This window comes from Sceloporus occidentalis, unplaced genomic scaffold (genome assembly GCF_023333645.1).
Source record: "Sceloporus occidentalis isolate IW3139 unplaced genomic scaffold, rSceOcc1.0.p SCAF_69, whole genome shotgun sequence".
NCBI lineage: Eukaryota > Metazoa > Chordata > Lepidosauria > Squamata > Phrynosomatidae > Sceloporus > Sceloporus occidentalis.
Window position 1 is genome coordinate 859,238 of NW_028317049.1, and position 144,179 is coordinate 1,003,416.

Below are 144,179 nucleotides of genomic sequence, written 5' to 3' on the forward strand. Positions count from 1 at the left end.
TACCAGAAGCATGGAGGCTGTCCTCTTGTGACTTCAATCTGATGCTGCTTATCTGAAGGATGGAGGCTTTCCTCTTGTGACTTCAATCTGATGCTTCTTACCTGAAGGATGCAGACGGTCCTCTTGTGACTTCAATCTGATGCTCTTTACCTGAAGGATGCAGACTTTCTTCTTGTGACTTCAATCTGATGCTCCGTACCTGAAGGATGGAGGCTGTCCTCTTGTGAGTTCAATCTGATGCTCCTTAACTGAAGGATGGAGGCTGGCCTCTTGTGACTTCAATCTGATGCTCCTTACCTGAAGGATGGAGGCTGTCCTCTACTGACTTCACTCTGATGCTTTTTACCTGAAGAATGCAGACTGTCTTCTTGTGACTTCAGTCTGATGCTCCGTAGCTGAAGGATGGAGGCTGTCCTCTTGTGAGTTCAATCTGATGCTCCTTACCTGAAGGATGAAGGCTGTCCTAATGTGACTTAAATCTGAAGCTCGTTACCTGAAGGATCCAGACTGTCCTATTGTGACTTCAATCTGATCCTCCTTCCCTGAAGGATCGAACCTTTCCTCTTGTGACTTCAATCTGATGCTCCTTACCTGAAGGATGAAGGCTGTCCTTTTGTGACTTCAATCTGATGCTTCTTACCTGAAGGATGGAGGCTGGTCTATTGTGTCTTCAATCTGATCCTCCTTACCTGAAGGATGGAGGCTTTCCTCTTGTGACTTCAATCTGATGCTCCTTACCTGAAGGATGGAGGCTGTCCTCTACTGACTTCACTTCTGATGCTTTTTACCTGAAGGATGCAGACTGTCTTCTTGTGACTTCAGTCTGATGCTCCGTAGCTGCAGGATGCAGACGGTCCTCTTGTGAGTTCAATCTGATGCTCCTTACCTGAAGGATGGAGGCTTGCCTCTTGTGACATCAATCTGATGCTCCGTACCTGAAGGATGGAGGCTGTCCTCTTGTGAGTTCAATGTGATGCTCCTTACCAGAAGCATGGAGGCTGTCCTCTTCTGACTTCACTCTGATGCTCTTTACCTGAAGGATGGAGGCTGTCCTCCTGTTAGTTCAATCTGATGCTCCTTACGTGAAGGATGGAGGCTGTCCATTTGTGACTTCAATCTGATCCTCCTTCCCTGAAGGATCGAGGCTTTCCACTTGTGACTTCAATCTGATACTACTTACCTGAAGTATGCAGACTGTCCTATAGTGACTTCAATCTGATGCTCCTTACCTGAAGGATGGAGGCTGTCCTATTGTGACTTCAATCTGATGCTCCTTACCTGAAGGATGGAGGCTGTCCTCTTGTGACTTCAATCTGATGCTCCTTACCTGAAGGATTCAGACTGTCTTCTTGTGACTTCAATCTGATGCTCCGTACCTGAAAGATGGAGGCTGTCCTCTTGTGAGTTCAATCTGATGCTCCTTACCAGAAGAATGGAGGCTGTCCTCTTGTGACTTTACTCTGATGCGCTTTTCCTGAAGGATGGAGGCTGTCCTCCTCTGACTTCAATCTGATCATTATTACCTGAAGGATACAAACTGTCCTCTTGTGACTTCAATCTGATGCTCCTTACCTGAAGGATGGAGGCTGTCCTCTTGTGGGTTCAATCTGATGCTCCTTACCTGAAGGATGGAGGTTTGCCTCTTGTGACATCAATCTGATGCTCCGTACCTGAAGGATGGAGGCTGTCCTCTTGTGAGTTCAATCTGATGCTCCTTACCAGAAGCATGGAGGCTGTCCTCTTGTGACTTCAATCTGATGCTGCTTATCTGAAGGATGGAGGCTTTCCTCTTGTGACTTCAATCTGATGCTTCTTACCTGAAGGATGCAGACGGTCCTCTTGTGACTTCAATCTGATGCTCTTTACCTGAAGGATGCAGACTTTCTTCTTGTGACTTCAATCTGATGCTCCGTACCTGAAGGATGGAGGCTGTCCTCTTGTGAGTTCAATCTGATGCTCCTTAAATGAAGGATGGAGGCTGGCCTCTTGTGACTTCAATCTGATGCTCCTTACCTGAAGGATGGAGGTTGTCCTCTACTGACTTCACTCTGATGCTTTTTACCTGAAGAATGCAGACTGTCTTCTTGTGACTTCAGTCTGATGCTCCGTAGCTGAAGGATGGAGGCTGTCCTCTTGTGAGTTCAATCTGATGCTCCTTACGTGAAGGATGGAGGCTGTCCATTTGTGACTTCAATCTGATCCTCCTTCCCTGAAGGATCGAGGCTTTCCTCTTGTGACTTCAATCTGATACTACTTACCTGAAGTATGCAGACTGTCCTATAGTGACTTCAATCTGATGCTCCTTACCTGAAGGATGGAGGCTGTCCTATTGTGACTTCAATCTGATGCTCCTTACCTGAAGGATGGAGGCTGTCCTCTTGTGACTTCAATCTGATGCTCCTTACCTGAAGGATTCAGACTGTCTTCTTGTGACTTCAATCTGATGCTCCGTACCTGAAAGATGGAGGCTGTCCTCTTGTGAGTTCAATCTGATGCTCCTTACCAGAAGAATGGAGGCTGTCCTCTTGTGACTTTACTCTGATGCGCTTTTCCTGAAGGATGGAGGCTGTCCTCCTCTGACTTCAATCTGATCATTATTACCTGAAGGATACAGACTGTCCTCTTGTGACTTCAATCTGATGCTCCTTACCTGAAGGATGGAGGCTGTCCTCTTGTGGGTTCAATCTGATGCTCCTTACCTGAAGGATGGAGGTTTGCCTCTTGTGACATCAATCTGATGCTCCGTACCTGAAGGATGGAGGCTGTCCTCTTATGAGTTCAATCTGATGCTCCTTACCAGAAGCATGGAGGCTGTCCTCTTGTGACTTCAATCTGATGCTGCTTATCTGAAGGATGGAGGCTTTCCTCTTGTGACTTCAATCTGATGCTTCTTACCTGAAGGATGCAGACGGTCCTCTTGTGACTTCAATCTGATGCTCTTTACCTGAAGGATGCAGACTTTCTTCTTGTGACTTCAATCTGATGCTCCGTACCTGAAGGATGGAGGCTGTCCTCTTGTGAGTTCAATCTGATGCTCCTTAAATGAAGGATGGAGGCTGGCCTCTTGTGACTTCAATCTGATGCTCCTTACCTGAAGGATGGAGGTTGTCCTCTACTGACTTCACTCTGATGCTTTTTACCTGAAGAATGCAGACTGTCTTCTTGTGACTTCAGTCTGATGCTCCGTAGCTGAAGGATGGAGGCTGTCCTCTTGTGAGTTCAATCTGATGCTCCTTACCTGAAGGATGAAGGCTGTCCTAATGTGACTTAAATCTGAAGCTCGTTACCTGAAGGATGCAGACTGTCCTATTGTGACTTCAATCTGATCCTCCTTCCCTGAAGGATCGAACCTTTCCTCTTGTGACTTCAATCTGATGCTCCTTACCTGAAGGATGAAGGCTGTCCTTTTGTGACTTCAATCTGATGCTTCTTACCTGAAGGATGGAGGCTGGTCTATTGTGTCTTCAATCTGATCCTCCTTACCTGAAGGATGGAGGCTTTCCTCTTGTGACTTCAATCTGATGCTCCTTACCTGAAGGATGGAGGCTGTCCTCTACTGACTTCACTTCTGATGCTTTTTACCTGAAGGATGCAGACTGTCTTCTTGTGACTTCAGTCTGATGCTCCGTAGCTGCAGGATGCAGACGGTCCTCTTGTGAGTTCAATCTGATGCTCCTTACCTGAAGGATGGAGGCTTGCCTCTTGTGACATCAATCTGATGCTCCGTACCTGAAGGATGGAGGCTGTCCTCTTGTGAGTTCAATGTGATGCTCCTTACCAGAAGCATGGAGGCTGTCCTCTTCTGACTTCACTCTGATGCTCTTTACCTGAAGGATGGAGGCTGTCCTCCTGTTAGTTCAATCTGATGCTCCTTACGTGAAGGATGGAGGCTGTCCATTTGTGACTTCAATCTGATCCTCCTTCCCTGAAGGATCGAGGCTTTCCTCTTGTGACTTCAATCTGATACTACTTACCTGAAGTATGCAGACTGTCCTATAGTGACTTCAATCTGATGCTCCTTACCTGAAGGATGGAGGCTGTCCTATTGTGACTTCAATCTGATGCTCCTTACCTGAAGGATGGAGGCTGTCCTCTTGTGACTTCAATCTGATGCTCCTTACCTGAAGGATTCAGACTGTCTTCTTGTGACTTCAATCTGATGCTCCGTACCTGAAAGATGGAGGCTGTCCTCTTGTGAGTTCAATCTGATGCTCCTTACCAGAAGAATGGAGGCTGTCCTCTTGTGACTTTACTCTGATGCGCTTTTCCTGAAGGATGGAGGCTGTCCTCCTCTGACTTCAATCTGATCATTATTACCTGAAGGATACAGACTGTCCTCTTGTGACTTCAATCTGATGCTCCTTACCTGAAGGATGGAGGCTGTCCTCTTGTGGGTTCAATCTGATGCTCCTTACCTGAAGGATGGAGGTTTGCCTCTTGTGACATCAATCTGATGCTCCGTACCTGAAGGATGGAGGCTGTCCTCTTGTGAGTTCAATCTGATGCTCCTTACCAGAAGCATGGAGGCTGTCCTCTTGTGACTTCAATCTGATGCTGCTTATCTGAAGGATGGAGGCTTTCCTCTTGTGACTTCAATCTGATGCTTCTTACCTGAAGGATGCAGACGGTCCTCTTGTGACTTCAATCTGATGCTCTTTACCTGAAGGATGCAGACTTTCTTCTTGTGACTTCAATCTGATGCTCCGTACCTGAAAGATGGAGGCTGTCCTCTTGTGAGTTCAATCTGATGCTCCTTACCAGAAGAATGGAGGCTGTCCTCTTGTGACTTCAATCTGATGCTTCTTACCTGAAGGATGCAGACGGTCCTCTTGTGACTTCAATCTGATGCTGCTTATCTGAAGGATGGAGGCTGTCCTATTGTGACTTCAATCTGATGCTCCTTACCTGAAGGATGGAGGCTGTCCTCTTGTGACTTCAATCTGATGCTCCTTACCTGAAGGATTCAGACTGTCTTCTTGTGACTTCAATCTGATGCTCCGTACCTGAAAGATGGAGGCTGTCCTCTTGTGAGTTCAATCTGATGCTCCTTACCAGAAGAATGGAGGCTGTCCTCTTGTGACTTTACTCTGATGCGCTTTTCCTGAAGGATGGAGGCTGTCCTCCTCTGACTTCAATCTGATCATTATTACCTGAAGGATACAGACTGTCCTCTTGTGACTTCAATCTGATGCTCCTTACCTGAAGGATGGAGGCTGTCCTCTTGTGGGTTCAATCTGATGCTCCTTACCTGAAGGATGGAGGTTTGCCTCTTGTGACATCAATCTGATGCTCCGTACCTGAAGGATGGAGGCTGTCCTCTTGTGAGTTCAATCTGATGCTCCTTACCAGAAGCATGGAGGCTGTCCTCTTGTGACTTCAATCTGATGCTGCTTATCTGAAGGATGGAGGCTTTCCTCTTGTGACTTCAATCTGATGCTTCTTACCTGAAGGATGCAGACGGTCCTCTTGTGACTTCAATCTGATGCTCTTTACCTGAAGGATGCAGACTTTCTTCTTGTGACTTCAATCTGATGCTCCGTACCTGAAGGATGGAGGCTGTCCTCTTGTGAGTTCAATCTGATGCTCCTTAAATGAAGGATGGAGGCTGGCCTCTTGTGACTTCAATCTGATGCTCCTTACCTGAAGGATGGAGGTTGTCCTCTACTGACTTCACTCTGATGCTTTTTACCTGAAGAATGCAGACTGTCTTCTTGTGACTTCAGTCTGATGCTCCGTAGCTGAAGGATGGAGGCTGTCCTCTTGTGAGTTCAATCTGATGCTCCTTACCTGAAGGATGAAGGCTGTCCTAATGTGACTTAAATCTGAAGCTCGTTACCTGAAGGATGCAGACTGTCCTATTGTGACTTCAATCTGATCCTCCTTCCCTGAAGGATCGAACCTTTCCTCTTGTGACTTCAATCTGATGCTCCTTACCTGAAGGATGAAGGCTGTCCTTTTGTGACTTCAATCTGATGCTTCTTACCTGAAGGATGGAGGCTGGTCTATTGTGTCTTCAATCTGATCCTCCTTACCTGAAGGATGGAGGCTTTCCTCTTGTGACTTCAATCTGATGCTCCTTACCTGAAGGATGGAGGCTGTCCTCTACTGACTTCACTTCTGATGCTTTTTACCTGAAGGATGCAGACTGTCTTCTTGTGACTTCAGTCTGATGCTCCGTAGCTGCAGGATGCAGACGGTCCTCTTGTGAGTTCAATCTGATGCTCCTTACCTGAAGGATGGAGGCTTGCCTCTTGTGACATCAATCTGATGCTCCGTACCTGAAGGATGGAGGCTGTCCTCTTGTGAGTTCAATGTGATGCTCCTTACCAGAAGCATGGAGGCTGTCCTCTTCTGACTTCACTCTGATGCTCTTTACCTGAAGGATGGAGGCTGTCCTCCTGTTAGTTCAATCTGATGCTCCTTACGTGAAGGATGGAGGCTGTCCATTTGTGACTTCAATCTGATCCTCCTTCCCTGAAGGATCGAGGCTTTCCTCTTGTGACTTCAATCTGATACTACTTACCTGAAGTATGCAGACTGTCCTATAGTGACTTCAATCTGATGCTCCTTACCTGAAGGATGGAGGCTGTCCTATTGTGACTTCAATCTGATGCTCCTTACCTGAAGGATGGAGGCTGTCCTCTTGTGACTTCAATCTGATGCTCCTTACCTGAAGGATTCAGACTGTCTTCTTGTGACTTCAATCTGATGCTCCGTACCTGAAAGATGGAGGCTGTCCTCTTGTGAGTTCAATCTGATGCTCCTTACCAGAAGAATGGAGGCTGTCCTCTTGTGACTTTACTCTGATGCGCTTTTCCTGAAGGATGGAGGCTGTCCTCCTCTGACTTCAATCTGATCATTATTACCTGAAGGATACAGACTGTCCTCTTGTGACTTCAATCTGATGCTCCTTACCTGAAGGATGGAGGCTGTCCTCTTGTGGGTTCAATCTGATGCTCCTTACCTGAAGGATGGAGGTTTGCCTCTTGTGACATCAATCTGATGCTCCGTACCTGAAGGATGGAGGCTGTCCTCTTGTGAGTTCAATCTGATGCTCCTTACCAGAAGCATGGAGGCTGTCCTCTTGTGACTTCAATCTGATGCTGCTTATCTGAAGGATGGAGGCTTTCCTCTTGTGACTTCAATCTGATGCTTCTTACCTGAAGGATGCAGACGGTCCTCTTGTGACTTCAATCTGATGCTCTTTACCTGAAGGATGCAGACTTTCTTCTTGTGACTTCAATCTGATGCTCCGTACCTGAAGGATGGAGGCTGTCCTCTTGTGAGTTCAATCTGATGCTCCTTAAATGAAGGATGGAGGCTGGCCTCTTGTGACTTCAATCTGATGCTCCTTACCTGAAGGATGGAGGCTGTCCTCTACTGACTTCACTCTGATGCTTTTTACCTGAAGAATGCAGACTGTCTTCTTGTGACTTCAGTCTGATGCTCCGTAGCTGAAGGATGGAGGCTGTCCTCTTGTGAGTTCAATCTGATGCTCCTTACCTGAAGGATGAAGGCTGTCCTAATGTGACTTAAATCTGAAGCTCGTTACCTGAAGGATGCAGACTGTCCTATTGTGACTTCAATCTGATCCTCCTTCCCTGAAGGATCGAACCTTTCCTCTTGTGACTTCAATCTGATGCTCCTTACCTGAAGGATGAAGGCTGTCCTTTTGTGACTTCAATCTGATGCTTCTTACCTGAAGGATGGAGGCTGGTCTATTGTGTCTTCAATCTGATCCTCCTTACCTGAAGGATGGAGGCTTTCCTCTTGTGACTTCAATTGATGCTCCTTACCTGAAGGATGGAGGCTGTCCTCTTGTGACTTCAATCTGATGCTCCTTACCTGAAGGATTCAGACTGTCTTCTTGTGACTTCAATCTGATGCTCCGTACCTGAAGGATGGAGGCTGTCCTCTACTGACTTCACTCTGATGCTCTTTACCTGAAGGATGGAGGCTGTACTCTTGTGACTTCAATCTGATGCTCTTTACCTGAAGGATGCAGACTGTCTTCTTGTGACTTCATTCTGATGCTCCGTACCTGAAGGATGGAGGCTGTCCTCTTGTGAGTTCAATCTGATGCTCCTTAACTGAAGGATGGAGGCTGGCCTCTTGTGACTTCAATCTGATGCTCCTTACCTGAAGGATGGAGGCTGTCCTCTACTGAATTCACTCTGATGCTTTTTACCTGAAGGATGCAGACTGTCTTCTTGTGACTTCAGTCTGATGCTCCGTAGCTGCACGATGCAGACGGTCCTCTTTTGAGTTCAATCTGATGCTCCTTACCTGAAGGATGGAGGCTTGCCTCTTGTGACATCAATCTGATGCTCCGTACCTGAAGGATGGAGGCTGTCCTCTTGTGAGTTCAATGTGATGCTCCTTACCAGAAGCATGGAGGCTGTCCTCTTCTGACTTCACTCTGATGCTCTTTACCTGAAGGATGGAGGCTGTCCTCCTGTTAGTTCAATCTGATGCTCCTTACGTGAAGGATGGAGGCTGTCCTTTTGTGACTTCAATCTGATCCTCCTTCCCTGAAGGATCGAGGCTTTCCTCTTTTGACTTCAATCTGATACTACTTACCTGAAGTATGCAGACTGTCCTATAGTGACTTCAATCTGATGCTCCTTACCTGAAGGATGGAGGCTGTCCTATTGTGACTTCAATCTGATGCTCCTTACCTGAAGGATGGAGGCTGTCCTCTTGTGACTTCAATCTGATGCTCCTTACCTGAAGGATTCAGACTGTCTTCTTGTGACTTCAATCTGATGCTCCGTACCTGAAAGATGGAGGCTGTCCTCTTGTGAGTTCAATCTGATGCTCCTTACCAGAAGAATGGAGGCTGTCCTCTTGTGACTTTACTCTGATGCGCTTTACCTGAAGGATGGAGGCTGTCCTCCTCTGACTTCAATCTGATCATTATTACCTGAAGGATGCAGACTGTCCTCTTGTGACTTCAATCTGATGCTCCTTACCTGAAGGATGGAGGCTTTCCTCTTGTGACTTCAATCTGATGCTCCTTACCTGAAGGATGGAGGCTGTCCTCTACTGACTTCACTCTGATGCTTTTTACCTGAAGGATGCAGAGTGTCTTCTTGTGACTTCAGTCTGATGCTCCGTAGCTGAAGGATGGAGGATGTCCTCTTCTGGGTTCAATCTGATGCTCCTTACCTGAAGGATGGAGGCTTGCCTCTTGTGACATCAATCTGATGCTCCGTACCTGAAGGATGGAGGCTGTCCTCTTGTGAGTTCAATCTGATGCTCCTTACCAGAAGCATGGAGGCTGTCCTTTTGTGACTTCAATCTGATGCTGCTTATCTGAAGGATGGAGGCTTTCCTCTTGTGACTTCAATCTGATGCTTCTTACCTGAAGGATGCAGACGGTCCTCTTGTGACTTCAATCTGATGCTCTTTACCTGAAGGATGCAGACTGTCTTCTTGTGACTTCAATCTGATGCTCCGTACCTGAAGGATGGAGGCTGTCCTCTTGTGAGTTCAATCTGATGCTCCTTAACTGAAGGATGGAGGCTGGCCTCTTGTGACTTCAATCTGATGCTCCTTACCTGAAGGATGGAGGCTGTCCTCTACTGACTTCACTCTGATGCTTTTTACCTGAAGGATGCAGACTGTCTTCTTGTGACTTCAGTCTGATGCTCCGTAGCTGCAGGATGCAGACGGTCCTCTTGTGAGTTCAATCTGATGATCCTTACCTGAAGGATGGAGGCTTGCCTCTTGTGACATCAATCTGATGCTCCGTACCTGAAGGATGGAGGCTGTCCTCTTGTGAGTTCAATGTGATGCTCCTTACCAGAAGCATGGAGGCTGTCCTCTTCTGACTTCACTCTGATGCTCTTTACCTGAAGGATGGAGGCTGTCCTCCTGTTAGTTCAATCTGATGCTCCTTACCTGAAGGATGGAGGCTGGCCTCTTGTGACTTCAATCTGATGCTCCTTACCTGATGGATGGAGGCTGTCCTCTACTGACTTCACTCTGATGCTTTTTACCTGAAGCATGCAGACTGTCTTCTTGTGACTTCAGTCTGATGCTCCGTAGCTGAAGGATGGAGGCTGTCCTCTTGTGAGTTCAATCTGATGCTCCTTACCTGAAGGATGAAGGCTGTCCTAATGTGACTTAAATCTGAAGCTCGTTACCTGAAGGATGCAGACTGTCCTATTGTGACTTCAATCTGATCCTCCTTCCCTGAAGGATCGAACCTTTCCTCTTGTGACTTCAATCTGATGCTCCTTACCTGAAGGATGAAGGCTGTCCTTTTGTGACTTCAATCTGATGCTTCTTACCTGAAGGATGGAGGCTGGTCTATTGTGTCTTCAATCTGATCCTCCTTACCTGAAGGATGGCGGCTTTCCTCTTGTGACTTCAATTGATGCTCCTTACCTGAAGGATGGAGGCTGTCCTCTTGTGACTTCAATCTGATGCTCCTTACCTGAAGGATGAAGGCTGTCCTTTTGTGACTTCAATCTGATGCTCCGTACCTGAAGGATGGAGGCTGTCCTCTACTGACTTCACTCTGATGCTCTTTACCTGAAGGATGGAGGCTGTCCTCTTGTGACTTCAATCTGATGCTCTTTACCTGAAAGATGCAGACTGTCTTCTTGTGACTTCAATCTGATGCTCCGTACCTGAAGGATGGAGGCTGTCCTCTTGTGAGTTCAATCTGATGCTCCTTAACTGAAGGATGGAGGCTGGCCTCTTGTGACTTCAATCTGATGCTCCTTACCTGAAGGATGGAGGCTGTCCTCTACTGACTTCACTCTGATGCTTTTTACCTGAAGGATGCAGACTGTCTTCTTGTGACTTCAGTCTGATGCTCCGTAGCTGCAGGATGCAGACGGTCCTCTTGTGAGTTCAATCTGATGATCCTTACCTGAAGGATGGAGGCTTGCCTCTTGTGACATCAATCTGATGCTGCTTATCTGAAGGATGGAGGCTTTCCTCTTGTGACTTCAATCTGATGCTTCTTACCTGAAGGATGCAGACGGTCCTCTTGTGACTTCAATCTGATGCTCCTTACCTGAAGGATTCAGACTGTCTTCTTGTGACTTCAATCTGATGCTCCGTACCTGAAAGATGGAGGCTGTCCTCTTGTGAGTTCAATCTGATGCTCCTTACCAGAAGAATGGAGGCTGTCCTCTTGTGACTTTACTCTGATGCGCTTTACCTGAAGGATGGAGGCTGTCCTCCTCTGACTTCAATCTGATCATTATTACCTGAAGGATACAGACTGTCCTCTTGTGACTTCAATCTGATGCTCCTTACCTGAAGGATGGAGGCTGTCCTCTTGTGGGTTCAATCTGATGCTCCTTACCTGAAGGATGGAGGTTTGCCTCTTGTGACATCAATCTGATGCTCCGTACCTGAAGGATGGAGGCTGTCCTCTTGTGAGTTCAATCTGATGCTCCTTACCAGAAGCATGGAGGCTGTCCTCTTGTGACTTCAATCTGATGCTGCTTATCTGAAGGATGGAGGCTTTCCTCTTGTGACTTCAATCTGATGCTTCTTACCTGAAGGATGCAGACGGTCCTCTTGTGACTTCAATCTGATGCTCTTTACCTGAAGGATGCAGACTTTCTTCTTGTGACTTCAATCTGATGCTCCGTACCTGAAGGATGGAGGCTGTCCTCTTGTGAGTTCAATCTGATGCTCCTTAACTGAAGGATGGAGGCTGGCCTCTTGTGACTTCAATCTGATGCTCCTTACCTGAAGGATGGAGGCTGTCCTCTACTGACTTCACTCTGATGCTTTTTACCTGAAGAATGCAGACTGTCTTCTTGTGACTTCAGTCTGATGCTCCGTAGCTGAAGGATGGAGGCTGTCCTCTTGTGAGTTCAATCTGATGCTCCTTACCTGAAGGATGAAGGCTGTCCTAATGTGACTTAAATCTGAAGCTCGTTACCTGAAGGATGCAGACTGTTCTATTGTGACTTCAATCTGATCCTCCTTCCCTGAAGGATCGAACCTTTCCTCTTGTGACTTCAATCTGATGCTCCTTACCTGAAGGATGAAGGCTGTCCTTTTGTGACTTCAATCTGATGCTTCTTACCTGAAGGATGGAGGCTGGTCTATTGTGTCTTCAATCTGATCCTCCTTACCTGAAGGATGGAGGCTTTCCTCTTGTGACTTCAATCTGATGCTCCTTACCTGAAGGATGGAGGCTGTCCTCTACTTACTTCACTTCTGATGCTTTTTACCTGAAGGATGCAGACTGTCTTCTTGTGACTTCAGTCTGATGCTCCGTAGCTGCAGGATGCAGACGGTCCTCTTGTGAGTTCAATTTGAAGCTCCTTACCTGAAGGATGGAGGCTTGCCTCTTGTGACATCAATCTGATGCTCCGTACCTGAAGGATGGAGGCTGTCCTCTTGTGAGTTCAATGTGATGCTCCTTACCAGAAGCATGGAGGCTGTCCTCTTCTGACTTCACTCTGATGCTCTTTACCTGAAGGATGGAGGCATTCCTCCTGTTAGTTCAATCTGATGCTCCTTACGTGAAGGATGGAGGCTGTCCTTTTGTGACTTCAATCTGATCCTCCTTCCCTGAAGGATCGAGGCTTTCCTCTTGTGACTTCAATCTGATACTACTTACCTGAAGTATGCAGACTGTCCTATAGTGACTTCAATCTGATGCTCCTTACCTGAAGGATGGAGGCTGTCCTATTGTGACTTCAATCTGATGCTCCTTACCTGAAGGATGGAGGCTGTCCTCTTGTGACTTCAATCTGATGCTCCTTACCTGAAGGATTCAGACTGTCTTCTTGTGACTTCAATCTGATGCTCCGTACCTGAAAGATGGAGGCTGTCCTCTTGTGAGTTCAATCTGATGCTCCTTACCAGAAGAATGGAGGCTGTCCTCTTGTGACTTTACTCTGATGCGCTTTTCCTGAAGGATGGAGGCTGTCCTCCTCTGACTTCAATCTGATCATTATTACCTGAAGGATACAGACTGTCCTCTTGTGACTTCAATCTGATGCTCCTTACCTGAAGGATGGAGGCTGTCCTCTTGTGGGTTCAATCTGATGCTCCTTACCTGAAGGATGGAGGTTTGCCTCTTGTGACATCAATCTGATGCTCCGTACCTGAAGGATGGAGGCTGTCCTCTTGTGAGTTCAATCTGATGCTCCTTACCAGAAGCATGGAGGCTGTCCTCTTGTGACTTCAATCTGATGCTGCTTATCTGAAGGATGGAGGCTTTCCTCTTGTGACTTCAATCTGATGCTTCTTACCTGAAGGATGCAGACGGTCCTCTTGTGACTTCAATCTGATGCTCTTTACCTGAAGGATGCAGACTTTCTTCTTGTGACTTCAATCTGATGCTCCGTACCTGAAGGATGGAGGCTGTCCTCTTGTGAGTTCAATCTGATGCTCCTTAACTGAAGGATGGAGGCTGGCCTCTTGTGACTTCAATCTGATGCTCCTTACCTGAAGGATGGAGGCTGTCCTCTACTGACTTCACTCTGATGCTTTTTACCTGAAGAATGCAGACTGTCTTCTTGTGACTTCAGTCTGATGCTCCGTAGCTGAAGGATGGAGGCTGTCCTCTTGTGAGTTCAATCTGATGCTCCTTACCTGAAGGATGAAGGCTGTCCTAATGTGACTTAAATCTGAAGCTCGTTACCTGAAGGATGCAGACTGTCCTATTGTGACTTCAATCTGATCCTCCATCCCTGAAGGATCGAACCTTTCCTCTTGTGACTTCAATCTGATGCTCCTTACCTGAAGGATGAAGGCTGTCCTTTTGTGACTTCAATCTGATGCTTCTTACCTGAAGGATGGAGGCTGGTCTATTGGGTCTTCAATCTGATCCTCCTTACCTGAAGGATGGAGGCTTTCCTCTTGTGACTTCAATTGATGCTCCTTACCTGAAGGATGAAGGCTGTCCTCTTGTGACTTCAATCTGATGCTCCTTACCTGAAGGATTCAGACTGTCTTCTTGTGACTTCAATCTGATGCTCCGTACCTGAAGGATGGAGGCTGTCCTCTACTGACTTCACTCTGATGCTCTTTACCTGAAGGATGGAGGCTGTACTCTTGTGACTTCAATCTGATGCTCTTTACCTGAAGGATGCAGACTGTCTTCTTGTGACTTCATTCTGATGCTCCGTACCTGAAGGATGGAGGCTGTCCTCTTGTGAGTTCAATCTGATGCTCCTTAACTGAAGGATGGAGGCTGGCCTCTTGTGACTTCAATCTGATGCTCCTTACCTGAAGGATGGAGGCTGTCCTCTACTGACTTCACTCTGATGCTTTTTACCTGAAGGATGCAGACTGTCTTCTTGTGACTTCAGTCTGATGCTCCGTAGCTGCACGATGCAGACGGTCCTCTTGTGAGTTCAATCTGATGCTCCTTACCTGAAGGATGGAGGCTTGCCTCTTGTGACATCAATCTGATGCTCCGTACCTGAAGGATGGAGGCTGTCCTCTTGTGAGTTCAATGTGATGCTCCTTACCAGAAGCATGGAGGCTGTCCTCTTCTGACTTCACTCTGATGCTCTTTACCTGAAGGATGGAGGCTGTCCTCCTGTTAGTTCAATCTGATGCTCCTTACGTGAAGGATGGAGGCTGTCCTTTTGTGACTTCAATCTGATCCTCCTTCCCTGAAGGATCGAGGCTTTCCTCTTTTGACTTCAATCTGATACTACTTACCTGAAGTATGCAGACTGTCCTATAGTGACTTCAATCTGATGCTCCTTACCTGAAGGATGGAGGCTGTCCTATTGTGACTTCAATCTGATGCTCCTTACCTGAAGGATGGAGGCTGTCCTCTTGTGACTTCAATCTGATGCTCCTTACCTGAAGGATTCAGACTGTCTTCTTGTGACTTCAATCTGATGCTCCGTACCTGAAAGATGGAGGCTGTCCTCTTGTGAGTTCAATCTGATGCTCCTTACCAGAAGAATGGAGGCTGTCCTCTTGTGACTTTACTCTGATGCGCTTTTCCTGAAGGATGGAGGCTGTCCTCCTCTGACTTCAATCTGATCATTATTACCTGAAGGATACAGACTGTCCTCTTGTGACTTCAATCTGATGCTCCTTACCTGAAGGATGGAGGCTGTCCTCTTGTGGGTTCAATCTGATGCTCCTTACCTGAAGGATGGAGGTTTGCCTCTTGTGACATCAATCTGATGCTCCGTACCTGAAGGATGGAGGCTGTCCTCTTGTGAGTTCAATCTGATGCTCCTTACCAGAAGCATGGAGGCTGTCCTCTTGTGACTTCAATCTGATGCTGCTTATCTGAAGGATGGAGGCTTTCCTCTTGTGACTTCAATCTGATGCTTCTTACCTGAAGGATGCAGACGGTCCTCTTGTGACTTCAATCTGATGCTCTTTACCTGAAGGATGCAGACTTTCTTCTTGTGACTTCAATCTGATGCTCCGTACCTGAAGGATGGAGGCTGTCCTCTTGTGAGTTCAATCTGATGCTCCTTAACTGAAGGATGGAGGCTGGCCTCTTGTGACTTCAATCTGATGCTCCTTACCTGAAGGATGGAGGCTGTCCTCTACTGACTTCACTCTGATGCTTTTTACCTGAAGAATGCAGACTGTCTTCTTGTGACTTCAGTCTGATGCTCCGTAGCTGAAGGATGGAGGCTGTCCTCTTGTGAGTTCAATCTGATGCTCCTTACCTGAAGGATGAAGGCTGTCCTAATGTGACTTAAATCTGAAGCTCGTTACCTGAAGGATGCAGACTGTCCTATTGTGACTTCAATCTGATCCTCCTTCCCTGAAGGATCGAACCTTTCCTCTTGTGACTTCAATCTGATGCTCCTTACCTGAAGGATGAAGGCTGTCCTTTTGTGACTTCAATCTGATGCTTCTTACCTGAAGGATGGAGGCTGGTCTATTGTGTCTTCAATCTGATCCTCCTTACCTGAAGGATGGAGGCTTTCCTCTTGTGACTTCAATTGATGCTCCTTACCTGAAGGATGAAGGCTGTCCTCTTGTGACTTCAATCTGATGCTCCTTACCTGAAGGATTCAGACTGTCTTCTTGTGACTTCAATCTGATGCTCCGTACCTGAAGGATGGAGGCTGTCCTCTACTGACTTCACTCTGATGCTCTTTACCTGAAGGATGGAGGCTGTACTCTTGTGACTTCAATCTGATGCTCTTTACCTGAAGGATGCAGACTGTCTTCTTGTGACTTCATTCTGATGCTCCGTACCTGAAGGATGGAGGCTGTCCTCTTGTGAGTTCAATCTGATGCTCCTTAACTGAAGGATGGAGGCTGGCCTCTTGTGACTTCAATCTGATGCTCCTTACCTGAAGGATGGAGGCAGTCCTCTACTGACTTCACTCTGATGCTTTTTACCTGAAGGATGCAGACTGTCTTCTTGTGACTTCAGTCTGATACTCCGTAGCTGCACGATGCAGACGGTCCTCTTGTGAGTTCAATCTGATGCTCCTTACCTGAAGGATGGAGGCTGTCCTCTTGTGACTTCAATCTGATGCTCCTTACCTGAAGGATTCAGACTGTCTTCTTGTGACTTCAATCTGATGCTCCGTACCTGAAAGATGGAGGCTGTCCTCTTGTGAGTTCAATCTGATGCTCCTTACCAGAAGAATGGAGGCTGTCCTCTTGTGACTTTACTCTGATGCGCTTTTCCTGAAGGATGGAGGCTGTCCTCCTCTGACTTCAATCTGATCATTATTACCTGAAGGATACAGACTGTCCTCTTGTGACTTCAATCTGATGCTCCTTACCTGAAGGATGGAGGCTGTCCTCTTGTGGGTTCAATCTGATGCTCCTTACCTGAAGGATGGAGGTTTGCCTCTTGTGACATCAATCTGATGCTCCGTACCTGAAGGATGGAGGCTGTCCTCTTGTGAGTTCAATCTGATGCTCCTTACCAGAAGCATGGAGGCTGTCCTCTTGTGACTTCAATCTGATGCTGCTTATCTGAAGGATGGAGGCTTTCCTCTTGTGACTTCAATCTGATGCTTCTTACCTGAAGGATGCAGACGGTCCTCTTGTGACTTCAATCTGATGCTCTTTACCTGAAGGATGCAGACTTTCTTCTTGTGACTTCAATCTGATGCTCCGTACCTGAAGGATGGAGGCTGTCCTCTTGTGAGTTCAATCTGATGCTCCTTAACTGAAGGATGGAGGCTGGCCTCTTGTGACTTCAATCTGATGCTCCTTACCTGAAGGATGGAGGCTGTCCTCTACTGACTTCACTCTGATGCTTTTTACCTGAAGAATGCAGACTGTCTTCTTGTGACTTCAGTCTGATGCTCCGTAGCTGAAGGATGGAGGCTGTCCTCTTGTGAGTTCAATCTGATGCTCCTTACCTGAAGGATGAAGGCTGTCCTAATGTGACTTAAATCTGAAGCTCGTTACCTGAAGGATGCAGACTGTCCTATTGTGACTTCAATCTGATCCTCCTTCCCTGAAGGATCGAACCTTTCCTCTTGTGACTTCAATCTGATGCTCCTTACCTGAAGGATGAAGGCTGTCCTTTTGTGACTTCAATCTGATGCTTCTTACCTGAAGGATGGAGGCTGGTCTATTGGGTCTTCAATCTGATCCTCCTTACCTGAAGGATGGAGGCTTTCCTCTTGTGACTTCAATTGATGCTCCTTACCTGAAGGATGAAGGCTGTCCTCTTGTGACTTCAATCTGATGCTCCTTACCTGAAGGATTCAGACTGTCTTCTTGTGACTTCAATCTGATGCTCCGTACCTGAAGGATGGAGGCTGTCCTCTACTGACTTCACTCTGATGCTCTTTACCTGAAGGATGGAGGCTGTACTCTTGTGACTTCAATCTGATGCTCTTTACCTGAAGGATGCAGACTGTCTTCTTGTGACTTCATTCTGATGCTCCGTACCTGAAGGATGGAGGCTGTCCTCTTGTGAGTTCAATCTGATGCTCCTTAACTGAAGGATGGAGGCTGGCCTCTTGTGACTTCAATCTGATGCTCCTTACCTGAAGGATGGAGGCTGTCCTCTACTGACTTCACTCTGATGCTTTTTACCTGAAGGATGCAGACTGTCTTCTTGTGACTTCAGTCTGATGCTCCGTAGCTGCACGATGCAGACGGTCCTCTTGTGAGTTCAATCTGATGCTCCTTACCTGAAGGATGGAGGCTTGCCTCTTGTGACATCAATCTGATGCTCCGTACCTGAAGGATGGAGGCTGTCCTCTTGTGAGTTCAATGTGATGCTCCTTACCAGAAGCATGGAGGCTGTCCTCTTCTGACTTCACTCTGATGCTCTTTACCTGAAGGATGGAGGCTGTCCTCCTGTTAGTTCAATCTGATGCTCCTTACGTGAAGGATGGAGGCTGTCCTTTTGTGACTTCAATCTGATCCTCCTTCCCTGAAGGATCGAGGCTTTCCTCTTTTGACTTCAATCTGATACTACTTACCTGAAGTATGCAGACTGTCCTATAGTGACTTCAATCTGATGCTCCTTACCTGAAGGATGGAGGCTGTCCTATTGTGACTTCAATCTGATGCTCCTTACCTGAAGGATGGAGGCTGTCCTCTTGTGACTTCAATCTGATGCTCCTTACCTGAAGGATTCAGACTGTCTTCTTGTGACTTCAATCTGATGCTCCGTACCTGAAAGATGGAGGCTGTCCTCTTGTGAGTTCAATCTGATGCTCCTTACCAGAAGAATGGAGGCTGTCCTCTTGTGACTTTACTCTGATGCGCTTTTCCTGAAGGATGGAGGCTGTCCTCCTCTGACTTCAATCTGATCATTATTACCTGAAGGATACAGACTGTCCTCTTGTGACTTCAATCTGATGCTCCTTACCTGAAGGATGGAGGCTGTCCTCTTGTGGGTTCAATCTGATGCTCCTTACCTGAAGGATGGAGGTTTGCCTCTTGTGACATCAATCTGATGCTCCGTACCTGAAGGATGGAGGCTGTCCTCTTGTGAGTTCAATCTGATGCTCCTTACCAGAAGCATGGAGGCTGTCCTCTTGTGACTTCAATCTGATGCTGCTTATCTGAAGGATGGAGGCTTTCCTCTTGTGACTTCAATCTGATGCTTCTTACCTGAAGGATGCAGACGGTCCTCTTGTGACTTCAATCTGATGCTCTTTACCTGAAGGATGCAGACTTTCTTCTTGTGACTTCAATCTGATGCTCCGTACCTGAAGGATGGAGGCTGTCCTCTTGTGAGTTCAATCTGATGCTCCTTAACTGAAGGATGGAGGCTGGCCTCTTGTGACTTCAATCTGATGCTCCTTACCTGAAGGATGGAGGCTGTCCTCTACTGACTTCACTCTGATGCTTTTTACCTGAAGAATGCAGACTGTCTTCTTGTGACTTCAGTCTGATGCTCCGTAGCTGAAGGATGGAGGCTGTCCTCTTGTGAGTTCAATCTGATGCTCCTTACCTGAAGGATGAAGGCTGTCCTAATGTGACTTAAATCTGAAGCTCGTTACCTGAAGGATGCAGACTGTCCTATTGTGACTTCAATCTGATCCTCCTTCCCTGAAGGATCGAACCTTTCCTCTTGTGACTTCAATCTGATGCTCCTTACCTGAAGGATGAAGGCTGTCCTTTTGTGACTTCAATCTGATGCTTCTTACCTGAAGGATGGAGGCTGGTCTATTGTGTCTTCAATCTGATCCTCCTTACCTGAAGGATGGAGGCTTTCCTCTTGTGACTTCAATTGATGCTCCTTACCTGAAGGATGAAGGCTGTCCTCTTGTGACTTCAATCTGATGCTCCTTACCTGAAGGATTCAGACTGTCTTCTTGTGACTTCAATCTGATGCTCCGTACCTGAAGGATGGAGGCTGTCCTCTACTGACTTCACTCTGATGCTCTTTACCTGAAGGATGGAGGCTGTACTCTTGTGACTTCAATCTGATGCTCTTTACCTGAAGGATGCAGACTGTCTTCTTGTGACTTCATTCTGATGCTCCGTACCTGAAGGATGGAGGCTGTCCTCTTGTGAGTTCAATCTGATGCTCCTTAACTGAAGGATGGAGGCTGGCCTCTTGTGACTTCAATCTGATGCTCCTTACCTGAAGGATGGAGGCAGTCCTCTACTGACTTCACTCTGATGCTTTTTACCTGAAGGATGCAGACTGTCTTCTTGTGACTTCAGTCTGATACTCCGTAGCTGCACGATGCAGACGGTCCTCTTGTGAGTTCAATCTGATGCTCCTTACCTGAAGGATGGAGGCTTGCCTCTTGTGACATCAATCTGATGCTCCGTACCTGAAGGATGGAGGCTGTCCTCTTGTGAGTTCAATGTGATGCTCCTTACCAGAAGCATGGAGGCTGTCCTCTTCTGACTTCACTCTGATGCTCTTTACCTGAAGGATGGAGGCTGTCCTCCTGTTAGTTCAATCTGATGCTCCTTACGTGAAGGATGGAGGCTGTCCTTTTGTGACTTCAATCTGATCCTCCTTCCCTGAAGGATCGAGGCTTTCCTCTTTTGACTTCAGTCTGATACTACTTACCTGAAGTATGCAGACTGTCCTATAGTGACTTCAATCTGATGCTCCTTACCTGAAGGATGGAGGCTGTCCTATTGTGACTTCAATCTGATGCTCCTTACCTGAAGGATGGAGGCTGTCCTCTTGTGACTTCAATCTGATGCTCCTTACCTGAAGGATTCAGACTGTCTTCTTGTGACTTCAATCTGATGCTCCGTACCTGAAAGATGGAGGCTGTCCTCTTGTGAGTTCAATCTGATGCTCCTTACCAGAAGAATGGAGGCTGTCCTCTTGTGACTTTACTCTGATGCGCTTTACCTGAAGGATGGAGGCTGTCCTCCTCTGACTTCAATCTGATCATTATTACCTGAAGGATGCAGACTGTCCTCTTGTGACTTCAATCTGATGCTCCTTACCTGAAGGATGGAGGCTTTCCTCTTGTGAGTTCAATCTGATGCTCCTTAACTGAAGGATGGAGGCTTGCCTCTTGTGACTTCAATCTGATGCTCCTTACCTGAAGGATGGAGGCTGTCCTCTACTGACTTCACTCTGATGCTTTTTACCTGAAGGATGCAGAGTGTCTTCTTGTGACTTCAGTCTGATGCTCCGTAGCTGAAGGATGGAGGATGTCCTCTTCTGGGTTCAATCTGATGCTCCTTACCTGAAGGATGGAGGCTTGCCTCTTGTGACATCAATCTGATGCTCCGTACCTGAAGGATGGAGGCTGTCCTCTTGTGAGTTCAATCTGATGCTCCTTACCAGAAGCATGGAGGCTGTCCTCTTGTGACTTCAATCTGATGCTGCTTATCCGAAGGATGGAGGCTTTCCTCTTGTGACTTCAATCTGATGCTTCTTACCTGAAGGATGCAGACGGTCCTCTTGTGACTTCAATCTGATGCTCTTTACCTGAAGGATGCAGACTGTCTTCTTGTGACTTCAATCTGATGCTCCGTACCTGAAGGATGGAGGCTGTCCTTTTGTGAGTTCAATTTGATGCTCCTTAACTGAAGGATGGAGGCTGGCCTCTTGTGACTTCAATCTGATGCTCCTTACCTGAAGGATGGAGGCTGTCCTCTACTGACTTCACTCTGATGCTTTTTACCTGAAGGATGCAGACTGTCTTCTTGTGACTTCAGTCTGATGCTCCGTAGCTGCAGGATGCAGACGGTCCTCTTGTGAGTTCAATCTGATGATCCTTACCTGAAGGATGGAGGCTTGCCTCTTGTGACATCAATCTGATGCTCCGTACCTGAAGGATGGAGGCTGTCCTCTTGTGAGTTCAATGTGATGCTCCTTACCAGAAGCATGGAGGCTGTCCTCTTCTGACTTCACTCTGATGCTCTTTACCTGAAGGATGGAGGCTGTCCTCCTGTTAGTTCAATCTGATGCTCCTTACCTGAAGGATGGAGGCTGTCCTCTACTGACTTCACTCTGATGCTTTTTACCTGAAGCATGCAGACTGTCTTCTTGTGACTTCAGTCTGATGCTCCGTAGCTGAAGGATGGAGGCTGTCCTCTTGTGAGTTCAATCTGATGCTCCTTACCTGAAGGATGAAGGCTGTCCTAATGTGACTTCAATCTGATCCTCCTTCCCTGAAGGATCGAACCTTTCCTCTTGTGACTTTAATCTGATGCTCCTTACCTGAAGGATGAAGGCTGTCCTTTTGTGACTTCAATCTGATGCTTCTTACCTGAAGGATTGAGGCTGGTCTATTGTGTCTTCAATCTGATCCTCCTTACCTGAAGGATGGCGGCTTTCCTCTTGTGACTTCAATTGATGCTCCTTACCTGAAGGATGGAGGCTGTCCTCTTGTGACTTCAATCTGATGCTCCTTACCTGAAGAATGAAGGCTGTCCTTTTGTGACTTCAATCTGATGCTCCGTACCTGAAGGATGGATGCTGTCCTCTACTGACTTCACTCTGATGCTCTTTACCTGAAGGATGGAGGCTGTCCTCTTGTGACTTCAATCTGATGCTCTTTACCTGAAAGATGCAGACTGTCTTCTTGTGACTTCAATCTGATGCTCCGTACCTGAAGGATGGAGGCTGTCCTCTTGTGAGTTCAATCTGATGCTCCTTAACTGAAGGATGGAGGCTGGCCTCTTGTGACTTCAATCTGATGCTCCTTACCTGAAGGATGCAGACTGTCTTCTTGTGACTTCAGTCTGATGCTCCGTAGCTGCAGGATGCAGACGGTCCTCTTGTGAGTTCAATCTGATGCTCCTTACCTGAAGGATGGAGGCTTGCCTCTTGTGACATCAATCTGATGCTCCGTACCTGAAGGATGGAGGCTGTCCTCTTGTGAGTTCAATGTGATGCTCCTTACCAGAAGCATGGAGGCTGTCCTCTTCTGACTTCACTCTGATGCTCTTTACCTGAAGGATGGAGGCTGTCCTCCTGTTAGTTCAATCTGATGCTCCTTACGTGAAGGATGGAGGCTGTCCTTTTGTGACTTCAATCTGATCCTCCTTCCCTGAAGGATCGAGGCTTTCCTCTTTTGACTTCAATCTGATACTACTTACCTGAAGTATGCAGACTGTCCTATAGTGACTTCAATCTGATGCTCCTTACCTGAAGGATGGAGGCTGTCCTATTGTGACTTCAATCTGATGCTCCTTACCTGAAGGATGGAGGCTGTCCTCTTGTGACTTCAATCTGATGCTCCTTACCTGAAGGATTCAGACTGTCTTCTTCTGACTTCAATCTGATGCTCCGTACCTGAAAGATGGAGGCTGTCCTCTTGTGAGTTCAATCTGATGCTCCTTACCAGAAGAATGGAGGCTGTCCTCTTGTGACTTTACTCTGATGCGCTTTACCTGAAGGATGGAGGCTGTCCTCCTCTGACTTCAATCTGATCATTATTACCTGAAGGATGCAGACTGTCCTCTTGTGACTTCAATCTGATGCTCCTTACCTGAAGGATGGAGGCTTTCCTCTTGTGAGTTCAATCTGATGCTCCTTAACTGAAGGATGGAGGCTTGCCTCTTGTGACTTCAATCTGATGCTCCTTAACTGAAGGATGCAGACTGTCCTCTTGTGATTTCAATCTGATGCTCCTTACCTGAAGGATGGAGCCTGTCCTCTACTGACTTCACTCTGATGCTTTTTACCTGAAGGATGCAGAGTGTCTTCTTGTGACTTCAGTCTGATGCTCCGTAGCTGAAGGATGGAGGATGTCCTCTTCTGGGTTCAATCTGATGCTCCTTACCTGAAGGATGGAGGCTTGCCTCTTGTGACATCAATCTGATGCTCCGTACCTGAAGGATGGAGGCTGTCCTCTTGTGAGTTCAATCTGATGCTCCTTACCAGAAGCATGGAGGCTGTCCTCTTGTGACTTCAATCTGATGCTGCTTATCTGAAGGATGGAGGCTTTCCTCTTGTGACTTCAATCTGATGCTTCTTACCTGAAGGATGCAGACGGTCCTCTTGTGACTTCAGTCTGATGCTCTTTACCTGAAGGATGCAGACTGTCTTCTTGTGACTTCAATCTGATGCTCCGTACCTGAAGGATGGAGGCTGTCCTCTTGTGAGTTCAATCTGATGCTCCTTAACTGAAGGATGGAGGCTGGCCTCTTGTGACTTCAATCTGATGCTCCTTACCTGAAGGATGGAGGCTGTCCTCTACTGACTTCACTCTGATGCTTTTTACCTGAAGGATGCAGACTGTCTTCTTGTGACTTCAGTCTGATGCTCCGTAGCTGCAGGATGCAGACGGTCCTCTTGTGAGTTCAATCTGATGATCCTTACCTGAAGGATGGAGGCTTGCCTCTTGTGACATCAATCTGATGCTCCGTACCTGAAGGATGGAGGCTGTCCTCTTGTGAGTTCAATGTGATGCTCCTTACCAGAAGCATGGAGGCTGTCCTCTTCTGACTTCACTCTGATGCTCTTTACCTGAAGGATGGAGGCTGTCCTCCTGTAAGTTCAATCTGATGCTCCTTACGTGAAGGATGGAGGCTGTCCTTTTGTGACTTCAATCTGATCCTCCTTCCCTGAAGGATCGAGGCTTTCCTCTTGTGACTTTAATCTGATACTACTTACCTGAAGTATGCAGACTCTCCTACAGTGACTTCAATCTGATCCTCCTTACCTGAAGGATGGAGGCTGTCCTATTGTGACTTCAATCTGATGCTACTTACCTGAAGGATGGAGGCTGTCCTCTTGTGACTTCAATCTGATGCTCCTTACCTGAAGGATGCAGACTGTCCCATTGTGACTTCAACCTAATGCTCCTTACCTGAAGGATGCAGACTGTCCTCTTGTTACTTCAATCTGATGCTTTTCACCTGAAGGATGCAGACTGTCCTATTGTGACTTCAGTCTGAATCTCCTTACCTGAAGTATTCAGACTGTCCAATAGTGACTTCAAACTGGTCCTCCTTACCTGAAGGATGAAGGCTGTCCTTTTTTGACTTCAATCTGATGCTCCTTACTTGAAGGATGGAGGCTGTCCTCTTGTGACTTCAATCTGATCCTCCTTACCTGAAGGATGGAGGCTTTACTCTTGCGACTTCAATCTGATGCTCCTTACCTGAAGGATGAAGGCTGTCCTTTTTTGACTTCAATCTGATGATCCTTACTTGAAGGATGGAGGCTGTCCTCTTGTGACTTCAATCTGATCCTCCGTACCTGAAGGATGGAGGCTGTCCTCTTGTGAGTTCAATCTGATGCTCCTTACCAGAAGAATGGAGGCTGTCCTCTTGTGACTTTACTATGATGCTCCTTACCTGAAGGATGGAGGCTGTATTCCTCTGACTTCAATCTGATCATTATTACCTGAAGGATACAGACTGTCCTCTTGTGACTTCAATCTGATGCTCCTTACCTGAAGGATGGAGGCTGTCCTCTTGTGTGTTCAATCTGATGCTCCTTACCTGAAAGATGGAGGCTTGCCTCTTGTGACATCAATCTGATGCTCCTTACCTGAAGGATGGAGGCTGTTCTCTACTGACTTCACTCTGATGCTTTTTACCTGAAGGATGCAGACTGTCCTATTGTGACTTCAATCTGATCCTCCTTCCCTGAAGGATCGAACCTTTCCTCTTGTGACTTCAATCTGATGCTCCTTACCTGAAGGATGAAGGCTGTCCTTTTGTGACCTCAATCTGATGCTTCTTACCTGAAGGATGGAGGCTGGTCTATTGTGTCTTCAATCTGATCCTCCTTACCTGAAGGATGGAGGCTTTCCTCTTGTGACTTCAATTGATGCTCCTTACCTGAAGGATGGAGGCTGTCCTCTTGTGACTTCAATCTGATGCTCCTTACCTGAAGGATTCAGACTGTCTTCTTGTGACTTCAATCTGATGCTCCGTACCTGAAGGATGGAGGCTGTCCTCTACTGACTTCACTCTGATGCTCTTTACCTGAAGGATGGAGGCGGTCCTCTTGTGACTTCAATCTGATGCTCTTTACCTGAAGGATGCAGACTGTCTTCTTGTGACTTCATTCTGATGCTCCGTACCTGAAGGATGGAGGCTGTCCTCTTGTGAGTTCAATCTGATGCTCCTTAACTGAAGGATGGAGGCTGGCCTCTTGTGACTTCAATCTGATGCTCCTTACCTGAAGGATGGAGGCTGTCCTCTACTGACTTCACTCTGATGCTTTTTACCTGAAGGATGCAGACTGTCTTCTTGTGACTTCAGTCTGATGCTCCGTAGCTGCAGGATGCAGACAGTCCTCTTGTGAGTTCAATCTGATGCTCCTTACCTGAAGGATGGAGGCTTGCCTCTTGTGACATCAATCTGATGCTCCGTACCTGAAGGATGGAGGCTGTCCTCTTGTGAGTTCAATGTGATGCTCCTTACCAGAAGCATGGAGGCTGTCCTCTTCTGACTTCACTCTGATGCTCTTTACCTGAAGGATGGAGGCTGTCCTCCTGTTAGTTCAATCTGATGCTCCTTACGTGAAGGATGGAGGCTGTCCTTTTGTGACTTCAATCTGATCCTCCTTCCCTGAAGGATCGAGGCTTTCCTCTTTTGACTTCAATCTGATACTACTTACCTGAAGTATGCAGACTGTCCTATAGTGACTTCAATCTGATGCTCCTTACCTGAAGGATGGAGGCTGTCCTATTGTGACTTCAATCTGATGCTCCTTACCTGAAGGATTCAGACTGTCTTCTTGTGACTTCAATCTGATGCTCCGTACCTGAAAGATGGAGGCTGTCCTCTTGTGAGTTCAATCTGATGCTCCTTACCAGAAGAATGGAGGCTGTCCTCTTGTGACTTTACTCTGATGCGCTTTACCTGAAGGATGGAGGCTGTCCTCCTCTGACTTCAATCTGATCATTATTACCTGAAGGATGCAGACTGCCCTCTTGTGACTTCAATCTGATGCTCCTTACCTGAAGGATGGAGGCTTTCCTCTTGTGAGTTCAATCTGATGCTCCTTAACTGAAGGATGGAGGCTTGCCTCTTGTGACTTCAATCTGATGCTCCTTACCTGAAGGATGGAGGCTGTCCTCTACTGACTTCACTCTGATGCTTTTTACCTGAAGGATGCAGAGTGTCTTCTTGTGACTTCAGTCTGATGCTCCGTAGCTGAAGGATGGAGGATGTCCTCTTGTGGGTTCAATCTGATCCTCCTTACCTGAAGGATGGAGGCTTGCCTCTTGTGACATCAATCTGATGCTCCGTACCTGAAGGATGGAGGCTGTCCTCTTGTGAGTTCAATCAGATGCTCCTTACCAGAAGCATGGAGGCTGTCCTCTTGTGACTTCAATCTGATGCTGCTTATCTGAAGGATGGAGGCTTTCCTCTTCTGACTTCAATCTGATGCTTCTTACCTGAAGGATGCAGACGGTCCTCTTGTGACTTCAATCTGATGCTCTTTACCTGAAGGATGCAGACTGTCTTCTTGTGACTTCAATCTGATCCTCCGTACCTGAAGGCTGGAGGCTGTCCTCTTGTGACTTCAATCTGATGCTCCTTAACTGAAGGATGGAGGCTGGCCTCTTGTGACTTCAATCTGATGCTCCTTACCTGAAGGATGGAGGCTGTCCTCTACTGACTTCACTCTGATGCTTTTTACCTGAAGGATGCAGACTGTCTTCTTGTGACTTCAGTCTGATGCTCCGTAGCTGCAGGATGCAGACGGTCCTCTTGTGAGTTCAATCTGATGATCCTTACCTGAAGGATGGAGGCTTGCCTCTTGTGACATCAATCTGATGCTCCGTACCTGAAGGATGGAGGCTGTCCTCTTGTGAGTTCAATGTGATGCTCCTTACCAGAAGCATGGAGGCTGTCCTCTTCTGACTTCACTCTGATGCTCTTTACCTGAAGGATGGAGGCTGTCCTCCTGTTAGTTCAATCTGATGCTCCTTACGTGAAGGATGGAGGCTGTCCTTTTGTGACTTCAATCTGATCCTCCTTCACTGAAGGATCGAGGCTTTCCTCTTGTGACTTTAATCTGATACTACTTACCTGAAGTATGCAGACTGTCCTATAGTGACTTAGATCTGATCCTCCTTACCTGAAGGATGGAGGCTGTCCTATTGTGACTTCAATCTGATGCTACTTACCTGAAGGATGGAGGCTGTCCTCTTGTGACTTCAATCTGATGCTCCTTACCTGAAGGATGCAGACTGTCCCATTGTGACTTCAACCTAATGCTCCTTACCTGAAGGATGCAGACTGTCCTCTTGTTACTTCAATCTGATGCTTTTCACCTGAAGGATGCAGACTGTCCTATTGTGACTTCAGTCTGAATCTCCTTACCTGAAGTATTCAGACTGTCCAATAGTGACTTCAAACTGGTCCTCCTTACCTGAAGGATGAAGGCTGTCCTTTTTTGACTTCAATCTGATGCTCCTTACTTGAAGGATGGAGGCTGTCCTCTTGTGACTTCAATCTGATCCTCCTTACCTGAAGGATGGAGGCTTTACTCTTGCGACTTCAATCTGATGCTCCTTACCTGAAGGATGAAGGCTGTCCTTTTTTGACTTCAATCTGATGATCCTTACTTGAAGGATGGAGGCTGTCCTCTTGTGACTTCAATCTGATGCTCCTTACCTGAAGGATTCAGACTGTCTTCTTGTGACTTCAATCTGATGCTCCGTACCTGAAAGATGGAGGCTGTCCTCTTGTGAGTTCAATCTGATGCTCCTTACCAGAAGAATGGAGGCTGTCCTCTTGTGACTTTACTCTGATGCGCTTTACCTGAAGGATGGAGGCTGTCCTCCTCTGACTTCAATCTGATCATTATTACCTGAAGGATGCAGACTGTCCTCTTGTGACTTCAATCTGATGCTCCTTACCTGAAGGATGGAGGCTTTCCTCTTGTGAGTTCAATCTGATGCTCCTTAACTGAAGGATGGAGGCTTGCCTCTTGTGACTTCAATCTGATGCTCCTTACCTGAAGGATGGAGGCTGTCCTCTACTGACTTCACTCTGATGCTTTTTACCTGAAGGATGCAGAGTGTCTTCTTGTGACTTCAGTCTGATGCTCCGTAGCTGAAGGATGGAGGATGTCCTCTTGTGGGTTCAATCTGATGCTCCTTACCTGAAGGATGGAGGCTTGCCTCTTGTGACATCAATCTGATGCTCCGTACCTGAAGGATGGAGGCTGTCCTCTTGTGAGTTCAATCTGATGCTCCTTACCAGAAGCATGGAGGCTGTCCTCTTGTGACTTCAATCTGATGCTGCTTATCTGAAGGATGGAGGCTTTCCTCTTGTGACTTCAATCTGATGCTTCTTACCTGAAGGATGCAGACGGTCCTCTTGTGACTTCAATCTGATGCTCTTTACCTGAAGGATGCAGACTGTCTTCTTGTGACTTCAATCTGATCCTCCGTACCTGAAGGCTGGAGGCTGTCCTCTTGTGACTTCAATCTGATGCTCCTTAACTGAAGGATGGAGGCTGGCCTCTTGTGACTTCAATCTGATGCTCCTTACCTGAAGGATGGAGGCTGTCCTCTACTGACTTCACTCTGATGCTTTTTACCTGAAGGATGCAGACTGTCTTTTTGTGACTTCAGTCTGATGCTCCGTAGCTGCAGGATGCAGACGGTCCTCTTGTGAGTTCAATCTGATGATCCTTACCTGAAGGATGGAGGCTTGCCTCTTGTGACATCAATCTGATGCTCCGTAACTGAAGGATGGAGGCTGTCCTCTTGTGAGTTCAATGTGATGCTCCTTACCAGAAGCATGGAGGCTGTCCTCTTCTGACTTCACTCTGATGCTCTTTACCTGAAGGATGGAGGCTGTCCTCCTGTTAGTTCAATCTGATGCTCCTTACGTGAAGGATGGAGGCTGTCCTTTTGTGACTTCAATCTGATCCTCCTTCCCTGAAGGATCGAGGCTTTCCTCTTGTGACTTCAATCTGATACTACTTGCCTGAAGTATGCAGACTGTCCTATAGTGACTTAAATCTGATCCTCCTTACCTGAAGGATGGAGGCTGTCCTATTGTGACTTCAATCTGATGCTACTTACCTGAAGGATGGAGGCTGTCCTCTTGTGACTTCAATCTGATGCTCCTTACCTGAAGGATGCAGACTGTCCCATTGTGACTTCAACCTAATGCTCCTTACCTGAAGGATGCAGACTGTCCTCTTGTTACTTCAATCTGATGCTTTTCACCTGAAGGATGCAGACTGTCCTATTGTGACTTCAGTCTGAATCTCCTTACCTGAAGTATTCAGACTGTCCAATAGTGACTTCAAACTGGTCCTCCTTACCTGAAGGATGAAGGCTGTCCTTTTTTGACTTCAATCTGATGCTCCTTACTTGAAGGATGGAGGCTGTCCTCTTGTGACTTCAATCTGATCCTCCTTACCTGAAGGATGGAGGCTTTACTCTTGCGACTTCAATCTGATGCTCCTTACCTGAAGGATGAAGGCTGTCCTTTTTTGACTTCAATCTGATGATCCTTACTTGAAGGATGGAGGCTGTCCTCTTGTGACTTCAATCTGATCCTCCGTACCTGAAGGATGGAGGCTGTCCTCTTGTGAGTTCAATCTGATGCTCCTTACCAGAAGAATGGAGGCTGTCCTCTTGTGACTTTACTATGATGCTCCTTACCTGAAGGATGGAGGCTGTATTCCTCTGACTTCAATCTGATCATTATTACCTGAAGGATACAGACTGTCCTCTTGTGACTTCAATCTGATGCTCCTTACCTGAAGAATGGAGGCTGTCCTCTTGTGGGTTCAATCTGATGCTCCTTACCTGAAAGATGGAGGCTTGCCTCTTGTGACATCAATCTGATGCTCCTTACCTGAAGGATGGAGGCTGTCCTCTACTGACTTCACTCTGATGCTTTTTACCTGAAGGATGCAGACTGTCTTCTTGTGACTTCAGTCTGATGCTCCGTAGCTGCAGGATGCAGACGGTCCTCTTGTGAGTTCAATCTGATGATCCTTACCTGAAGGATGGAGGCTTGCCTCTTGTGACATCAATCTGATGCTCCGTACCTGAAGGATGGAGGCTGTCCTCTTGTGAGTTCAATCTGATGCTCCTTACCAGAAGCATGGAGGCTGTCCTCTTCTGACTTCACTCTGATGCTCTTTACCTGAAGGATGGAGGCTGTCCTCCTCTTAGTTCAATCTGATGCTCCTTACGTGAAGGATGGAGGCTGTCCTTTTGTGACTTCAATCTGATCCTCCTTCCCTGAAGGATCGAGGCTTTCCTCTTGTGACTTCAATCTGATACTACTTCCCTGAAGTATGCAGACTGTCCTATAGTGACTTCAATCTGATCCTCCTTACCTGAAGGATGGAGGCTGTCCTATTGTGACTTCAATCTGATGCTACTTACCTGAAGGATGGAGGCTGTCCTCTTGTGACTTCAATCTGATGCTCCTTACCTGAAGGATGCAGACTGTCCCATTGTGACTTCAACCTAATGCTCCTTACCTGAAGGATGCAGACTGTCCTCTTGTTACTTCAATCTGATGCTTTTCACCTGAAGGATGCAGACTGTCCTATTGTGACTTCAGTCTGAATCTCCTTACCTGAAGTATTCAGACTGTCCAATAGTGACTTCAAACTGGTCCTCCTTACCTGAAGGATGAAGGCTGTCCTTTTTTGACTTCAATCTGATGCTCCTTACTTGAAGGATGGAGGCTGTCCTCTTGTGACTTCAATCTGATCCTCCTTACCTGAAGGATGGAGGCTTTACTCTTGCGACTTCAATCTGATGCTCCTTACCTGAAGGATGAAGGCTGTCCTTTTTTGACTTCAATCTGATGATCCTTACTTGAAGGATGGAGGCTGTCCTCTTGTGACTTCAATCTGATCCTCCGTACCTGAAGGATGGAGGCTGTCCTCTTGTGAGTTCAATCTGATGCTCCTTACCAGAAGAATGGAGGCTGTCCTCTTGTGACTTTACTATGATGCTCCTTACCTGAAGGATGGAGGCTGTATTCCTCTGACTTCAATCTGATCATTATTACCTGAAGGATACAGACTGTCCTCTTGTGACTTCAATCTGATGCTCCTTACCTGAAGAATGGAGGCTGTCCTCTTGTGGGTTCAATCTGATGCTCCTTACCTGAAAGATGGAGGCTTGCCTCTTGTGACATCAATCTGATGCTCCTTACCTGAAGGATGGAGGCTGTCCCACTGTGACTTCAACCTAATGCTCCTTACCTGAAGGATGCAGACTGTCCTCTTGTTACTTCAATCTGATGCTTTTCACCTGAAGGATGCAGACTGTCCTATTGTGACTTCAGTCTGAATCTCCTTACCTGAAGGATGGAGGCTGTCCTCTACTGACTTCACTCTGATGCTTTTTACCTGAAGGATGCAGACTGTCTTCTTGTGACTTCAGTGTGACTTTTCGTCATTTAATAATACCCAGGTAGACAGCCAATTTAGTACTGATGCAAAATAATACAATTTCAGGTTGGGTAGACCTAGTCCCCCCCTGGTCTTACAGTCACATAAAATTTTTTGATTAATCCTTGCCCTCTTCCCGCTCCAAACAAATTTTAAGATATCTGATTGCCAGTTTTTGAAAGGTTTGAGAGAGTGAAGAACAGGTATGGCTTGAAACAAAAACATAAATTTGGGCAGTACATTCATTTGTATTACTGAAATTTTCCCCAGAAGAGACAACTGTAAATTTTCCCATTTCTTTAGATCCAATTTTATTTTACCCCATGTTTTTTCATAATTATTATGGTAAAGATCTGTATTTTTTTTTGTTATTTTTATACCTAAGTAGTTGACTTCCTTTTCAATACTCAACCCACTTCTAGCCATTAGTTCCTGTTCTTCACTTTTTCCCATATTTTTTGTTATCATTACAGTTTTCCCTTTATTCACTTTTAAACCGGAAATTTCCTCAAAATTTTTCAAAATATCCATCAAGGGCTTAATTCCTTTCATCGGGTTTTCTAGTATAAAGACAATGTCATCTGCAAATGACCTGAGCTTAAATTCATACTTTTTAGTCTGAACACCTTGGATTGCCTTCTCATCTCTCACGGTATTACATAAAGCTTCCAAGATGAAGATAAAAAGGAGTGGGGATAGGGGGCACCCCTGCCTCGTGCCCCTAGCAATCCTAAATTCCGCTGTTTTACTTTGATTTATGATTAGTCTTGCCTTTTGGTTGTTATAAATTTCCCGAATCCACTTAACAAAAACTGGACCGGCCTTAATTTTTTCTAACATGGTAAACATAAAATCCCAACTAACATTATCGAAAGCCTTTTCTAAATCTGTGAAGATCAGTGCTAACTTCTTTTCATTGTGGCTTTTGAAGTATTCAATCACATCTATGATGACACGGATGTTATCCTTAATCTGCCTTTGCGGTAAAAAGCCTGCTTGATCTTTGGAAATCCAGATATTTAACACTTTCTTCAATCTCTCAGCAAGGATTACAGCAAAGATTTTGTAGTCTGCGTTCAGAAGAGATATTGGACGATAGCTCTTCATGTCCAATAGATCTTTGTTTTCTTTTAATAACAGGGTGATGTTTGCATTGTTCCATGAATCCGGAAATTTTTTAATCCCGATAGCATTGAAAGTCATCTTAAGTGGTAACATTACTTCATCCTGAAATTTTTGATAGTATTCTGTTGGAAAGCCATCAGGGCCTGGTGTCTTTCCCTTCTTGCCTTTCTTTATTGCTTCTATTACTTCTGCTATGGTTATTTGACCATTTAGGATATTTCTTTGCTCATCATTAAATGGTGTAAGGCCTGCTTTTTCTACAAATTCCTCTACTTTATTTTTGGATATTTGATGTTTTTTATATAAGCTAGTAAAGTAGTTTTTGAATTCTTCCTTGATTTCTGATTGATTCATTGTCATTTTACCTCCTTTGGTCTTAATCTCTGTTATAATGTTTCTTTCTTTTTGTTTTTTTAATCTATAGGCCAACCACCTGCCAGGTTTATTTGCCTTATCAAAGAAATTTTGTCTCATATATCTAAGTTTATTTTGAATTTCTTCATTTTCTTCCAGTTCTATTTGTTTTTTAAGTGTCTTAATTTCCTTTTCCAATTTTGCTCGTTGTGTTTTCATGTAGTTCTTTTTCTTTCTGTCGTAATTTTTGGTATAGTAGGTTCAACCTTTCTCTTTTCCTCCTTTTTATTATTGAATTTTGTTGAATAAAAAAGCCTCTTAAGACTGCTTTGGATGCCTCCCAAACTACAGTTATATCAATGTCATCTTTTATGTTTTCTTGGAAGTAGTGTTTTAACATTTCTTTTCCTTTTTTTCAGAATTTCTTCTTTAAATAAAAGGGAGGTATTCAATCTCCATAGTAATTCGGTTGGTTTAAAATTCATCACCATTTCAATGGGGTTGTGGTCAGATATAGTTCTAGGTTGGGAGTCCATAGATATTATATCTTTACAGAGTGTTTTAGAGGCCATAAAGAAATCAATTCTAGATAAGCTTTTATGTCTCTCTGAAAAGAAAGTAAAATCCTTAGCCTCTTTGTACTTAAATCTCCAAACGTCTATCAAAGCATGTTCATCCACTAATTTCTCAAAAGCTTGTGGGAGTTTGTGACTTCAATCTGATGCTACTTACCTGAAGGATGGAGGCTGTCCTCTTGTGACTTCAATCTGATGCTCCTTACCTGAAGGATGCAGACTGTCCCATTGTGACTTCAACCTAATGCTCCTTAACTGAAGGATGCAGACTGTCCTCTTGTTACTTTAATCTGATGCTTTTCACCTGAAGGATGCAGACTGTCCTATTGTGACTTCAGTCTGAATCTCCTTACCTGAAGTATTCAGACTGTCCAATAGTGACTTCAAACTGGTCCTCCTTACCTGAAGGATGAAGGCTGTCCTTTTTTGACTTCAATCTGATGCTTCTTACTTGAAGGATGGAGGCTGTCCTCTTGTGACTTCAATCTGATCCTCCTTACCGGAAGGATGGAGGCTTTACTCTTGCGACTTCAATCTGATGCTCCTTACCTGAAGGATGAAGGCTGTCCTTTTTTGACTTCAATCTGATGATCCTTACTTGAAGGATGGAGGCTGTCCTCTTGTGACTTCAATCTGATGCTCTTTACCTGAAGGATGGAGGCTTTACTCTTGCGACTTCAATCTGATGTTCCTTACCTGAAGGATGAAGGCTGTCCTTTTTTGACTTCAATCTGATGCTCCTTACCTGAAGGATGGAGGCTGTCCTCTTGTGACTTCAATCTGATGCTCTTTACCTGAAGGATGCAGACTGTCGTCTTGTGACTTCAATCTGATCCTCTTTACCTGAAGGATGTACACTGTCTTCTTGTGACTTCAATCTGATGCTCCGTACCTGAAGGATGGAGGCTGTCCTCTTGTCAATTCAGTCTCATGCTCCTTACCAGAAGGATGGAGACTGACCTCTTGTGACTTCACTCTGATGCTCTTTACCTGAAGGATGGAGGCTGTCCTCCTGTTAGTTCAATCTGATGATTCTTACCTGAAGGATGCAGACTGTCCTCTTGTGACTTCAATCTGATCCTTCTTACCTGAAGGATGCAGACTGTCCTATTGTGACTTCAATCTGATGCTCCTTACCTGAAGGATGCAGACTGTCCTATTGTGACTTCAATCTGATCCTCCTTACCTGAAGGATGGAGGCTTTCCACTTGCGACTTCAATCTGATGCTCCTTACCTGAAGGATGTAGGCTGTCCTATTGTGACTTCAATCTGATGCTACTTACCTGAAGGATGGAGGCTGTCCTCTTGTGACTTCAATCTGATGCTCCTTACCTGAAGGATGCAGACTGTCCCACTGTGACTTCAACCTAATGCTCCTTACCTAAAGGATGCAGACTGTCCTCTTGTGACATCAATCTGATGCTCCGTACCTGAAGGATGGAGGCTGTCCTCTTGTGAGTTCAATCTGATGCTCCTTACCAGAAGCATGGAGGCTGTCCTCTTGTGACTTCAATCTGATGCTGCTTATCTGAAGGATGGAGGCTTTCCTCTTTTGACTTCAATCTGATGCTTCTTACCTGAAGGATGCAGACGGTCCTCTTGTGACTTCAATCTGATGCTCTTTACCTGAAGGATGCAGACTGTCCTCTTGTTACTTCAATCTGATGCTTTTCACCTGAAGGATGCAGACTGTCCTATTGTGACTTCAGTCTGAATCTCCTTACCTGAAGGATGGAGGCTGTCCTCTACTGACTTCACTCTGATGCTATTTACCTGAAGGATGCAGACTGTCTTCTTGTGACTTCAGTGTGATGCTCCGTAGCTGCAGGATGCAGACGGTCCTCTTGTGAGTTCAATCTGATGCTCCTTACCTGAAGGATGGAGGCTTGCCTCTTGTGACATCAATCTGATGCTCCGTACCTGAAGGATGGAGGCTGTCATCTTGTGAGTTCAATGTGATGCTCCTTACCAGAAGCATGGAGGCTGTCCTCTTCTGACTTCACTCTGATGCTCTTTACCTGAAGGATGGAGGCTGTCCTCCTGTTAGTTCAATCTGATGCTCCTTACGTGAAGGATGGAGGCTGTCCTTTTGTGACTTCAATCTGATCCTCCTTCCCTGAAGGATCGAGGCTTTCCTCTTGTGACTTCAATCTGATACTACTTACCTGAAGTATGCAGACTGTCCTATAGTGACTTCAATCTGATGCTCCTTACCTGAAGGATGGAGGCTGTCCTATTGTGACTTCAATCTGATGCTACTTACCTAAAGGATGGAGGCTGTCCTCTTGTGACTTCAATCTGATGCTCCTTACCTGAAGGATGCAGACTGTCCCATTGTGATTTCAACCTGATGCTCCTTAACTGAAGGATGCAGACTGTCCTCTTGTTACTTCAATCTGATGCTTTTCACCTGAAGGATGCAGACTGTCCGATTGTGACTTCAGTCTGAATCTCCTTACCTGAAGTATTCAGACTGTTCTATAGTGACTTCAATCTTGTCCTCCTTACCTGAAGGATCGAGGCTTTCCTCTTGTGACTTCAATCTGATGCTCCTTACCTGAAGGATGAAGGTTGTCCTATTGTGACTTCAATCTGATGCTCCTTACCTGAAGGATGCAGACTGTCCCACTGTGACTTCAACCTAATGCTCCTTACCTGAAGGATGCAGACTGTCCTCTTGTTACTTCAATCTGATGCTTTTCACCTGAAGTATGCAGACTGTCCTATTGTGACTTCAGTCTAAATCTCCTTACCTGAAGTATTCAGACTGTCCAATAGTGACTTCAATCTGGTCCTCCTTACCTGAAGGATCGAACCTTTCCTCTTGTGACTTCAATCTGATGCTCCTTACCTGAAGGATGAAGGCTGTCCTTTTGTGACTTCAATCTGATGCTTCTTACCTGAAGGATGGAGGCTGGTCTATTGTGTCTTCAATCTGATGCTCCTTACCTGAAGGATTTCCTCTTGTGACTTCAATCTGATGCTCCTTACCTGACGGATGGAGGCTGTCCTCTTGTGACTTCAATCTGATGCTCCTTACCTGAAGGATTCAGACTGTCTTCTTGTGACTTCAATCTGATGCTCCGTACCTGAAAGATGGAGGCTGTCCTCTTGTGAGTTCAATCTGATGCTCCTTACCAGAAGAATGGAGGCTGTCCTCTTGTGACTTTACTCTGATGCGCTTTACCTGAAGGATGGAGGCTGTCCTCCTCTGACTTCAATCTGATCATTATTACCTGAAGGACGCAGACTGTCCTCTTGTGACTTCAATCTGATGCTCCTTACCTGAAGTATGGAGGCTTTCCTCTTGTGAGTTCAATCTGATGCTCCTTAACTGAAGGATGGAGGCTTGCCTCTTGTGACTTCGATCTGATGCTCCTTACCTGAAGGATGGAGGCTGTCCTCTACTGACTTCACTCTGATGCTTTTTACCTGAAGGATGCAGACTGTCTTCTTGTGACTTCAGTCTGATGCTCCGTAGCTGAAGGATGGAGGCTGTCCTCTTGTGGGTTCAATCTGATGCTCCTTACCTGAAGGATGGAGGCTTGCCTCTTGTGACATCAATCTGATGCTCCGTACCTGAACGATGGAGGCTGTCCTCTTGTGAGTTCAATCTGATGCTCCTTACCAGAAGCATGGAGGCTGTCCTCTTGTGACTTCAATCTGATGCTGCTTATCTGAAGGATGGAGGCTTTCCTCTTGTGACTTCAATCTGATGCTTCTTACCTGAAGGATGCAGACGGTCCTCTTGTGACTTCAATCTGATGCTCTTTACCTGAAGGATGCAGACTGTCTTCTTGTGACTTCAATCTGATGCTCCGTACCTGAAGGATGGAGGCTGTCCTCTTGTGAGTTCAATCTGATGCTCCTTAACTGAAGGATGGAGGCTGGCCTCTTGTGACTTCAATCTGATGCTCCTTACCTGAATGATGGAGGCTGTCCTCTGCTGACTTCACTCTGATGCTCTGTACCTGAAGGATGGAGGCTGTCCTCCTGTTAGTTTAATCTGATGCTCCTTACCTGAAGGATGCAGACTGTCCTCTTGTTACTTCAATCTGATGCTTTTCACCTGAAGGATGCAGACTGTCCTATTGTGACTTCAGTCTGATTCTCCTTACCTGAAGGATGGAGGCTGTCCTCTACTGACTTCACTCTGATGCTTTTTACCTGAAGGATGCAGACTGTCTTCTTGTGACTTCAGTGTGATGCTCCGTAGCTGCAGGATGCAGACGGTCCTCTTGTGAGTTCAATCTGATGCTCCTTAACTGAAGGATGGAGGCTTGCCTCTTGTGACATCAATCTGATGCTCCATACCTGAAGGATGGAGGCTGTCATCTTGTGAGTTCAATGTGATGCTCCTTACCAGAAGCATGGAGGCTGTCCTCTTCTGACTTCACTCTGATGCTCTTTACCTGAAGGATGGAGCTGTCCTCCTGTTAGTTCAATCTGATGCTCCTTACCTGAAGGATGGAGGCTGTCCTATTGTGACTTCAATCTGATGCTACTTACCTGAAGGATGGAGGCTGTCCTCTTGTGACTTCAATCTGATGCTCCTTACCTGAAGGATGCAGACTGTCCCATTGTGACTTCAACCTAATGCTCCTTAACTGAAGGATGCAGACTGTCCTCTTGTTACTTCAATCTGATGCTTTTCACCTGAAGGATGCAGACTGTCCGATTGTGACTTCAGTCTGAATCTCCTTACCTGAAGTATTGAGACTGTTCTATAGTGACTTCAATCTTGTCCTCCTTACCTGAAGGATCGAGGCTTTCCTCTTGTGACTTCAATCTGATGCTCCTTACCTGAAGGATGAAGGTTGTCCTATTGTGACTTCAATCTGATGCTCCTTACCTGAAGGATGCAGACTGTCCCACTGTGACTTCAACCTAATGCTCCTTACCTGAAGGATGCAGACTGTCCTCTTGTTACTTCAATCTGATGCTTTTCACCTGAAGGATGCAGACTGTCCTATTGTGACTTCAGTCTAAATCTCCTTACCTGAAGTATTCAGACTGTCCAATAGTGACTTCAATCTGGTCCTCCTTACCTGAAGGATCGAACCTTTCCTCTTGTGACTTCAATCTGATGCTCCTTACCTGAAGGATGAAGGCTGTCCTTTTGTGACTTCAATCTGATGCTTCTTACCTGAAGGATGGAGGCTGGTCTATTGTGTCTTCAATCTGATGCTCCTTACCTGAAGGATATCCTCTTGTGACGTCAATCTGATGCTCCTTACCTGACGGATGGAGGCTGTCCTCTTGTGACTTCAATCTGATGCTCCTTACCTGAAGGATTCAGACTGTCTTCTTGTGACTTCAATCTGATGCTCCGTACCTGAAAGATGGAGGCCGTCCTCTTGTGAGTTCAATCTGATGCTCCTTACCAGAAGAATGGAGGCTGTCCTCTTGTGACTTTACTCTGATGCGCTTTACCTGAAGGATGGAGGCTGTCCTCCTCTGACTTCAATCTGATCATTATTACCTGAAGGATGCAGACTGTCCTCTTGTGACTTCAATCTGATGCTCCTTACCTGAAGTATGGAGGCTTTCCTCTTGTGAGTTCAATCTGATGCTCCTTAACTGAAGGATGGAGGCTTGCCTCTTGTGACTTCAATCTGATGCTCCTTACCTGAAGGATGGAGGCTGTCCTCTACTGACTTCACTCTGATGCTTTTTACCTGAAGGATGCAGACTGTCTTCTTGTGACTTCAGTCTGATGCTCCGTAGCTGAAGGATGGAGGCTGTCCTCTTGTGGGTTCAATCTGATGCTCCTTACCTGAAGGATGGAGGCTTGCCTCTTGTGACATCAATCTGATGCTCCGTACCTGAACGATGGAGGCTGTCCTCTTGTGAGTTCAATCTGATGCTCCTTACCAGAAGCATGGAGGCTGTCCTCTTGTGACTTCAATCTGATGCTGCTTATCTGAAGGATGGAGGCTTTCCTCTTGTGACTTCAATCTGATGCTTCTTACCTGAAGGATGCAGACGGTCCTCTTGTGACTTCAATCTGATGCTCTTTACCTGAAGGATGCAGACTGTCTTCTTGTGACTTCAATCTGATGCTCCGTACCTGAAGGATGGAGGCTGTCCTCTTGTGAGTTCAATCTGATGCTCCTTAACTGAAGGATGGAGGCTGGCCTCTTGTGACTTCAATCTGATGCTCCTTACCTGAATGATGGAGGCTGTCCTCTGCTGACTTCACTCTGATGCTCTGTACCTGAAGGATGGAGGCTGTCCTCCTGTTAGTTTAATCTGATGCTCCTTACCTGAAGGATGCAGACTGTCCTCTTGTTACTTCAATCTGATGCTTTTCACCTGAAGGATGCAGACTGTCCTATTGTGACTTCAGTCTGAATCTCCTTACCTGAAGGATGGAGGCTGTCCTCTACTGACTTCACTCTGATGCTTTTTACCTGAAGGATGCAGACTGTCTTCTTGTGACTTCAGTGTGATGCTCCGTAGCTGCAGGATGCAGACGGTCCTCTTGTGAGTTCAATCTGATGCTCCTTAACTGAAGGATGGAGGCTTGCCTCTTGTGACATCAATCTGATGCTCCGTACCTGAAGGATGGAGGCTGTCATCTTGTGAGTTCAATGTGATGCTCCTTACCAGAAGCATGGAGGCTGTCCTCTTCTGACTTCACTCTGATGCTCTTTACCTGAAGGATGGAGGCTGTCCTCCTGTTAGTTCAGTCTGATGCTCCTTACCTGAAGGATGGAGGCTGTCCTATTGTGACTTCAATCTGATGCTACTTACCTGAAGGATGGAGGCTGTCCTCTTGTGACTTCAATCTGATGCTCCTTACCTGAAGGATGGAGGCTGTCCTCTTGTGACTTCAATCTGATGCTCCTTACCTGAAGGATTCAGACTGTCCCATTGTGACTTCAACCTAATGCTCCTTAACTGAAGGATGCAGACTGTCCTCTTGTTACTTCAATCTGATGCTTTTCACCTGAAGGATGCAGACTGTCCGATTGTGACTTCAGTCTGAATCTCCTTACCTGAAGTATTCAGACTGTTCTATAGTGACTTCAATCTTGTCCTCCTTACCTGAAGGATCGAGGCTTTCCTCTTGTGACTTCAATCTGATGCTCCTTACCTGAAGGATGAAGGTTGTCCTATTGTGACTTCAATCTGATGCTCCTTACCTGAAGGATGCAGACTGTCCCACTGTGACTTCAACCTAATGCTCCTTACCTGAAGGATGCAGACTGTCCTCTTGTTACTTCAATCTGATGCTTTTCACCTGAAGGATGCAGACTGTCCTATTGTGACTTCAGTCTAAATCTCCTTACCTGAAGTATTCAGACTGTCCAATAGTGACTTCAATCTGGTCCTCCTTACCTGAAGGATCGAACCTTTCCTCTTGTGACTTCAATCTGATGCTCCTTACCTGAAGGATGAAGGCTGTCCTTTTGTGACTTCAATCTGATGCTTCTTACCTGAAGGATGGAGGCTGGTCTATTGTGTCTTCAATCTGATGCTCCTTACCTGAAGGATTTCCTCTTGTGACGTCAATCTGATGCTCCTTACCTGACGAATGGAGGCTGTCCTCTTGTGACTTCAATCTGATGCTCCTTACCTGAAGGATTCAGACTGTCTTCTTGTGACTTCAATCTGATGCTCCGTACCTGAAAGATGGAGGCCGTCCTCTTGTGAGTTCAATCTGATGCTCCTTACCAGAAGAATGGAGGCTGTCCTCTTGTGACTTTACTCTGATGCGCTTTACCTGAAGGATGGAGGCTGTCCTCCTCTGACTTCAATCTGATCATTATTACCTGAAGGATGCAGACTGTCCTCTTGTGACTTCAATCTGATGCTCCTTACCTGAAGTATGGAGGCTTTCCTCTTGTGAGTTCAATCTGATGCTCCTCAACTGAAGGATGGAGGCTTGCCTCTTGTGACTTCAATCTGATGCTCCTTACCTGAAGGATGGAGGCTGTCCTCTACTGACTTCACTCTGATGCTTTTTACCTGAAGGATGCAGACTGTCTTCTTGTGACTTCAGTCTGATGCTCCGTAGCTGAAGGATGGAGGCTGTCCTCTTGTGGGTTCAATCTGATGCTCCTTACCTGAAGGATGGAGGCTTGCCTCTTGTGACATCAATCTGATGCTCCGTACCTGAACGATGGAGGCTGTCCTCTTGTGAGTTCAATCTGATGCTCCTTACCAGAAGCATGGAGGCTGTCCTCTTGTGACTTCAATCTGATGCTGCTTATCTGAAGGATGGAGGCTTTCCTCTTGTGACTTCAATCTGATGCTTCTTACCTGAAGGATGCAGACGGTCCTCTTGTGACTTCAATCTGATGCTCTTTACCTGAAGGATGCAGACTGTCTTCTTGTGACTTCAATCTGATGCTCCGTACCTGAAGGATGGAGGCTGTCCTCTTGTGAGTTCAATCTGATGCTCCTTAACTGAAGGATGGAGGCTGGCCTCTTGTGACTTCAATCTTATGCTCCTTACCTGAATGATGGAGGCTGTCCTCTGCTGACCTCACTCTGATGCTCTTTACCTGAAGGATGGAGGCTGTCCTCCTGTTAGTTCAATCTGATGCTCCTTACGTGAAGGATGGAGGCTGTCCTTTTGTGACTTCAATCTTATCCTCCTTCCCTGAAGGATCGAGGCTTTCCTCTTGTGACTTCAATCTGATGCTCCTTACCTGAAGGATGCAGACTGTCCCATTGTGACTTCAACCTAATGCTCCTTACCTGAAGGATGCAGACTGTCCTCTTGTTACTTCAATCTGATGCTTTTCACCTGAAGGATGCAGACTGTCCGATTGTGACTTCAGTCTGAATCTCCTTACCTGAAGGATGGAGGCTGTCCTCTACTGACTTCACTCTGATGCTTTTTACCTGAAGGATGCAGACTGTCTTCTTGTGACTTCAGTGTGATGCTCCGTAGCTGCAGGATGCAGACGGTCCTCTTGTGAGTTCAATCTGATGCTCCTTACCTGAAGGATGGAGGCTGTCATCTTGTGAGTTCAATGTGATGCTCCTTACCAGAAGCATGGAGGCTGTCCTCTTCTGACTTCACTCTGATGCTCTTTACCTGAAGGATGGAGGCTGTCCTCCTGTTAGTTCAATCTGATGCTCCTTACCTGAAGGATGGAGGCTGTCCTATTGTGACTTCAATCTGATGCTACTTACCTGAAGGATGGAGGCTGTCCTCTTGTGACTTCAATCTGATGCTCCTTACCTGAAGGATGCAGACTGTCCCATTGTGACTTCAACCTAATGCTCCTTAACTGAAGGATGCAGACTGTCCTCTTGTTACTTCAATCTGATGCTTTTCACCTGAAGGATGCAGACTGTCCGATTGTGACTTCACTGAATCTCCTTACCTGAAGTATTCAGACTGTTCTATAGTGACTTCAATCTTGTCCTCCTTACCTGAAGGATCGAGGCTTTCCTCTTGTGACTTCAATCTGATGCTCCTTACCTGAAGGATGAAGGTTGTCCTATTGTGACTTCAATCTGATGCTCCTTACCTGAAGGATGCAGACTGTCCCACTGTGACTTCAACCTAATGCTCCTTACCTGAAGGATGCAGACTGTCCTCTTGTTACTTCAATCTGATGCTTTTCACCTGAAGGATGCAGACTGTCCTATTGTGACTTCAGTCTGAATCTCCTTACCTGAAGTATTCAGACTGTCCAATAGTGACTTCAATCTGGTCCTCCTTACCTGAAGGATCGAACCTTTCCTCTTGTGACTTCAATCTGATGCTCCTTACCTGAAGGATGAAGGCTGTCCTTTTGTGACTTCAATCTGATGCTTCTTACCTGAAGGATGGAGGCTGGTCTATTGTGTCTTCAATCTGATGCTCCTTACCTGAAGGATATCCTCTTGTGACGTCAATCTGATGCTCCTTACCTGACGGATGGAGGCTGTCCTCTTGTGACTTCAATCTGATGCTCCTTACCTGAAGGATTCAGACTGTCTTCTTGTGACTTCAATCTGATGCTCCGTACCTGAAAGATGGAGGCCGTCCTCTTGTGAGTTCAATCTGATGCTCCTTACCAGAAGAATGGAGGCTGTCCTCTTGTGACTTTACTCTGATGCGCTTTACCTGAAGGATGGAGGCTGTCCTCCTCTGACTTCAATCTGATCATTATTACCTGAAGGATGCAGACTGTCCTCTTGTGACTTCAATCTGATGCTCCTTACCTGAAGTATGGAGGCTTTCCTCTTGTGAGTTCAATCTGATGCTCCTTAACTGAAGGATGGAGGCTTGCCTCTTGTGACTTCAATCTGATGCTCCTTACCTGAAGGATGGAGGCTGTCCTCTACTGACTTCACTCTGATGCTTTTTACCTGAAGGATGCAGACTGTCTTCTTGTGACTTCAGTCTGATGCTCCGTAGCTGAAGGATGGAGGCTGTCCTCTTGTGGGTTCAATCTGATGCTCCTTACCTGAAGGATGGAGGCTTGCCTCTTGTGACATCAATCTGATGCTCCGTACCTGAACGATGGAGGCTGTCCTCTTGTGAGTTCAATCTGATGCTCCTTACCAGAAGCATGGAGGCTGTCCTCTTGTGACTTCAATCTGATGCTGCTTATCTGAAGGATGGAGGCTTTCCTCTTGTGACTTCAATCTGATGCTTCTTACCTGAAGGATGCAGACGGTCCTCTTGTGACTTCAATCTGATGCTCTTTACCTGAAGGATGCAGACTGTCTTCTTGTGACTTCAATCTGATGCTCCGTACCTGAAGGATGGAGGCTGTCCTCTTGTGAGTTCAATCTGATGCTCCTTAACTGAAGGATGGAGGCTGGCCTCTTGTGACTTCAATCTGATGCTCCTTACCTGAATGATGGAGGCTGTCCTCTGCTGACTTCACTCTGATGCTCTGTACCTGAAGGATGGAGGCTGTCCTCCTGTTAGTTTAATCTGATGCTCCTTACCTGAAGGATGCAGACTGTCCTCTTGTTACTTCAATCTGATGCTTTTCACCTGAAGGATGCAGACTGTCCTATTGTGACTTCAGTCTGAATCTCCTTACCTGAAGGATGGAGGCTGTCCTCTACTGACTTCACTCTGATGCTTTTTACCTGAAGGATGCAGACTGTCTTCTTGTGACTTCAGTGTGATGCTCCGTAGCTGCAGGATGCAGACGGTCCTCTTGTGAGTTCAATCTGATGCTCCTTAACTGAAGGATGGAGGCTTGCCTCTTGTGACATCAATCTGATGCTCCGTACCTGAAGGATGGAGGCTGTCATCTTGTGAGTTCAATGTGATGCTCCTTACCAGAAGCATGGAGGCTGTCCTCTTCTGACTTCACTCTGATGCTCTTTACCTGAAGGATGGAGGCTGTCCTCCTGTTAGTTCAGTCTGATGCTCCTTACCTGAAGGATGGAGGCTGTCCTATTGTGACTTCAATCTGATGCTACTTACCTGAAGGATGGAGGCTGTCCTCTTGTGACTTCAATCTGATGCTCCTTACCTGAAGGATGGAGGCTGTCCTCTTGTGACTTCAATCTGATGCTCCTTACCTGAAGGATTCAGACTGTCCCATTGTGACTTCAACCTAATGCTCCTTAACTGAAGGATGCAGACTGTCCTCTTGTTACTTCAATCTGATGCTTTTCACCTGAAGGATGCAGACTGTCCGATTGTGACTTCAGTCTGAATCTCCTTACCTGAAGTATTCAGACTGTTCTATAGTGACTTCAATCTTGTCCTCCTTACCTGAAGGATCGAGGCTTTCCTCTTGTGACTTCAATCTGATGCTCCTTACCTGAAGGATGAAGGTTGTCCTATTGTGACTTCAATCTGATGCTCCTTACCTGAAGGATGCAGACTGTCCCACTGTGACTTCAACCTAATGCTCCTTACCTGAAGGATGCAGACTGTCCTCTTGTTACTTCAATCTGATGCTTTTCACCTGAAGGATGCAGACTGTCCTATTGTGACTTCAGTCTAAATCTCCTTACCTGAAGTATTCAGACTGTCCAATAGTGACTTCAATCTGGTCCTCCTTACCTGAAGGATCGAACCTTTCCTCTTGTGACTTCAATCTGATGCTCCTTACCTGAAGGATGAAGGCTGTCCTTTTGTGACTTCAATCTGATGCTTCTTACCTGAAGGATGGAGGCTGGTCTATTGTGTCTTCAATCTGATGCTCCTTACCTGAAGGATTTCCTCTTGTGACGTCAATCTGATGCTCCTTACCTGACGAATGGAGGCTGTCCTCTTGTGACTTCAATCTGATGCTCCTTACCTGAAGGATTCAGACTGTCTTCTTGTGACTTCAATCTGATGCTCCGTACCTGAAAGATGGAGGCCGTCCTCTTGTGAGTTCAATCTGATGCTCCTTACCAGAAGAATGGAGGCTGTCCTCTTGTGACTTTACTCTGATGCGCTTTACCTGAAGGATGGAGGCTGTCCTCCTCTGACTTCAATCTGATCATTATTACCTGAAGGATGCAGACTGTCCTCTTGTGACTTCAATCTGATGCTCCTTACCTGAAGTATGGAGGCTTTCCTCTTGTGAGTTCAATCTGATGCTCCTCAACTGAAGGATGGAGGCTTGCCTCTTGTGACTTCAATCTGATGCTCCTTACCTGAAGGATGGAGGCTGTCCTCTACTGACTTCACTCTGATGCTTTTTACCTGAAGGATGCAGACTGTCTTCTTGTGACTTCAGTCTGATGCTCCGTAGCTGAAGGATGGAGGCTGTCCTCTTGTGGGTTCAATCTGATGCTCCTTACCTGAAGGATGGAGGCTTGCCTCTTGTGACATCAATCTGATGCTCCGTACCTGAACGATGGAGGCTGTCCTCTTGTGAGTTCAATCTGATGCTCCTTACCAGAAGCATGGAGGCTGTCCTCTTGTGACTTCAATCTGATGCTGCTTATCTGAAGGATGGAGGCTTTCCTCTTGTGACTTCAATCTGATGCTTCTTACCTGAAGGATGCAGACGGTCCTCTTGTGACTTCAATCTGATGCTCTTTACCTGAAGGATGCAGACTGTCTTCTTGTGACTTCAATCTGATGCTCCGTACCTGAAGGATGGAGGCTGTCCTCTTGTGAGTTCAATCTGATGCTCCTTAACTGAAGGATGGAGGCTGGCCTCTTGTGACTTCAATCTTATGCTCCTTACCTGAATGATGGAGGCTGTCCTCTGCTGACCTCACTCTGATGCTCTTTACCTGAAGGATGGAGGCTGTCCTCCTGTTAGTTCAATCTGATGCTCCTTACGTGAAGGATGGAGGCTGTCCTTTTGTGACTTCAATCTTATCCTCCTTCCCTGAAGGATCGAGGCTTTCCTCTTGTGACTTCAATCTGATGCTCCTTACCTGAAGGATGCAGACTGTCCCATTGTGACTTCAACCTAATGCTCCTTACCTGAAGGATGCAGACTGTCCTCTTGTTACTTCAATCTGATGCTTTTCACCTGAAGGATGCAGACTGTCCGATTGTGACTTCAGTCTGAATCTCCTTACCTGAAGGATGGAGGCTGTCCTCTACTGACTTCACTCTGATGCTTTTTACCTGAAGGATGCAGACTGTCTTCTTGTGACTTCAGTGTGATGCTCCGTAGCTGCAGGATGCAGACGGTCCTCTTGTGAGTTCAATCTGATGCTCCTTACCTGAAGGATGGAGGCTGTCATCTTGTGAGTTCAATGTGATGCTCCTTACCAGAAGCATGGAGGCTGTCCTCTTCTGACTTCACTCTGATGCTCTTTACCTGAAGGATGGAGGCTGTCCTCCTGTTAGTTCAATCTGATGCTCCTTACCTGAAGGATGGAGGCTGTCCTATTGTGACTTCAATCTGATGCTACTTACCTGAAGGATGGAGGCTGTCCTCTTGTGACTTCAATCTGATGCTCCTTACCTGAAGGATGCAGACTGTCCCATTGTGACTTCAACCTAATGCTCCTTAACTGAAGGATGCAGACTGTCCTCTTGTTACTTCAATCTGATGCTTTTCACCTGAAGGATGCAGACTGTCCGATTGTGACTTCACTGAATCTCCTTACCTGAAGTATTCAGACTGTTCTATAGTGACTTCAATCTTGTCCTCCTTACCTGAAGGATCGAGGCTTTCCTCTTGTGACTTCAATCTGATGCTCCTTACCTGAAGGATGAAGGTTGTCCTATTGTGACTTCAATCTGATGCTCCTTACCTGAAGGATGCAGACTGTCCCACTGTGACTTCAACCTAATGCTCCTTACCTGAAGGATGCAGACTGTCCTCTTGTTACTTCAATCTGATGCTTTTCACCTGAAGGATGCAGACTGTCCTATTGTGACTTCAGTCTGAATCTCCTTACCTGAAGTATTCAGACTGTCCAATAGTGACTTCAATCTGGTCCTCCTTACCTGAAGGATCGAACCTTTCCTCTTGTGACTTCAATCTGATGCTCCTTACCTGAAGGATGAAGGCTGTCCTTTTGTGACTTCAATCTGATGCTTCTTACCTGAAAGATGGAGGCTGGTCTATTGTGTCTTCAATCTGATGCTCCTTACCTGAAGGATTTCCTCTTGTGACTTCAATCTGATGCTCCTTACCTGACGGATGGAGGCTGTCCTCTTGTGACTTCAATCTGATGCTCCTTACCTGAAGGATTCAGACTGTCTTCTTGTGACTTCAATCTGATGCTCCGTACCTGAAAGATGGAGGCTGTCCTCTTGTGAGTTCAATCTGATGCTCCTTACCAGAAGAATGGAGGCTGTCCTCTTGTGACTTTACTCTGATGCACTTTACCTGAAGGATGGAGGCTGTCCTCCTCTGACTTCAATCTGATCATTATTACCTGAAGGATGCAGACTGTCCTCTTGTGACTTCAATCTGATGCTCCTTACCTGAAGTATGGAGGCTTTCCTCTTGTGAGTTCAATCTGATGCTCCTTAACTGAAGGATGGAGGCTTGCCTATTGTGACTTCAATCTGATGCTCCTTACCTGAAGGATGGAGGCTGTCCTCTACTGACTTCACTCTGATGCTTTTTACCTGAAGGATGCAGACTGTCTTCTTGTGACTTCAGTCTGATGCTGCTTATCTGAAGGATGGAGGCTTTCCTCTTGTGACTTCAATCTGATGCTTCTTACCTGAAGGATGCAGACGGTCCTCTTGTGACTTCAATCTGATGCTCTTTACCTGAAGGATGCAGACTGTCTTCTTGTGACTTCAATCTGATGCTCCGTACCTGAAGGATGGAGGCTGTACTCTTGTGAGTTCAATCTGATGCTCCTTAACTGAAGGATGGAGGCTGGCCTCTTGTGACTTCAATCTGATGCTCCTTACCTGAATGATGGAGGCTGTCCTCTGCTGACTTCACTCTGATGCTCTTTACCTGAAGGATGGAGGCTGTCCTCCTGTTAGTTCAATCTGATGCTCCTAACGTGAAGGATGGAGGCTGTCCTTTTGTGACTTCAATCTTATCCTCCTTCCCTGAAGGATCGAGGCTTTCCTCTTGTGACTTCAATCTGATGCTCCTTACCTGAAGGATGCAGACTGTCCCATTGTGACTTCAACCTAATGCTCCTTACCTGAAGGATGCAGACTGTCCTCTTGTTACTTCAATCTGATGCTTTTCACCTGAAGGATGCAGACTGTCCGATTGTGACTTCAGTCTGAATCTCCTTACCTGAAGTATTCAGACTGTTCTATAGTGACTTCAATCTGGTCCTCCTTACCTGAAGGATCGAGGCTTTCCTCTTGTGACTTCAATCTGATGCTCCTTACCTGAAGGATGAAGGTTGTCCTATTGTGACTTCAATCTGATGCTCCTTACCTGAAGGATGCAGACTGTCCCACTGTGACTTCTACCTAATGCTCCTTACCTGAAGGATGCAGACTGTCCTCTTGTTACTTCAATCTGATGCTTTTCACCTGAAGGATGCAGACTGTCCTATTGTGACTTCAGTCTGAATCTCCTTACCTGAAGTATTCAGACTGTCCAATAGTGACTTCAATCTTGTCCTCCTTACCTGAAGGATCGAACCTTTCCTCTTGTGACTTCAATCTGATGCTCCTTACCTGAAGGATGAAGGCTGTCCTTTTGTGACTTCAATCTGATGCTTCTTACATGAAGGATGGAGGCTGGTCTATTGTGTCTTCAATCTGATGCTCCTTACCTGAAGGATTTCCTCTTGTGACTTCAATCTGATGCTCCTTACCTGACGGATGGAGGCTGTCCTCTTGTGACTTCAATCTGATGCTCCTTACCTGAAGGATTCAGACTGTCTTCTTGTGACTTCAATCTGATGCTCCGTACCTGAAAGATGGAGGCTGTCCTCTTGTGAGTTCAATCTGATGCTCCTTACCAGAAGAATGGAGGCTGTCCTCTTGTGACTTTACTCTGATGCACTTTACCTGAAGGATGGAGGCTGTCCTCCTCTGACTTCAATCTGATCATTATTACCTGAAGGATGCAGACTGTCCTCTTGTGACTTCAATCTGATGCTCCTTACCTGAAGTATGGAGGCTTTCCTCTTGTGAGTTCAATCTGATGCTCCTTACCAGAAGCATGGAGGCTGTCCTCTTGTGACTTCAATCTGATGCTGCTTATCTGAAGGATGGAGGCTTTCCTCTTGTGACTTCAATCTGATGCTTCTTACCTGAAGGATGCAGACGGTCCTCTTGTGACTTCAATCTGATGCTCTTTACCTGAAGGATGCAGACTGTCTTCTTGTGACTTCAATCTGATGCTCCGTACCTGAAGGATGGAGGCTGTCCTCTTGTGAGTTCAATCTGATGCTCCTTAACTGAAGGATGGAGGCTGGCCTCTTGTGACTTCAATCTGATGCTCCTTACCTGAATGATGGAGGCTGTCCTCTGCTGACTTCACTCTGATGCTCTTTACCTGAAGGATGGAGGCTGTCCTCCTGTTAGTTCAATCTGATGCTCCTTACGTGAAGGATGGAGGCTGTCCTTTTGTGACTTCAATCTTATCCTCCTTCCCTGAAGGATCGAGGCTTTCCTCTTGTGACTTCAATCTGATGCTCCTTACCTGAAGGATGCAGACTGTCCCATTGTGACTTCAACCTAATGCTCCTTACCTGAAGGATGCAGACTGTCCTCTTGTTACTTCAATCTGATGCTTTTCACCTGAAGGATGCAGACTGTCCGATTGTGACTTCAGTCTGAATCTCCTTACCTGAAGGATGGAGGCTGTCCTCTACTGACTTCACTCTGATGCTTTTTACCTGAAGGATGCAGACTGTCTTCTTGTGACTTCAGTGTGATGCTCCGTAGCTGCAGGATGCAGACGGTCCTCTTGTGAGTTCAATCTGATGCTCCTTACCTGAAGGATGGAGGCTGTCATCTTGTGAGTTCAATGTGATGCTCCTTACCAGAAGCATGGAGGCTGTCCTCTTCTGACTTCACTCTGATGCTCTTTACCTGAAGGATGGAGGCTGTCCTCCTGTTAGTTCAATCTGATGCTCCTTACCTGAAGGATGGAGGCTGTCCTATTGTGACTTCAATCTGATGCTACTTACCTGAAGGATGGAGGCTGTCCTCTTGTGACTTCAATCTGATGCTCCTTACCTGAAGGATGCAGACTGTCCCATTGTGACTTCAACCTAATGCTCCTTAACTGAAGGATGCAGACTGTCCTCTTGTTACTTCAATCTGATGCTTTTCACCTGAAGGATGCAGACTGTCCGATTGTGACTTCACTGAATCTCCTTACCTGAAGTATTCAGACTGTTCTATAGTGACTTCAATCTTGTCCTCCTTACCTGAAGGATCGAGGCTTTCCTCTTGTGACTTCAATCTGATGCTCCTTACCTGAAGGATGAAGGTTGTCCTATTGTGACTTCAATCTGATGCTCCTTACCTGAAGGATGCAGACTGTCCCACTGTGACTTCAACCTAATGCTCCTTACCTGAAGGATGCAGACTGTCCTCTTGTTACTTCAATCTGATGCTTTTCACCTGAAGGATGCAGACTGTCCTATTGTGACTTCAGTCTGAATCTCCTTACCTGAAGTATTCAGACTGTCCAATAGTGACTTCAATCTGGTCCTCCTTACCTGAAGGATCGAACCTTTCCTCTTGTGACTTCAATCTGATGCTCCTTACCTGAAGGATGAAGGCTGTCCTTTTGTGACTTCAATCTGATGCTTCTTACCTGAAGGATGGAGGCTGGTCTATTGTGTCTTCAATCTGATGCTCCTTACCTGAAGGATTTCCTCTTGTGACTTCAATCTGATGCTCCTTACCTGACGGATGGAGGCTGTCCTCTTGTGACTTCAATCTGATGCTCCTTACCTGAAGGATTCAGACTGTCTTCTTCTGACTTCAATCTGATGCTCCGTACCTGAAAGATGGAGGCTGTCCTCTTGTGAGTTCAATCTGATGCTCCTTACCAGAAGAATGGAGGCTGTCCTCTTGTGACTTTACTCTGATGCACTTTACCTGAAGGATGGAGGCTGTCCTCCTCTGACTTCAATCTGATCATTATTACCTGAAGGATGCAGACTGTCCTCTTGTGACTTCAATCTGATGCTCCTTACCTGAAGTATGGAGGCTTTCCTCTTGTGAGTTCAATCTGATGCTCCTTAACTGAAGGATGGAGGCTTGCCTATTGTGACTTCAATCTGATGCTCCTTACCTGAAGGATGGAGGCTGTCCTCTACTGACTTCACTCTGATGCTTTTTACCTGAAGGATGCAGACTGTCTTCTTGTGACTTCAGTCTGATGCTGCTTATCTGAAGGATGGAGGCTTTCCTCTTGTGACTTCAATCTGATGCTTCTTACCTGAAGGATGCAGACGGTCCTCTTGTGACTTCAATCTGATGCTCTTTACCTGAAGGATGCAGACTGTCTTCTTGTGACTTCAATCTGATGCTCCGTACCTGAAGGATGGAGGCTGTACTCTTGTGAGTTCAATCTGATGCTCCTTAACTGAAGGATGGAGGCTGGCCTCTTGTGACTTCAATCTGATGCTCCTTACCTGAATGATGGAGGCTGTCCTCTGCTGACTTCACTCTGATGCTCTTTACCTGAAGGATGGAGGCTGTCCTCCTGTTAGTTCAATCTGATGCTCCTAACGTGAAGGATGGAGGCTGTCCTTTTGTGACTTCAATCTTATCCTCCTTCCCTGAAGGATCGAGGCTTTCCTCTTGTGACTTCAATCTGATGCTCCTTACCTGAAGGATGCAGACTGTCCCATTGTGACTTCAACCTAATGCTCCTTACCTGAAGGATGCAGACTGTCCTCTTGTTACTTCAATCTGATGCTTTTCACCTGAAGGATGCAGACTGTCCGATTGTGACTTCAGTCTGAATCTCCTTACCTGAAGTATTCAGACTGTTCTATAGTGACTTCAATCTGGTCCTCCTTACCTGAAGGATCGAGGCTTTCCTCTTGTGACTTCAATCTGATGCTCCTTACCTGAAGGATGAAGGTTGTCCTATTGTGACTTCAATCTGATGCTCCTTACCTGAAGGATGCAGACTGTCCCACTGTGACTTCTACCTAATGCTCCTTACCTGAAGGATGCAGACTGTCCTCTTGTTACTTCAATCTGATGCTTTTCACCTGAAGGATGCAGACTGTCCTATTGTGACTTCAGTCTGAATCTCCTTACCTGAAGTATTCAGACTGTCCAATAGTGACTTCAATCTGGTCCTCCTTACCTGAAGGATCGAACCTTTCCTCTTGTGACTTCAATCTGATGCTCCTTACCTGAAGGATGAAGGCTGTCCTTTTGTGACTTCAATCTGATGCTTCTTACATGAAGGATGGAGGCTGGTCTATTGTGTCTTCAATCTGATGCTCCTTACCTGAAGGATTTCCTCTTGTGACTTCAATCTGATGCTCCTTACCTGACGGATGGAGGCTGTCCTCTTGTGACTTCAATCTGATGCTCCTTACCTGAAGGATTCAGACTGTCTTCTTGTGACTTCAATCTGATGCTCCGTACCTGAAAGATGGAGGCTGTCCTCTTGTGAGTTCAATCTGATGCTCCTTACCAGAAGAATGGAGGCTGTCCTCTTGTGACTTTACTCTGATGCACTTTACCTGAAGGATGGAGGCTGTCCTCCTCTGACTTCAATCTGATCATTATTACCTGAAGGATGCAGACTGTCCTCTTGTGACTTCAATCTGATGCTCCTTACCTGAAGTATGGAGGCTTTCCTCTTGTGAGTTCAATCTGATGCTCCTTAACTGAAGGATGGAGGCTTGCCTATTGTGACTTCAATCTGATGCTCCTTACCTGAAGGATGGAGGCTGTCCTCTACTGACTTCACTCTGATGCTTTTTACCTGAAGGATGCAGACTGTCTTCTTGTGACTTCAGTCTGATGCTCCGTAGCTGAAGGATGGAGGCTGTCCTCTTGTGGGTTCAATCTGATGCTCCTTACCTGAAGGATGGAGGCTTGCCTCTTGTGACATCAATCTGATGCTCCGTACCTGAACGATGGAGGCTGTCCTCTTGTGAGTTCAATCTGATGCTCCTTACCAGAAGCATGGAGGCTGTCCTCTTGTGACTTCAATCTGATGCTGCTTATCTGAAGGATGGAGGCTTTCCTCTTGTGACTTCAATCTGATGCTTCTTACCTGAAGGATGCAGACGGTCCTCTTGTGACTTCAATCTGATGCTCTTTACCTGAAGGATGCAGACTGTCTTCTTGTGACTTCAATCTGATGCTCCGTACCTGAAGGATGGAGGCTGTCCTCTTGTGAGTTCAATCTGATGCTCCTTAACTGAAGGATGGAGGCTGGCCTCTTGTGACTTCAATCTGATGCTCCTTACCTGAATGATGGAGGCTGTCCTCTGCTGACTTCACTCTGATGCTCTTTACCTGAAGGATGGAGGCTGTCCTCCTGTTAGTTCAATCTGATGCTCCTAACGTGAAGGATGGAGGCTGTCCTTTTGTGACTTCAATCTTATCCTCCTTCCCTGAAGGATCGAGGCTTTCCTCTTGTGACTTCAATCTGATGCTCCTTACCTGAAGGATGCAGACTGTCCCATTGTGACTTCAACCTAATGCTCCTTACCTGAAGGATGCAGACTGTCCTCTTGTTACTTCAATCTGATGCTTTTCACCTGAAGGATGCAGACTGTCCGATTGTGACTTCAGTCTGAATCTCCTTACCTGAAGTATTCAGACTGTTCTATAGTGACTTCAATCTGGTCCTCCTTACCTGAAGGATCGAGGCTTTCCTCTTGTGACTTCAATCTGATGCTCCTTACCTGAAGGATGAAGGTTGTCCTATTGTGACTTCAATCTGATGCTCCTTACCTGAAGGATGCAGACTGTCCCACTGTGACTTCTACCTAATGCTCCTTACCTGAAGGATGCAGACTGTCCTCTTGTTACTTCAATCTGATGCTTTTCACCTGAAGGATGCAGACTGTCCTATTGTGACTTCAGTCTGAATCTCCTTACCTGAAGTATTCAGACTGTCCAATAGTGACTTCAATCTGGTCCTCCTTACCTGAAGGATCGAACCTTTCCTCTTGTGACTTCAATCTGATGCTCCTTACCTGAAGGATGAAGGCTGTCCTTTTGTGACTTCAATCTGATGCTTCTTACCTGAAGGATGGAGACTGGTCTATTGTGTCTTCAATCTGATGCTCCTTACCTGAAGGATGGAGGCTTTCCTTTTGTGACTTCAATCTGATGCTCCTTACCTGAAGGATGGAGGCTGTCCTCTTGTGACTTCAATCTGATGCTCCTTACCGGAACGATTCAGACTGTCTTCTTGTGACTTCAATCTGATGCTCCGTACCTGAAAGATGGAGGCAGTCCTCTTGTGAGTTCAATCTGATGCTCCTTACCAGAAGAATGGAGGCTGTCCTCTTGTGACTTTACTCTGATGCGCTTTACCTGAAGGATGGAGGCTGTCCTCCTCTGACTTCAATCTGATCATTATTACCTGAAGGATGCAGACTGTCCTCTTGTGACTTCAATCTGATGCTCCTTACCTGAAGTATGGAGGCTTTCCTCTTGTGAGTTCAATCTGATGCTCCTTAAATGAAGGATGGAGGCTTGCCTCTTGTGACTTCAATCTGATGCTCCTTACCTGAAGGATGGAGGCTGTCCTCTACTGACTTCACTCTGATGCTTTTTACCTGAAGGATGCAGACTGTCTTCTTGTGACTTCAGTCTGATGCTCCGTAGCTGAAGGATGGAGGCTGTCCTCTTGTGGGTTCAATCTGATGCTCCTTACCTGAAGGATGGAGGCTTGCCTCTTGTGACATCAATCTGATGCTCCGTACCTGAAGGATGGAGGCTGTCCTCTTGTGAGTTCAATCTGATGCTCCTTAACTGAAGGATGGAGGCTGCCCTCTTGTGACTTCAATCTGATGCTCCTTACCTGAAGGATGGAGGCTGTCCTCTGCTCACTTCACTCTGATGCTTTTTACCTGAAGGATGCAGACTGTCTTCTTGTGACTTCAGTCTGATGCTCCTTACCTGAAGGATACAGACGGTCCTCTTGTGAGTTCAATCTGATGCTCCTTACCTGAAGGATGGAGGCTTGCCTCTTGTGACATCAATCTGATGCTCCGTACCTGAAGGATGGGGGCTGTCCTCTTGTGAGTTCAATGTGATGCTCCTTACCAGAAGCATGGAGGCTGTCCTCTTCTGACTTCACTCTGATGCTCTTTACCTGAAGGATGGAGGCTGTCCTCCTGTTAGTTCAATCTGATGCTCCTTACGTGAAGGATGGAGGATGTCCTTTTGTGACTTCAATCTGATCCTCCTTCCCTGAAGGATCGAGGCTTTCCTCTTGTGACTTCAATCTGATACTACTTACCTGAAGTATGCAGACTGTCCTATAGTGACTTCAATCTGATGCTCCTTACCTGAAGGATGGAGGCTGTCCTATTGTGACTTCAATCTGATGCTCCTTACCAGAAGCATGGAGGCTGTCCTCTTGTGACTTCAATCTGATGCTGCTTATCTGAAGGATGGAGGCTTTCCTCTTGTGACTTCAATCTGATGCTTCTTACCTGAAGGATGCAGACGGTCCTCTTGTGACTTCAATCTGATGCTCTTTACCTGAAGGATGCAGACTGTCTTCTTGTGACTTCAATCTGATGCTCCGTACCTGAAGGATGGAGGCTGTCCTCTTGTGAGTTCAATCTGATGCTCCTTAACTGAAGGATGGAGGCTGGCCTCTTGTGACTTCAATCTGATGCTCCTTACCTGAAGGATGGAGGCTGTCCTCTACTGACTTCACTCTGATGCTTTTTACCTGAAGGATGCAGAAAGTCTTCTTGTGACTTCAGTCTGATGCTCCGTAGCTGCAGGATGCAGACGGTCCTCTTGTGAGTTCAATCTGATGCTACTTACCTGAAGGATGGAGGCTTGCCTCTTGTGACATCAATCTGATGCTCCGTACCTGAAGGATGGAGGCTGTCCTCTTGTGAGTTCAATGTGATGCTCCTTACCAGAAGCATGGAGGCTGTCCTCTTCTGACTTCACTCTGATGCTCTTTACCTGAAGGATGGAGGCTGTCCTCCTCTTAGTTCAATCTGATGCTCCTTACGTGAAGGATGGAGGCTGTCCTTTTGTGACTTCAATCTGATCCTCCTTCCCTGAAGGATGGAGGCTTTCCTCTTGTGACTTCAATCTGATACTACTTACCTGAAGTATGCAGACTGTCCTATAGTGACTTCAATCTGATGGTCCTTACCTGAAGGATGGAGGCTGTCCTATTGTGACTTCAATCTGATGCTACTTACCTGAAGGATGGAGGCTGTCCTCTTGTGACTTCAATCTGATGCTCCTTACCTGAAGGATGCAGACTGTCCCATTGTGACTTCAACCTAATGCTCCTTACCTGAAGGATGCAGACTGTCCTCTTGTTACTTCAATCTGATGCTTTTCACCTGAAGGATGCAGACTGTCCAATTGTGACTTCAGTCTGAATCTCCTTACCTGAAGTATTCAGACTGTTCTATAGTGACTTCAATCTGGTCCTCCTTACCTGAAGGATCGAGGCTTTCCTCTTGTGACTTCAATCTGATGCTCCTTACCTGAAGGATGAAGGTTGTCCTATTGTGACTTCAATCTGATGCTCCTTACCTGAAGGATGCAGACTGTCCCACTGTGACTTCAACCTAATGCTCCTTACCTGAAGGATGCAGACTGTCCTCTTGTTACTTCAATCTGATGCTTTTCACCTGAAGGATGCAGACTGTCTTATTGTGACTTCAGTCTGAATCTCCTTACCTGAAGTATTCAGACTGTCCAATAGTGACTTCAATCTGGTCCTCCTTACCTGAAGGATCGAACCTTTCCTCTTGTGACTTCAATCTGATGCTCCTTACCTGAAGGAGGAAGGCTGTCCTTTTGTGACTTCAATCTGATGCTTCTTACCTGAAGGATGGAGGCTGGTCTGTTGTGTCTTCAATATGATGCTCCTTACCTGAAGGATGGAGGCTTTCCTCTTGTGACTTCAATCTGATGCTCCTTACCTGAAGGATGGAGGCTGTCCTCTTGTGACTTCAATCTGATGCTCCTTACCTGAAAGATGGAGGCTGTCCTCTTGTGAGTTCAATCTGATGCTCCTTACCAGAAGAATGGAGGCTGTCCTCTTGTGACTTTACTCTGATGCACTTTACCTGAAGGATGGAGGCTGTCCTCCTCTGACTTCAATCTGATCATTATTACCTGAAGGATGTAGACTGTCCTCTTGTGACTTCAATCTGATGCTCCTTACCTGAAGTATGGAGGCTTTCCTCTTGTGAGTTCAATCTGATGCTCCTTAACTGAAGGATGGAGGCTTGCCTCTTGTGACTTCAATCTGATGCTTTTTACCTGAAGAATGCAGAGTGTCTTCTTGTGACTTCAGTCTGATGCTCCGTAGCTGAAGGATGGAGGCTGTCCTCTTGTGGGTTCAATCTGATGCTCCTTACCTGAAGGATGGAGGCTTGCCTCTTGTGACATCAATCTGATGCTCCGTACCTGAAGGATGGAGGCTGGCCTCTTGTGACTTCAATCTGATGCTCCTTACCAGAAGCATGGAGGCTGTCCTCTTGTGACTTCAATCTGATGCTCCTTACCAGAAGCATGGAGGCTTTCCTCTTGTGACTTCAATCTGATGCTTCTCACATGAAGGATGCAGACGGTCCTCTTGTGACTTCAATCTGATGCTCTTTACCTGAAGGATGCAGACTGTCTTCTTGTGACTTCAATCTGATGCTCCGTACCTGAAGGATGGAGGCTGTCCTCTTGTGAGTTCAATCTGATGCTCCTTAACTGAAGGATGGAGGCTGGCCTCTTGTGACTTCAATCTGATGCTCCTTACCTGAAGGATGGAGGCTTTCCTCTGCTGACTTCATTCTGATGCTTTTTACCTGAAGCTTGCAGACTGTCTTCTTGTGACTTCAGTCTGATGCTCCTTACCTTAAGGATGCAGACGGTCCTCTTGTGAGTTCAATCTGATGCTCCTTACCTGAAGGATGGAGGCTTGCCTCTTGTGACATCAATCTGATGCTCCGTACCTGAAGGATGGAGGCTGTCCTCTTGTGAGTTCAATGTGATGCTCCTTACCAGAAGCATGGAGGCTGTCCTCTTCTGACTTCACTCTGATGCTCTTTACCTGAAGGATGGAGGCTGTCCTCCTCTTAGTTCAATCTGATGCTCCTTACGTGAAGGATGGAGGCTGTCCTTTTGTGACTTCAATCTGATCCTCCTTCCCTGAAGGATGGAGGCTTTCCTCTTGTGACTTCAATCTGATACTACTTACCTGAAGTATGCAGACTGTCCTATAGTGACTTCAATCTGATGCTCCTTACCTGAAGGATGGAGGCTGTCCTATTGTGACTTCAATCTGATGCTACTTACCTGAAGGATGGAGGCTGTCCTCTTGTGACTTCAATCTGATGCTCCTTACCTGAAGGATGCAGACTGTCCCATTGTGACTTCAACCTAATGCTCCTTACCTGAAGGATGCAGACTGTCCTCTTGTTACTTCAATCTGATGCTTTTCACCTGAAGGATGCAGACTGTCCAATTGTGACTTCAGTCTGAATCTCCTTACCTGAAGTATTCAGACTGTTCTATAGTGACTTCAATCTGGTCCTCCTTACCTGAAGGATCGAGGCTTTCCTCTTGTGACTTCAATCTGATGCTCCTTACCTGAAGGATGAAGGTTGTCCTATTGTGACTTCAATCTGATGCTCCTTACCTGAAGGATGCAGACTGTCCCACTGTGACTTCAACCTAATGCTCCTTACCTGAAGGATGCAGACTGTCCTCTTGTTACTTCAATCTGATGCTTTTCACCTGAAGGATGCAGACTGTCTTATTGTGACTTCAGTCTGAATCTCCTTACCTGAAGTATTCAGACTGTCCAATAGTGACTTCAATCTGGTCCTCCTTACCTGAAGGATCGAACCTTTCCTCTTGTGACTTCAATCTGATGCTCCTTACCTGAAGGAGGAAGGCTGTCCTTTTGTGACTTCAATCTGATGCTTCTTACCTGAAGGATGGAGGCTGGTCTGTTGTGTCTTCAATATGATGCTCCTTACCTGAAGGATGGAGGCTTTCCTCTTGTGACTTCAATCTGATGCTCCTTACCTGAAGGATGGAGGCTGTCCTCTTGTGACTTCAATCTGATGCTCCTTACCTGAAAGATGGAGGCTGTCCTCTTGTGAGTTCAATCTGATGCTCCTTACCAGAAGAATGGAGGCTGTCCTCTTGTGACTTTACTCTGATGCACTTTACCTGAAGGATGGAGGCTGTCCTCCTCTGACTTCAATCTGATCATTATTACCTGAAGGATGTAGACTGTCCTCTTGTGACTTCAATCTGATGCTCCTTACCTGAAGTATGGAGGCTTTCCTCTTGTGAGTTCAATCTGATGCTCCTTAACTGAAGGATGGAGGCTTGCCTCTTGTGACTTCAATCTGATGCTCCTTACCTGAAGGATGGAGGCTGTCCTCTACTGACTTCACTCTGATGCTTTTTACCTGAAGAATGCAGAGTGTCTTCTTGTGACTTCAGTCTGATGCTCCGTAGCTGAAGGATGGAGGCTGTCCTCTTGTGGGTTCAATCTGATGCTCCTTACCTGAAGGATGGAGGCTTGCCTCTTGTGACATCAATCTGATGCTCCGTACCTGAAGGATGGAGGCTGTCCTCTTGTGAGTTCAATCTGATGCTCCTTACCAGAAGCATGGAGGCTGTCCTCTTGTGACTTCAATCTGATGCTGCTTATCTGAAGGATGGAGGCTTTCCTCTTGTGACTTCAATCTGATGCTTCTCACATGAAGGATGCAGACGGTCCTCTTGTGACTTCAATCTGATGCTCTTTACCTGAAGGATGCAGACTGTCTTCTTGTGACTTCAATCTGATGCTCCGTACCTGAAGGATGGAGGCTGTCCTCTTGTGAGTTCAATCTGATGCTCCTTAACTGAAGGATGGAGGCTGGCCTCTTGTGACTTCAATCTGATGCTCCTTACCTGAAGGATGGAGGCTTTCCTCTGCTGACTTCATTCTGATGCTTTTTACCTGAAGCTTGCAGACTGTCTTCTTGTGACTTCAGTCTGATGCTCCTTACCTTAAGGATGCAGACGGTCCTCTTGTGAGTTCAATCTGATGCTCCTTACCTGAAGGATGGAGGCTTGCCTCTTGTGACATCAATCTGATGCTCCGTACCTGAAGGATGGAGGCTGTCCTCTTGTGAGTTCAATGTGATGCTCCTTACCAGAAGCATGGAGGCTGTCCTCTTCTGACTTCACTCTGATGCTCTTTACCTGAAGGATGGAGGCTGTCCTCCTCTTAGTTCAATCTGATGCTCCTTACGTGAAGGATGGAGGCTGTCCTTTTGTGACTTCAATCTGATCCTCCTTCCCTGAAGGATGGAGGCTTTCCTCTTGTGACTTCAATCTGATACTACTTACCTGAAGTATGCAGACTGTCCTATAGTGACTTCAATCTGATGCTCCTTACCTGAAGGATGGAGGCTGTCCTATTGTGACTTCAATCTGATGCTACTTACCTGAAGGATGGAGGCTGTCCTCTTGTGACTTCAATCTGATGCTCCTTACCTGAAGGATGCAGACTGTCCCATTGTGACTTCAACCTAATGCTCCTTACCTGAAGGATGCAGACTGTCCTCTTGTTACTTCAATCTGATGCTTTTCACCTGAAGGATGCAGACTGTCCAATTGTGACTTCAGTCTGAATCTCCTTACCTGAAGTATTCAGACTGTTCTATAGTGACTTCAATCTGGTCCTCCTTACCTGAAGGATCGAGGCTTTCCTCTTGTGACTTCAATCTGATGCTCCTTACCTGAAGGATGAAGGTTGTCCTATTGTGACTTCAATCTGATGCTCCTTACCTGAAGGATGCAGACTGTCCCACTGTGACTTCAACCTAATGCTCCTTACCTGAAGGATGCAGACTGTCCTCTTGTTACTTCAATCTGATGCTTTTCACCTGAAGGATGCAGACTGTCCTATTGTGACTTCAGTCTGAATCTCCTTACCTGAAGTATTCAGACTGTCCAATAGTGACTTCAATCTGGTCCTCCTTACCTGAAGGATCGAACCTTTCCTCTTGTGACTTCAATCTGATGCTCCTTACCTGAAGGATGAAGGCTGTCCTTTTGTGACTTCAATCTGATGCTTCTTACCTGAAGGATGGAGGCTGGTCTGTTGTGTCTTCAATATGATGCTCCTTACCTGAAGGATGGAGGCTTTCCTCTTGTGACTTCAATCTGATGCTCCTTACCTGAAGGATGGAGGCTGTCCTCTTGTGACTTCAATCTGATGCTCCTTACCTGAAAGATGGAGGCTGTCCTCTTGTGAGTTCAATCTGATGCTCCTTACCAGAAGAATGGAGGCTGTCCTCTTGTGACTTTACTCTGATGCACTTTACCTGAAGGATGGAGGCTGTCCTCCTCTGACTTCAATCTGATCATTATTACCTGAAGGATGCAGACTGTCCTCTTGTGACTTCAATCTGATGCTCCTTACCTGAAGTATGGAGGCTTTCCTCTTGTGAGTTCAATCTGATGCTCCTTAACTGAAGGATGGAGGCTTGCCTCTTGTGACTTCAATCTGATGCTCCTTACCTGAAGGATGGAGGCTGTCCTCTACTGACTTCACTCTGATGCTTTTTACCTGAAGAATGCAGAGTGTCTTCTTGTGACTTCAGTCTGATGCTCCGTAGCTGAAGGATGGAGGCTGTCCTCTTGTGGGTTCAATCTGATGCTCCTTACCTGAAGGATGAAGGCTTGCCTCTTGTGACATCAATCTGATGCTCCGTACCTGAAGGATGGAGGCTGTCCTCTTGTGAGTTCAATCTGATGCTCCTTACCAGAAGCATGGAGGCTGTCCTCTTGTGACTTCAATCTGATGCTCCTTACCAGAAGCATGGAGGCTTTCCTCTTGTGACTTCAATCTGATGCTTCTTACATGAAGGATGCAGACGGTCCTCTTGTGACTTCAATCTGATGCTCTTTACCTGAAGGATGCAGACTGTCTTCTTGTGACTTCAATCTGATGCTCCGTACCTGAAGGATGGAGGCTGTCCTCTTGTGAGTTCAATCTGATGCTCCTTAACTGAAGGATGGAGGCTGGCCTCTTGTGACTTCAATCTGATGCTCCTTACCTGAAGGATGGAGGCTTTCCTCTGCTGACTTCACTCTGATGCTTTTTACCTGAAGCTTGCAGACTGTCTTCTTGTGACTTCAGTCTGATGCTCCTTACCTTAAGGATGCAGACGGTCCTCTTGTGAGTTCAATCTGATGCTCCTTACCTGAAGGATGGAGGCTTGCCTCTTGTGACATCAATCTGATGCTCCGTACCTGAAGGATGGGGGCTGTCCTCTTGTGAGTTCAATGTGATGCTCCTTACCAGAAGCATGGAGGCTGTCCTCTTCTGACTTCACTCTGATGCTCTTTACATGAAGGATGGAGGCTGTCCTCCTGTTAGTTCAATCTGATGCTCCTTACGTGAAGGATGGAGGCTGTCCTTTTGTGACTTCAATCTGATCCTCCTTCCCTGAAAGATCGAGGCTTTCCTCTTGTGACTTCAATCTGATACTACTTACCTGAAGTATGCAGACGGTCCTATAGTGACTTCAATCTGATGCTCTTTACCTGAAGGATGGAGGCTGTCCTACTGTGACTTCAATCTGATGCTCCTTACCAGAAGCATGGAGGCTGTCCTCTTGTGACTTCAATCTGATGCTGCTTATCTGAAGGATGGAGGCTTTCCTCTTGTGACTTCAATCTGATGCTCCTTACCTGAAGGATGCAGACTGTCCCATTGTGACTTCAACCTAATGCTCCTTACCTGAAGGATGCAGACTGTCCTCTTGTTACTTCAATCTGATGCTTTTCACCTGAAGGATGCAGACTGTCCGACTGTGACTTCAGTCTGAATCTCCTTACCTGAAGTATTCAGACTGTTCTATAGTGACTTCAATCTGGTCCTCCTTACCTGAAGGATCGAGGCTTTCCTCTTGTGACTTCAATCTGATGCTCCTTACCTGAAGGATGAAGGTTGTCCTATTGTGACTTCAATCTGATGCTCCTTACCTGAAGGATGCAGACTGTCCCACTGTGACTTCAACCTAATGCTCCTTACCTGAAGGATGCAGACTGTCCTCTTGTTACTTCAATCTGATGCTTTTCACCTGAAGGATGCAGACTGTCCTATTGTGACTTCAGTCTGAATCTCCTTACCTGAAGTATTCAGACTGTCCAATAGTGACTTCAATCTGGTCCTCCTTACCTGAAGGATCGAACCTTTCCTCTTGTGACTTCAATCTGATGCTCCTTACCTGAAGGATGAAGGCTGTCCTTTTGTGACTTCAATCTGATGCTTCTTACCTGAAGGATGGAGGCTGGTCTGTTGTGTCTTCAATATGATGCTCCTTACCTGAAGGATGGAGGCTTTCCTCTTGTGACTTCAATCTGATGCTCCTTACCTGAAGGATGGAGGCTGTCCTCTTGTGACTTCAATCTGATGCTCCTTACCTGAAAGATGGAGGCTGTCCTCTTGTGAGTTCAATCTGATGCTCCTTACCAGAAGAATGGAGGCTGTCCTCTTGTGACTTTACTCTGATGCACTTTACCTGAAGGATGGAGGCTGTCCTCCTCTGACTTCAATCTGATCATTATTACCTGAAGGATGCAGACTGTCCTCTTGTGACTTCAATCTGATGCTGCTTATCTGAAGGATGGAGGCTTTCCTCTTGTGACTTCAATCTGATGCTCCTTACCTGAAGGATGCAGACTGTCCCATTGTGACTTCAACCTAATGCTCCTTACCTGAAGGATGCAGACTGTCCTCTTGTTACTTCAATCTGATGCTTTTCACCTGAAGGATGCAGACTGTCCGACTGTGACTTCAGTCTGAATCTCCTTACCTGAAGTATTCAGACTGTTCTATAGTGACTTCAATCTGGTCCTCCTTACCTGAAGGATCGAGGCTTTCCTCTTGTGACTTCAATCTGATGCTCCTTACCTGAAGGATGAAGGTTGTCCTATTGTGACTTCAATCTGATGCTCCTTACCTGAAGGATGCAGACTGTCCCACTGTGACTTCAACCTAATGCTCCTTACCTGAAGGATGCAGACTGTCCTCTTGTTACTTCAATCTGATGCTTTTCACCTGAAGGATGCAGACTGTCCTATTGTGACTTCAGTCTGAATCTCCTTACCTGAAGTATTCAGACTGTCCAATAGTGACTTCAATCTGGTCCTCCTTACCTGAAGGATCGAACCTTTCCTCTTGTGACTTCAATCTGATGCTCCTTACCTGAAGGATGAAGGCTGTCCTTTTGTGACTTCAATCTGATGCTTCTTACCTGAAGGATGGAGGCTGGTCTGTTGTGTCTTCAATATGATGCTCCTTACCTGAAGGATGGAGGCTTTCCTCTTGTGACTTCAATCTGATGCTCCTTACCTGAAGGATGGAGGCTGTCCTCTTGTGACTTGAATCTGATGCTCCTTACCTGAAAGATGGAGGCTGTCCTCTTGTGAGTTCAATCTGATGCTCCTTACCAGAAGAATGGAGGCTGTCCTCTTGTGACTTTACTCTGATGCACTTTACCTGAAGGATGGAGGCTGTCCTCCTCTGACTTCAATCTGATCATTATTACATGAAGGATGCAGACTGTCCTCTTGTGACTTCAATCTGATGCTCCTTACCTGAAGTATGGAGGCTTTCCTCTTGTGAGTTCAATCTGATGCTCCTTAACTGAAGGATGGAGGCTTGCCTCTTGTGACTTCAATCTGATGCTCCTTACCTGAAGGATGGAGGCTGTCCTCTACTGACTTCACTCTGATGCTTTTTACCTGAAGAATGCAGAGTGTCTTCTTGTGACTTCAGTCTGATGCTCCGTAGCTGAAGGATGGAGGCTGTCCTCTTGTGGGTTCAATCTGATGCTCCTTACCTGAAGGATGAAGGCTTGCCTCTTGTGACATCAATCTGATGCTCCGTACCTGAAGGATGGAGGCTGTCCTCTTGTGAGTTCAATCTGATGCTCCTTACCAGAAGCATGGAGGCTGTCCTCTTGTGACTTCAATCTGATGCTCCTTACCAGAAGCATGGAGGCTTTCCTCTTGTGACTTCAATCTGATGCTTCTTACATGAAGGATGCAGACGGTCCTCTTGTGACTTCAATCTGATGCTCTTTACCTGAAGGATGCAGACTGTCTTCTTGTGACTTCAATCTGATGCTCCGTACCTGAAGGATGGAGGCTGTCCTCTTGTGAGTTCAATCTGATGCTCCTTAACTGAAGGATGGAGGCTGGCCTCTTGTGACTTCAATCTGATGCTCCTTACCTGAAGGATGGAGGCTTTCCTCTGCTGACTTCACTCTGATGCTTTTTACCTGAAGCTTGCAGACTGTCTTCTTGTGACTTCAGTCTGATGCTCCTTACCTTAAGGATGCAGACGGTCCTCTTGTGAGTTCAATCTGATGCTCCTTACCTGAAGGATGGAGGCTTGCCTCTTGTGACATCAATCTGATGCTCCGTACCTGAAGGATGGGGGCTGTCCTCTTGTGAGTTCAATGTGATGCTCCTTACCAGAAGCATGGAGGCTGTCCTCTTCTGACTTCACTCTGATGCTCTTTACATGAAGGATGGAGGCTGTCCTCCTGTTAGTTCAATCTGATGCTCCTTACGTGAAGGATGGAGGCTGTCCTTTTGTGACTTCAATCTGATCCTCCTTCCCTGAAGGATCGAGGCTTTCCTCTTGTGACTTCAATCTGATACTACTTACCTGAAGTATGCAGACGGTCCTATAGTGACTTCAATCTGATGCTCTTTACCTGAAGGATGGAGGCTGTCCTACTGTGACTTCAATCTGATGCTCCTTACCAGAAGCATGGAGGCTGTCCTCTTGTGACTTCAATCTGATGCTGCTTATCTGAAGGATGGAGGCTTTCCTCTTGTGACTTCAATCTGATGCTCCTTACCTGAAGGATGCAGACTGTCCCATTGTGACTTCAACCTAATGCTCCTTACCTGAAGGATGCAGACTGTCCTCTTGTTACTTCAATCTGATGCTTTTCACCTGAAGGATGCAGACTGTCCGACTGTGACTTCAGTCTGAATCTCCTTACCTGAAGTATTCAGACTGTTCTATAGTGACTTCAATCTGGTCCTCCTTACCTGAAGGATCGAGGCTTTCCTCTTGTGACTTCAATCTGATGCTCCTTACCTGAAGGATGAAGGTTGTCCTATTGTGACTTCAATCTGATGCTCCTTACCTGAAGGATGCAGACTGTCCCACTGTGACTTCAACCTAATGCTCCTTACCTGAAGGATGCACACTGTCCTCTTGTTACTTCAATCTGATGCTTTTCACCTGAAGGATGCAGACTGTCCTATTGTGACTTCAGTCTGAATCTCCTTACCTGAAGTATTCAGACTGTCCAATAGTGACTTCAATCTGGTCCTCCTTACCTGAAGGATCGAACCTTTCCTCTTGTGACTTCAATCTGATGCTCCTTACCTGAAGGATGAAGGCTGTCCTTTTGTGACTTCAATCTGATGCTTCTTACCTGAAGGATTCAGACTGTCTTCTTGTGACTTCAATCTGATGCTCCTTACCTGAAGGATTCAGACTGTCTTCTTGTGACTTCAATCTGATGCACCGTACCTGAAAGATGGAGGCTGTCCTCTTGTGAGTTCAATCTGATGCTCCTTACCAGAAGAATGGAGGCTGTCCTCTTGTGACTTTACTCTGATGCGCTTTACCTGAAGGATGGAGGTTGTCCTCCTCTGACTTCAATCTGATCATTATTACCTGAAGGATGCAAACTGTCCTCTTGTGACTTCAATCTGATGCTCCTTACCTGAAGTATGGAGGCTTTCCTCTTGTGAGTTCAATCTGATGCTCCTTAACTGAAGGATGGAGGCTTGCCTCTTGTGACTTCAATCTGATGCTCCTTACCTGAAGGATGGAGGCTGTCCTCTACTGACTTCACTCTGATGCTTTTTACCTGAAGAATGCAGAGTGTCTTCTTGTGACTTCAGTCTGATGCTCCGTAGCTGAAGGATGGAGGCTGTCCTCTTGTGGGTTCAATCTGATGCTCCTTACCTGAAGGATGGAGGCTTGCCTCTTGTGACATCAATCTGATGCTCCGTACCTGGAGGATGGAGGCTGTCCTCTTGTGAGTTCAATCTGATGCTCCTTACCAGAAGCATGGAGGCTGTCCTCTTGTGACTTCAATCTGATGCTGCTTATCTGAAGGATGGAGGCTTTCCTCTTGTGACTTCAATCTGATGCTTCTTACCTGAAGGATGCAGACGGTCCTCTTGTGACTTCAGTCTGATGCTCTTTACCTGAAGGATGCAGACTGTCTTCTTGTGACTTCAATCTGATGCTCCGTACCTGAAGGATGGAGGCTGTCCTCTTGTGAGTTCAATCTGATGCTCCTTAACTGAAGGATGGAGGCTGGCCTCTTGTGACTTCAATCTGATGCTCCTTACCTGAAGGATGGAGGCTTTCCTCTGCTGACTTCACTCTGATGCTTTTTACCTGAAGCATGCAGACTGTCTTCTTGTGACTTCAGTCTGATGCTCCTTACCTTAAGGATGCAGACGGTCCTCTTGTGAGTTCAATCTGATGCTCCTTACCTGAAGGATGGAGGCTTGCCTCTTGTGACATCAATCTGATGCTCCGTACCTGAAGGATGGGGGCTGTCCTCTTGTGAGTTCAATGTGATGCTCCTTACCAGAAGCATGGAGGCTGTCCTCTTCTGACTTCACTCTGATGCTCCTTACCTGAAGGATGGAGGCTTTCCTCTTGTGACTTCAATCTGATGCTACTTACCTGAAGGATGGAGGCTTTCCTCTTGTGACTTCAATCTGATGCTACTTACCTGAAGGATGGAGGCTTTCCTCTTGTGACTTCACTCTGATGCTCTTTACCTGAAGGATGGAGGCTGTCCTCCTCTTAGTTCAATCTGATGCTCCTTACGTGAAGGATGGAGGCTGTCCTTTTGTGACTTCAATCTGATCCTCCTTCCCTGAAGGATCGAGGCTTTCCTCTTGTGACTTCAATCTGATACTACTTACCTGAAGTATGCAGACTGTCCTATAGTGACTTAAATCTGATCCTCCTTACCTGAAGGATGGAGGCTGTCCTCTTGTGAGTTCAATCTGATGCTCCTTAACTGAAGGATGGAGGCTGGCCTCTTGTGACTTCAATCTGATGCTCCTTACCTGAAGGATGGAGGCTTTCCTCTGCTGACTTCATTCTGATGCTTTTTACCTGAAGCTTGCAGACTGTCTTCTTGTGACTTCAGTCTGATGCTCCTTACCTTAAGGATGCAGACGGTCCTCTTGTGAGTTCAATCTGATGCTCCTTACCTGAAGGATGGAGGCTTGCCTCTTGTGACATCAATCTGATGCTCCGTACCTGAAGGATGGAGGCTGTCCTCTTGTGAGTTCAATGTGATGCTCCTTACCAGAAGCATGGAGGCTGTCCTCTTCTGACTTCACTCTGATGCTCTTTACCTGAAGGATGGAGGCTGTCCTCCTCTTAGTTCAATCTGATGCTCCTTACGTGAAGGATGGAGGCTGTCCTTTTGTGACTTCAATCTGATCCTCCTTCCCTGAAGGATGGAGGCTTTCCTCTTGTGACTTCAATCTGATACTACTTACCTGAAGTATGCAGACTGTCCTATAGTGACTTCAATCTGATGCTCCTTACCTGAAGGATGGAGGCTGTCCTATTGTGACTTCAATCTGATGCTACTTACCTGAAGGATGGAGGCTGTCCTCTTGTGACTTCAATCTGATGCTCCTTACCTGAAGGATGCAGACTGTCCCATTGTGACTTCAACCTAATGCTCCTTACCTGAAGGATGCAGACTGTCCTCTTGTTACTTCAATCTGATGCTTTTCACCTGAAGGATGCAGACTGTCCAATTGTGACTTCAGTCTGAATCTCCTTACCTGAAGTATTCAGACTGTTCTATAGTGACTTCAATCTGGTCCTCCTTACCTGAAGGATCGAGGCTTTCCTCTTGTGACTTCAATCTGATGCTCCTTACCTGAAGGATGAAGGTTGTCCTATTGTGACTTCAATCTGATGCTCCTTACCTGAAGGATGCAGACTGTCCCACTGTGACTTCAACCTAATGCTCCTTACCTGAAGGATGCAGACTGTCCTCTTGTTACTTCAATCTGATGCTTTTCACCTGAAGGATGCAGACTGTCTTATTGTGACTTCAGTCTGAATCTCCTTACCTGAAGTATTCAGACTGTCCAATAGTGACTTCAATCTGGTCCTCCTTACCTGAAGGATCGAACCTTTCCTCTTGTGACTTCAATCTGATGCTCCTTACCTGAAGGAGGAAGGCTGTCCTTTTGTGACTTCAATCTGATGCTTCTTACCTGAAGGATGGAGGCTGGTCTGTTGTGTCTTCAATATGATGCTCCTTACCTGAAGGATGGAGGCTTTCCTCTTGTGACTTCAATCTGATGCTCCTTACCTGAAGGATGGAGGCTGTCCTCTTGTGACTTCAATCTGATGCTCCTTACCTGAAAGATGGAGGCTGTCCTCTTGTGAGTTCAATCTGATGCTCCTTACCAGAAGAATGGAGGCTGTCCTCTTGTGACTTTACTCTGATGCACTTTACCTGAAGGATGGAGGCTGTCCTCCTCTGACTTCAATCTGATCATTATTACCTGAAGGATGTAGACTGTCCTCTTGTGACTTCAATCTGATGCTCCTTACCTGAAGTATGGAGGCTTTCCCCTTGTGAGTTCAATCTGATGCTCCTTAACTGAAGGATGGAGGCTTGCCTCTTGTGACTTCAATCTGATGCTCCTTACCTGAAGGATGGAGGCTGTCCTCTACTGACTTCACTCTGATGCTTTTTACCTGAAGAATGCAGAGTGTCTTCTTGTGACTTCAGTCTGATGCTCCGTAGCTGAAGGATGGAGGCTGTCCTCTTGTGGGTTCAATCTGATGCTCCTTACCTGAAGGATGGAGGCTTGCCTCTTGTGACATCAATCTGATGCTCCGTACCTGAAGGATGGAGGCTGTCCTCTTGTGAGTTCAATCTGATGCTCCTTACCAGAAGCATGGAGGCTGTCCTCTTGTGACTTCAATCTGATGCTCCTTACCAGAAGCATGGAGGCTTTCCTCTTGTGACTTCAATCTGATGCTTCTCACATGAAGGATGCAGACGGTCCTCTTGTGACTTCAATCTGATGCTCTTTACCTGAAGGATGCAGACTGTCTTCTTGTGACTTCAATCTGATGCTCCGTACCTGAAGGATGGAGGCTGTCCTCTTGTGAGTTCAATCTGATGCTCCTTAACTGAAGGATGGAGGCTGGCCTCTTGTGACTTCAATCTGATGCTCCTTACCTGAAGGATGGAGGCTTTCCTCTGCTGACTTCATTCTGATGCTTTTTACCTGAAGCTTGCAGACTGTCTTCTTGTGACTTCAGTCTGATGCTCCTTACCTTAAGGATGCAGACGGTCCTCTTGTGAGTTCAATCTGATGCTCCTTACCTGAAGGATGGAGGCTTGCCTCTTGTGACATCAATCTGATGCTCCGTACCTGAAGGATGGAGGCTGTCCTCTTGTGAGTTCAATGTGATGCTCCTTACCAGAAGCATGGAGGCTGTCCTCTTCTGACTTCACTCTGATGCTCTTTACCTGAAGGATGGAGGCTGTCCTCCTCTTAGTTCAATCTGATGCTCCTTACGTGAAGGATGGAGGCTGTCCTTTTGTGACTTCAATCTGATCCTCCTTCCCTGAAGGATGGAGGCTTTCCTCTTGTGACTTCAATCTGATACTACTTACCTGAAGTATGCAGACTGTCCTATAGTGACTTCAATCTGATGCTCCTTACCTGAAGGATGGAGGCTGTCCTATTGTGACTTCAATCTGATGCTACTTACCTGAAGGATGGAGGCTGTCCTCTTGTGACTTCAATCTGATGCTCCTTACCTGAAGGATGCAGACTGTCCCATTGTGACTTCAACCTAATGCTCCTTACCTGAAGGATGCAGACTGTCCTCTTGTTACTTCAATCTGATGCTTTTCACCTGAAGGATGCAGACTGTCCAATTGTGACTTCAGTCTGAATCTCCTTACCTGAAGTATTCAGACTGTTCTATAGTGACTTCAATCTGGTCCTCCTTACCTGAAGGATCGAGGCTTTCCTCTTGTGACTTCAATCTGATGCTCCTTACCTGAAGGATGAAGGTTGTCCTATTGTGACTTCAATCTGATGCTCCTTACCTGAAGGATGCAGACTGTCCCACTGTGACTTCAACCTAATGCTCCTTACCTGAAGGATGCAGACTGTCCTCTTGTTACTTCAATCTGATGCTTTTCACCTGAAGGATGCAGACTGTCCTATTGTGACTTCAGTCTGAATCTCCTTACCTGAAGTATTCAGACTGTCCAATAGTGACTTCAATCTGGTCCTCCTTACCTGAAGGATCGAACCTTTCCTCTTGTGACTTCAATCTGATGCTCCTTACCTGAAGGATGAAGGCTGTCCTTTTGTGACTTCAATCTGATGCTTCTTACCTGAAGGATGGAGGCTGGTCTGTTGTGTCTTCAATATGATGCTCCTTACCTGAAGGATGGAGGCTTTCCTCTTGTGACTTCAATCTGATGCTCCTTACCTGAAGGATGGAGGCTGTCCTCTTGTGACTTCAATCTGATGCTCCTTACCTGAAAGATGGAGGCTGTCCTCTTGTGAGTTCAATCTGATGCTCCTTACCAGAAGAATGGAGGCTGTCCTCTTGTGACTTTACTCTGATGCACTTTACCTGAAGGATGGAGGCTGTCCTCCTCTGACTTCAATCTGATCATTATTACCTGAAGGATGCAGACTGTCCTCTTGTGACTTCAATCTGATGCTCCTTACCTGAAGTATGGAGGCTTTCCTCTTGTGAGTTCAATCTGATGCTCCTTAACTGAAGGATGGAGGCTTGCCTCTTGTGACTTCAATCTGATGCTCCTTACCTGAAGGATGGAGGCTGTCCTCTACTGACTTCACTCTGATGCTTTTTACCTGAAGAATGCAGAGTGTCTTCTTGTGACTTCAGTCTGATGCTCCGTAGCTGAAGGATGGAGGCTGTCCTCTTGTGGGTTCAATCTGATGCTCCTTACCTGAAGGATGAAGGCTTGCCTCTTGTGACATCAATCTGATGCTCCGTACCTGAAGGATGGAGGCTGTCCTCTTGTGAGTTCAATCTGATGCTCCTTACCAGAAGCATGGAGGCTGTCCTCTTGTGACTTCAATCTGATGCTCCTTACCAGAAGCATGGAGGCTTTCCTCTTGTGACTTCAATCTGATGCTTCTTACATGAAGGATGCAGACGGTCCTCTTGTGACTTCAATCTGATGCTCTTTACCTGAAGGATGCAGACTGTCTTCTTGTGACTTCAATCTGATGCTCCGTACCTGAAGGATGGAGGCTGTCCTCTTGTGAGTTCAATCTGATGCTCCTTAACTGAAGGATGGAGGCTGGCCTCTTGTGACTTCAATCTGATGCTCCTTACCTGAAGGATGGAGGCTTTCCTCTGCTGACTTCACTCTGATGCTTTTTACCTGAAGCTTGCAGACTGTCTTCTTGTGACTTCAGTCTGATGCTCCTTACCTTAAGGATGCAGACGGTCCTCTTGTGAGTTCAATCTGATGCTCCTTACCTGAAGGATGGAGGCTTGCCTCTTGTGACATCAATCTGATGCTCCGTACCTGAAGGATGGGGGCTGTCCTCTTGTGAGTTCAATGTGATGCTCCTTACCAGAAGCATGGAGGCTGTCCTCTTCTGACTTCACTCTGATGCTCTTTACATGAAGGATGGAGGCTGTCCTCCTGTTAGTTCAATCTGATGCTCCTTACGTGAAGGATGGAGGCTGTCCTTTTGTGACTTCAATCTGATCCTCCTTCCCTGAAGGATCGAGGCTTTCCTCTTGTGACTTCAATCTGATACTACTTACCTGAAGTATGCAGACGGTCCTATAGTGACCTCAATCTGATGCTCTTTACCTGAAGGATGGAGGCTGTCCTACTGTGACTTCAATCTGATGCTCCTTACCAGAAGCATGGAGGCTGTCCTCTTGTGACTTCAATCTGATGCTGCTTATCTGAAGGATGGAGGCTTTCCTCTTGTGACTTCAATCTGATGCTCCTTACCTGAAGGATGCAGACTGTCCCATTGTGACTTCAACCTAATGCTCCTTACCTGAAGGATGCAGACTGTCCTCTTGTTACTTCAATCTGATGCTTTTCACCTGAAGGATGCAGACTGTCCGACTGTGACTTCAGTCTGAATCTCCTTACCTGAAGTATTCAGACTGTTCTATAGTGACTTCAATCTGGTCCTCCTTACCTGAAGGATCGAGGCTTTCCTCTTGTGACTTCAATCTGATGCTCCTTACCTGAAGGATGAAGGTTGTCCTATTGTGACTTCAATCTGATGCTCCTTACCTGAAGGATGCAGACTGTCCCACTGTGACTTCAACCTAATGCTCCTTACCTGAAGGATGCACACTGTCCTCTTGTTACTTCAATCTGATGCTTTTCACCTGAAGGATGCAGACTGTCCTATTGTGACTTCAGTCTGAATCTCCTTACCTGAAGTATTCAGACTGTCCAATAGTGACTTCAATCTGGTCCTCCTTACCTGAAGGATCGAACCTTTCCTCTTGTGACTTCAATCTGATGCTCCTTACCTGAAGGATGAAGGCTGTCCTTTTGTGACTTCAATCTGATGCTTCTTACCTGAAGGATTCAGACTGTCTTCTTGTGACTTCAATCTGATGCTCCTTACCTGAAGGATTCAGACTGTCTTCTTGTGACTTCAATCTGATGCTCCGTACCTGAAAGATGGAGGCTGTCCTCTTGTGAGTTCAATCTGATGCTCCTTACCAGAAGAATGGAGGCTGTCCTCTTGTGACTTTACTCTGATGCGCTTTACCTGAAGGATGGAGGTTGTCCTCCTCTGACTTCAATCTGATCATTATTACCTGAAGGATGCAAACTGTCCTCTTGTGACTTCAATCTGATGCTCCTTACCTGAAGTATGGAGGCTTTCCTCTTGTGAGTTCAATCTGATGCTCCTTAACTGAAGGATGGAGGCTTGCCTCTTGTGACTTCAATCTGATGCTCCTTACCTGAAGGATGGAGGCTGTCCTCTACTGACTTCACTCTGATGCTTTTTACCTGAAGAATGCAGAGTGTCTTCTTGTGACTTCAGTCTGATGCTCCGTAGCTGAAGGATGGAGGCTGTCCTCTTGTGGGTTCAATCTGATGCTCCTTACCTGAAGGATGGAGGCTTGCCTCTTGTGACATCAATCTGATGCTCCGTACCTGGAGGATGGAGGCTGTCCTCTTGTGAGTTCAATCTGATGCTCCTTACCAGAAGCATGGAGGCTGTCCTCTTGTGACTTCAATCTGATGCTGCTTATCTGAAGGATGGAGGCTTTCCTCTTGTGACTTCAATCTGATGCTTCTTACCTGAAGGATGCAGACGGTCCTCTTGTGACTTCAATCTGATGCTCTTTACCTGAAGGATGCAGACTGTCTTCTTGTGACTTCAATCTGATGCTCCGTACCTGAAGGATGGAGGCTGTCCTCTTGTGAGTTCAATCTGATGCTCCTTAACTGAAGGATGGAGGCTGGCCTCTTGTGACTTCAATCTGATGCTCCTTACCTGAAGGATGGAGGCTTTCCTCTGCTGACTTCACTCTGATGCTTTTTACCTGAAGCATGCAGACTGTCTTCTTGTGACTTCAGTCTGATGCTCCTTACCTTAAGGATGCAGACGGTCCTCTTGTGAGTTCAATCTGATGCTCCTTACCTGAAGGATGGAGGCTTTCCTCTTGTGACTTCAATCTGATGCTACTTACCTGAAGGATGGAGGCTGTCCTCTTCTGACTTCACTCTGATGCTCCTTACCTGAAGGATGGAGGCTTTCCTCTTGTGACTTCAATCTGATGCTACTTACCTGAAGGATGGAGGCTTTCCTCTTGTGACTTCAATCTGATGCTACTTACCTGAAGGATGGAGGCTTTCCTCTTGTGACTTCACTCTGATGCTCTTTACCTGAAGGATGGAGGCTGTCCTCCTCTTAGTTCAATCTGATGCTCCTTACGTGAAGGATGGAGGCTGTCCTTTTGTGACTTCAATCTGATCCTCCTTCCCTGAAGGATCGAGGCTTTCCTCTTGTGACTTCAATCTGATACTACTTACCTGAAGTATGCAGACTGTCCTATAGTGACTTAAATCTGATCCTCCTTACCTGAAGGATGGAGGCTGTCCTATTGTGACTTCAATCTGATGCTACTTACCTGAAGGATGGAGGCTGTCCTCTTGTGACTTCAATCTGATGCTCCTTACCTGAAGGATGCAGACTGTCCCATTGTGACTTCACCCTAATGCTCCTTACCTGAAGGATGCAGACTGTCCTCTTGTTACTTCAATCTGATGCTTTTCACCTGAAGGATGCAGACTGTCCTATTGTGACTTCAGTCTGAATCTCCTTACCTGAAGTATTCAGACTGTCCAATAGTGACTTCAATCTGATGCTCCTTACCTGAAGGATGGAGGCTATCCTCTTGTGACTTCAATCTGATGCTCCTTACCTGAAGGATTCAGACTGTCTTCTTGTGACTTCAATCTGATGCTCCGTACCTGAAAGATGGAGGCTGTCCTCTTGTGAGTTCAATCTGATGCTCCTTACCAGAAGAATGGAGGCTGTCCTCTTGTGACTTTACTCTGATGCGCTTTACCTGAAGGATGGAGGCTGTCCTCCTCTGACTTCAATCTGATCATTATTACCTGAAGGATGCAAACTGTCCTCTTGTGACTTCAATCTGATGCTCCTTACCTGAAGTATGGAGGCTTTCCTCTTGTGAGTTCAATCTGATGCTCCTTACCTGAAGGATGGAGGCTGTCCTCTACTGACTTCACTCTGATGCTTTTTACCTGAAGAATGCAGAGTGTCTTCTTGTGACTTCAGTCTGATGCTCCGTAGCTGAAGGATGGAGGCTTTCCTCTTGTGGGTTCAATCTGATACTCCTTACCTGAAGGATGAAGGCTGTCCTCTTGTGAGTTCAATCTGATGCTCCTTACCAGAAGAATGGAGGCTGTCCTCTTGTGACTTTACTCTGATGCGCTTTACCTGAAGGATGGAGGCTGTCCTCCTCTGACTTCAATCTGATCATTATTACCTGAAGGATACAGACTGTCCTCTTGTGACTTCAATCTGATGCTCCTTACCTGAAGGATGGAGGCTGTCCTCTTGTGGGTTCAATCTGATGCTCCTTACCTGAAGGATGGAGGCTTGCCTCTTGTGACATCAATCTGATGCTCCGTACCTGAAGGATGGAGGCTGTCCTCTTGTGACTTCAATCTGATGCTCCTTACCAGAAGCATGGAGGCTGTCCTCTTGTGACTTCAATCTGATGCTGCTTATCTGAAGGATGGAGGCTTTCCTCTTGTGACTTCAATCTGATGCTTCTTACCTGAAGGATGCAGACGGTCCTCTTGTGACTTCAATCTGATGCTCTTTACCTGAAGGATGCAGACTGTCTTCTTGTGACTTCAATCTGATGCTCCGTACCTGAAGGATGGAGGCTGTCCTCTTGTGAGTTCAATCTGATGCTCCTTAACTGAAGGATGGAGGCTGGCCTCTTGTGACTTCAATCTGATGCTCCTTACCTGAAGGATGGAGGCTTTCCTCTGCTGACTTCACTCTGATGCTTTTTACCTGAAGCATGCAGACTGTCTTCTTGTGACTTCAGTCTGATGCTCCTTACCTTAAGGATGCAGACGGTTCTCTTGTGAGTTCAATCTGATGCTCCTTACCTGAAGGATGGAGGCTTGCCTCTTGTGACATCAATCTGATGCTCCGTACCTGAAGGATGGGGGCTGTCCTCTTGTGAGTTCAATGTCATGCTCCTTACCAGAAGCATGGAGGCTGTCCTCTTCTGACTTCACTCTGATGCTCCTTACCTGAAGGATGGAGGCTTTCCTCTTGTGACTTCAATCTGATGCTACTTACCTGAAGGATGGAGGCTGTCCTCTTGTGACTTCAATCTGATGCTCCTTACCTGAAGGATGCAGACTGTCCCATTGTGACTTCACCCTAATGCTCCTTACCTGAAGGATGCAGACTGTCCTCTTGTTACTTCAATCTGATGCTTTTCACCTGAAGGATGCAGACTGTCCTATTGTGACTTCAGTCTGAATCTCCTTACCTGATGTATGCAGACTGTCCAATAGTGACTTCAATCTGGTCCTCCTTACCTGAAGGATCGAACCTTTCCTCTTGTGACTTCAATCTGATGCTCCTTACCTGAAGGATGAAGGCTGTCCTTTTGTGACTTCAATCTGATGCTTCTTACCTGAAGGATGGAGGCTGGTCTATTGTGTCTTCAATCTGATGCTCCTTACCTGAAGGATGGAGGCTTTCCTCTTGTGACTTCAATCTGATGCTCGTTACCTGAAGGATGGAGGCTGTCCTCTTGTGACTTCAATCTGATGCTCCTTACCTGAAGGATTCAGACTGTCTTCTTGTGACTTCAATCTCATGCTCCGTACCTGAAAGATGGAGGCTGTCCTCTTGTGAGTTCAATCTGATGCTCCTTACCAGAAGAATGGAGGCTGTCCTCTTGTGACTTTACTCTGATGCGCTTTACCTGAAGGATGGAGGCTGTCCTCCTCTGAATTCAATCTGATCATTATTACCTGAAGGATGCAGACTGTCCTCTTGTGACTTCAATCTGATGCTCCTTACCTGAAGTATGGAGGCTTTCCTCTTGTGAGTTCAATCTGATGCTCCTTAACTGAAGGATGGAGGCTGGCCTCTTGTGACTTCAATCTGATGCTCCTTACCTGAAGGATGGAGGCTGTCCTCTACTGACTTCACTCTGATGCTTTTTACCTGAAGGATGCAGAGTGTCTTCTTGTGACTTCAGTCTGATGCTCCGTAGCTGCAGGATGCAGACGGTCCTCTTGTGAGTTCAATCTGATGTTCCTTACCTGAAGGATGGAGGCTTGCCTCTTGTGACATCAATCTGATGCTCCGTACCTGAAGGATGGAGGCTGTCCTCTTGTGAGTTCAATGTGATGCTCCTTACCAGAAGCATGGAGGCTGTCCTCTTCTGACTTCACTCTGATGCTCTTTACCTGAAGGATGGAGGCTGTCCTCCTATTAGTTCAATCTGATGCTCCTTACGTGAAGGATGGAGGCTGTCCTTTTGTGACTTCAATCTGATCCTCCTTCCCTGAAGGATCGAGGCTTTCCTCTTGTGACTTCAATCTGATACTACTTACCTGATGTATGCAGACTGTCGTATAGTGACTTCAATCTGATGCTCCTTACCTGAAGGATGGAGGCTGTCCTATTGTGACTTCAATCTGATGCTCCTTACCTGAAGGATGGAGGCTGTCCTCTTGTGACTTCAATCTGATGCTCCTTACCTGAAGGATTCAGACTGTCTTCTTGTGACTTCAATCTGATGCTCTGTACCTGAAAGATGGAGGCTGTCCTCTTGTGACTTTACTCTGATGCGCTTTACCTGAAGGATGGAGGCTGTCCTCCTCTGACTTCAATCTGATCATTATTACCTGAAGGATGCAGTCTGTCCTCTTGTGACTTCAATCTGATGCTCCTTACCTGAAGGATGGAGGCTTTCCTCTTTTGAGTTCAATCTGATGCTCCGTACCTGAAGGATGGAGGCTGTCCTCTTGTGAGTTCAATCTGATGCTCCTTACCAGAAGCATGGAGGCTGTCCTCTTGTGACTTCAATCTGATGCTGCTTATCTGAAGGATGGAGGCTTTCCTCTTGTGACTTCAATCTGATGCTTCTTACCTGAAGGATGCAGACGGTCCTCTTGTGACTTCAATCTGATGCTCTTTACCTGAAGCATGCAGACTGTCTTCTTGTGACTTCAGTCTGATGCTCCTTACCTTAAGGATGCAGACGGTCCTCTTGTGAGTTCAATCTGATGCTCCTTACCTGAAGGATGGAGGCTTGCCTCTTGTGACATCAATCTGATGCTCCGTACCTGAAAGATGGGGGCTGTCCTCTTGTGAGTTCAATGTCATGCTCCTTACCAGAAGCATGGAGGCTGTCCTCTTCTGACTTCACTCTGATGCTCCTTACCTGAAGGATGGAGGCTTTCCTCTTGTGACTTCAATCTGATGCTACTTACCTGAAGGATGGAGGCTGTCCTCTTGTCACTTCAATCTGATGCTCCTTACCTGAAGGATGCAGACTGCCCCATTGTGACTTCACCCTAATGCTCCTTACCTGAAGGATGCAGACTGTCCTCTTGTTACTTCAATCTGATGCTTTTCACCTGAAGGATGCAGACGGTCCTCTTGTGACTTCAATCTGATGCTCTTTACCTGAAGCATGCAGACTGTCTTCTTGTGACTTCAGTCTGATGCTCCTTACCTTAAGGATGCAGACGGTCCTCTTGTGACTTCAATCTGATGCTCCTTACCTGAAGGATGGAGGCTGTCCTATTGTGACTTCAATCTGATGCTCCTTACCTGAAGGATGGAGGCTGTCCTCTTGTGACTTCAATCTGATGCTCCTTACCTGAAGGATTCAGACTGTCTTCTTGTGACTTCAATCTGATGCTCCGTACCTGAAAGATGGAGGCTGTCCTCTTGTGAGTTCAATCTGATGCTCCTTACCAGAAGAATGGAGGCTGTCCTCTTGTGACTTTACTCTGATGCGCTTTACCTGAAGGATGGAGGCTGTCCTCCTCTGACTTCAATCTGATCATTATTACCTGAAGGATGCAGACTGTCCTCTTGTGACTTCAATCTGATGCTCCTTACCTGAAGGATGGAGGCTTTCCTCTTTTGAGTTCAATCTGATGCTCCTTAACTGAAGGATGGAGGCTTGCCTCTTCTGACTTCAATCTGATGCTCCTTACCTGAAGGATGGAGGCTGTCCTCTACTGACTTCACTCTGATGCTTTTTACCTGAAGGATGCAGACTGTCTTCTTGTGACTTCAGTCTGATGCTCCGTAGCTGAAGGATGGAGGCTGTCCTCTTGTGGGTTCAATCTGATGCTCCTTACCTGAAGGATGGAGGCTTGCCTCTTGTGACATCAATCTGATGCTCCTTACCAGAAGCATGGAGGCTGTCCTCTTGTGACTTCAATCTGATGCTGCTTATCTGAAGGATGGAGGCTTTCCTCTTGTGACTTCAATCTGATGCTTCTTACCTGAAGGATGCAGACGGTCCTCTTGTGACTTCAATCTGATGGTCTTTACCTGAAGGATGCAGACTGTCTTCTTGTGACTTCAATCTGATGCTCCGTACCTGAAGGATGGAGGCTGTCTTCTTGTGAGTTCAATCTGATGCTCCTTAACTGAAGGATGGAGGCTGGCCTCTTGTGACTTCAATCTGATGCTCCTTACCTGAAGGATGGAGGCTGTCCTCTACTGACTTCACTCTGATGCTTTTTACCTGAAGGATGCAGACTGTCTTCTTGTGACTTCAGTGTGATGCTCCGTAGCTGCAGGATGCAGACGGTCCTCTTTTGAGTTCAATCTGATGCTCCTTACCTGAAGGATGGAGGCTTGTCTCTTGTGACATCAATCTGATGCTCCGTACCTGAAGGATGGAGGCTGTCCTCTTGTGAGTTCAATGTGATGCTCCTTACCAGAAGCATGGAGGCTGTCCTCTTCTGACTTCACTCTGATGCTCTTTACCTGAAGGATGGAGGCTGTCCTCCTGTTAGTTCAATCTGATGCTCCTTACGTGAAGGATGGAGGCTGTCCTTTTGTGACTTCAATCTGATCCTCCTTCCCTGAAGGATCGAGGCTTTCCTCTTGTGACTTCAATCTGATACTACTTACCTGAAGTATGCAGACTGTCCTATAGTGACTTCAATCTGATGCTCCTTACCTGAAGGATGGAGGCTGTCCTATTGTGACTTCAATCTGATGCTCCTTACCTGAATGATGGAGGCTGTCCTCTGCTGACTTCACTCTGATGCTCTGTACCTGAAGGATGGAGGCTGTCCTCCTGTTAGTTCAATCTGATGCTCCTTACCTGAAGGATGCAGACTGTCCTCTTGTTACTTCAATCTGATGCTTTTCACCTGAAGGATGCAGACTGTCCTATTGTGACTTCAGTCTGAATCTCCTTACCTGAAGTATTCAGACTGTCCAATAGTGACTTCAAACTAGTCCTCCTTACCTGAAGGATGAAGGCTGTCCTTTTTTGACTTCAATCTGATGCTCCTTACCTGAAGGATGGAGGCTGTCCTCTTGTGACATCAATCTGATCCTCCTTACCTGAAGGATGGAGGCTTTACTCTTGCGACTTCAATCTGATGCTCCTTACCTGAAGGATGAAGGCTGTCCTTTTTTGACTTCAATCTGATGATCCTTACTTGAAGGATGGAGGCTGTCCTCTTGTGACTTCAATCTGATGCTCTTTACCTGAAGGATGGAGGCTTTACTCTTGCGACTTCAATCTGATGTTCTTTACCTGAAGGATGAAGGCTGTCCTTTTTTGACTTCAATCTGATGCTCCTTACCTGAAGGATGGAGGCTGTCCTCTTGTGACTTCAATCTGATGCTCCTTACCTGAAGGATGGAGGCTGTCCTCTTGTGACTTCAATCTGATGCTCCTTACCTGAAGTATTCAGACTGTCCAATAGTGACTTCAATCTGGTCCTCCTTACCTGAAGGATCGAACCTTTCCTCTTGTGACTTCAATCTGATACTACTTACCTGAAGTATGCAGACTGTCCTATAGTGACTTCAATCTGATGCTCCTTACCTGAAGGATGGAGGCTGTCCTATTGTGACTTTAATCTGATGCTCCTTACCAGAAGCATGGAGGCTGTCTTCTTGTGACTTCAATCTGATGCTGCTTATCTGAAGGATGGAGGCTTTCCTCTTGTGACTTCAATCTGATGCTTCTTACCTGAAGGATGCAGACGGTCCTCTTGTGACTTCAATCTGATGCTCTTTACCTGAAGGATGCAGACTGTCTTCTTGTGACTTCAATCTGATGCTCCGTACCTGAAGGATGGAGGCTGTCCTCTTGTGAGTTCAATCTGATGCTCCTTACCTGAAGGATGGAGGCTTGTCTCTTGTGACATCAATCTGATGCTCCGTACCTGAAGGATGGAGGCTGTCCTCTTGTGAGTTCAATGTGATGCTCCTTACCAGAAGCATGGAGGCTGTCCTCTTCTGACTTCACTCTGATGCTCTTTACCTGAAGGATGGAGGCTGTCCTCCTGTTAGTTCAATCTGATGCTCCTTACGTGAAGGATGGAGGCTGTCCTTTTGTGACTTCAATCTGATCCTCCTTCCCTGAAGGATCGAGGCTTTCCTCTTGTGACTTCAATCTGATACTACTTACCTGAAGTATGCAGACTGTCCTATAGTGACTTCAATCTGATGCTCCTTACCTGAAGGATGGAGGCTGTCCTATTGTGACTTCAATCTGATGCTACTTACCTGAAGGATGGAGGCTGTCCTCTTGTGACTTCAATCTGATGCTCCTTACCTGAAGGATGCAGACTGTCCCATTGTGACTTCAACCTAATGCTCCTTGCCTGAAGGATGCAGACTGTCCTCTTGTTACTTCAATCTGATTCTTTTCACCTGAAGGATGCAGACTGTCCTATTGTGACTTCAGTCTGAATCTCCTTACCTGAAGTATTCAGACTGTCCAATAGTGACTTCAAACTAGTCCTCCTTACCTGAAGGATGAAGGCTGTCCTTTTTTGACTTCAATCTGATGCTCCTTACCTGAAGGATGGAGGCTGTCCTCTTGTGACATCAATCTGATCCTCCTTACCTGAAGGATGGAGGCTTTACTCTTGCGACTTCAATCTGATGCTCCTTACCTGAAGGATGAAGGCTGTCCTTTTTTGACTTCAATCTGATGATCCTTACTTGAAGGATGGAGGCTGTCCTCTTGTGACTTCAATCTGATGCTCTTTACCTTGAGGATGGAGGCTTTACTCTTGCGACTTCAATCTGATGTTCTTTACCTGAAGGATGAAGGCTGTCCTTTTTTGACTTCAATCTGATGCTCCTTACCTGAAGGATGGAGGCTGTCCTCTTGTGACTTCAATCTGATGCTCCTTACCTGAAGGATGGAGGCTGTCCTCTTGTGACTTCAATCTGATGCTCCTTACCTGAAGTATTCAGACTGTCCAATAGTGACTTCAATCTGGTCCTCCTTACCTGAAGGATCGAACCTTTCCTCTTGTGACTTCAATCTGATACTACTTACCTGAAGTATGCAGACTGTCCTATAGTGACTTCAATCTGATGCTCCTTACCTGAAGGATGGAGGCTGTCCTATTGTGACTTCAATCTGATGCTGCTTATCTGAAGGATGGAGGCTTTCCTCTTGTGACTTCAATCTGATGCTTCTTACCTGAAGGATGCAGACGGTCCTCTTGTGACTTCAATCTGATGCTCTTTACCTGAAGGATGCAGACTGTCTTCTTGTGACTTCAATCTGATGCTCCGTACCTGAAGGATGGAGGCTGTCCTCTTGTGAGTTCAATCTGATGCTCCTTAACTGAAGGATGGAGGCTGGCCTCTTGTGACTTCAATCTGATGCTCCTTACCTGAAGGATGGAGGCTGTCCTCTACTGACTTCACTCTGATGCTTTTTACCTGAAGGATGCAGACTGTCTTCTTGTGACTTCAGTCTGATGCTCCGTAGCTGCAGGATGCAGACGGTCCTCTTGTGAGTTCAATCTGATGCTCCTTACCTGAAGGATGGAGGCTTGCCTCTTGTGACATCAATCTGATGCTCCGTACCTGAAGGATGGAGGCTGTCCTCTTGTGAGTTCCATGTGATGCTCCTTACCAGAAGCATGGAGGCTGTCCTCTTCTGACTTCACTCTGATGCTCTTTACCTGAAGGATGGAGGCTGTCCTCCTGTTAGTTCAATCTGATGCTCCTTACGTGAAGGATGTAGGCTGTCCTTTTGTGACTTCAATCTGATCCTCCTTCCCTGAAGGATCGAGGCTTTCCTCTTGTGACTTCAATCTGATACTACTTACCTGAAGTATGCAGACTGTCCTATAGTGACTTCAATGTGATGCTCCTTACCTGAAGGATGGAGGCTGTCCTATTGTGACTTCAATCTGATGCTACTTACCTGAAGGATGGAGGCTGTCCTCTTGTGACTTCAATCTGATGCTCCTTACCTGAAGGATGCAGACTGTCCCATTGTGACTTCAACCTAATGCTCCTTACCTGAAGGATGCAGACTGTCCTCTTGTTACTTCAATCTGATGCTTTTCACCTGAAGGATGCAGACTGTCCGATTGTGACTTCAGTCTGAATCTCCTTACCTGAAGTATTCAGACTGTTCTATAGTGACTTCAATCTGGTCCTCCTTACCTGAAGGATCGAGGCTTTCCTCTTGTGACTTCAATCTGATGCTCCTTACCTGAAGGATGAAGGTTGTCCTATTGTGACTTCAATCTGATGCTCCTTACCTGAAGGATGCAGACTGTCCCACTGTGACTTCAGCGTAATGCTCCTTACCTGAAGGATGCAGACTGTCCTCTTGTTACTTCAGTCTGATGCTTTTCACCTGAAGGATGCAGACTGTCCTATTGTGACTTCAGTCTGAATCTCCTTACCTGAAGTATTCAGACTGTCCAATAGTGACTTCAATCTAGTCCTCCTTACCTGAAGGATCGAACCTTTCCTCTTGTCACTTCAATCTGATGCTCCTTACCTGAAGGATGAAGGCTGTCCTTTTGTGACTTCAATCTGATGCTTCTTACCTGAAGGATGGAGGCTGGACTATTGTGTCTTCTATCTGATGCTCCTTACCTGAAGGATGGAGGCTTTCCTCTTGTGACTTCAATCTGATGCTCCTTACCTGAAGGATGGAGGCTGTCCTCTTGTGACTTCAATCTGATGCTCCTTACCTGAAGGATTCACACTGTCTTCTTGTGACTTCAATCTGATGCTCCGTACCTGAAAGATGGAGGCTATCCTCTTGTGACTTCAATCTGATGCTCCTTACCTGAAGTATTCAGACTGTCCAATAGTGACTTCAATCTGGTCCTCCTTACCTGAAGGATCGAACCTTTCCTCTTGTGACTTCAATCTGATACTACTTACCTGAAGTATGCAGACTGTCCTATAGTGACTTCAATCTGATGCTCCTTACCTGAAGGATGGAGGCTGTCCTATTGTGACTTCAATCTGATGCTGCTTATCTGAAGGATGGAGGCTTTCCTCTTGTGACTTCAATCTGATGCTTCTTACCTGAAGGATGCAGACGGTCCTCTTGTGACTTCAATCTGATGCTCTTTACCTGAAGGATGCAGACTGTCTTCTTGTGACTTCAATCTGATGCTCCGTACCTGAAGGATGGAGGCTGTCCTCTTGTGAGTTCAATCTGATGCTCCTTAACTGAAGGATGGAGGCTGGCCTCTTGTGACTTCAATCTGATGCTCCTTACCTGAAGGATGGAGGCTGTCCTCTACTGACTTCACTCTGATGCTTTTTACCTGAAGGATGCAGACTGTCTTCTTGTGACTTCAGTCTGATGCTCCGTAGCTGCAGGATGCAGACGGTCCTCTTGTGAGTTCAATCTGATGCTCCTTACCTGAAGGATGGAGGCTTGCCTCTTGTGACATCAATCTGATGCTCCGTACCTGAAGGATGGAGGCTGTCCTCTTGTGAGTTCCATGTGATGCTCCTTACCAGAAGCATGGAGGCTGTCCTCTTCTGACTTCACTCTGATGCTCTTTACCTGAAGGATGGAGGCTGTCCTCCTGTTAGTTCAATCTGATGCTCCTTACGTGAAGGATGTAGGCTGTCCTTTTGTGACTTCAATCTGATCCTCCTTCCCTGAAGGATCGAGGCTTTCCTCTTGTGACTTCAATCTGATACTACTTACCTGAAGTATGCAGACTGTCCTATAGTGACTTCAATGTGATGCTCCTTACCTGAAGGATGGAGGCTGTCCTATTGTGACTTCAATCTGATGCTACTTACCTGAAGGATGGAGGCTGTCCTCTTGTGACTTCAATCTGATGCTCCTTACCTGAAGGATGCAGACTGTCCCATTGTGACTTCAACCTAATGCTCCTTACCTGAAGGATGCAGACTGTCCTCTTGTTACTTCAATCTGATGCTTTTCACCTGAAGGATGCAGACTGTCCGATTGTGACTTCAGTCTGAATCTCCTTACCTGAAGTATTCAGACTGTTCTATAGTGACTTCAATCTGGTCCTCCTTACCTGAAGGATCGAGGCTTTCCTCTTGTGACTTCAATCTGATGCTCCTTACCTGAAGGATGAAGGTTGTCCTATTGTGACTTCAATCTGATGCTCCTTACCTGAAGGATGCAGACTGTCCCACTGTGACTTCAGCGTAATGCTCCTTACCTGAAGGATGCAGACTGTCCTCTTGTTACTTCAGTCTGATGCTTTTCACCTGAAGGATGCAGACTGTCCTATTGTGACTTCAGTCTGAATCTCCTTACCTGAAGTATTCAGACTGTCCAATAGTGACTTCAATCTAGTCCTCCTTACCTGAAGGATCGAACCTTTCCTCTTGTCACTTCAATCTGATGCTCCTTACCTGAAGGATGAAGGCTGTCCTTTTGTGACTTCAATCTGATGCTTCTTACCTGAAGGATGGAGGCTGGACTATTGTGTCTTCTATCTGATGCTCCTTACCTGAAGGATGGAGGCTTTCCTCTTGTGACTTCAATCTGATGCTCCTTACCTGAAGGATGGAGGCTGTCCTCTTGTGACTTCAATCTGATGCTCCTTACCTGAAGGATTCACACTGTCTTCTTGTGACTTCAATCTGATGCTCCGTACCTGAAAGATGGAGGCTATCCTCTTGTGAGTTCAATCTGATGCTCCTTACCAGAAGAATGGAGGCTGTCCTCTTGTGACTTTACTCTGATGCGCTTTACCTGACGGATGGAGGCTGTCCTCCTCTGACTTCAATCTGATCATTATTACCTGAAGGATGCAGACTGTCCTCTTGTGACTTCAATCTGATGCTCCTTACCTGAAGTATGGAGGCTTTCCTCTTGTGAGTTCAATCTGATCCTCCTTAACTGAAGGATGGAGGCTTGCCTCTTGTGACATCAATCTGATGCTCCGTACCTGAAGGATGGAGGCTGTCCTCTTGTGAGTTCAATGTGATGCTCCTTACCAGAAGCATGGAGGCTGTCCTCTTCTGACTTCACTCTGATGCTCTTTACCTGAAGGATGGAGGCTGTCCACCTGTTAGTTCAATCTGATGCTCCTTACGTGAAGGATGCAGACTGTCCCATTGTGACTTCAACCTAATGCTCCTTACCTGAAGGATGCAGACTGTCCTCTTGTTACTTCAATCTGATGCTTTTCACCTGAAGGATGCAGACTGTCCGATTGTGACTTCAGTCTGAATCTCCTTACCTGAAGTATTCAGACTGTTCTATAGTGACTTCAATCTGGTCCTCCTTACCTGAAGGATCGAGGCTTTCCTCTTGTGACTTCAATCTGATGCTCCTTACCTGAAGGATGAAGGTTGTCCTATTGTGACTTCAATCTGATGCTCCTTACCTGAAGGATGCAGACTGTCCCACTGTGACTTCAGCGTAATGCTCCTTACCTGAAGGATGCAGACTGTCCTCTTGTTACTTCAGTCTGATGCTTTTCACCTGAAGGATGCAGACTGTCCTATTGTGACTTCAGTCTGAATCTCCTTACCTGAAGTATTCAGACTGTCCAATAGTGACTTCAATCTAGTCCTCCTTACCTGAAGGATCGAACCTTTCCTCTTGTCACTTCAATCTGATGCTCCTTACCTGAAGGATGAAGGCTGTCCTTTTGTGACTTCAATCTGATGCTTCTTACCTGAAGGATGGAGGCTGGACTATTGTGTCTTCTATCTGATGCTCCTTACCTGAAGGATGGAGGCTTTCCTCTTGTGACTTCAATCTGATGCTCCTTACCTGAAGGATGGAGGCTGTCCTCTTGTGACTTCAATCTGATGCTCCTTACCTGAAGGATTCACACTGTCTTCTTGTGACTTCAATCTGATGCTCCGTACCTGAAAGATGGAGGCTGTCCTCTTGTGAGTTCAATCTGATGCTCCTTACCAGAAGAATGGAGGCTGTCCTCTTGTGACTTTACTCTGATGCGCTTTACCTGACGGATGGAGGCTGTCCTCCTCTGACTTCAATCTGATCATTATTACCTGAAGGATGCAGACTGTCCTCTTGTGACTTCAATCTGATGCTCCTTACCTGAAGTATGGAGGCTTTCCTCTTGTGAGTTCAATCTGATGCTCCTTAACTGAAGGATGGAGGCTTGCCTCTTGTGACATCAATCTGATGCTCCGTACCTGAAGGATGGAGGCTGTCCTCTTGTGAGTTCAATGTGATGTTCCTTACCAGAAGCATGGAGGCTGTCCTCTTCTGACTTCACTCTGATGCTCTTTACCTGAAGGATGGAGGCTGTCCACCTGTTAGTTCAATCTGATGCTCCTTACGTGAAGGATGGAGGCTGTCCTTTTGTGACTTCAATCTGATCCTCCTTCCCTGAAGGATCGAGGCTTTCTTCTTGTGACTTCAATCTGATACTACTTACCTGAAGTATGCAGACTGTCCTATAGCGACTTCAATCTGATGCTCCTTACCTGAAGGATGTAGGCTGTCCTATTGTGACTTCAATCTGATGCTACTTACCTGAAGAATGGAGGCTGTCCTCTTGTGACTTCAATCTGATGCTCCTTACCTGAAGGATGCAGACTGTCCCATTGTGACTTCAACCTAATGCTCCTTACCTGAAGGATGCAGACTGTCCTCTTGTTACTTCAATCTGATGCTTTTCACCTGAAGGATGCAGACTGTCCTATTGTGACTTCAGTCTGAATCTCCTTACCTGAAGTATTCAGACTGTCCAATAGTGACTTCAAACTGGTCCTCCTTACCTGAAGGATGAAGGCTGTCCTTTTTTGACTTCAATCTGATGCTCCTTACCTGAAGGATGGAGGCTGTCCTCTTGTGACTTGAATCTGATCCTCCTTATCTGAAGGATGGAGGCTTTACTCTTGCGACTTCAATCTGATGCTCCTTACCTGAAGGATGAAGGCTGTCCTTTTTTGACTTCAATCTGATGATCCTTACTTGAACGATGGAGGCTGTCCTCTTGTGACTTCAATCTGATGCTCTTTACCTGAAGGATGGAGGCTTTACTCTTGCGACTTCAATCTGATGTTCCTTACCTGAAGGATGAAGGCTGTCCTTTTTTGACTTCAATCTGATGCTCCTTACTTGAAGGATGGAGGCTGTCCTCTTGTGACTTCAATCTGATCCTCCTTACCTGAAGGATGGAGGCTTTACTCTTGCGACTTCAATCTGATGCTCCTTACCTGAAGGATGAAGGCTGTCCTTTTTTGACTTCAATCTGATGATCCTTACTTGAAGGATGGAGGCTGTCCTCTTGTGACTTCAATCTGATGCTCTTTACCTGAAGGATGGAGGCTTTACTCTTGCGACTTCAATCTGATGTTCCTTACCTGAAGGATGAAGGCTGTCCTTTTTTTTTTTTTATTAAATTTATTTATAAAACATATATACCAGAAACATAACATACATATATACACAAAATACAAAACACAATAACATGACAAAAAAGACATCAACAACAAAATGAAAAGACATAATGGCTTTCCATTATCTATTAGTCGTATTCTAGATTCTAAACCAAAACTTACATCCACTATTTTGTACTTCCTAGGTGGTCATTACCACTCTTATTTGTTTATATCCATTTGTTTCCTCTCATCTGGTGTGTATTTATCTTAAATGTCCTTTTGACAAAAGAAGTAAGTAAGGAAATACAAAGAAAATAAAAGGGTCCGCAGCCTGCAAATTCCTCTTTACTATCTATCATTGTGAAGTTTTATCTATAAGATAGTTACTTATATTAGGAGAAGTTAATATTCATAGCCTTTCTAACTTTTCTGTCATATTTACATACTTATTTATTTTTCTCTATATATTTTTCTACACATAGCCATTCTTTTTCTCTTTCGTTTATTGCCTCTGTTTGGGCATTCTTTAGTCGAGCGGTTAGGATATCCATTTCCATTGCTTCAAGCAATTTATGAAGCCATTCCTCTTTTGTAGGTATTGTAGGTTTTTTCCATTGTTTAGCATATATGATTCTTGCTGAGGTTACCATGTATAAGATTATTCTTCTATACCTCTTTTCTATATCTTTGTCTGTTATTATGGCTGTCATATTTAAAAGGTAGAGGAGAGGGTCATAGGGAATTGAGATTTGAAGCATTTCCGACATCACCGCATAGACTTCTTTCCAATATTGACAGGCATATTTGCAATTCCACCACATATGAAAAAAGTTGGCATCGAGTTTTTGACATTTCCAGCATCTTGCGTTTCCTATCTTATATATCAAGTTCAGCTTATTCGGTGACATGTACCAATGATGAAACATCTTCAAAAATTTTTCTTTGTAGCTTTGGCACAGTGTATATTTGTTGCTATCCCGACAGGTCTTTTCCCATTTTTCCAGCTCTATGGGTTTACCTATTTCTACTGCCCATTTTAACATGGTATCTTTTACTATTTCCTGTTCTAGGGATCTTCTGTTTATGATTTTATAAAACTTAGACATATGACCACCTTTATCATCAAAAAATATCTCGTCCATTTCAGATTTTCCTTTTATATTCAGAATTGCCTTATCTATCTTGAATCTTTCCCACAGTTGCCTGTATAGATACCAATCCTCCAATAAACCTTCTGATTTCATAAGTTGTAGAGATTTAAATTTTCCTGATTTGTCTAAGAGATCTTTATACGTTAGCCATTGAGAAGAGGCATGTGTTTTAGTTCTTTTAAATAGCGCTTCCTGACTAGAGGCCCATAAGGGTATCTTGGGGTAAAAAAGTTCTTTAATTTTTGTCCAAACCTTTAACAGCGAGTTTCTTATGAAATGGTGCGAGAAGGCTTTATTGGCTTTGTTTTTATTATACCACATGAATGCGTGGTAGCCATATTGTAGCTGTGTGCTTTCTAGTAATAACATCCTCTTATTTCTCAGTTTAACCCATTCTTCGATCCAACATAGACAAGATGCAAAATAGTAGGCTTTGAGGTTTGGTAGCGCACATCCACCTCTCGATGTTTCTTCAGATAGTATTTTCCATTTTATTCTTGCCTTTCGGCCATTCCAAATAAATTCAGATAGTTCTTTTTGCCAGCTGTCTATGCACTTCATATGAGAGATGATAGGTAGGTTTTGAAATAGGAAGTTTAATCTTGGAAGCACGTTCATTTTGATCGTTGCTATTTTCCCCAGAAAGGATAGTTTTAATTTAGACCACTTTTCAAGATCAGCTTTTATTTTTTTCCATGTCATGGTGTAGTTGTTATTAAAAAGATCGATATTTCTTTTCGTTATGGTAATCCCTAAATATTTAGCTTTCTTTTCAATTTTATAGCCCGATTTTTCTTTTAGTAATTTTTCTTCACTTTCTGGCATATTTTTAGTTATTATAATTGTTTTTTCTTCATTAACCTTAAATCCTGAATGTGAGCCATATTCCTGTATTATGCTTTTAAGGTGGGATATACTAAGGGAGGGATCTTCCAGATACAAGATGATATCGTCTGCGAAAGCATTTAGTTTAAAGTTTTGGTCTTGTATCTTAACTCCTTGAATCCTTTGATCTACCCTTATTTGATTGTTTAAGATCTCCAAGGTCAAGATGAACAATAAAGGGGACAGGGGGCAACCCTGTCTGGTTCCTCTTTCGATCTCGATATCTTTTGTCCTTGTATTATTGACTATAATTTGAGCCTTCTGCTCTCTGTATATGGCTTTAATCCATTTCACAAAGTTCTCGCCAGCATCGATTTTTTTAATAGTTTCAAATATAAAGGGCCATCTGACCCTGTCGAACGCTTTTTCGGCGTCCAATAGGATCATTGCTAATTTTTTTTCACTATGGTGTTCAAAGTATTCTAAAACATCAATTGTACCTCTTATATTATCTCTCATCTGTCTTTTTGGCAGAAACCCATTTTGATCTTTATGTATTACTCGATTTAAGATTCCTTTCAGTCTTTCTGCTAGAATTAAAGTAAAGATCTTATAGTCGGTATTAAGTAGTGATATCGGTCTATAATTTTTCGGTTCATCTCTTTCTTTATTTTCCTTCAGGATTAATGTAATATAAGCAGATTTCCAAGATTCAGGGACACCGTGTTGCTGTATGTCATTCAGTGTATCTTTCAGGGGATTTATGATTATTTCTTCAAGGTGTTTATAGTATGCTGCTGGTAAGCCATCTGGCTCAGGTGTTTTATTTGGGCGCAATTTTTTAATTGCTTCTGATATTTCAGTTGTGGTAAAATCTTTGTTTAAGTTGTTTTTTTCCATTTCACTCAATATAGGTAGGTTTTGTTTCTCTAAGTATAAGGTTAATCTCTCTCTATCTTCTGCATTTTCTGGATTTGCCTTATATAGCTCTTGGAAGAATTGTCTGAAAGTTTCACTGATTTCGTCTGGGTCCGTTACCCTTTTACCTTTATTTTTTAATTCTAGAATTATTTTCCCACTTTCTCTTTTCCTGAGTTTATTTGCTAATAGCTTTCCTGCTTTATTTCCAGCTTCAAAGTGTCTTTGCCTCACTTTTTTGAGTTTGTTTTCTATCTCTTTCAGTGTTAGAAGTCTTAGCTGATGTTGTAGTTCATCCATTTCATGTTTCAATTTTTTATCTCCTGTCTTTTTCCAAGCTTTCTCTTTCATTATTAATTTTTCCATAATTATTCTTTCCTTTTCTGTTTCATTTCTTTTAATTTCAGATTGTATCTTAATAAATAATCCTCTGATTACAGCTTTGCTGGCATCCCATACCGTTTTGCTTTTTAGTTCTTCTGTTCTGTTTTCCTCAAAATATAATTTCAGTGCCTTTTTGATCTGATTTCTAATTTTTCCATTGTTTAGGAGCGTATTCTGTAATTTCCAATTGCTTTGAAATTTCCTTTCATATAATTTTAATAGTATCGGGTTATGGTCTGATGTTCTTTTTGGAAGAATTTCCATATCCTGGATCTGATTCACATAATTTTTTGTAGTTAGAAAAAGGTCAATTCGGGAAAAGGAGTCATGGCGGTCTGAGTAGAAAGTAGAGCCCTGAGTCTCCTTATACTTATGTCTCCAGATGTCTGTTAATGTGTAGTCGTCCATCAATTCAAAAAAAGTGAGAGGCAATTTGCCTTGATTCTTCCGTATTTTTCTCCCTTTGTTAGATTTCCTGTCTTGTTTCGGTTCTATAACCGCGTTAAAGTCTCCCAGCAGTAGTATATTTGTGTATTCAGTATTTTTTATTTGTCCATGGAGATTTGCGTAATATTTATTCTGATTGTTTGTGGGAGCATATATCCCAATTACCAAGAGTATTCCATTTTAAGTGCTTTCTTGAAAGCATCCAAGGTGGTGATAAGATCTCCTCTGGCAAGTTGTTCCATAACTTGGGGGCCATGGCTGTGTACGCTCTGTGGGAAGTTGTTCTTAGCCTGACCTTTGGGTAATCTAATCGATTCTTCCCAGATGTTCTGAGATTGCGGGGCGGATGTGTAGGGAGAAGCGTTCCCTCAAGTAGCTCAGGCCCAAGCCATGTAGGGCTTTAAAGGTAATAACCAACACTTTATATTGCGCCCGGAAGCTAATTGGCAGCCAATGGAGAAATTTTAGAACTGGTGTTATATGGTCTGACCTAGATGTTCCGGTGACCAATCTGGCTGCCGTGTTTTGAACTAACTGAAGCTTCCGAACTTGGTACAAAGTTAGCCCCATGTAGACCACTGAACTTAAGAAATGAACTTGAAATCAGGCCCTTGGTTTCATACATATTAAGGGTTCCATTTAGCAGTTATGAGCAATGTCTATGAAGAGAGGAAAGGGTGACACAAAAATTGCTCTCTCATGTTTCTTTTCCTTCCTGAGCTTGCTTAGCTCCATGGTTGATTCCAGAGGCCCTTTGTCACTCGAAGTGCTGGAGTCTGGGGAGGACACTCGCAAGTGCTATGCTTTTAGGGGAATTTCATACTTAGCTGAAAGGAGAGATTGAGGCAACAGTGACCTCGGGACTCATCCCAACTATACCAGGCCTGAAAGCACAAAAAACTCCAGAGGCATTTCAAATAGGTTTTTGTGTTTTATTTAGGGGAAAAGCAAAATACACACATAGGCCTGTTATGAAGCTGCACCAAAGCTGCACTCCAGTGCTTAGGAATGGAGTGTGGCTTTGGCGCGACCTCCAGACTCTTAGGACCCATGCATCATTAAAATAGCTTACCTCCAAAGAGACCTGAAGCAGCTTTATTTTGGCAGTCTGTAAATGGCCATACACACATATATACAAATATAGGTGTTCACGCACACATACAAGAAATGGATAACAAAGGTGGGAGTGGTGAATAGTGTAAGGCTTTGCTAATGGTAATACATTACCTAGAATAGGTGGATCTTGATTCCAATTGCTGAGGGTTTGAAATGGGAAGAGAAGTCAGGAGCTCATGTGACAAGTGGGGTTGGCAACTGCATTGAGGTGCTTAGCCATGTAAACCGACAGACTGTCTGTCTGTAATTAGACTGAAGTCAAAGAACAGCCAGTCAGGGCAGATATATATACTGTAATTGTTGCTTGGGAGCAGAAACCAAGTGTCAAAAAGGGTTTAAATCGCTTTAGAATGTGTCCTGGGGGGAAGAATGGTCTGAAACCAAATTGAATGCAATGGGTGCTTGGAGCAAATAAACCAGACAAAAAGGATTAGCACACTGGCTCTCAGTCCTTCTTGGCTCTGAATTCCTATCATGTTCAGAAGCCAATATCCAGCACAATCTGAGGGTGACACTCCCAGATGCAGCTCAACAATAACATAGCAGAGTACAGAAGCAAATACAGTGGAACCTTGGGATACGAATTACCCGGGTTACGAATTTTTCGGGACCCGAAAAAAACCCATAGGAAATTATTGATCCGGGTTACGAAAGTTTTTTCGGGTCCCGAAAAAACTTTTGGTGCTTTTCGGCGCGATTTTACACCAAATCGCGGCTTTTCCCCATTAGCGGCTATGGGGATTCGGCTTGCGAAAGCCGTTCGGGTTACGAAAGCGGCCGCGGAACGAATTAATTTCGTAACCCGAGGCTCCACTGTATCCAGATATAGATATTGGCAATGCACTGACCACTTTTTACACTAAAAATCTATCTATCTTGAGTTACAAAATAATATAAATATTTGCAAGCTCTCCTCTTCGAGTTCCATCAACTTCACCATCTCTTGTACACACAACTCCAATCCACACCAATCTGCATGTGAGCTGTATACTGTATTGGTTGTGAGTTATCATCCTGGTGCCAAACAGCATGAAGTGACTTCTGCAGTTATCTTGCATCATGCCTTGGGCTCTAACTCAGCACTCTATGGCAGTCTCACAGGATATGATGCCAGCTGTCAATCAAAGTATTTTTGCACATGTTTAATGGAATATTTTTTCAACAGTCCTTTGACTATCTGCTTCCACAGATTCCCTCAAGGCAGTCCTAATCGAGTCTCTTCTTGGCTAGCTGCTATCAGTAAGGATAAAATCGTTTCATGGATTTAGGAGCATAAGCAGCAGGGTCATGCTTGGGTTACTCACAGCAAATTTATTAATTTCATCTCAAAAAAAGAGGGGTAAATGAGGGCTAAATCATGGGGTAACAGCCTCCTCTCTTAACTCTGATTTTCCATCTTATGTGTCATTGTCCTTCTTTACAGAAGAACATTTTAGTCATCAGAGAGTCTACACAGCAAAGACGTCACATAAATGCCACCATTGTGGGAAACGTTTTGCTTACAAGTCAGTCCTTGTCATACATCAGAGAATCCACACAGGAGAGAATCCATACAAGTGCCAGCATTGTGAGAAATGTTTTTCCTCAAAATCAAATCTAGTGATACATCAAAGAGTCCACACTGGAGCGAAGCCATACAAATGCCAGCATTGTGGGAAATGTTTTTCGTCGAAATATTACCTAGAGATACATCAGAGAGGCCACACTGGAGAGAATCCATACAAATGCCAGCATTGTGAGAAATGTTTTTTGTCAAAATCAAATCTAGTGATACATCAGAGAGTCCACACAGGAGAGAAGCCATACAAATGCCAGCATTGTGGGAAATGTTTTTCTCGCAAGTCAGACCTAGTGGGACATCAGAGAGTCCACACAGGAGAGAAGCCATACAATTGCCAGCATTGTGGGAAAGGTTTTTCTCGCAAGTCAGACCTAGTGACACATCAGAGAGTCCACACAGGAGAGAAGCCACACAAATCCCAGTAGTGAACTAATATTATTTTTGTCAAAAAGGAATACAAAAAATATATTTTCAATCCAGTGGGCTAAGAAAAGGCTGTTGTGATTTTGTTCGTGATGCTCATCTGTCCATATGTCTGTTTATGTTTTGTTAAGTTATATTTTGTTAAGATTAGGTTTTAATTGCTAATAGTATAGATAATGGCTTTGGGTTGTAAATTTGGCTGGGGATTGTGGGTCATGGTATAAGTTAGGTAGATGGGGGGCTGGGATTTGTTGCAGCTGGTTAGAATAGTTATGGGAATGATAGCTTTTGCAATGTGTGGGATGTTGGCTGAAGAAAGTGGAGGCTGATATTAACAGGAAGGGCTAGGTTGCGGGAATGACAAGGGGGGCCTTGTTACCTGTGGGGCATAGACTGTGGGGATTGGAGGTGGGGCTAGGTTTGGAAGAGGGCAATGTTTTAGGTTTTGAACGTTTAATTTATTGTTTGGCTTGAAGTGGGCTGTTCTGGCTTAAACATTGAATTTCTATGTGTTCTCAGTAAAATTCTTTGCTGTTTCAACGCACTGGACTCTTTGATGCACAGAAGTTCTGAATTTGCCGAAAACTGACCCTTTCTTCTCTCCTTAGTCCTCAGCTCCTTTCCCAGCCATAAGAACAGCAGAGGGAAACACACACACACACACAGGACACACAGGGAAACCTTTTTTTTCCAAAGCAGAGCCTTCCTTTCCTGCCTTTCCCTCCTGAGTCCAGCTCTGCACCTTGGGTTCCATTGCTGTCTCCTCAAAGGAAGAAAGGAGGGAAGGAAGGGGAGGCCACTGAACCCCTGGTGCATACCTTCCTTTCCTGCAAAGGCCGCCAGCGGAATAAGCAGCAGCATGTAGGCCCTGGCAATCACTGCACATGCTGAGGAGAGGCCTTTGGAGTAGGGTTGCCATCCCTGAGGACCTCCAGACCGGGACAAATGTAGGACAATGTTTTAAAATGTAGGACCTTTTTAAAAAAATATTCCTGGCCAGGAAATTAAAAAAAAAAAAGGTCCTACATTTTGAAACATTGTCCAAGGCCTCACTGGGGCCTGGGAGACAGCGTCTCACAGTCCCCAGCGAGGCCTTGGAGGACTCTGCAATCGCGGAGCTGCTTGAAGGCTTCGCTGGGGCCTTGGGAGACAGTGTCTCCCAAGCCCCCAGTGAGGCCTTCCAGGGCTCCACGATCGCCGGCCCAGGCTTCCTCCCAGGCCGGGAAGGAGAAGGGGGCCGCTCCTCATCACGGCAATCGCCGCGATGAGAGCAGTCTCCGCTTCCTCCCCAGCTTAGGGGGAAGCCTGGGCCTGGCTCCCAGGCCGGGAAGGAGGTGGAGGCCGGCTCCCATCGAGGCGATGTGAGACTTGGGATTGTTCTGACCAATAATCCACAACAAACTTCAAGTAAAGTTGAAAGTTTATTGAAAAAGATAAAGTAGAAACATTCCTGGTCACGTTATTGAAGAATCTGAGGCACACAAAGGAGAAGCCCTAATTTAAAACGACTTGTGCCCCCCCTTTTTTCCTGCCCTCTCAGATGTCCTCCCCAAATCCCCCTCCTTTCAGCGGAGGCTTGGATCCCTACATCAAAGCAACCCAATGCGAGCATCATTTGGTCTCCGGACATCCTCTGTCTTGGGAAGGCTATTGATGCTTAATTGATGACTTGCATCTGTGGAACCTCTCTCAGTTGTAAATCTTTCTCAGGGTGTGAAAGATTCCTTGTCCTGTTACCCTATGGTTTGCTACGTGACACATTCGATTACAAATCATGGCCGCAGATGGGCATTTCCCACAATGCTTATTCAATTGAGTCCTACAGATACATACTTATATTTAATCCCTATATATATTGCTAGGACACTAAGATCTATATTTCTACATAAGCATATACATATGTGTGTGTGTGTGTGTGTGGCCATATATATATATATATATATATAACTATATATATATATATATATATAGTTCACTACTAAATATGATCAGCAGCTTTAACTAGTCTGTCTTCAAACATTCCAACACATCAGACAACAATGTGAAGGTTGTATGTACCTATCATTAATGTGCATGTTACTATTTACTAACTTAGATGACTTAATCTAAACTCTTTATATCATTATGACAGAACCCCGAATGAATAAATGAATGAAGGGGTTCTGACATTCTGCCCCCCCAAGACACACTCCCCAACTTAACAGAGATGAATAATGGCTAAAGAACAACCTAGAGTTGTGTCCATCACTAAACTAGAATTCCGCATTAGTAAGATCCCCTAACTTTAAACCATCGCTATTTTATAGGTTTAACAAGACAATTTGAGTCACTTTGCCTTTCGCATGGGTAGACAGTGGTTCTCTCTAAGCATTCTTGTCGGAGTTTATGCAAACTTGATCAAAATCTATACGATTTATATCAGAAAGTGTGTGAATCACAGTTTTAAATGCATCAAAATTCTTCCCTAGCGTTCCGACTAGAAATGCGACTTTATGCTCATCATTTAGTTTAAAGTCACAAAGAGACATTCTTCCAAACAAATAATTTATCTTTGCAATATGATGTTCACAGTTCTGCTTGGAGTTCAACTTAAGATGCATCAACTCATCCATAACATAACAAGTGTCTTATTTGTCTTCTTTCCATAGTTATTCACAAGTTTTAAAAGCATATCCTTTACATTATTTTAGTCCCGAACTAAACATAACATTTCTGAAGATAAGCTCTCTAACACGATATGCATTGCCACTCCATTGTCTTTCATCCATTTTCGTCTCTGTCCTGCATCATCATTAGCCATTTCTGATTCTAAACAATGAGATACATCATGTGCTAGCAGAGAATTTCCAATCTTTTCCTCCATTCTGAGCAGTTGTAAGGAGTCAGCCTCAGCTTTGTAATAAGGCAAGCTAACAAGTATTACATCCAAATCTCTCACCTTTTGTTTTGTGGTTTTGTTTTGTGGTTTTTTTTTTTTTTTTTTTACATCAATAGTTAATCAATTCGAACCGCCCCCTCCTGCATCACCATTTTGTCTTTTATAGCATCATATACATCGTTATAAAGGTCTATCTAAATTTGACAGAAAGGGCCATAAAAATATAACACACAGTCTTGTCTAGAGCTAAGCATTAAATCTGCATATAAAAAACACCCAAACAACTTAAACCCAATTCCAGCCCCAACTGAAGCCTCCATCCCGTTTATTAAATTCCAGTCATCCATAAGCCACGGTGGGATTGGCCAAATGTGCTTCCTCATCAAAGCTGTCCTTGTAACACCTTCTTTTTGTAGTCTCAAAAGGTTTGTGCTTAAGTGTGTAGACCGTGTCTTGGGCCAAAGTCGATAAAACCCCTAGCCCTTTGTTCCCCACTTGGCATGTCATCCCCTTCCCCCCGAGAGACCATCTTTTGAGCCAAGGGAATGGTTGTTCAAGCTGCCCCTCTTCCATCCACAATTGAAATCTTTTGGTATGGGGCAAGTTGTGGACTCTTAGCTCCTTAAACCCCCACCCCCCGAGTGTATCTATTGGCCGACCAGGCCAACCCCCTCCGTGGTGGACAGAAGCTCTTTTCGGGTCTGTAGCCATGTCCTCCAGTCGAGCGAGGACAGGCTGCCATTGATCCAATACCCCTCCAGGGGTCAGCTTGCTTGGAGTCTCCCTGTAGAGCCCGCTCCCTTGGCCCACCAACTCAAAAGCAGTCATGGAATCACCATTTATATTGGATCCAACCTCCTGGGTTAGAGCCCCTGTTCGCTGATATAGACCTGTGTGAAACCTCTCCAGACCCCACTGATCTCGGGAACTCTCCGCAGCAACTTTTTGGTCCACATCAAAAGTTTTGCCCATCAACCCAGTCTTGGGTGGCGGTTTGGGTCTCCCTTCCCCTGTGGGATCCTTTGCAAACCCTCTCTCTTCCGTGTCAGCCCTCCTGTCTAGGTAGTCCCTGTCTATTATCTTAGTGTGCGCTGTTGTTGACTCTTGGGGGTCGAGGGTTACATGTAAGCCCTTGTAGTCCAAGTTACGTAGCTCAAACGACCTCCCAGGTTGAATTCTTTGGTTCTCTTTAGTCCTGGCCCCCGGTTTCACACAAAAGCTTGGTCCCGGATCACTCCCACTTGTGCCCCTAAAGCGGGGTTGGTGGATTTTTGGAACCTCACCATCACACACACTGGGAGTAGTAGTCCCTTGGGCCATCAGGAAAGCCTCTGTAGCTGGATGGGGGGTCGTGTTCTCCGTGCAGGGGATTTGGCCCTCCTCCTCACCTTGGCCCTTTCCTGTTCCTGCATGGCCAGGCCTTTTCTCACAGTTTTTTAGGTTGTTGCCCATTTTGCCTGGAGGGGAGTCTGCGATGTGTGTGAAGGCTTGAGCGAGAATCGTTGGAGAGCTGCCTCCGCCGCTCACTGTCTGCGCTGCACTAGTACTGCCTCTCCAGCTTAGTTGACAACCTTGAGAGCTGTTTGTTGTCATGTTCGCTAAATCTCTCCCCCCTTCTGGCAAAGCTGGTCCGTTCCCCAGAGCTCTCAGTGGTTCTAAAGGTTGCCACTGCTGCAGGGATCCCCAGGGAGCCTCTGACGAGTCTGGCCCCAGTGTCAGCGTGGGAAGCCTCTCTGTGGGTTTGCTCCTCACCTTTTGGTCCTTCCCCACCTCAGCCTGTCTCCCCCTCTCGGGCCCTAAAGGCAAGGTGAGCTGGTTAACCGGAGATCCCTGAGTCTCATTATAAGAGCTCTCATTCGGCTTCTGTTTATCAGGGGTCTTGGTGTCGGGGTGTCGGCCGAGCTCCTCGGCTGTGGAACTGTTGCCTGTGTCCCTTGCTTGATTCTGGGTTCCATTCCCCCACCCTTGGCCCCGTGGTCGGGTAGGAGCTGCCCCCTGGTTTCCCACAAAGGTATTGGTATTGCTCACCCTGGTGGAAGGTCCATTCTCCGACCTGTGTCTCTGAAGCCCTTGGTCCTTTAAAGGTGTACTCTCTGCTTCTGCTATGGCCTTCTGGGCTGGGATCAGGGTGCCTGGGCATATTCCACCAGGGCTCTGGAGCTGTGGCTTTGGAACCTTTGCTGTAGGTTCCACTGCAGCCTGGAGACTTTGGCCCCCCCTTCTACCTGGTGTATTTGAGTCTGTGTTTGTCGTTTGGGCACTTGCCTCCCATTTCCAACCACCTTGCCCTGGCTCAGCCTCTTTATCCTTCCCATCCAGTTCGAGCTCTGTTGTTGCCCAGAGTTCACATCCACCTTCCCACTCAGGAGAAGTTGGTTCCATTGTCAAAGGCGCCATCCGCCCAAGAGGTCTTTCATTGTCTTGCTCTGCATCCTCCGCTTCCTCCTCCACCAAGTTGGTGGCCTGGAGCCTCGGGGTGGTTTCCGCCTCCCTCGCCCCTTGCCTTGCTTCCTTTTCTTTCTCCCTCAGTCTTGTTGCGATCAGGCCAGCAAACGTCGCTTTCAATTCTCGCAAGTCCTCCTTGAGACTGGCCACGTCCTCCGAAAGGGTCCCCCTTCTCTGCCTCCAGAACATGTCCTCCCTTTCGCACTGTAGTTCCCCCAGTCCCATCGGATCTATTCTGGGACCCTGGATCCCCCAGGCTTCCGTGTTCGGTCGCCCTCCACCGCGGTTGCTCCTTACCTTCCGGGTGATGTACCCAGCCCTCTGAGGTTGGGCATTCTCCCCCGTTGGCTGGGAGTATTCTACCCCTCGGCAGTTTCCCCTCACCCCAACCAGGGTGGAGTCTTCTGTTTTCTCCCAAGTGTCCTTTTGTTGAGATGCAGGGATCTCCCCCCCTTGTAGTTGCCTTTCCTCGGACCACCGCTCCCATCTGGAGACCTCTTGGCTTGTGTAGCCTGCTCTGTAGCTCCTTGCGATATTCTTTGAAGGAACGCATAATTTTACCACTACCCCGTTCTGGGGGTCCTCTCTGGCCTTCCGTGTCCTCCGAGGTGCAACTTGGGGCGCCTTCTCCATCCCTTCATTCCAAGGGATCCAGGGAGCTTCGGGAGGTTCCCATCGGTTCAGGTGGGAGCCATTCCTCCTGGGGGCCCCCTCCTCTAACCTTTTCCGCTGGCCTCTCTGGGCTTCCCTCAGGGCCCCAGCATCATCTTCAAACTTAGTCCTGTAGTGAGCGTCACCTTTTGGCCTGACTTGGAGGGCCTGCTCTGGCTCTGGCAACATTCTGGGCCTCCACTCCTCCTCTGCCTTTAGGTGCTGGCCCTCCGTTTCTCGCCAAAGGTGTGATGCAAGGCTCCACATCAGTGGGTCGCCATCCTCCGATGTCTCCATGTCAGTATCTGCCCCTCTGGGTGTCTGCTCTCCCTCTGCCTCGAGGGACTGGTCCTCCTTTTCTTGCCGAAAGGGCGATGCACGGTTCCACATCCATGGGTCGTCGTCCTCCGGCAACTCCCAGTCGTCCTCCGACATCTCCGTGTCTGTGTCTTCCTCACTGGGTGTTTGCTCTCCCTCTGTCCTGAGGAACTGGTCCTCCGTTCCTCGCCAGAAATATTGTGCGAGGCTCCACATCCTTGGGTCATTGTCCTCCGACTCCTCCGCGTCGTCCTCCGACTCCTCCGTGTCGTCCTCCGACTTCTCCGTGTCGGTGTCTTCCTCGTTGGGTGCTGGTTCTCCCTCTGCCTCGAGGGACTGGCCCTCCATTCCTCGCCAGAAATACTGCGCGAAACTCCACATCCTTGGATCGGCGTCCTCCGCCCTCTCCGTGTCGTCCTCCGGCATCTCGGTGTCACTCCATGAATCCTCCATCCCCTGCCACTGGCTTGGTTGCCGTCACAGTAAGATGTAAGTAGTTGAGGTCAGAACAAGGCACTCAGGAATTCTCCCGGCTTGCCTAAATGGTTCTAAGCCTCAATAGTGAGATTCTTCAAACTGTGAGACTTGGGATTGTTCTGACCAATAATCCACAACAAACTTCAAGTAAAGTTGAAAGTTTATTGAAAAAGATAAAGTAGAAACATTCCTGGTCACGTTATTGAAGAATCTGAGGCACACAAAGGAGAAGCCCTAATTTAAAACGACTTGTGCCCCCCCCCCTTTTTTCCTGCCCTCTCAGATGTCCTCCCCAAATCCCCCTCCTTTCAGCGGAGGCTTGGATCCCTACATCAAAGCAACCCAATGCGAGCATCATTTGGTCTCCGGACATCCTCTGTCTTGGGAAGGCTATTGATGCTTAATTGATGACTTGCATCTGTGGAACCTCTCTCAGTTGTAAATCTTTCTCAGGGTGTGAAAGATTCTTTGTCCTGTTACCCTATGGTTTGCTACGTGACACATTCGAGTACAAATCATGGCCGCAGATGGGCATTTCCCACAATGCTTATTCAATTGAGTCCTACAGATACATACTTATATTTAATCCCTATATATATTGCTAGGACACTAAGATCTATATTTCTACATAGCATATATATGTGTGTGTGTGTGTGTGTGGCCATATATATATATATATATATATATATATATAACTATATATATATATATATATATATATATATATAGTTCACTACTAAATATGATCAGCAGCTTTAACTAGTCTGTCTTCAAACATTCCAACACGTCAGACAACAATGTGAAGGTTGTATGTACCTATCATTAATGTGCATGTTACTAATTACTAACTTAGATGACTTAATCTAAACTCTTTATATCATCATGACAGAACCCCGAATGAATAAATGAATGAAGGGGTTCTGACAATTACAACAACAACAACCCCTCTTTCTCTTGGAAGAGATTCACAACTATACCTTGTTACCCGGCTGGGAAGAATAGGAAGAGGCTTCCTAAGGCATGTGCCAGGACAGAAGGGGAGAAGGTGGGTTCATCGTGGGCAAAGTACCATTTGTCAGTTGAACTTGGGGCTCAGGGTCCCTAAGAAGAGGAGGTGCCCAGGCCCCCCAGAATCTCCTCTGAGCCTCCAGGAGAGCAAGACTCAGGGAAGGAACAGCCTGCAAGGGGCTGAGAACCACTTGGACCAAACTTTAAGGGCACTTTCCCAAAAGCTGGCTAGGATTGGTTTCAGGTGCTGGCATTTCCCTCTTAGAGGACCATCAGGATCTCAAAGACCACTCCCCATTTTGGATTTTGTTTTTTTGACTGTGCTGCCCTCAGTGGAGACTTGCTTACTCCTAAGGTGCCATGGAGGTGAGCCTGGAACGTACAGGGAAGGTGGCTTTTGCAATCTTTTCACCATTGAGCTTACCTTGTGTTGTCTTCAAGCCTGTCAAAAGAGATCAGGAAAGTAATCGGGGGGAGAAAGCAAAGTCCCACATTTGCTCCCATAAGCTCCCCCTGAAGCTTTTTCCAGCATGCCCTAGTCCTCAGTCTCCCTCCCAGGCTCCTCCGTTTCCTAGAGAGATGGAAACCTTCAAGGGAGAGTCTTTGGGAGTCAAGCCAAGCTCTCCTCTGCTTCCCCAAGGCCTCCTTCTCCATCCGCTGCTGCTCTTTGGAAGGGAGACATAGGCCTGTTACAGACTGCCAAAATAAAGCTGCTTCGGGTCTCTTTGAAGGTATGCTGTTTACATGATGCATGCACCCTAAGAATCCAGAAGCTGCACCAAAGCGGCGACTCTAAGGACCCATGCGTCATTTAAATAGTATACCTCCAAAGAGACCTGAAGCAGCTTTATTTTGGCAGTCTGTAACAGGCCATAGACTGCTCTTGGGAAAGTTACTTTTGGAGGGAGAGGGATTCCCAAAACCTCCCACTCTGGCTCTAACATTAAGTATGTGAAATATCTGCCATGAACTGGGCCAAATGTTATGTCAGGAGTGGGGATCCTGTGGCCTTCGCTCTGTATCCCCATTAAGAAAAAGACTGAATCTCCATGACTGGTGCTATGTTTCATACTCTTGGGATGGGCAGCCAGGAAAACAGAATGCTTGAAAGAATTCAAAGGTTTATTGGATGGAAATAGAAGTGCAAGATGCCTTTAAATCATATGTTCTGAATCAAAGACAGCATCAAAGGGGGCTCTAATAGTTTTACAGGACAGAATCTGGATAGACACTTCCTCCAAACAAAAAGTATTTCACGCTTCCACTTTCTCTCCTTTCTGGAAATGCTGATGCCTCAAGGGCTGGATCCTAAGCAAAACAGAGATAAGGTTTGAACTGCTGTGCAATTCAGAGGTCAAGGTGAAATTGTATATGGTTTTTTTCAAGGTGTAATTATATAAATGGTTTAATTTTAAAAAATAGTTATAATTTTAATCCCTTTGCATTGTTTTGAATTTGTACCTTATTAAATTTATTGTTAGCCACCCTGAGTCCCTATATTGGGAGAAAGGATGGATGTATATAAATAAAATAAATAAACTGGAGATGCCTTGAGGATCCATGGGTTTCTAGGTGTAAATAGCCCTCCACCAATAGAGACAGAGACAGAATGAGTCTGTCCAGAATTGCTATGGGTCATTTTTGGCACCTGGGTTGTATCTCCATTGCCCAAACCTAGCACTTAGATACCATGAAACTTAAAGGACTCTGTCCAACAGAATCCTGGGATTTCTTATTTCATGAAGTACTTAAAATTATATAGCAACTCTCATGAAGGACTGCACTGGGGCTCTCTACCAAGCATCCAATTCTAAACACCCCATTCCCAGGTTTCTGTAGGATGGATCCACAGCCGGTAACATGGCACCAAACTGGTACAATTGGATAATATGTACAGGACTTTGGTTGCCTACTTTCTGGTGTCCCTCCATCTCTCTTATAAGGCTGTGAATTCAGGTCCTGAGGTTTGTGAGCTAAAACTTAGGACATGGGGCAGGGCCTCTAGCGATCTCATTCAGCCTAATGCATAAATTACTAACCACAGTCGCTCACAGTTTGTCATTCAAATCTACTCAATATACTTTCCTGTGAAGAAATGAACAGAAAAAATTTTAAAGGTCTGTTCCCAGATCAAGGGGAGATGAGAGAATTATTCTTTCTCACTTGCTTGGAGAGACAGGAAAAAAAACGTGAAGTCAAAGGCTTTCATTGCCGGCTTCCATAGATTTTTGTGGGTTTTTTGGGCTATTTGGCCACGTTCTAGAAGAATTTCTTCTGATGTTTTGCCAGCATCTGTGTCTGGCATCTTCAGAGATGCCAGCCACAGATGCTGACGAAACGTCAGGAAGAAACTCTTCTAGAACATGGCCACATAGCCCAAAAAATCCACAAAAAACTAAGGATAAAAGGCATTTAATTTAGCCTCCTTCTTTCTAGCCAGATGGCGAATGCAGAGTATAGTAGTGAGCCCTTGTACCACCACAACTGAGAGAAAGCAAGAAACTAAACCAATCCATAGACCCCTGCAATTTTTCTAGTTGAAGAAACCAATTAACCAAGCCTCGCAAATTATAATAAGCTACTGCTCTCACATCACATCTGACCTTTCCTCTTTCCTGGAATTGGGCTCCCTCCAAAATGGAGAAGAGGCAGCCTCATCTCCTGTCTGAAGATCATGCATGAAAACTGGAAGCTCAATGCCAGGCCCTGCTGTATCGTATCTTTACTGCCACGTGTAAAAAGGGCAAGGAAAAACACCTGTTACAGGAGAAGAAAGCAAATAAAACCTGATCCTTTCTGGTCCAGGTTTAGGTCCTGGGCAAAAGAAGGGAAACCAGGATTTGACTTGGGAGTGAGCAAATGTTGTGTGGCCTGCCCTGCCTGACCGGGGGCCTCCCTGGGGACCAAATCCATTACCCTTCTCTTTTCCCTCAGTCAGCATTCTCACAAAGGAACCAAATTTAGGGGTCTCCCAAAGGCATCTTGAGGCACCCACCTTTCCTTTCCTGCCAAGGAAACCCAGAAGGAGCGCTTCTTCCCAAGCAGCCAACGACCAAACCCACTAGCCTTCTAGAACCCTATTCAGGCTCCAAGCCAACCGCTAACAATGGTCCAAGTTCAGGGCTGCTTTATTTGTCTGGCTGAATGCTAGGGAATTCTGGGAAGTGTAGTTTTGTGAGATATTTAGTCTTCTCTGTCAGACAGCTCAGATGCCATGATAAACTAAAATTCCCATGATTCCCAAGCACTGAACTAGGGCAGTTAATGTGGTTTATTTCTGCAAACTGGATTATTTCTGCAATGTGTTTATGACCTCTGTTACTATTTGAGCATCCACAAGGCTCTGTGGGTTTGAAGGGAAGATTCATCATCATCATCATCATCATCATTATCATCATCATAATTTCTGCAGTGTTTTTGAACCAGATCTGAGAGAGCCCTGCAGCCTGGATCTGCCCAAATCCCAAATATTGCCCTCTCAGCAAAGCCTGGAGATATTAACCTTTAAGGACCAGAACTCCTCAAAGGCTGACTTTCCCAATCTCTCCCGAGAGACCCTCCTGGGCCTAGAGCAGCCTCAAAGGAAGGGGTCCCATTGAATGGGGGGCCCATGTCTTTCTGAGTCTGTGGGTCCAGAGGAAGAGGACTGTTTTCCAGGACCCTCTTCCTAACCTCACAAGGCAGCTCTTAGCATTTGCCCAAAACTGCTCTTGAACATGCAAAGACCAGGCAAGCAAGATCTGCTTTGTTGTTTGCAAAAAAAGTTGGAAAAACAATAGGCCCTTGGTATCCTTTGGGATTTGGTTTGGATAGCAAAATCCATGGGTGCTCAAGTCCCATTATATAAAATGGGTGACCTTGGGTAAGTCACACTCTCTCAGCCTCTGAGGAAGACCAATGGCCAACTGGAAGGCGGACAACACACACACACATCTACATGATGGGAAATGGCATTCATTCTGGGCCATGAAACCCACTGCAGGGAAACCTTGGGCAGCAGACACTCTCTCAGCCTCAGAGGAAGACAAAGGGCAAAGTGGAAGGCAAACTTGAAGGCAAAGAAAGCCTGGGAATAGGGTCACTAGACATGAGTTCAAGGCACGCAGCACACCCCCAGCCCCCAAACCACACTCTCTCAGCCTCAAATGATGACAATGGTAAACACCCTTCGGCAAAACCTACAAAGAGACTCCTGTGACAGTGTTGCCTTAGGATCCCCAGGAAAGAATTGAAGGCACACAATTCTCCCCCAAAGTCTGGGAGGAAAAGAGGAGGAAGGCTTAGAGGAAGGTCCTGAGGTGGAGGAGGAGGAGGAAGAGGAAGGGCTTACAGGAAGGGTCTGAGGAAGAGGAGGAGGAAGAGGAGGAAGGCTTAGAAGAAAGCCCTGAAGAGGAGGAGGAGGAGGGGCTTACTGGAAGGGCCTGAGGAAGAGGAGGAGGAAGAGCAGGAAGGCTTAGAAGAAGGGCCTGAGGAGGAGGAGGAGGAGGAAGAGGAAGGGCTTACAGGAAGGGGCTGAGAAAGAGGAGGAGGAGGAGGAGGAAGGCTTAGAGGAAGGGCCTGAGGAGGAGGAGGAAGAGGAAGGGCTTACAGGAAGGGCCTGAGGAAGAGGAGGAGGAAGAGGAGGAAGGCTTAGAAGAAGGACCCGAGGAGGAAGAGGAGGAGGAGAAAGGCTTAGAGGAAGGGCCTGAGTAGGAGGAGGAGAGGAGGAGGAAGAGGAAGGGCTTACAGGAAGGGCCTGAGGAAGAGGAGGAGGAAGACGAAGGCTTAGAAGAAGGACCCGAGGAGGAAGAGGAGGAGGAGAAAGGCTTAGAGGAAGGGCCTGAGTAGGAGGAGGAGAGGAGGAGGAAGAGGAAGGGCTTACAGGAAGGGCCTGAGGAAGAGGAGGAGGAAGACGAAGGCTTAGAAGAAGGACCTGAGGAGGAGGAGGAGGAGAAAGGCTTAGAGGAAGAGCCTAAGGAGGAGGAAGAGCAGAGTCCTCTGGAGGATTCTGCAGAGGAAGAAGAAGGAGAAGAAGAAGGGGCTCCTGAGCATACGCAGAGGCCTCTGGGGGAGAAGCCACAGGGAGAAATCTCCTGGTTGTAACTTATTATTACTATTATTAGTAGTAGTAGCATCAGTATTATTAAATTTTATTTATTTATAAAGACATGTAAAGACGTATTTATAAAGAGCATCTCAGTGAGTCTCTGCATTATAGCATCAGGAAAGATTTTAGGTGTTGTTAAGGTTTGGAAATGCTGTTTGGGGTCCCTTCTGACTTTGGGGCCCTTTCATCCTCCATTTTGGGTTCCCTGAAGGCCTCAAACTGCCATCTGCCAAGCATTGAGGCAGAGGCAGCCATTTTGTGTCCCAGCGGCCATTTTGTGTTCCGGAGGCCATTTTCTGCTGCTTGTGACTGTGGGGAACAACGTTCCAGAACCTTCTCTGAGGCCTCAGTTGAACAGAGGCCTCTCTTTTTCTCCTGAGGCTCCAGAGTCAGAAGGAGGCCAGGCTCCTGGGGCCAAAAGGAAGGAAGTGTGTCTCTTTGTGTCTCTTTTGTGTGTCTTTTCTGAGAGGGTTTTCTTATTACACAGCTCTGCTCCTTCTGGGGAACATGGATTTTAACAGGGATCAGAAATGGGAGGACAGTTTTAATAAAAGCCTTATTCTCATTCTTCACAAACATTGGGCTTTGGCTTCTAAGAGGAGGCTTCTCCCCCAAAAAAGGCCAAAAGTGGCTCCTTTGGGAGGTTTTAAAAGTCTCCCCAGTTTCCTTATTAATAGATTTTTATGCATGAAGGAAGGAGACAGACCAGAATAACTCATATTACCAAGAATGAAACAAACAAACATACAAACAAACAAACAACAAGAATAACAATTAGAGACTAAAACAAACTACTTATTTTTTAAAAGGAAAACCATTATTAGGAAGGTAAAAACAAGACATGGGTGCTTCTACCCTTTTAAAACCGACTCAGGCTGCATCTGCACTGCAGAAATAATCCAGTTCTAAAGTCTGTTAACTCTCCTATTTCCATCCTATGGAATCCTGGGATTTGTAGTTTGTTGTGGCATGAGAGCTCTGTGGCAGAGAAGGCTAAGTGTCCAAAGGTAAAATCCCAGGATTCCATAGCACTGAGCGGTTAAAGCGGTGTCAAAGTGCCTTATTTCTATAGTGCAGATGCAGCCTTCCTGGGAAAGGGGCTGATGATGAGAAAAAGCATTGGGGATCTCTGGAGGTTTCAGCAGGTTATTTATTTGTTTGTTTATTTATGATGCACTCGTTTCACATCTATCTACGGGGACATAACCAGGGCCCTCTCCAATTCCCCATCCACTAATCCCCCACCACTCTAAGAAGGCATGGAGTATCTCTTGTGTAGGGAAGCTGCAGTGAATCTATGCTAGGTCTAGGGAGCTTTGTTTGGTGCAGAGGGAGGAAGGGGATGCCCACCTCTGCATCGGCCCAAAGGAGACATTCGTCACCTGCGTATGTCACCAGCAGGATGCTGTTCTCTGCGTCTTTGAGTGCTGCAGGGTTTCTTGCCAAGCCAATCCTAACCCTGGTCCCTTTTCTCATGAACTCCATCTCAGCCTCCTTGGACACGGCTTTGTGGCCCCTCTTGCTGGAAGTGACCAAGTGCAAGACCACCAGGACCCCCTGCCCACCTGATGGCTGACACAGAGGCCAAGCGGAGGGAGTTGGGCTCCAACAGAAAGAGGCTACCGAGGTACAACAACTCTTTGGTGAGTCACTATCCTTATAGCTTCATCTGTGTCACTTCTGGGCCAATTTATGAAAGGAAGCAAATAAAATAATGTTCAATTTTGGCAGAGACAGTCCTGGTTAATCCTCTGTCACCCCATTATTTCGGGGGCTTTTAAAAAGTCCTTGTTTCTTTCTCTTCCACCCACTTTCCCCCTTCAGCTCACTTCAGTTTCTGCATAATGGATGCCAAGGAGTTTGCACCCCATCAACTCAAAAGTGGGGAGAGGAGAAGAAAGAAGGGGGCAAGGACTTTCCTTTGCTAGGAGTCTGAGGCAAAAGCAAACTGCTGTGCCCTTTCCCACTTGTGTGATCTTCCTCATAAACAACTTTTACCATCTTCACCACTTTCTGGTGTTGCTTGCCCACATGTGTCTTGTTTTTCCCAGCTGTGAAACATTGGGTGATATGGGAGAGTGTCTCTGGATATAAAGTGGGGGTGGCCCCATGGCCCTCAAGCCCACAGTGCTCCCCAGAACAGCTTTTTAAAAATGACATTTGCCTCTGAAATTTGGCAACAAATGGCTACATGCACTATAATCTTTGGAGGCTCAATGTACAAAAGTGTCGGGATAATCAATATCCTAATCCATCATCAATATCCCACCTATGGCCTAAATTATATTGTTTCTTATATTGTATGTTATATTGAAAGAATTTGAGACAAACTGGATTTCAAAAGCAATAGCTTTTTTTCTTGCTAACAGAATTTAAAGTTTCTTTCCTGGACTAAATTCTGAGGTGATCAAATGATTTTGGGATGCATCATGTGCGCCCCCTTTTTTTGTTAGTCATTCTGTGAATGAAGGCTATTTTCTTTTGCAGGTGACCTTTGCAGATGTGGCGGTATATTTCACTGAGGATGAATGGAAAATGTTGACAAAGAAGCAGAGACTTATGTACAATTATGTGATGATTGAGAATTACGAAAATGTGGCCTCTGTGGGTAAGGAAGCTGAATTCATTGCCCTTACTATGAAGACTGAGGGCCCTTTCATTCTACATTATCATGGCACTATGATTCCACTTTAGAATTAGAGAATCATAGAGCTGGAATAGAGTCATAGAATCTTAGAGTTGGAAGAGACCATAAGGGACATCCACTCCAACCCCCTGCCATGTAGGAAATCTAAATCAAAGCATCCCCGACAGATGGCCATCCAGCCATTTTAGTTGCCCTCATTTGGACGTGTTCCAGTTTCTCAACATATGTTTTGAATTGTGGTGCCCAAAACTGGACACGGTATTCCAGGTGAGGCCTGACCAAAGCAGAATAGAGTTACACTATTACTTCCCTTGATCTAGACACTATACTTCTATTGATGCAGCCTAAAATTGCATTGGCCTTGTTAGCTGCCGCATCGCACTGTTAACTCATGTTCAACTTGTGGTCTACTGGGACTCCTATATACCTTTCACAAGTAGTTTCAATCAGCCAGGTTTCCCCCATCCTATATCTATGCATTTCATATTTCCGCCCTACGTACAATAACTTACTTTTCTCCGTATTGAATTTAATTTTGTTAGCTTTGGCCCAGCTTTCTAGTCTATTCAAGTCATTTTGAATTATGATCCTGTCCTCTGGGGTATTAGCTAGGTATCCAGGCTAAACATTCCCAGCTCCCTATACCACTCCTCATAGGGCTTGATGGTTTCCAGACCCTTCACCATTTTCATTGCTCTCCTTTGGATACACTCCAGCTTATCAACATCCGTTTTGAATTGTGGTGACCAGAAGTGGACACAGTATTCCAAGTGAGGGCCTGAAGAAAGCAGAATAGAGTTGCACTATTACTTCCCTTAATCAATAACATAGAATCTTAGAGTTGAAAGAAACTAGAAGAGCTATCCAGTCCAACCCACTTACATAACACTATACTCGTATTGATGTCGCCTAGGATCACATTGGCCTTTTTAGTTGCTGCATCACACTGTTGACCCATGTTTGAGTTGTGGTCTACCAGGACTCCTACATCCCTTTCACACATAGTTTAAGTGTCATAGCAACTTTTTGTGAAATCTTGGAATTTGTAATTTAGAAAGACACTATTGCTCTGCACTATCTAAGGATTCTAAATATCCTAATTTAAACTGTCAATTCTAGGATTTTATGGGAAGGAACCATGGAGAGAAATGCTTTTTGGCCCCAAATGCTCCTTAGCCTATCCCTGACCATGTTTCCTCACTTTTTTGGCCCCTATTCCCGCCTTTTGAGACTCTGGAGAGGCTTCATGGGTAAAATGCCTCCCTTGGCCCTGCAGTGGCTCAGAGAACAGTGGCAAAATGGATACCACTTCCTCAAAGGAATGCTGTCGGATATTGAGGGGCAAAATATTATTTATCCCTCTCTCAAGGGAATACCATGTGGGGGTGCCCAGAGATCCCCTGGGGTCCAATATGACCACCTCACCCCATCAACAACAGTAGTTCATCCCTGTCTTAGGAGTTTATCAGACAAGGGGAATTGGAAGTATATTCCGATGGCAATCTGAACGCAATCATGTGGTTTCACGTTATTGCGTGATAGACTGCCACACGCAAATTCGGGCCATGGCATGCTATTTTCGTGCAAGGGGGAGCCAGTTCGAACGCAATGCACATTCACATAATTGCGCTAAACTAGCAACTTGATGTGAATGCATTCTGGCCCTACTTTCTTTTCATTCGAAATTAAGACAAATTCCTCATGATCGATAAATTCCTTAGAGATGTCTTAAGGCTGTTTTATGGCTGCTCTCTGGCACTTGACCCTCACCAAAATTGGAGTCCAGGTCCCAAACCCACTTGCTCTGCCTTTCCCAATGAGTTATTTGTATATTGATTATACTGCCTTTCTCAACAAATGGGCCTCAAAGTGTTCCTTTTATGCATCACAAACTCTCTGTGGTTGTGTTTGTGAGAGAGAGATGGAGGGAATGTGAAAAATATAAAGGGAGGGGAGAAATGCTGAAGGTGAGATGCTGAAGCAGTGCAGATGGGCAAGAGGGAAGGTTGGGGAGCAGAGGGAGAAAGGGAAGGGGATCAGGCCTCTGGGATCCATGAGGGGAAGGCAGGAGCAAAGCCAGGATCACCTAGCTCTGTGCGGAGAGGAAAGGACCCCTGGGAAGGGCCAGGAGGGGGGCCTTGGGGATTGGGAGGCAGCCACCAACCTGACAGATTTTAAGAACTGGATTGAGTGAACTGGTGAGAACATGGCTCAGGACCTTGTTTTCAGGGATATTAAGGGGTTCCATATAGCAATTATCAGCAATGTCTATGAAGAGAGGAAAGGAGACACAAAAATTCCTTTTTCTCTAATGTTTTTCTCCAACCTGAGTTTGTTTAGCTCCATGGTTGATTCCAGAGGCCATTTGTTATCCAAAATGCTGGAGTTTGGGAAGGACACTTGCAAGTGTGAAGCTTTTAGGGTAATTTGGTACTTAGCTGAAAGGAGATATATAGTTTGGTTGGGGCAAGAGTGGCCTCGGGATTCAAGCCCAACTATACCAGGCCCAGAAGCACACAGAACTCCAAAGGCATTTGAAATAGGTTTTTTGTTTTATTCAGGGGAAAAGCAAAACACACACACACATAAGGGTTCACACATGGACAACAACTAGATATCAGGTGGGAGTGGTCAAGAGATGTAAGACTTTCATAATGGTAATACTTTACCTAGGCAGATCTGGATTCCAATTGCTGAGGGTTCAAAATGGGAAGAGAAGTCAGGAGCTCCTGCAACAAGTGGGCTTAGCGAGTGCATTGAGGTGCTTAGACATGTAAACCGACAGACTGTCTGTCTGTAATTGGACTGACGTCAAAGAACAGCCATCCAGGACAGATATTTATACTGTAATTGTTGCTTGGGGGAAGAAACTGAGTGTTCAACAAGGATTAAATCGCTTCAGAATGTTTCCTGGGGGAAAGAATGGTCTGAAACCAAATTCAATGCAATGGGTGCTTGGTGCAAATATCACAGACAAAGGATTAGCACACTGGCTCTCAGGTGCATCATGGCTCTGAATTCCAGTCGCGTTGAAAAACCAATATACAGCACAATCTGAGGGTGATACTCCCAGATGCAGCACAATAATAACATAGCAGAGTACAGAAGCAGATATCCAGATATAGATATTGGCAATGCACTGACCACTTTCCACAGTGAAAAATAAGTGACAGACACAGTTGATTTCATCAAAATCCTTGGAGGTTCTCTCTCTTGAGTTGCAAAATGATACAACTATTTGCAAGCTCTCCTCTCCGACTTCCATCAACTTCACCATCTCTTGTACACAGAACTCCAATCCAATCCACACCAATCCGCATGTGAGCTGGATACTGTATTGGTTGTGAGTCATCTCCTGGTGCCAAACAGCATGAAGTGACCTCTGCAGTTAGTTTCCATCATGCCTTGGGCTCTGACTCAGGACTCTATGGGAGTCTCACAGGATATGATTTCACCTGTCAATCAAAGTATTTTTGCACATGGTTAATGGAATATTTTTTTCAACAGTCCTTTGACTACCTGCTTCCACTGATTCCCTCAAGGCAGTCCCCATTCTTTGCTAGCTCCTATACGTAAGGATACAATCATACCATGGATTTAGGGACATAGGTAGCAGGGTCATGCTTGGGTTACTCACATAAACTTTCTTACTTTAATCTCTAATAAGGACGGGTTAATGAGGGCAAATCATGGGGTAACACCCTCCTCTCTTAACTCTGATTTTCAGTCTCATCTGTCATTGTCTTTCTTTACAGAAAAACATTTGAGTCATGAGAGAGTCCACACAGGAAAGAAGTCACATAAATGCCAGCATTGTGGAAAATGTTTTCCTTACAAGTCAATGCTTGACATGCATCAGAGAGTCCACACAGGAGAGAAGCCATACAAATGCCGGCATTGTGTGAAATGTTTTTCTTCAAAGTCAAACCTAGTGACACATCAGAGAGTCCACACAGGAGAGAAGCCATACAAATGCCAGCCTTGTGGGAAATGTTTCTCTCAGAAGTCAACCCTAGTGACACATCAGAGAATCCACACAGGAGAGAAGCCACACAAATGCCAGCATTGTGGGAAATGTTTTTCATTGAAGTTAAACCTAGTGACACATCAGAGAGTCCACACAGGAGAGAAGCCATACAAATGCCAGCATTGTGTGAAATGTTTTTCTTCTAAGTCAGACCTAGTGAAACATCATAGAGGCCACACAGGAGAGAAGCCATACAAATGCCAGCATTGTGGGAAATGTTTTTCTTCTAAGTCAGACCTAGTGAAACATCAGAGAGTCCACACAGGAGAGAAGCCATACAAATGCCAGCATTGTGTGAAATGTTTTTCTTCAAAGGCGCACCTAGAGACACATAAGAGAGTCCACACAGGAGAGAAGCCATACAAATGCCAGCATTGTGGGAAATGTTTTTCTTCTAAATCAGACCTAGTGAAACATCAGAGAGTCCACACAGGAGAGAAGCCATACAAATGCCAGCATTGTGGGAAATGTTTTTCTTCTAAATCAGACCTAGTGAAACATCAGAGAATCCACACAGGAGAGAAGCCATACAAATGCCAGCATTGTGGGAAATGTTTTTCTGACAAGTCAGCCCAAGTGTAACATGAGAGAGGCCACACAGGAGAGAAGCTACAGAAATCCCAGTAATGAACTAACATCATATTTGTCAAGAAGGAGTATAAAGAATATATTTTTAATCCTGTGGTAATAAGAAAAAGCCCTTATGATTTTGTTTATTAGCTTTGTCTGTCCATATGTCTGTTTATGTTTTAAAGTCATATTTTGTTAAGTTTAGGTTTTAATTGGTAATAGTATAGGTAATTGCTTTGGGTTGTATATTTGTCGTGGATTGTGGTATAGATTAGGTAGATGAGGGGTGGGATTTGTTGCAGCTGGATAGAATAGTTATGGGAATGATATCTTTTGCAAAGTGTGAGATGTTGTCTGAAGAAAAGTTTTGGGTATTAACAGAAAGGGCTAGTTTGTGGGAATGGCAAAGGGGGCCTTTTTACCTGTGGGGCATAGACTGTGGGAATTGGGGGTGAGGCTAGGTTTGGAAGAGGGTGATGTTGAACGTTTGGGGTTTTAGTGTATTGTATGGATTGGAGTGGGCAGTTCTGGCTTAAACACTGGGTTTCTGTGTGTTCTCAATAAAGTTATTTGCTATTTCAACACGCTGGACTCTTTGATGCACAGAAGTTCTGAATTTGCCCAAAACTGAGCCTTTCTTCTCTCCTCAGTCCTCAGCTCCATTCCCAGCCATAAGAACAGAAGGGGCACACACACACATACGTTCACAGAAACACACAAACATACAGGATACACAGAGACAGCTATATTTCAAAACTAGTGCCTTCCTTTCCTGGCTTTCCCTCCTGAGTCCAGCTCTGCACCTTGGCCTCCATTGCGATCTCCTCAAAGGAAGAAATGAGGGAAGGAAGGGGAGGCTGCTGAACCCCTGGCGCATACCTTCCTTTCCCACAAAGGCCGCCAGCAGAATAAGCAGCAGCATCTAGGACCTGGCAATCCCTGCGCATGCTCAGGAGGGTGCCTTTTGGCGCATGTGTGCATGCACAGTCTCAGCCCCTGAAGCCATGGCTACCCTCACAGTCTGTTCTTATGGAGGGAGGGAAGTGGGGAGAGCCCTTGTTCATTCAGAGGAATGGCTGGAGGGTTTTCTGGGGCGCCCTTGGGGGGTTATAAGAAGGAAGGAAACCCTCTCTTCTTCTCCCAAAGAAAGGCAGGGGGCCTGCCAGGTCTCCTCTCCCTCTTTCGTTCCCTGCCCCCTACTAGGAGGATTCCTTGGGTCCCAGGTACTTGGGGGGTTATTATGAGAATAGATGCCGTGGGAACCATTGGAGAGAGGCATGGCCATGGAGGGGAGGGGGTTTTGGACTTCATCTCCCAGAAGCCTCAGCCAATCACCGCACACATGCAAATTTCCTTCCTACCTCAGTAGTCTACAGTCAATCTGAATAGACTTCCAGAGCCCCACAAAGGCTCCTCCTTCCTCTTTGTCCCTCAGCCAATCACCATCCACATGCAAATTTCCTTCCTACCTCATAATGCCCTCCCTGACAGCTTGGCCAATGATCTGAGATTCTGGGAGCTGAAGTCCAAAACATCTGGAGGCTGGACTTTGAGGACCCCTGATTTAAATGCTAAGACCTGACTTGGATGCCAGCATTGTTTCAGAGGCCATGGGTCAGGTGCCCAGTGACTCTGTGAATGAGATCATACTGGATCAATTTGAATCAGTGAGTACTAAGGAGGTGGTCACGCTCCCTGGAAATGAGAAGAAGACAACTTTCCCTCTGGATCCTTGCCCTTCATGGCTGGTCCTCCAAGGAGGAGATGCACTTAGGACTCACCTGAGATATATCATAGATGCATCTTTTAGGGAGGGCTATTTTCCATCTTGCTTAAAAGAAGCGGTGTTACGGCTGTTTATGGAAAAGCCCTCCCTAGATCCCTTGGAGATGAACAATTACAGACCGGTCTCCCATCTTCTATTTCTAAACAACATGATTGGGAGGGCAGTTGCTCTTCAACTCCAAGCGGTCTTGGATGAAATGGATTATCTGGACCCATTTCAAACTGGCTTCAGGGTGGGATACGGAGTTGAAACTGTTATGGCCACCTTAGTAGATGATCTTTGCTTGAGCATCGACATGTGAAGTGTGACCCTGTTGATGCTTTTGGATCTCTCAGCGGCCTTCGATACCATTGACCATGGCATCCTTATGGAAAGCCTGAGGGAATTGGGGATCAAGGGCAATGCGTTGCAGTGGTTCTGGTCCTATCTCTCAGGCAGATTCCAGATGGAGATGCTTGGAGACAGTTGCTCCTCTAAAAGGGAACATAAATCTGGCATTCATCGGGGAGTCGTCCTGTCACTAATGCTGTTTTTTCTTAAACCTTAAAAACCAACTTCAAAAATTCAAGGTCACATGGGATGTAAAAGGGCAACATTACATAAAAACAGGGATGGACTCAGAAGACAGAGATACCTTCTTTGCACCAGTTCAGTCATCGAAAGGGAATCTTATTACAAAGGAAGACCCACTTCTGCTCCAATGTGCTTGAGATCAGATATAAGTGGGGACCATCGTTCTTCAAAAGGCAGAGGAAGATTCCCCCCTGCAAAACCTTCTAGATTGATCAGTGAGCTTTTCCATAAACCAAAAATCCCAAAATCGAGACCACCAATCAGTCATATTGACCTTTCCAGTTTTCCAAGCCCTGGCAATTTCAATCCTGGCCAATGCCAACAAAAATGTAACAATATCTTTATTGTGTTATGTCTTGTTTTCATTAATAAACACTGAAAGCAATAAAAGTTCTGGAGAAGGGACAATCTTTTGATCACTGATTTCTGAAACTAAGTTAACTACTGAATACCAAAATGCAAATACACTTGGACAATCGGACCACATGCGCAGGAAGGTACCTCTAGTATTACATCCTCTCCAACAGCATCAGATGGGGCTCTTAGTAAGGCCTGCAAGTTGTCATGGTGTCAGGTACCATCTATGCACAACTTTAAGGATGCTTTCTTTCAGTGCTGTTTAACATCTACATGAAACCGCTGCGAGAGATCATCCAGAGGCATGGGGCGGGATGCTATCAGTATCCTCATGACACCAAGATATATCTCAGCGTCAACTAACGAAGGCATCTCCCCTCTGAATGAATGTCTTGGGGCAGTAATGGGCTGGATGAGGAAAAACAGACTGAAACTGAATCCAGATAAAATGGAGGTGCTGATTGTTGGAGGTCCTAATCCAGGTATGGAGGTTTGCCAACTGGTCCTGGAAGCGGTTGCATTTCCCCTAAAGGACTGTGTTTGGGGGTGCTCCTGAATCTGTCGCTCCAGATGTCAGCTCAGATGTGACAGCAAGGAGTGCCTGTTATCAGCTTTGGTTGATACGCCAACTGCGTCTCTTCCTGGAACCTGAGGACATGAAAACTATGATGCATGTGCTGATAACCTCATGCCTTGACTTCCGCAATGAGATCTACATAGGGCTATCCTTGCACTTAGTACGGAAACTCCAACTAATCCAAAATATGACAGCCAGAGTGGTCAATGGAATATCTAGAGGTGTCCATATCACACCTATAATAGCTGCTCATTAATTTCCTGGGACAGTGCAAGGTCTTGGTTATAACCTTTAAAGCCCTCCATGCCTTGGGTCCAGCTTACTTACGGGATCACCTTCTCCCATACAATCTGCCCCACACTTTGAGGTCCTCTAGTAAAAACTTACTGCAGCCAGCAATAACAAGGCTCTCTGCAGTTACACAAAGGACCTTCTCCCAAGTTATGGAACAGCCTCCAGAAGAAATCCGATATATCACCAGTCTTTAAGGCTTTAAAAAGCTCATCAAGACATATCTCTTTCCAGATTAGCATTCCAGCAATCTCTTATTAATTGAATTGTTCAACAACTACTCTAACTGCTTCTGCCTTATTTTAATAATTGTTTTAATAATTGTTTAAGAATTTAATTATATTTTATTGTGGATGGGAGGAATTGGGAGGGTTTTGGACACAACAATGACAAGTTGTTATTGTGTTTTACCAGTGCTTTTACTCTTAGTCGCTTTGATCTGTTTTTAGAAGCCTTTACAAGCCTTTGAGGCACCCTCGACATGTGCGAGGGTTGCCTGGTTGGCGGAGTGTCCACACAGCTGGCAACCCTCGCAAGTGACGAGGGTCACACAGCGGCAGCGCACCCACCAGACATGGCGCATAACGGTGATATTGCTGATGTGCCACCTCCAAACGGGGCGGCGCAACTGCAACGTACCCATGCCATCACTGGCGCTTTGGGGTGGTAGAAGTGTGCCGCAAAAAGGAGCCGCTTCCGTGCACTCCTTTTTTGCTCCGCAACAGCACTGCTTAATTTGGTTGTTGCGGCGCTTCTGCAGAGCAAAGAGTAGCGCTGGGTACATGCCTCTTTCTGACAACCTGTACCCCACCTTAGTATGTTTCACAAGTTTTGTTGCTTGTAAATATTTGTATTTGTCAAGTCTCTTAATTGTATCTGTGTTATTGTTGTTGGTCTTATATGGTTTTTTTTTCTTTTAGCACCAAAGTTAAAAAATATATAGTAACCTGAAATCTAGAAAGCATATCCAGGAGAAGGGGTTTTGGCCACACTGTAAACAATAACATCCAAAATGCACAACAGTAATGCCTTTCTCCTGTTTGATTTTTAACACTTTTGATCACAGAATCATAGCATTGGAAGAAACCGCAAGGGCCATCTAGTCCAACCCCATTCTGCCATGCAGGGACTTTCAATCAAAGCATACCCGACAGAGGGCCATCCAGCCTCTGCTTCAAGACCTCCAAGGAGGAAGACTCCACCAAAATCTCTGAGTCATGTTATGAAGACAGCAGAAAAGAAAGGAGAAGGGCCCCTTCCCAGAGGCTCAGGCAAAAGCAAAAGGCTGTTACCTCTCCTAGTTTGCCTCTCCTTCCTCTGAAACAACCTTGTAATCTTGATCATACTCTGAGGTTCCATGGTCACAGTGTCCCTTTGATTCTCTGGTATTCCTCTCCCCCACAAAAAATCTCATGGCCCCACAGAGTCTCCCAAGTAAGGAGAGGACTAGACACACAAAGAGACACACTTCCTTCCATTTTGGCCCAAGGAGCCTGGCCTCCTTCTCTCTCTGGAGCCTCAGGGAGAGAAAGAGAAGCCTCTGTTCAACTGAGGCCTCAGAGAAGGTTCTGGAACATTCTCCATAGTCACAAACAGCACAAAATGGCCCCCAGAACACAAAATGGCCCCCAGAACACAAAATGGCTGCCTCTGCCTGAGCTCTTGGCAGTTGGCAGTTTGAGGCCTTCAAAGGAGAGAGAGAGACTGAGAGGAAGAGTGGAAGGGGGTCCTGGAGGGAGGGGGCCTTGGGAGATATTGTCAGAACCTGTTATTGAGATCAGTTATAATGCTGTGTATATTCAGTTCATATATAATCACTTCATGTATGTCTTGAGATATCTGATCTATATTGTTCTGTTAGCTAAGATGGTGGGGGGGGGGGTGGGGAGTGGAGAGTATATGGGAAGAATATTAAAGTTGGTGTTAGTTTCTAAGTGGGGCCCTATTAACTGCTTTGGAGTGTTGTTTTAGACAACTAGCTGGCAATGTTGCAAATGTCTTGAGTGAGGCTGGGTTGTGATGGGGACCGGCTAAGTGTGTGTGGGGTGGGGAACTAGCAGGGGGGAGAAAGGAGGGGGCATTTTTGTATGTACAACGCTGTGTAAATTTACAGCGCCTTATAAATAAAGGTTAATAGTAATAATAATAATTTTAAAAGTGTACATTTTTCTCTGAAGCCTCAGACTCTGCAAAAAAGTGTTACAGATCACTACTGCAATGCTCTTACAATAGACTTTCTACTTTTGGTATACGTTTGGATGTGGACCATTGATCAGAGGATTCCAACCCTCACAGATATAGAGCCTTCCTGAGATATTCGGTGTTCGCTTCCTAACAAAGGGGTTTTGGGCCTCATAAAGGATTTGGGTCAAAAGAGGAGGGGTCTCTAATAGGAGGGCCACTGAGACGACGATTGTCCCCCAAACTACGCCAAAAGTAGCTCCTTTGGGAGGTTTTAAAATCAAGTGAATGTACATGAACTGAAAAGATATAACTTTATAACTGATCTTAATAACAGGTTCTGACACCTAGTGAGACATCAGAGAGTAGTATTAGCCTTTCCTCTTGGCAATGGGATTCACAGTGTATTCCCTGGACTGGACAGTGTTGCCAACAAGCCTCGGAGATAATTCCCGGAAATGCTTGTCCAAAACCCGCTGAATCCCCTCACATCACACTGAATTTTCAGTCACAATTCCCAGAAAATTCCCATAATGTTAAAATGGCGGATGTTTTGCAAATAAACGTAAATATAATTGAATAAAAATAATTGTAACTTATTTCAACTCTCAAAATCACCATTGAACCAAACAAAGAATCTTTCAGTCCTTTTAAGATATTTATTTTGACATGAAGGGGGTTCAGGAAGCTTTGTGCCAAATAGAAATGTGTTCGGATGCAACCGCACTGCAGAAATAAATCCAGTTTGACACCCTTTTAATTGCCATGGCTCAGTGCTAGGGAATCCTGGGAATTCTAGTTTTCTGAGACATTTAACCTTCTCTCTCAGCAAACTCTGGTGTGACAACAAACTACAATTCCCAGGATTTCATAGCACTGGGCCATGGCAGTAAAAACAGTATGAAACTGGATTGTCTCTGGAGTCTGGAGTGAAGATGCAGCCTGAGTTGGGTCCAAGACACACAGAAGAAATAAACCAGTTTAAGACTGCTTTAACTGCCCTGGCTCAGTGCTAGAGAACCCTGGGAATTGTAGTTTTGTGAGAAAGAGCTCTGGTGCCACAATGAACTACAATTCCCATGCATCTGAGGAAATACGCTTAAGTCTAGGAAAGCTCATGCTGCCAACTTTTCTTTCAGTGAGTCTCAAAGGTGGTACAAGATCTCTCTATCATCATCACCATTATTATTATTATCATTATTATCATTATCAAATCCAAATGCAGCTTAAGAACTGGACTTAAATTGGCAACACTGAATCCTGTAGACTCATTCTCTGGGGCTGTGATATGGAAGTGTGCAGGCAATTCCCTTGTTCAACCAGGGAATCCTGGGAATTGTAGTTTGTTGTGACATGAGACACTGCTTTTACCGGCAGCCAGGGCTCCATGCATGAAATTCTGGGCTTGGTGGTTTGTTGTGCCCAGAATCCCATCATCGCAGGGAGCCTTGCAGTTAGAAGCAGTGCCAAACTGGATTATTTCTGCAGTATGGATGGCAATGGAAAAGAGAACGAAAAAGAGAGCCACAAAACAAACTTCTTGGAAGACAGAGCAGGGATGCCAACTTACCAGGTGCTCTGCCCATGCTCAGAGGCATATTTAATCACTAACACACACACACACAGTCTCAGGGACATCACATTCACATCACACAACTAACTAGTAGGGCAGCCCATGGAAGGGAGGGAAGATGGAGATAAACACATCCCTGATTATTCTACCCAGGTGCTCTGCCCATGCTCAGAAGCACCTTTCCACCTCTTTTTCTCCTCCATTCTTCTACTTTTTCCCTACTAGATTTTCCTCCCATCGACCCAAATGGTCCTCCTCACAGTACAACAACAACCCTGAGAGGTAGGCTTGGGGCACTCTGCCCAAGCTCAGGAATTCAGAAATTCAAATGTCACTCTCAGCAGGCACACACAGTAGTCCCAACATCAACCCATGATACCATTATCAACTATTGCCTTTGTGATTGTGTGCCTTAAAACTTATGGCTTACTTGGAAATTCAAGGCAATTGGGATTAAGCCAGCCAAATCCCTCACTCCTCCTGGGCAGCAACACTTTGTGCCTGGGTTGGTTGCTTGCCCAATGCCTGCCTCTCTCTCTCTCCAGCAGCCGCTTTGCCTGGAGCGGAGCCTGAATGCCTGAGGGGGGGGGGCAATCAATCACTGTCCTCCTCTCTCTCTGATTGGCTGAAAAAACTGTTAGTGTGATTCCAGAGTTGGTTGGTTTGCTCTTTGCTCCGTTCTGAACAAGTTCTGGCTCTCAAAGGGAGTCGTTGGAGAGAGAGAGAGAGTGTGTTTTTTCTTCAGCCCTCTTTCTGATTGGCTGAAACTGTTACAATCCAAAGGGTTGGTTGCATGCTGCAGGCAGCTTTCAGGCTGGAGCTGAAAGTCGCCGAAAATGCACTGAAATAGAGGAGGGCACGGAAATCACACGAAAAGCTCTGAAAAGTCACCGTTTTCGTGTGAAAGTCGCGAAATTGGCAACACTGAAACAAGAAGAAGAGAAGGAGGGGAAAGAGAAAGAGAAAGAGGGGAAGGACTAAAAGAAGCTTGCCTGAGTGCAAAGCCCTCCCTGCTTCGACGTTGGAGCATGCCAAATAAGGAGGCAGAGGGCTGGCCAATAGAGGCAGGGCAGAGCAGCAGACCCCGCCCTGCTCGTTTCAGTCGTCCTGCTGCTTGCTCCAAACATGCTGCACAGCACAGCACTCTATAGAAGGCAGGCAGCAGCCCTGGGAGCTCAGAGTCGGGCAGCCACCCGGGAATGGGGGCGGGAGCGGGGCGGGACCGGGCATGCCCCCCAGGGGGCGGGAAAGTCCCGCCCACCACCGTGAAATGGCAACCCTAACTGGGCATCCATTTTGCAAATTATTATAGGGATTCTTTTATAGGGATTCCCTCTGCACTGGGAAATAAAGCAGCTTGACCCCACTTTAACTGCCACATCCTGCCGCCACCGCCGCCACAGATGGTAGCGGCTTTTCCCCGCTCTGGGTGCCACCATTTTGGGGGGGGAAATGGCGGCGAAATCTCGCGCAACCTTCCCTTCTTCTGCCCTTTAAAAATAATAAAATTAGAAATACATTTAAAAAATAAAAAATCAGATCATGAAGGCTTTCCTTTTACACTCACGCTTTGCCTATTTACTTCTGTATTGCTTACTACCTCCCTCCCTCATTTGATTTCCTCTCTTCCTCTGTTTCTTTTATCTCAGATTCTCTTTCATTCATTTCTTCGTTCTAATACACCTTTTCTTGCTTTTTTCTCTTTCCTTCTGTTTCTCCATTTCTTTTCCTGTCAGTCTTTCTCCCTTCTGATTTACTCTCTTTATTTTACATTCCTTCTTCTTTAACTTAGATGGTGGGACTAAGAAAACTACAAATCCCCCGATTCTGTTGGATGGAGACACGGCAGCAAAACTGGGCTCTTTCTACAGTGCAGATTCACCTGATGGAGTCCCAAATAGGGCATGGTTTCCCTTCCATCTCTGTGATCCTAGGTATTCCTGCAGGGCAGAAGAAGGGGAAGGACTGGGTGGCCCTTGGGATTCCCTTCCATCTCTGTGATCCTATGTATTCCAGCATGGCAGAAGAAGAGGATGGACTGGATGATCCTTGGAGTTCCTTTACATTTCTAGGACTGTATGTATTCCTTCATAGAAGAAGAAGCGGATGGACTGGATGGCCCTTGGGGTTCCCTTCCATTTCTAAAACTCTATGTATTCCTTCATGGCAGAAGAAGGGGCTGGACTGGATGGCCCTTGGGGTTCCCTTCCATCTCTATGTATTCCTTCATGGCAGAAAAAGGGGCTGGACTGGATGGCCCTTGGGGTTCCCTTCCATCTCTAGGACTCTGTGTATTCCTTCATGACAGAAGAAGGGGCTCGACTGGATGGTCCTTGGGGTCCCTTCCATTTCTAGGGCCCTATGTATTTCTGCATGGCAGAAGAGTGGGACAGACTGGATGACCCTTGGGGTTCTCTTCCATCTCTAGGACCCTATGTATTCCTGCAGGGCAGAAGAAGGGGATGTACTGGGAGGCCCTTGGGGTTCCCTTCCATCTTTAGGACCCTATATATTTCTGGAGGGCAGAAGAAGGGGAAGAAGGGGATGGACTGGGTAGCCCTTGGGGTTCCCTTCCATCTCTAGGACCCTATGTACTCCTTTATGGCCAAAGAAGGGGCTAGACTGGATGGCCCTTGGGGTTCCCTTCCATCTCAAGGATACTATATATTCCTGAATGACAAAAAAAGAGGCTGGACTGGATGGCCCTTTTTGTTCCCTTCCATCTCTAGGACTCTGTGTATTCCTTCATGGCAGAAGAAGGGGATGGATTGGATGGCCCTTGGGATCCCTTCCATTTCTGACCCTACTTCTGAGCCCCGTATTTCTTCATGGCAGAAGAAGGGGCTGGACTGGATGGCCCTTGGGTTTCCCTTCCATCTCTAGGACCCTATGTATTCCTTCATGGCCGAAGAAGGGGCTAGACTGGATGGCCTTTAGGGTCCCTTCCATCCAGTCAGTCGATGGCAAGCTTCAGGAAAAGAGATTCCCTCTTCAACTTTAGGAGGAACTTCCTGAGAGTAAGGGCTGTGTTTCACACTGGAAGACATTCCTTTGGAGATTGTGGTGGAGTCTCCTCCTTTGGAGGCTGTCTTTCAGCGGAGGCTGCATGGCCATCTGTCAAAATAGGGCTGCCTTGATGGAGAGTTCCTGCATGGCAGAAGAAGAAGGGGCTTGGACTGGATCAGGGCCCTTTTTTGGGGTCTCTTCCAACTCTATGGTTCTATGAAATCCAGGCAACGTATTATTTATTATAAGACTTTAAATTGGTAACTGTCTGAAAATAATTATAAATAAGAAGCTTGTCGCTTGAGAGCTTTGAAAACTTTGGGTTTTCTTGGGCTAATGCAGTTTTACCCAGAATCCCCTGCAGCAGCCATGCCAGGGTTGTTGTGGAGGAGGGGATCCTGGGAAATAATGCAGTGGCCCAAGGTTAGTTTTCCCTGTTCTCTAAGCCAGGAAACCTTTCAAGACTGGGCCTCTGTGCTTCTATACACTTTAGTCTTATCTATTTATATGTGTATATTTGAGTGTGTGTGTGTGTGTGTGTGTGTATATATATATATATATATATATATAATAAACAGAATAAAATGGATAAAGTACAGAGGCAGAGTTTCTGTTTCTTGTATATACTATATATATAAAGTATATATAGTACAGAGGCAGAATATGAGTGTGTGTGTGTGTATATATATATATAAGCATAGAATGAACTATACTGTATAAAGTATAGGGACAGAGTTTGTGTGTGTTTGTATGTGTGTGTGTGTGTATATATATATATATATGTGTGTGTGTGTGTGTGTGTGTGTGTACTTTTATAAACCTAAATGTAGACACACATCTCTAATCTGTGTCTTTTTGGAGCCCATTTTCTGGGCGGGGCTTTTGCCTTTCCCTCAGAGTCCTCTGAGGCTCCTCTCTATGGTTGGCCGCCATTTTAGGGCCGGGCGGAAGTGGGGCCTCCTTTGGGCTCTGGCTCCACCCCTTCTTGGCGCCGGACTGGGAGGGGGCTCTGCTTCCTGCTTCAAGGAGGAGGAGAAGCAGGAAGAAGGTGAGTGGACCCTTCCTTCTTCTTCTGGGCCTCTGGGGATGATGGGATAAGGAGATCACTCCCATAAAAAGACCTCTGACATTGGGGGGAAGGAGGGGCGCTGAGTATGGAGGATGTCCATAAGAATAATAACAATGATAATGATAAAGCTGCAGCCTCCCTTTCGCCCTGGGCTTCTCTTCCCCTTTCCTGGTTTGCAGACAAAGGCAGCATTTGGAAGGAGGAGCAGCTGGGCCTCCAGAACCAGAACCAGAGGGACCTTGCCTTGGAAAGTGGTATTGGGGGAAAGGGAGGGAGGGAAGCAGAGAGGAGAGCTGAATAGGGAGAGAGGGCCAGGATCTGAGTGGGCCATTAAGGGAGAGTGAGTGGGCCCTGCCTCCCTCCTCCCTCTTCTGGGCCTTTGGGGGATGATGGGATAGGCGACCCTTCCCATAAAAAGACCTTGGACATTCGGAGGGGGCTGAATATGGACAGCGGACTATGAACGTCCCAAAGGAAGGAAGAGCCTTCCTCTCGGACTGCATCCCCCAGAATCCCCTCGTCAGAATGGCTCTAAAGAGGGGATTCTGGACTTAGCCTTCATCCCTGAAGAGGAGGCATTGCTCCTCCACTCAGGACTCCTTCCTCTCAGACTGCATCCCCCAGAATCCCCTCTTCAGAATGGCTCTAAAGAGGGGATTCTGGGTGTTGTCTTCATCCCTGAAGAGGAGGCATTGCTCCTCCACTCAGGACCCCTTCCTCTCAGACTGCATCCCCCAGAATCCCCTCGTCAGAATGGCTCTAAAGAGGGGATTCTGGGTGTTGTCTTCATCCCTGAAGAGGAGGCATTGCTCTTCCACTCAGGATCCCTTCCTCTCAGACTGCATCCCCCAGAATCCCCTGGTCAGAATGGCTCTAAAGGGGGGATTCTGGGTGTTGCCTTCATCCCTGAAGAGGAGGCATTGCTCTTCCACTCAGGACTCCTTCCTCTCGGACTGCATCCCCCAGGATCGCCTGGTCAGAATGGCTCTAAAGAGGGGATTCTGGGTGTTGCCTTCATCCCTGAAGAGGAGGCATTGCTCCTCCACTCAGTACTCCTTCCTCTTAGACTGCATACCCCGGAATCCCCTGGTCAGAAAGCTCTAAAGAGGGGATTCTGGGTGTTGCCTTCATCCCTGAAAGGTTGGCATTTCTCATCCACTCAGGACTCCTTCCTCTTGGACTGCATCCCCCAGAATCCCCAGGGGGAATGAGGGGAATTCTTTTCCCAGCCCCCTCTGAGAGTCCCATCTGGCCTCTGGGCCTCCTTCTTCTCTCTGGGAAGACTTTTGGGGAACCAGAGGCTAACCTCCCACTTCCCTTCTTCCTCCCTATAGAAACCCCCAAAGAGAGGAAGAGGGGTTGCACATTTTTAGAGAATGGCAAAGGAGACTCTTTGGACAGAGCTCCAGAGGAAGATGAAGAGCAGCAGCTGCAGAAAGGGAACTGATCCCCAAGAGAGAGAGAAAGTAAGAGGGGGACCCCTAAGACCCCTTCCTCTCTCCCCATGGCCTTCTTCCTCTGGCCCCTCTCAGTCCCAGGTTGGCCTTAGAGAAAGGGAACTGATCCCCAAGAGAGAGAGAAAGTAAAAGGGGGACCCCTAAGACCCCTTCCTCTCTGCCCCATGGCCTTCTTCCTCTGGCCCCTCTCAGTCCCAGGTTGGCCTTAGAGAAAGGGAACTGATCCCCAAGAGAGAGAGAAAGTAAGAGGGGGACCCCTAAGACCCCTTCCTCTCTGCCCCATGGCCTTCTTCCTCTGGCCCCTCTCAGTCCCAGGTTGGCCTTAGAGAAAGGGAACTGATCCCCAAGAGAGAGAGAAAGTAAGAGGGGGACCCCTAAGACCCCTTCCTCTCTGCCCCATGGCCTTCTTCCTCTGGCCCCTCTCAGTCACAGGTAGGGATGTAAAGAATATTCTCCAAATTTTGAAAATTAGTAGAAATTTGTCTAATTCAAAAATTTTGAAAGCATTTTATAGAGAAGAAATTCTGATCACTTCTCGATCATGAGTAAGAATTTTGATTTTTAATCATTTCCAAATGAAGAGAAGAGAAGAAACTTTCAGCTGACAAATTCGACCTATAGGATTTGGGTATTTTGCGTAAGAAAAGCTACCATTCATCCTGGGTTTTACCAGGGGCTATTTCCTTTGTTAGGGCAATCCCCCCCCCCCCCATCTTTGCTCACTCACAGCTTTACTTTGAAAAACAAAAGAGAACAAAGGGGGAGGCATTTTGTGTATTGATGGTAGATAAGACATTCTGCCCTTTATGCCATGCTCTTTCTGGATGCATCTCACACTCTTATTCATGGATATTTTGAACTCTCCTTGCCATATATATATATATATAAATGCAAAATAAAAGTAGGTTTGCGTTAGCATCACCTTGAGAGAGCTGGAGAGAGGTTTGTCATGCACTGCCTCTGAGGCTGAGAGAATGTGCACTCTCCTTGCCAATTATTATTATTTTTATTATTATTGCATGACCTTGGCATCACCATGGGAGAGGTGCAGAGTTGGATCCCATGTATTCCTTCATAGCAGAAGGGGGTTAGACTGGATGGTCCTTGAGGCTCCCCTCAACTCTACCATTTCCCAGCAGAGAGGGTCCTGTCCTCCTGTAATCTGGGTTTAGCTCCTCCTATTTGCTCCTGTAGGCAGGGACAATAAACAAAAGACCGGCCCCTATATAGGGAGGAGCTAGCCCCCCTGAGCCTCAGTCTTGTTCCTGCCTATTCTACGAAAGCGGTTTGAGATTTTTCTTGGCCTTCCCTTCTTCTCCTCTCTCCTGCCTTTCCCCCCTTCTTTGGTGGTGGCTATGGCAGAGGACCCTGAGAGCATGGGTGAAGGGCCATCCTTAACCCAGGCTTCCCTAGCTCAAGGTCTGCCAGCTCAACAGAGGGAGCTGGCTTCAGAGGGAGACCCATTGGGATGTGTTTGCTGTTGCTCTGCAGCTTCTTTACTACAGCCTTGGAAGCATGAAGAAGACTTAAAATGGCAAGGGCTCCCAGGATTGGAGAAAGGTCTTGGCTTTGCCAATGACTCTCCCTCTCCTCCAAAGCTGCCCCCTTTCATGGTGGGAGCACAGGAGATTTCTGCAAACAGCATTGCAGCACATGGGAGCCGTGGGAAGAGATGGTGAGGGGTATCCCCTCCATGTCTCTGTTTCTCCACATCACCTCTGCCCAGCCTGTTTAAGGCCAGGGATCAGTGAGGAAACTGGCCAGAAGTCATGGAAACTTCCCTCCTCAGCATCTCTGCCCAGCCAGAGTTCAGAGGACAGGCCAGCCAAAAGCCATGGCAAAGGATTTCTCTGCACCACCTCTGCCCAGCCTGAAATGGCCAAGGTCAGAGAGACAAGCCAGCCAGAAGTCACAGGAGAACGGTGAGTACCAGGGGCCCTCTCTCTCTAGCCACCAAAGAACCTTTGCCAGATCTAGGGTAGGCATTGCCATGAGGCCTCTACCATGGCCATTGCAGGCACTATGCCTAGCATAAGGTTTGGGACTCTGCCAGGAGGGCAGATGGGGGCATTAACCCTTGGTCTCCCCCTTCCTTCCCATCTCTGGCCCCAATGGCACCCAGGACCCTAACAGGTGTGGGGGATCCTTTTGCAGACTGGGAAACACATGGTGGTGTTGCCAGGGCTCCTGCACATTCCTTTTGAATTCTTATAATGAGATGGTGTGTAAGGAGGCAGAGGATTCCTCCTCTGTGTTGCACAGACACGTGGCTGTAAAGGAAGCTGGACTTGGCCCAGCAGGAGCTGAAGCTTCCAACTCTAAAATGGTCTTTTTAGGCTGCCACAGAGCATCCCACAAAAAAGCACAATACACTGCTACCCCGGGTTACGAAATTAATTCGTTCCGCTATTCCTTTCGTAAGCCGAAAATTTCGTAACCCGAAACACATTTTCCATTGAAAATAACTAATGCGTTCTATGACCTCAGACTGAACCTGCAAGTCAAAACAAAGGCACAATAGAGGCCTATTAAGCTAAGTACCCTACAATACAATGTAATACAAAGTTGCCTGAGGCACTAATGATCTTAACAATGACTGGCAGGTCCATTCTAAACTTTCTAAAGGATAAAGAAAAAAAGTGTTTTTCTTATCTTTGATGGTCTTGGCATCTCAGAGTGAGGCAGGAGAAGGAGGAGGAGGAGCTCTCAAATCATCACAGCCATGACCAAAGCAACCCCAAATCTAAAAAAGCAACCCCATGGTCACACTCTATGGCCCACATCAAATCAAGGCCAAACTTTCAAAACTCACACCCCACACCCCACACTCTCAAATCATCACACCCATGACCATACCACCCCAGAACTCAAACCCAAAGGCCAGAAACCCCAAATCTGAACATGCAACCCCATGGTCAGGCCCATTCTAAAGGATAAAGAAAAACAGTGTTTTTCTTATCTTTGCTAGTCTTGGCATCAGAGTGAGGCAGGAGAAGGAGGAGGAGGAGCTCTCAAATCATCACAGCCATGACCAAAGCAACCCCAAATCTAAAAAAGCAACCCCATGGTCACACTCTATGGCCCACATCAAATCAAGGCCAAACTTTCAAAACTCACACCCCACACCCCACACTCTCAAATCATCACACCCATGACCAAAGCAACCCCATGGTCACACTCTATGGCCCGCATCAAATCAAGGCCAGACTTGCAAAACTCACACCCCACACCCCACACTCTCAAATCATCACACCCATGACCATACCACCCCAGAACTCAAACCCAAAGGCCAGAAACCCCAAATCTGAACATGCAACCCCATGGTCAGGCCCATTCTAAAGGATAAAGAAAAAAAGTGTTTTTCTTATCTTTGATGGTCTTGGCATCTGGTCCTGGCATCTCGGAGTGAGGCAGGAGGAGGAGGAGGAGGAGAGGGGCAGCCCAAAAAGCCAAATTTAAACCAATTCAAGCAATTTAACCACTTCAGCCAATTCAAGCAATTTAACCACTTCATCCAATTTATCCAATTCAAGCAATTTAACCAATTCAGCCAATTTAGCCAATGCCACCAATTTAACAAAGTTAACCATTTTTTAAAAAAGAATTTGGTGTTTTTTTTAAGGGTCACCTTTTTTTTAAGGGTCACCTTTTGCCTTCTTGGATGACGGTTCTCCCTCTCTAGTGAAGAACTGGTCCAAGGATGTCTGCTTTTGCCGGCCCTTAAGCAGGTTCTTAAAATGGCTAAGGCAGACATTATCAAAATGGGCAATGGCATGGCTGGTGAGCACCTTCTCAGGGTGGTGCTTCTCAACATATGAAGACACATTGTGGAATTGCCGCAAAATGTCTTTAATTTCTGCTGTTGGCAAAAATGCCCCCGCAGCCTCCTCCTGCTGGCCCCTGTCGAAATGGAGCATGTCCTCATCCACGGCCGAGTGTTGCATGGCCGCCAAGGCCTTCAGGTCCTCTGTTGTCAGGTCCTCGCTGTGCTCCTCGATGAGTTCCTCCACGTCCTCGTTGTCCACGTCGAGTCCCAGGGACCTTGCGATGGAGACGATCTCGTGCACCTCTTCCTCTTCACCTGGCTCAGCACCCTCGGACTGTGACCCTTCCAAGGAAGAAGCATCAGGCCACAGCTTCCTCCACGCAGCAATCAGGTTGCGCCTGGTGATCGCCTGCCAGGCCAAGTCCACCATCTTTAAGCACACCACGATGTCAAAATGCTGCTTCCAGAACTCACGAAGGGTCAGCTGTGTGCTCTCGGTCACATCGAAGCAACGCTTGAAGAGGTGCTTGGTGTACAGCTTCTTGAAGTTGGCGATCACCTGCTGGTCCATGGGTTGCAAGAGGGAGGTCGTGTTGGGTGGCAGAAACTGGACCTTGATGAAGGAGAACTCCGCGAGGATGTCCTTCTCCAGGCCATGCGGGTGCGCAGGAGCATTGTCCAAGAGGAGGAGGCACTTCAGGGGCAAATCTTCTTCCTCCAGGTACCGCTTCACTGTCGGGGCGAAGACACTGTTGATCCACTCGACGAAAAGGAGGCGTGTCACCCATGCGCGGCCATTGGAGCGCCACATCACTGGCAACCTGTCCTTCTGGATGTTGTGTGCCTTGAACGCCCTGGGATTCTCGGAGTGGTACACCAACAGGGGCTTGACCTTACAGTCCCCGCTGGCATTGGCACACAACGCAAGTGTGAAGCGGTCCTTCATTGGCTTGTGGCCTGGCTGTCTCCTCTCCTCCTGGGTGATGTAGGTGCGGCGAGGCATCTTCTTCCAGAAGAGGCCCGTCTCGTCGCAGTTGAAGACTTGCTGCGGGACGTAGCCTTCCTCCTCCACCATGGCCTTGAACGCGACGACGAATGCTTCAGCGGCCTGGTGGTCTGCGCTGGACGCCTCGCCGTGACGGACGACAGAGTGGATCCCGGTCCTCCTCTTGAACCTGTCGAACCAGCCACGTGATGCTTTGAAGTCCGGGGTGGCTGGCTCCTCCTGCGAAGAAGTTCCTTCGCCTGCCTCCTTGCTGGCCAGGTCTTCGTAGATGGCGGTGGCCTTCTCGCAGATGACCGAGGTGGTCACAGTGTCCCCGACTCGCTCCTTTTCCTTGATCCAGAGGAGAAGCAGGCGCTCCATCTCCTCATGCTTCGGTGTCCTCTGCTTGGCGATGGTCGTCACGCCTTTCGCTGGAGCCACAACAGCTCTGATGGCCTCCTTCTGCTTGAGGACAGTGCCAATCGTCGATGGGTTGCGTCCATACTCCTTGGCAATGTCCACCAAGCGCACGCCCCTCTCGTGCTTGGCAATGATGTCCTTCTTGTCCTCCAAGGACAAGGGAGCCCTCTTCTTCTTCTCACCGCTTGGCTTGGGAGCCATACTGTACAGTAGCTCAAGCCTAAAAAGGACAAAAGGCACAGGCACTGAGCAAAAGCCACAATTGGAAACCACCCCCACCCCCATGGTCACACTCTCTGGCCCAAACTTGCAAAAGTCCCACCCCACACTCTCAAATCATCACAGCCATGGCCAAAGCACACAAGAACACAAGCCCATAAGGCCAAAAACCCCAAATAAGAAAATGCCACCCTATGGTGAGAGTCTCTGGCCACATGTGACCATAGCCAAAGTGTTAAAAGTCTCACACCACACTTTGAAAACAGCACAGCCATGAAGAAATCAAAGCAGCAAATGAAGCCCATCATCCCCAATTCAGAGCATGTTACCCAAACAGCAAAAAACCCCCAAAAAAGCAACCCAGCAGCTCTAACCCATCATCCACACATCAGAGCATGTTACCCAAACAGCAAAAACCCCCAAAAAAAGCAACCCAGCAGCTCTAACCCATCATCCACACATCAGAGCATGTTACCCAAACAGCAAAAACCCCCAAAAAAGCAACCCAGCAGCTCTAACCCATCATCCACACATCAGAGCATGTTACCCAAACAGCAAAAAACCCCAAAAAAAGCAACCCAGCAGCTCTAACCCATCATCCACACATCAGAGCATGTTACCCAAACAGCAAAAAACACCAAAAAAAGCAACCCAGCAGCTCTAACCCATCATCCACACATCAGAGCATGTTACCCAAACAGCAAAAACCCCCAAAAAAGCAACCCAGCAGCTCTAACCCATCATCCACACATCAGAGCATGTTACCCAAACAGCAAAAAACCCCAAAAAAAGCAACCCAGCAGCTCTAGGCCATCATCCACACATCAGAGCATGTTACCCAAACAGCAAGAAACCCCAAAAAAGCAACCCAGCAGCTGTAACCCATCATCCACACATCAGAGCATGTTACCCAAACAGCAAAAAACCCCAAAAAAAGCAACCCAGCAGCTCTAACCCATCATCCACACATCAGAGCATGTTACCCAAACAGCAAAAACCCCCAAAAAAAGCAACCCAGCAGCTGTAACCCATCATCCACACATCAGAGCATGTTACCCAAACAGCAAAAACCCCCAAAAAAGCAACCCAGCAGCTCTAACCCATCATCCACACATCAGAGCATGTTACCCAAACAGCAAAAAACCCCAAAAAAAGCAACCCAGCAGCTCTAACCCATCATCCACACATCAGAGCATGTTACCCAAACAGCAAAAAACCCCAAAAAAAGCAACCCAGCAGCTCTAACCCATCATCCACACATCAGAGCATGTTACCCAAACAGCAAGAAACCCCAAAAAAGCAACCCAGCAGCTGTAACCCATCATCCACACATCAGAGCATGTTACCCAAACAGCAAAAAAACCCCAAAAAAGCAACCCAGCAGCTCTAACCCATCATCCACACATCAGAGCATGTTACCCAAACAGCAAAAACCCCCCAAAAAAGCAACCCAGCAGCTCTAACCCATCATCCACACATCAGAGCATGTTACCCAAACAGCAAAAACCCCCAAAAAAGCAACCCAGCAGCTCTAACCCATCATCCACACATCAGAGCATGTTACCCAAACAGCAAAAAAACCCCAAAAATGCAACCCAGCAGCTCTAGCCCATCATCCACAAATCTGAACATGCCAGTAGCAAAACCCACAATCCACACTTTGAAAACACCAAAAAAATAAAAATAAAAAAAAATAAAAATTAAAAAAAAATTAAAAAAATTTTAAAAAAATAAACAGCACCCCAGCACCCCAGAGCAAAAGCATGGTCACACTGTCTCAGCCCACCCCACCCCCCAAGAAGAAGGTAAAAATCCAACAACCTACCGGTAGAGAAATTGCTGATGGCCGGTCTTGATCCGAAGATATGGCAAAGCCAGAAAAAGTCCAAAAGTCCCAAGGCAGAAAGCTAGGAAAAGTCTGAACCGCAACCAAGACTAGAGCTCCAAAGAGACTCTTTGTCACCAGTCCGCAGGGCCAGACAAAGGGGGCAGATCAATGGAAGCCGGCTTTTATTTCTCAAGGCAAGCCACCCCCCCCCAATTTCGTTAGCCAATGCAATTGATTGGCTTGATTTCGCAAGCCAATCACTGCTGCTAACGAAATTCAAAAATCGCGCCAAAGCTAATCCTAACCCAGCCCCCTGGGTTAGCCGTTAGCCCTTTAAATCCCTGGAAAGCCTATCGCTGCACTTTGCATCATTTGAATTTCGCGCCGAAAAGGATTGCGTAACCCGAAGAATCTTTCGTAACCCGGGACAGTTTTTTCCAAGCCTCGTTTTTCGTATCCCGAATATTTCGTAACCCGGTCCTTTCGTATCCCGGGGTACCAGTGTATACAAGTCACACAAGCTATTAAAAAAATAAAATAAACCTAAGCGTCCAATTCTGAGACTAACTTCCAAGATCCGCTCTTTAACTCTCTCTCTCTCGATCTCCAACCGACACAGTTCCCCCAACTGTCTCTTGGTCTCTCAGGCCTTATATCTCCTTCTCACGGAAGCTTCCAGAAGAACCTTTATCTTGCTCTCTGATTGGTCAAGAGAGCCTTCTGTAGCAGTGATGTCATTCTGCATTTGCATAAACCTCCCTTTTCTGCCTGAAGAAGACCTCCATTGACTGGAGCCCAGTCATTGCACTTGCCCAAGGCAAGCCTTGCACCTATTTCCCAATGTTGCTCTGCCTTCCAGTTGTTTCCAGGTCTTATGGTGACCTTATGGGAGTCTCTGAAGGGGTTTTCTTGGCAGGTTTCTTCAGAGTGGGTTTCCCATGGCCATCCTCTGAGGCTGAGAGAGTGTGACTTGCCCAAGGCTTCAGTTCTTTTGGAAGCCTTTTTGCTTTATCTTCTAGAAGGCAACTGAGGTGTTGCCTCTTGTTCTGAAGAATGAGAGGAACCTTCTTGCATCCAAAAGGCTAACATTGTCTGGAGTTATGTCTGATAATATGTATATATAGGATTGCATTACATGCTCATTTATTAAAAGGTTTATAGTGCACCCCATATCATAGGATCTCATAGATATGTCCCTTAATAGTAGTTAACCAAATTAAATAGTATATAAAACAAAAACATGAAACAAGCTAGACAAGAGCAATGGAGCTGTGGCTGCAAGGAGGCCAAGCCTCAGACTCCTCTCTGCTGCCACCTCTGCCTCTGAGTGAGGGCCGGGTGACTGGGCTGGGGCTTCTTGGTCTCCAACACACGAACCTGGCCCTTTTGTGCCAGCGGTGGCGGTGAGGAGGCTGAGGAGGCCTCTTATGTTGCTGCTCCGCCACCTTGGCCTCCTCGTTGCCAAGGCCAGGGGAAAGGCTAGGTGTTGCTGCTGGAGGCCAAGAGGCCTTTCCCCCGGAAGTGTGCTGGCAGTGGAGAGGAGGCCGAGGAGCAGTGACAGAGGCCTCCTCGGCCTCCTCTCCACCGCTGCCACGGCGCAAGGGCCGTGTGGGACTATTGGAGGCCAAGAGGCCTCCGGGTGACCACCCAGCCCTTCCGCGGTGGCGGCAGCGGGGGCATGCAGGCTGACGTGGAGAGGAGGCCTCTGGCGCTGCTCCTCCGCCTCCTCTTCGCTGCCACTGCCACAATCACTGCTACCTCCGCTGGCCTCCAACACTCCCACGTGGTCTTTCCCCCGACCATGGCAGCGAGGAGGGAAAAAGTTGGGGAGGGGAGGAGAGGAGAGGACTTTTGTCCCCAATGTCGGTGAGCATGGACTTGAGCATACGCGGATTTTGGAATACGTGGGGGGGTCCAGAAGGGATCCCCCGTGTATACCAGGGGCCCACTGTATTCGCAAGCAAAGGAGGGCCAAGAGAGCCCTGGAGAGCCTTGCCTTGGAGTGGCTCTGGATCTCTGGTGCCGCAAAAAACTACCAATCCCAGGATTCCACAGGAAGGAGCCAGGAGAGTTAAAGCAGTTTCGAACGGGAATATTTCTGCAGTGCAGATACAGCCTGAGCTGGATGTAAAAGGGCAGAAGCACCCAAGTCTGGTTTTTTCCCTCTTAATAATGGTTTTACTTTAAAAAAATAAGCACTTTGTTTTTCTGTCTAATCCTTATTTTTGTTGTTGTTTGTTTGATTCATTCTTTGTAATGTGAGATGGTCTGGTTTGTCAACTTCCTCCATGTGTAAAAATCTCTTAATTAGAAAACTGGGGAGACTTTTAAAACCTCCCAAAGGAGCTCCTTTTGGCCTTTTTGGGGGGAACTAGCCTCCTCTTAGGAACCAAAGCCCAATGTTTGTGAAGAAGAAGAATAAGGCTTGTATTAAAACTATCTTCCTATTTCTGATCCCTTTTAAAACCCATGTTCCCCAGAAGGAGCAGAGCTGTGTAATAAGAAAACCCTCTCAGAAAAGAGACACACTTCCTTCCTTTTGGCCCAAGGAGCCTGGCCTCCTTCTGACTCTGGAGCCTCAGGAGAGAAAGAGAAGCCTCTCTTCAACTGAGGCCTCAGAGAAGGTTCCGGAACATTATTCCCCACAGTCACAAGAAGCACAAAATGGCCGCCAGAACACAAAATGGCTGCCAGAACACAAAATGGCCAGGGACTGGGATTCCAGCCAATCAGGGCCAGGGATGGTGGGAGGGACTGGGACTCCAGCCAATGGCAGCCCTCAGAGTGTCCTCAGGAGGAAATCATGTGTAAAATACATATCATAAAAACATCACAAAGTATAAACATTTCAATTACAGTAATTGCAGGGCAGTTATGCTGTTATGACCGGAAGTAAACATATATACAATTATAATTGCATATACCGTATTTTCCGGTGTATAAGACGATCCCCAACTTTTCCAGTTAAAATATAGAGTTTGGGATATATTCGCCGTATAAAACTGAGAGGGACATAAATATGGCTGAACTTATGCTTTCTGCTTCTGTACATGGCTTTGCAAAAGAATCAGTGGTTACAATAGACTCATAGAATGAGCTACAGAGTAAAGTGTACATGGGCTATGATGGCCCCCCTACCTTTTGCTCCTGTGTGTGTCCACTGTACACACTCACATCACACGCACACACTCACCCTCCCTTCGCCAGAGCTTTGAGAATACAATGCTCTCCCTTTGCTGTGGCCTTGAAGGGAACAGGATCATCCTAGCAAGTATCTCTTTGCATTCTAAACTCATAGCAACTGTAATAGCAAATGTAGAGCCAATAAGAAATTGCGTGACCATTGCATGGACAGTGAATGCAAACTATTATTTGTTGTTTAGACAATAGACAATTAACTGCCTTTTGTATAATCATGTGTGTACTAAATAGCCAATTAGGCTAATGCTATGTAAACAATGAACTGAGTTTTGCTAAAAAAACTTTTGGAAATGGCTATTGGGTGCGGCAGCAATTTTATCACCATCTGCTGGTGTGCTGTCGCCTTGGCTAATCAATAAAGTGTGTATTGCCTATGGAGATTTCGGGTTCTCGTGTCTCACTCAAGGACACTCCTTTCAAATGACCATATTGGGAATGTTTCCCTAACAGAACTATGACTCTGGAGTTCAGATTTGGAATCCCAGCTCTGCCATGGAAGCCCATTGGGGGACTTTGAGCAAGTCACACTCTCTCAGCCTCAGGGAAAGGCAATGGGAAAACTATTCAGAAGACATTTGCCAAGGAATCCCTGTGATAGGTCTGCCTTAGGGTCGCCATACATTCAAAACGACTTGGAGACACGCAATAATAATAACAACAAAAACAATGTCTATTATATAAAATGGCAAAAACAAGAGTTGCTCTTGGAATTTATATTGTGTTTCTATGTTTTCAAGCTTTGGATGGTTCAATCCATGGGTCAAGAAATCTGTAGATAGAGAGGTCCATCATCGTCCTCATCATCATCATCATGAAAAAATAGAGGGTCTTCTTTATCAGATTTTTATCAGGAGGGCGACTAAAATGGTGAAGGGTCTGGAAACCATGAAACCCTATGAGGAACGCCTTAGGGAGCTGGGGATGTTTAGCCTGGGGAAGAGAAAGTTAAGAGGTGATATGATAGCCCTGTTTAAATACTTGAAAGGATGTCATATTGAAGAGGGAGCAAGCTTGTTTTCTGCTGCTCCAGAGACTAGGACCCGGAGCAATGGATGCAAGCTACAGGAAAAGAGATTCCAGCTCAACATTAGGAGGAACTTCCTGACAGAAAGGGCTATTCAACAGTGGAACCAACTCCCTCAGAGATTTTGGTGGATTCTTCCTCCTTGGAGGTCTTTAAGCAGAGGCTGGATGGCCATCTGTCAGGGATGCTTTCATTGAAAGTTCCTGCATGGCAGAATGGGGTTGGACTGGATGGCCCTTGCGGTCTCTTCCAACTCTGTGATTCTATGAATCTATGATCAAAAGTGTTAAAAATCAAACAGGAGAAAGGCATCACTGTTTTGTACATTTTGGATGTTATTGTTTACAGTGTGGCCAAAACACCTTCTCCTGGATATGCTTTCTAGATTTCAGGACGCTATATTTTTTTTAACTTTGGTGCTAAAAGAAAAGAAAAAACACATAGGACCAACAACAATAACACAGATACAATGAAGAGACTTGACAAATACAAATATTTACAAGCAACAAAACTTGTGAAACATACTAAGGCGGGGTACAGGCCGCCAGAAAGAGGCGCGTCCCCGGCGCCACTCTTTCCTCTGCAGAAGCGCCGCAACAACTAAATTGAGCAGCACTGTTGCAGAGCAAAAAAGGAGCGCACGGAAGCGGCTCCTTTTTGCGGTGCACTTCTGCCACCCCAAAGAGCCCGCGATGGCACGGGTACGTTGCAGTTGCACCGCCCTGTTTGGAGGTGGCACATCTGCAACATCACCGTTATGCGCCGCGTCATCACTTGCAAGGGTTGTCATCTGTGTGGGCACTCCGCCTACCTGGCAACCCTCACACGTGACGAAGGTGCCTCAAAGGCTTCTAAAGGCTTCTAAAAACAGATCAAAGCAGCTAACAGTAAAAGCACTGGTAAAACACAATAACAACTTGTCATTGTTGTGTCCCAAACCCTCCCAATTCCTCCCATCCACAATAAAATACAATTCTTAAACAATTATGAAAACAATTATTAAAAATAGGGCAGAAGCAGTTAGAGCAGTTGCTGAACAATTCAATTAATAAGAGATTGCTGGAATGCTAATCTGGAAAGAGATATGTCTTGAAGGCCTTTTTAAAGCCTTAAAGACTGGTGATATATCGGATCTCTTCTGGAGGCTGTTCCATAACTTGGGAGAAGGTCCTTTGTGTAACTGCAGAGAGCCTTGTTATTGCTGGCTGCAGTAAGTTTTTACTAGAGGACCTCAAAGTGTGGGGCAGATTGTATGGGAGAAGGCGATCCCGTAAGTAAGATGGACCCAAGGCATGGAGGGCTTTAAAGGTTATAACCAAGACCTTGTACTGTCCCAGGAAATTAATGAGCAGCCATTATAGGTCTGATATGGACACCTCTAGATATTCCAGTGACCACTCTGGCTGCCATATTTTGGATTAGTTGGAGTTTCCGTACTAAGTGCAAGGATAGCCCTATGTAGAGCTCATTGCGGAAGTCAAGGCATGAGGTTACCAGCGCATGCATCATAGTTTTCATGTCCTCAGGATCCAGGAAGAGACGCAGTTGGCGTATCAGCCAAAGCTGATAACAGGCACTCCGTGCTGTCACATCTATCTGAGATGACATCTGGAGCGACAGATTCAGGAGCACCCCCAAACACAGTCCTTTAGGGGAAGTGCAACCACTTCCAGGACCAGTTGGCAAACCTCCATACCTGGATTAGGACCTCCAACAATCAGCACCTCCGTTTAATCTGGATTCAGTTTCA